General features: G+C 39.4%; 1 protein-coding gene across 2 annotated transcripts; it reads right to left on the reverse strand.

Moving 5' to 3' along the window:
- Positions 1-9767: 9767 nt before the first annotated feature.
- Positions 9768-116151, reverse strand: PAPSS1 (3'-phosphoadenosine 5'-phosphosulfate synthase 1). Of its 2 annotated transcripts, none has more exons than XM_003829990.5 (12): positions 115635-116151; positions 96173-96287; positions 88785-89020; positions 82064-82202; positions 77035-77153; positions 56033-56146; positions 52959-53070; positions 50761-50966; positions 49555-49690; positions 40883-41151; positions 27726-27955; positions 9768-10489 (listed from the first exon to the last, which is right to left on the reverse strand). In XM_003829990.5, exons 1-12 carry the CDS (start codon positions 115920-115922, stop codon positions 10351-10353), a joined length of 2103 nt encoding a protein of 700 aa, XP_003830038.3. In that variant the 5' UTR covers positions 115923-116151; the 3' UTR covers positions 9768-10350. The 2 variants fall into 2 exon arrangements, with proteins under 2 accessions (XP_003830038.3, XP_008953608.1); XM_008955360.4 differs by lacking the exon at positions 115635-116151 and adding an exon at positions 115358-115543.
- Between the last annotated feature and the right edge of the window lie 28028 nt (positions 116152-144179).

A 144179-nucleotide genomic window follows, 5' to 3' on the forward strand; every position in this document is an offset into this window, starting at 1 on the left:
TTTACCTTTATCACAACCCAAATTTCCCCAGCCTTCATCTGCTGATGAGTACAATCACAGCTGAGTTAGAACACATTAGCCTTAATACTTGTTTTAATTAGTGTAAGGTATCAGAATATGGCATCCCAAAATATGCCACTTTGGCATAAAAATTATTTTGAGTTGGAGGCATATGAGAATCAACAGATATATAAAGAAGTATTCCTGGAGCTTTCCACATCCAACTAAACGCAGACAATTCTGAGAAGGGAGAACTGCCACGAATGTCCTCTCCTTGATGGCCGTGAAGGAGATGGAAAGTCTGCACCAAGGTGGACCTGAACAAACAAACCTTACTCCATTCATTTCTCCCACATATTCACCCTCTCTCTATCTGCCACTTGTCTTAGTCCATTTTGTGCTGCTGTAACAGAATACCTGAGGGTAGGTAATTTATAAAGAACAGAGATCTGTTTCTTGTGGTTCTAGAGGCTAGAAAGTCCAAGATTGAAAGGCTGACACCTGGAGAGGGTCTTCTTGTGGCATTATCCCATGGCAGAAGGTAGAAGTGCAAGTGGGCACTCTTGTGAGAAAGAGAAGGGGGCTGAACTCAATCTTTATCAGGTACCTACGTCAAAGATAATAACCCACTCCTGCATTAACAGCATTAATCCATTTCTGAGAGCAGAGCCCTCATGTCCTAATCACCTATTAAGATGCTACCTCTAAACACTGTTGCCTTGGGGATTAAGTTTCCAACACATGAACTTTGGGAGGCAAATTCAAACCACAGCACCACCTTTGAAAGCCTGAAACCTTTTTTCTTTGTTTTCTTTCTTTACCAATGTTTTTTTGTTCATTTGTTTGTTTTCATTAAAATGCTATTGGCCAGGCGCAGTGGCTCACACCTGTAATTCCAGCACTTTGGGAGGCTGAGGTGGATGGATCACCTGAGGTCAGGAGTTTGAGACCAGCCTGGCCAACATGGTGAAACCCAGTCTCTACTAAAAATAAAAAAATTAGCTGGGTAGCATGCGCCTGTAGTCCCAGCTACTGGGGAGGCTGAGGCAGGAAAACCACTTGAACCTGGGAGGTGGAGGTTACAATGAGCTGAGATTGGCCCTGTCTCAAAAATAAATAAATACAAATAAAACAAAATATGCTATCTAAGCCAAATTCTAGCCTTTCTTTCATTTCAACTACTCATCAAGAGGTTTCTGCCTCGCTGTGCACTGCATCCATTAATAAACTGTTTTTCTCTTGTTAACCTTTTTTTAGTCTAATTTACAGGGCCCTAGCCAGAGAACATTAGTAGATGGAGCATATTTTTTGTCCCCTACAAAAGCTATTGCTGTGTAACAAAGCAACCCAAAACTCAGTGTCTTAAGACAACTACTTAATATCTTTTGTGAGTCATTGGGTCTGACGGTTAAGTCTCTCCTCACTTTTTCATCATAACTTTCTCATCAGTTCTTGGTATTTATTATTCTAAATGAACTAATAAAACTATTTTCTCTAATTCCCAAAATAAATCATTGAGGTTTTAATTGCAATTTCCCCATTTATTTATTTTAGAAAGATTGATGTTTTTATATTGTCTTTTCACCTAAAACCATGGTATACCCTTCCATTTTTTCAGACCTTGTTTTCTGTCTTTTCCTAAAATTTTACAGTTGTATTCAAGCAGGCCCTGGTTTTTTTTCTTAATTTTGTTCATATGCATTTTACAAGTTTTATGGCCATCATTGGGGCATTTTCATTTGTAGTCAATTATTATTAATACAGAGAATTTTGATTTTTGCACATTTATCTTATGCCTAACCTCTTTACTAAAGTCAAATTTAAGTTTTAAATTTCCCTTTCTACAAAATTATATTGTACTTTTCATTTTCCTTTCAATTCTTAATTTAGAACTCTTGTTTTTTCCTACTCCTTTCTTACTATTTCTTACTATGTGCCCAGTGTTGTTACCAGCATTAAATAAAACAGTATATGCAAAGCACTTTGCAAAATGGCTGGCAAAAAGAGCAGTAAGCACTCAGTAAATGTTAGCCATTATTAAGAATTTGCTGTTTATTCAAGATGAATTTAAACTTTATGCTATACTTTGGTCATCATCCTAGTCATAGCCATGAGATCTTTTGACTACATGAAGCGGGAAAAAAATATATGTGTGGAAAACTGTGGGAAACAGTATACAATTTTGTATTTCATATTCCCATATTCCCAATACCTGTTAATATCCAGACTATACAAATAATGAGCTAACACATGAAGCACCATTTATAGTTAGTTCAATTCTAAAGATTAAATGTATGTAAGATTTTATGCTTTGATGAGAAGTATCAAATTGAATTTTTATATGAAAATTATAATGCTTATAAAATGCAGCTTTAATATAACCAATGAACACAATTAAAGCAGACCTTCTTAATTAAATATAATGTTGAGAATAATCTATGTTTCTAATTCTGATATTCCACTACCTGTATTGAAAGACACTTGATTCTACTTTTCCAAAGTGCTATCATTTTTTTCAATTTTTTTCTATTACATTTGAATTTGTCTATGCTTGTTTTAGACAAATGTTTCCATTTTTCTGCTTTTTCCTCCTGTAAAAATATACTTTAAAAAAAAAACTAAGAAACACTAGAGAAGTTGGACACAAGGAAAAAGAAGTGCAGCTGAATCAAGAATACTGTATTTTGACTGCCTTTGGATTTGTATCTACCATGTATCTCTACAGTCACATGCAGCATAAGGATGTTTCAGTAAACAACAGACTATATTCCTAGACCGATTACATATCTACAGAGGGTAGTCCCATAAGACTGTAATGCTGTATTTTTACTGTACCATTTCTATGTTTACATACACAAATACTTACCATTGTACTACAACTGCCTATAGTATTCAGTACAGTAACATGCTGTTCAGTTTTGTAGCCTAGGAGCAACAGGCTATACCATATAGCCTAGGGGTGTAGTAGGCTGTACCATCTAGGATTAAGTCAACTCTATGATGTTTGCACAATGACAAAATCACCTAAGGACATATTTCTCAGAATGTATCCCTGTCATTATATTTAGTAACTTGGCTCAGTGAGCTAGAGAGTGGTACTATGAAGCAAAGATTCCAAGGTCTAGTCTTGTCAATTTTGATATCACTGTATTTCTTGGCCCAAAGACTGTATTTTAAAAGTAAGTAATTACTAATAAAAGCAGCAGTTCTTTAATGCAGTATTTAATTCCTGACTATAACTTTTGCTTCACAAACAAGGAAACTGAGGCCTAATAAAGCTGAAAGTCAAAAACCAAGGAGGAATTAGTGGTTTGAGTTCAGAATCTGAATTCTTAATCACAAAACTATATTCTCTTAAACTTTTGTCTTCTGTTTCACCAAAACATTTTCTCCTAAGTAACTAAACTTTTAACTGATTTCTTACTCAAAATTCTTTATTGCTATGAGTAGCCCATTAGAAATTGCTTACAACATATCAAAAGTCAAATTCCTATATATGTGCCTGTATGGAACACATACGTGTGGCCCTGGATCACACAAAATAGCACTGGCCATATGCTCAAGTTGAAAAATCACTTAAAGCAGGCTTCAGGGCAGCCAGATGCTGATTCCAGAAATGTATCAGACATAGCTCAGTCTTCCCTTTGAATTACTCTAACTTGGCTATTTTTTCTTGGAGAAGTGATTATGCAGCAAGGTCCCAGTAAGTTTGCTTTTAACATACAATTACTTTCCTCTTGGGAGGACAAGAGCAGTTACCTTCTTGGGGAGAACACATGATTCTCAGACTGGATAAGCCAAGGTGAAGGGAAGCAGAGCGGACATTGGTCTTCTTATTTCAGTATAGATGTTTTCCCCTTCTTAATAAAGATCATTATAGATGCCCAGTGCTGGTACAGGTCCGGGATATAAAAGTTCATGATGAAATTTTCCATGCTTCTTATTTCAGTTCCTTAAATCTAGGCCCTAAAGTCTGGTGCCATTTCCCTTGGGAATCATGGGGAGCAGAAAGTGGGGATAAGAAGGCTTCAGTCTTACCGTGCCTCTGCTCAGTTGTAGTCCTCAAATGCATATCATTAAGGGAGGCCAGATTTTAGCTCAGTCTAGAAAAAGACTGACTGAGAGTTAGGTGGGCAGGGTATTTTTTGCACAACTTATATATAATTATATTCAATATAATTCCACAGTCTTATTCCACAAGACTGTGTGGAATAGAAAATGCGATCCTGAAGAAATACAACCAAAAAGGCGTGCAGGCCTTCTAAGAAATACACTCCACACATAAAAGAAGCCCAGTGGGCAAATACCTCCTTACTTTGCAAGCCAACCCACTCCTGGATGTATATGTGCTGATAAGGATATATCATATGTGGGAAGCATGACTTCCGAATTTTCCCTGATAAAGAATTTGAATGCTGACTTCCAAGAGAAAGACATAATTGTTCCCCTCTTGGACGGAAATGGAACTCAAATATGTGGTCTTGGTTATCATAGTAAAATAGAGAAGTGACAGATTTCAAACATTGTATTTCTGCCAAGATGATTGCACTTTTCCTTCTTCCTTTAAAAAAATATATTTTTCCATTCACTTTTCCAGCTAATGGATAGATAAAAATGGCACTAGATTTCCAAGACCACTTGACAGGAGAGGTTTGATATGAGGGTTGAATGTTTTAAACATTGGTTTGAGCTCATTTTTATGAACTGGGAAGAGGAAAAATGAAATTTCTGCATATATTAGATTTGTAAAGACTCAAATACCAACCTGTGAACTGGTGGAAATCATTGGTTGCTTTTATTTTCTTTTCTGTCTGGAACATACAAGTGGGTGACTTACCCCATGGACACAGGAGTCTGGAGTCATGTTCTCACCATGTCCCCCTCTGGTGAGCTGGAGGCAAGAGGTCACAGAGGGGACTAGACTAACGACAATTGCCTGACAGAACACATGGTTACTTTCTAGACCATATTTCACCCCAGTGCTGTTAATTTCTCATCTTCTCATTCTCACCTTAATAAGTATATTGGTGTAGTCTTGAAAGGATGCTGTTTCTTGACTGCCAAGTATTTTTTAAAATGTCTTTTCCCCCCCTGTATGTTTAGCTTTTAAAATACACTGTTGACAGTAAAAATCATCTAGAGATTTGGCAGTATCAAGAATTTTATGAAAAATACACTTTTTTTTCACGTGCCACCTGTCATGGTCAGGGTTCTTGGTAGCAAATGATAGAAACTTACTCCAGATAATTTAGGAGTCTCTGTGGTACCCTTCAGTCTTTGTAGAGAATTTATGGGAAGGCTACTGGGTATTTTACAGAATTGATGAAAAATGCAAAAGAATGAGGTTTAGAAAGTGGTTCAAGAATGAAAGTAAGTTGGTCGTAGAGGACCCAGCCAAGGTTAAGTCCCTGGAATATTCTAGATAGGACAGCACTTCTACACGAGACCCCACCTCTATGGGTGCCATCTCCACTAGACAGTTGCTGCCTCCAGAATCCCAGCTCTGTCCTTGCCACCACGAACTCACAATGCATTGTCTCTAGAACTTTGCATCTGTTTCTACACGTTCAACTCTGGTGGGAGTTTCTGAATTAGTGGAGTTAAGGCGTGATGTCACACTCTGTTTGTGGTTGGAGGAGTATCTGTGGTACCCTTCAGTCTTTGTAGACTTAAATAAAGGAGTTATTCCTAAATAGTGAGATCTAAATAATGTGGAGCAAAAAATATGTGTGTATATGCTTATCAACTACTACCTCTAATTTTTCCCCAACACATCCATATGCCACTCTGTACCACTCCCTAATGAATATTTTTATTCACAATCCACTTACTCATATTCTCCATTTATTCTATTTATCAATTTTCTCATCAATGATTCCACGATCCACTTTTTTTGCATTTTTCCTTCTATTTCCTTTCCTAGTGGTATTTTGTTTCCATTTGCCTGAATGCCAGTACAAAACTTCCATGTATAATCTGCTATCCCTTTATAAATGATGAATCTTCAAGGCCAGATCACAAAAGATTATTTCATCATAGAAAGTATGATCATAAAAAGCTGATCTCAGCCAGAATTCTATACCCAGTTCCTGCATCTTTACTTGAAGATCCTATTTGATACTCTACAAATGCAAATATTCTATAAGAGCCAACTTGATAGGCTGCCCCATCCTCCACACCCCCAAGAACAGACTAACTGGAATCCTTCTATCTCCATCTACCTTGTCTCCATTACCAGTGCTACCATCCATCCATTTGTCTCATCCAAATCAGGAATTTGAAGGTCTGTGCAAGTTCTCCTTTATTCTCCACCTCTAGATCCAGAGAATCAAACAACCCTGTCAGTTCTACCACATAAATATTTCTTGATTCTGCCCTGTTCTCTCATCTGTCCCTATTGCCATTGGACTAAGTCAGGCTCTCATTTTATCTTAAGTGAAGGGCCCTGGTTATTCCTTCTGCCTCATTTCTCACTGCTTCCCACACTTGGCATTTTTCACCCAAACTGTATCCAAGGCACTTACAGTCTCTGAAATATGTCCAACTGTTTTATGTATTTCTGTTTGCTAGGAGTATGTTTTCCCACCTTTTCTACTCAGAAAACAAGTGCTCATGATATAAAACTGAACTCAGAGTTCACCTCTGCTGTGAAGCATTTCTTACCTCCTCTCACCTCCTATCTCTACTGCCATCCCCTATATCTAGTTTATTCCTTCCTCTGTTCCATCACTATTCAATCATACAGTATTCTATCTACTATTACCCCTTTTAACACTGAACTACAATTGCTGGTGTGTATGATTACAAGCTCCTTGAGAAATGATATGGTTTGGCTCTGTGCCCCCACCCAAATCTCATCTTGAATTGTACTTCCATAATTCCCATATGTTGTGGGAGGGACCCAGTGGGAAATAATTTGAATCATGGGGGCAGTTTCCCCTGTACTATTCTCATGGTAGTGAATAAGTCTCATGAGGTCTAGTGGTTTTATCAGGGGTTTCTGTTTTTGCATCTTCCTCATTTTCTCTTACCGCCACCATGTAAGAAGTGCCTTTTGCCTCCCACTGTGATTCTGAGGCCTCCCCAGCCATGTGGAACTGTAAGTCCAATTAAACCTTTTTCTTCCCAGTCTTGGGTATATCTTTATCAGCAGCATGAAAACAGACTAATACAGTAAATTGGTACCGAGAGTGGGTGTCGCTGAAAAGATATCCAAAAATGAGGATGCGACTTTGGAACTGGGTAACAGGCAGAGGTTGAACAGTTTGGATGGCTCAGAAGAAGACATCAAAATGTGGGAAAGTTTAGAACCTCTTAGAGACTTGTTGATTGGCTTTGACAAAAATGCTGATACTGATAAGGTCCAGGCTGAGGTGGTCTCAGATAGAGACGAGGAACTTGTTGGGAACTGGAGCAAAGGTGACTCTTGTTATGTTTTAGCAAAGAGACTAGTGACATTTTGCCCCTACTCTAGAGATCTGTGGAACTTTGAACTTGAGAGAGATGATTTAGGGTATCTGAAGGAAGAAATTTCTAAGCAGCAAAGCATTCAAGAGATGACTTGGGTGCTAAGAGCATTTCATTTTAAAAGGAAAACAGAGCATAAAAGGAAAATTTGCAGCCTGATGACGCAGTAGAAAAGAAAAACGCATTTTTTGAGGACAAATGCAAGCTGGCTGCAGAAATTTGCGTAAGTAACGAGGAGCTGAATGTTCATCCCCAAGACAATGGGGAAAATAACTCCAGCCATGTCAGAAATCTTCATGGCAGGACCTCCCATCACAGGCCTGGAGGCCCCGGAGGAAGTGGTTTTGTGGCCCGGGCATAGGGTCCCTGTGCTGTGTGCTGCCTAGGGACTTGGTGTCTTGTGTCCCAGCCACTCCAGCCATTGCTAAAAGGGGCCAAGGTACAGCTCAGCCCATGGTTTCAGAGGATGCAAGCCCCAAACCTTGGCAGCTTCCACATGGTGTTGAACCTGTGGGTGCACAGTAGTCAAGAATCAAGGTTTGGGAACCTCCACCTAGATTTCAGAAGATGTACGGAAACGCCTGGATGGCCAGGCAGAAGTTTGCTGCAGAAGTGGGGTCCTCACGGAGAACCTCTGCTAGGGCAGTGTGGAAGCAAAATGTGGGGTGGGAGCCCCCCAACCGAGTCCCTACTGGGGCACTGCCTAGTGGAGCTGTGAGTAGAGGGCCACTGTCCTCCAGACCCCAGAATGGTAGATCCACCGCCAGCCTGCACTGTGCACCTGGAAAAGCCACACTCTTAACGCCAGCCAGTGAAAGAAGCCAGGTGGGGGCTATACCTTGCAAAGTCACAGGGGCAGATCTGCCCAAGATTATGGGAAACTACTTCTTGCATCAGCGTGACCTGGAGTCAAAGAAGATAATTTTGGAGCTTTAAAATTTGACTGCCCCACTGGATTTCGGACTTGCATGGGCCCTGTAACCCCTTTGTTTTGGCCAATTTCTCCCATTTGGGATGGCTGTATTTACCCAATACCTGTACCCCCATTGTATCTGGGAATAACTAGCTTGTTTTTGATTTTACAGGCTCATAGGTGAAAGGAACTTGCCTTGTCTCAGATGAGACTTTGGACTGTGGACTTTTGGGTTAATGTTGAAATGAGTTAAGTCTTAGGGGACTGTTGAAAAGGCATGATTGGTTTTGAAATGTGAGGACATGAGATTTGGAGGGGCCGGGGCAGAATGATATGGTTTGGCTCTGTGTCCCCACCCAAATCTCATCTTGAATTGTACCCATAATTCCCACGTGTCGTGGGAGGCACCTGGTGGGAGACAATTTAAATCATGGGGGCAGTTTCCCCCATACTGTTCTCATGGTAGTGAATAAGTCTCACGAGATCTGACGGTTTTATCAGGGGTTTCCACTTTTGCATGTTCCTCATTTTCTCTTGCTGCCAACCATGTAAGAAGTGCCTTTCACCTCCCACCATGATTCTGGGGCTTCCCCAGCCATGTGGAACTGTAAGTCCAATTAAACCTTTTTTCCTTCCCAGTCTCAAGTATGTCTTTATCAGCAGCGTGAAAACGGACCAATACAAGAAATGCATCCCTACTCCCCACTTCCAAATACACAGAACAGAATGACAACTTTGGTACTTACTCACAACTCATGGTCACCAATATTCCCAGTCTACTTGCCTTCCTATACCCACAGAAGTCTGCATTTCCTAACCCTCCTTACATTTGAGTGGGGCCGTGTGACCTGTTTTGCCCAATGAACCAGCAGGTGATGTGTGTTACTTCTGATTCAAAACACTGAAGAGTTGGTGTGTAATTTTTATGCTCTTTCCCTCTAAAACCTCTTTTTGACATAGGAACATAAGGTGGGAGAACTTCACCCTGAATGACTAAGGTGAACAGAATGTCAACCTGTATGGATCAAATGGCACAAATTTAGAGATGTGTTTCCACAGCATAAGCTAGTTTTTCCTAACTAAAGCAGTATGTACCCATCTATGTTCCAAATCCTTGGAAATTGTTATACAGGCGTTTTAAGAATATTAGAGAAATATTCAAAGAAACTTTTTTTTGGATGGACTAAGAATGCCTTATTATTTTCCCACATAAAATAATGGAACACAGTCTCCTGCTATCAAAAATTTCACTGTAATACAGTATTAGAAACTAAGTATTGGATTCCAGTAATAAAAGATGCCTGCGTTTTCCCTCTTCCATCAGAAACTTTTTCACAAGGAGGAAAGGGTATACGGAAACAAAGCAATATAAAATAGATCACATAAATAAGAAGCCAAAAAATTAATTTTATTGAGTAAAGAAGTTCATTCAGAGCTTACACAGATCATAAGAATACTTTAGATTATAACAGCTGGAAAGACCAATAGCTGACTGGAAAGAAGAAAGGAAGCAGTTTCTATTTTCAATGTAGAAAAAAAATCTAATCGCTACAAAGGTCTTGTAAAATCCTCAAAACAAGGTCTAGCCAAGTTTATTGTTTGGTAATTTTTTTCTTTTTTTAAGGGGAAAAAAAGCAAGATTTAATGTGAATACTACTGGTTACAACTAATATAACAGCTTGAAAAAATCATGACACAGAAGCATAAATATAATATAAAAAGACAATTTTAAAATTGTATTGTAGGAATATAACTATAATAAGTGGAAAAGATACATTAAAACCATCAGTGTGTTACACTTGTTCAAAACAGAACTCATAAGGCAGACCAAAACTGATGCAAGTTAAGGAAAATGGTCTGTTTTTAGGAAGCATGTCCAGACAGACACCACAAAGAAATGCCAACAGAGACTATGTGGTCCCCTCTTGTTACTAGTAATGTGTCAAAGGTGGAGTGACTGGGTTAACAGCCTAAGCTTTCTCCAAGGATTTGTAGTATTCTGTCAGCACGGTCCAAGCCTTGGGAGCCATGAAACCTTCAGGTGGTTTCTGGCCTTCTCGAGCAAGTTTGCGCATTCGTGTTCCTGAAATAAATTCAAAGTCTTCATGGCTAAAGGAGAGGAAAAAAAGAAAATTATTTCATAATTTTAGAAACTTAGATTTTTAAAAAGCATTTGTTCCTTCTGTTCATATTAGACAAACTTAATGAAAAAAAAAAACTGAACATAGTACTTGTGAATATAAATCTCATTTCAAATTTGTCACTGAACAAAAAACACCGCTATTGAATATTACCAATTTTTAGAACCAGAAAAAAATTAGTTTTGAAATTTTTATTGAGACCATTGTAGAGTCACATGAAATTGTAAGAAATAATATAGCCAGTCACCATTGTACCCTTTATCCAGTTTCCTCCCAAGGGTAACATCTTGCAAAATTATAGCATATCACAGCCAGGATTATCAGTGTGGAAACAATCTACCAATCTTACTCAGACTTTCCTAATTTTACTTGTACTAATTTCTCTTATGCACTTAATACTGTACTACTTTTATCACATGTGTAGGCTCATGTAGCTGCCACAGAACACTTCCAAAACCACACCCATCTCACGGGTTGCCCTTTTATAGTCATACCTGCATTGCCCCTCTGCCCTCTACTCCCCAGCTCCTGGCAACCACTAATCTAAAACTAGATTTTTTTTTTTTTTCAAGAAAACACTAAATCTAATTTAACTAGCATAAATTGAAAACTTTTAAAGAAGTTTCAATCGGAAAGGCTAAATTAATACTGGAATATTAAGAGTAAAATTGAATTTTTTTTTTCTGGAACAGCAAGTAGCAATAATCAATACTATTTAATTGACAAGACACAACAGAGGTAGTGTTGATAGTTTTTTTCATCTTCACACATACAAAAACACACAAAAGCCCTCAAACCAGTAAGCACAGAGCACGTATAGCTATGGCATATATTGCTTACCTTAAATTCATCCATCCTCGTCTCTCAAACATGGGAACCAACCTAGATGGCCAACTAGGACTCAGCAAGCATTCAGAGTCGCTCAGGTCACCAGATCACGAGCCTGTTTACTTCTAGTTGGCAGTTCTATGTTCCTTCCTCTCTTCATTATTTATAGACTTAACCTGAAAACCTGGTGCAATCATAAACTACCAAGTGGCCCTGGCTTCTGGAGGTATGCCAAGTATGTTTTAACTAATAATCACACTTCTACAAACCTAGAAGGAAATAATTAGAGGCAGACAAATATTATACCTAAGACAGCTATGTGAAAGTCATTTTACAACAGCAAAATACTATAAATAACCTAAAGGCCGAAAGATCCTAAATAAGTTACAGTATAGTCCTGAGTCAAATATTACATAGTCATTAAAGTACGGATGGGATAAGATGCTCATGATGTGATTAATGATAAATAAAATAACCAGGACACAAAACTATATACAAACATTGCTATGAACTTATAGGTAAAACCTTAGGGAAGTAATTAGAATTAAATGAGGCCAATAGGGTGGGCCCCCTATGATGGGATTAATCCCCTTATAAGAAAAGAAAGAGACAGGAGATTCTTGCTCTTTCCTCTACATAAGGACACAGCAAGAAGGCAGCCATCCACAACCAGGAAAAAGGGTCCTCACCAGACACCGCATCTGCTGGCACCTTGATCTTGGACTTCCTAACCTCTAGAACTGTGAGAAATAAATGTTTGTCATCTAAGCCTTCCAGGCTGTGGTATTTTTTATAGCAGCCTGAACTCAGACAAATATCACTGCTATTTTTAGAAAATAGAGAGAGAGAGAGAGTGTGTGTGCACATAAAGAAATATGCCCTATGTAGTCATTGTTGGGGTTTAAAAAAAGAAGACATATGCCCAAATGTTAACAGTGGTTATTTCTAGGAAGTGGTCTTACAAGTGCTTTTTATTTTGTTCATGTTTTCTGCAGTTTTCTACAATGATCATTTCATCAGTTATCAATATTATCAAAATCAAATGAGAATGTCAATTATTATAATTTTATAATGAGTAAAAACTCATTTTAAAAATCTCTATCCAAAGTGATCATTCTGGCCTCACAACAATTATAATGGCTATTAACACACCTGTAAATGACAGACATTAGCAGTAAAAAATACATCTGAATGGTGCTAGGGACACCAAATATATTCAATAAATATTAACTGACCAGTGATAAGGTGGTTTATTATCTAACTAGGAGCTCAGTAAATATTTGGTGAAATATGAAAGGATAAATAGGTACATGTAAAGGAAAATGTATTGGTTCAATATAGCAACATTCATAGACCTTAATGAGTGACTTTATACTGTGGCAAAAAGGGGAATTTAGCTTTACTGAATACTGTGGTCAATTTGTGCTACTACTTTGTTTTTTGAAACATATTTATTCAAATGTAACAAATTAAGAATGGGTCTTAGAAGTGGGTGGCAGAGGGTCATAAGACAAAAAACTAACATGCATTAAGATGGGATAGGAGTGTTGATATAAATAAGTGAACACATAAATACATAATATAAGAAATGTTAGTTACTGAAGTTTGGGCTACTTCTACATTCCCTTTTATCTAAATCTGGACTATTCATATGAGAAGTTTCAGCATGCCCTTCATAATGATCTCATCAATAATCCTCTTCAGATCTGTCTTCTCTCTGACCTCACTCACCTCCACACTAGTCAGCTTTCCACCATCTTCCTTATCACAGTTCACTGAGTCTAGCTATGAGCTTGTGGGCTATCCACTCACTAGGGTGGGCTCTAGAACATGAAAGAAGTGTTATGATTTCCTTAGTGATCTAGGTGGTATATCAAGCTTCTGGTTTCCTCTGTTTGATGTTTGTTATCTGTGTGCTCAATGACTCAACTGCTCACAGGGTTTATATGAGTCTTCGGCTTTTTTTTTTTTTTTCACCACCGGCCTCCAAGCATCTCCTGTACCTGACCTACCCCTCTGCCTGACCACTGCTGTCAGTTCTTACAATCAACTTGACACTTGGTTCCCGGTCTAGTTCTACCTCTTAGATTCACTGTTAGCTCCAATTCTGGCCTTTCCAACTTCCCAGTGAGGAACCAGGATTCTAACAAATGTTCCACTCCCCTTTGAAACATGTCTAAGAGTTTTACTCTGGAATGCTATACATATACGATACGAATATAAACTAGTGTGACTCATTTAATCAGTCACAAGAAAAATCAATATCAGTGTTTTATAATCTCATTTCTAACTATTAAGCAGAAAGGTACTACTACTTTAATTCAGATATGTGACATCCTCCCCTAGTCATCCTGTCTATTCTTCCTATTCCCTGCATTACCAGGAAGACAGACATACACATTCAACTCAGTATTTCAACTCTCATCTTCTTAGGTAAAACACATTTTACATGTCTACACCAAATTATTAAAGATGATGGATAAAAAGGAAAGATTAACAGATATTGCTTCAAAATAAGATGGTTTGATTCAGAGAGTTTATAAATGTAGGGAGTATCTCCCACCTCTATCATATTCAATGTGCAAGAAATGTCAAGTCGACCATGATATACGGGTCCATGCAGATGAGCTGGTTACTATAGTTCAAAATAAAGTAAACTATCATCTTTATATTACATAAAGGACTATGACTTAAGGGGAAAAAAACAAAGTTACTGCATGTGAAATGAGCCTAGACAAATAAGCAAGGCTATGAGAGAAGAGATTTCAAAAACAATCAGGAGAGCTGGAGTTAGAAACAATTTGTAAGTTTATCAAAACTAAAATAAAAACTGAGTTTGAGAAAATGGAGAAGCTCTCCAAAGAAAGAAAACTCACCAAAAGGCAAAACATTTGTCAAAAAGGTAGAAAGAGAACCAAGATGATTATATGTAGTCATGGAAGAAGGGAAACTTAAAAATGGAAAGGCCACAGAGGGCTTAGGAAGATGACCACAGTAGGGAACAAAACACTGAGTTGACAAATCAGAATTTAAATCTTCCTTAATAGAAGAGTTTTAATAGATGATAAAAGAAAGAGATAGAGCAGTGAAATGGCAGAGATACACAATGGAGTTCAGATGTGATTTTTTTTTTTTTAAGGAAACGAGAGAAGGCTTACCAAGTTATATAGGCAGGAGAAAATAAGTGGCAAGAATGAGAAAGGGGAGGAGGATGAGTGCCAGGAGAAGAAACAAGAGAAACATAAGATGGAGAAGGAAGCCCAGGATGAAGACACAGGGAGAGGGGCTTTGACAAGGAGGAGGGTCAGGAGTGATGAAAAGAGGAAACAGAAGGTGGCGGGGGAGTGGAGAGAGACAGAAATGATTTGGTGTTAGAAAAAGATGTGGTGGTTAATGCAAAATGGTCTTAATTTTCTCAATAAAGATGTCAGGTTGCCTTCTGAGGGTGTGGAGAATCTGCATGTGAATGAATATATAAAATAATCCATCCATGCAGTTAGTTGACTTTATCTCCAGGCCAGAGAGGTTACATCTCAGGACAAGACTTAGCAAGCAGAGCCTAGACAGGAAGCTAAGGGAGTTGACTAGTTATGGAGGGGGTCCAGATAGCTTTCCAACTATATCCAAAAATGCTTGCTCTAACCAGATGTAAAATTCAAAACTGGTTTGGTCAATAATAATTTGACAAAATACTGACTGAATGTGTTTCAGTTCCTTAGGAGGTCCACTTATTGGCTCCCTAAATAAGCTTCATTTTGAAAAATTATGATACTAGAACTTTCTGGTCATGTAAATCTTAAACTCTGGTTTCAAAAAAGAAAAACTTGTCACTTGCTTTATAAAGTGCTTGTTGTTGAAGGCAATGAAAAAGAAGAGAGCAGCTTGCTAGATGACTCTGTCTAACTTTTTGGAAAAACGCCAGACCAATTAAAGTCCTTTCTTTCCCCAGAATGCCAAACTGTCTGAAATCCAGAAGTTTGCTTGCATTCCTTCTGAAATTGCAATTTTAAACCAAGGTCCCTGGGTACCTCTTGTCCTGAAGCTATTTCACACTCCATCTGCCCTGCATGCCACAAGCATTTCTTCATCACACGGAATGGGAGTTTCCGCTTCCACATGGTGGTGGTTCCACTCCACCCTGGCTACGGAAAACACATTTTCCTCCACCTCATACTTACATTTCCATCTCTGTCACATAAGGATTTTAACTTTTTATCAGAATGTAGGTTCAAGGAGTGGACACAAGAGTCACCATAATCAAATCATATTTTTCACAAGTACATCTTCAAATGGACATTATTTTACAGAAATAACTAAATTTAAAAAAAACTGAAGAATTTCTGGAATGGGCTAAAATTATCTCTGAACTTCACCTGTGAGTAATCAGGAATCTGCCAGTAGCAGGAAAGGCTACTAAATAAGGGACCTTAGGTTTTCACTACAAATAAATTCTAATTTGGGCCATTTCACTACATTAGTTAACCAATCTTCTATGGCACCTGGAAAAAGAAATACAAGTATGTTTGCTTTTTTTCCTTTTCAAAACCACTTGGTTACAGATTCTTATAATCTACAGCAGACAGAATGCTAGCTCTTAAAACAAAAGAGAAGAGGTTAGAACAGCAAGGAGGGGAAAAAAACCCGAAATGAGCAGAATATGTGAAACCCTTCATAACATACTAACCACATGTGGCCAGCATCTTGACTAACTCCAAAGTAGAAATGACTCTCGGCCACTTGTTGAAGATTTTAAATCTTTACAACCATCTGCTGTTTCTCACTCCACATACATGGCCATCAGAGCCACCATTACAAGTTGCTCACATGGACAAGAGCTGGGGTCAGCAGATGGCCCTTCAAGTGTATCTTTTGAAGGTTCATATTCGATTAGACCAGCTTTTTAAAAGTGCTAACTAGGCAACAAGCAATTCAGAGAAGCAAAAGGGAATTTCTTCTTTGATAGGACGAAAAATAATAGTGGTAACTTATAAGTGAATCTGTTTTGAGTCTAACTTGAAAGCGGGTTACATCAAACATAGTATACATCAAAACATTAAGCATTCTTAAGACTGGGATTAAAAATTCTCTTCAAAATCAGATAAACATTTATGGCTATCTTTTTAGGAATTTAAGCACTGTTTGACATCATACATGACAAACTTAACAATTTTTATTTTCAAACCAAAGACAATTGAAAGACATGAAAAATTGAATTATCTAAAATCTAATTAATAAAAGCCACTCATTTGTCATGTTTTCCTCCCAGCACTCCAGTCTTTTAAATAAAGGCCAGAGTGTGGCACCTATTAAATATTCAGCCAAATAATGGACTTCCAGGGCTGTCCTAAAGTGTACTGCAAAATCAACTCAATTTCTCAACAGAGATGATTTTTGCCATCCTCTTCCCCCTCCCCAGGGCAAACATCCTATAATGCATAGGACAGCCTCTCCAGAACAAAGAATTATCTGGCCCAAAAGGCCAATACTCCTGAGATTGAGAAACCCTGCTAATGGGTATATTAAGAAAGAAAGAAAGATTGAGTTGATAGTTTTATAAAATGTAAATTTCACTCTCGCCCTAAAGGGGCAGAAAAGAAAAAAGAGATCTCAAAGTCACAGGAAAAAAGAAAAGCAGGTAACAGAACAAAACATCACTATATAAGACATATAGCTTTACAGTTATTTCCTCCTAGACCTCTTTACAGTAAGAAAGAAGGTCAATGACTAGACACAGCTCAGGTCTACAGCCTAAGGGAACATCATGGCCAGATCTCAGTGGCATCTGATGGTACAGATACAGAAAAACTATACTCTGTTTTTAAGAGGAGTGGGAAGAAATGGGACAAGGAGATCGATGCTACCTGCCCCCAGTGATACCTAAGGACATGAGTGTGCTGTGAGGAAGCCTCTTCCAGAGTAGGGGGGAGCCTTCATAAACTTCTTTATTCAACTACAACCAGTGAGACTTACGGCATAGTATGGTACCAGATACTGACAAAGAGCCATTAAAATGATAACAAAGAACTTCTAGTAGCATGGAACGATGCTCATGAAAAGTAAATTAAAAAGCAGGACACAAAACTCTATTATATTATAAACTCAACTACGTACAACTGTGTTAGATTAATGTATAAAGAGAATAAAAGCAAACCACACAAAAAGTATTGGTGACATAGGTGTTAATTTTCTCTTTTTAAATGCTCTCGTAATTTTTCTCAAACATATTTTCAATTGGTTGACCTCTTAGGGGGCACTTACTCCATTTACCCCTTATTCACCCAAGAATGCATCAAAATCAGGGCACCCTACTTAGCCACAAAGAAGAAACTTTCCAGGAAGACAGGTTTTTTATCTTTTTTTTTTTTTTTTTTTTTGAGAAGGAGTCTTGCTCTGTCACCCAGGCTGGAGTGCAGTGGCATGATATCAGCTCACTGCAAGCTCCGCCTCCCAGGTTCACGCCATTCTCCCGCCTCAGCCTCCCGAGTAGCTGGGACTACAGGTGCCTGCCACCACGCCTGGCTAACTTTTTTTTTGTATTTTTTTTAGTAGAGACAGGGTTTCACCGTGTTAGCCAGGATGGTCTTGATCGCCTGACGTCGTAATCCACCCGCCTCAGCCTCCCAAAGTGCTGGGATTATAGGCGTGAGCCACCGCGCCCAGCCGGAAGACAGGTTTTTCAGAGTGAGCACAAATGGCTGGGACCTATTTTTCTTCCACTGGAGGACATCAAGGGCACTTGTATGGGGAGACCTGGACTGCTCTACATATGCATTAGGGAAAATACTCATTCAGGAACTGTCTCATTTGCTCTTTTTACTTTTTCTCTGGTACTGATACTTTACAAGAGTGGTCAAACCCCGTCAGGGCTTTAGAGAAAGAGAAAATGACCTTTGTCCTGCTTTGGGTTCAAAGCTACTTTGGCTTCCTGGCATTAAAAAAAATGTCTTCAACATAGTCGATTCCAGCTCACTAGAATTCCACACTGGGGGCAAAGCCCAAGAGTACTGCTCTGTCTTCAATTGCTGTTTACTGCTCCATGCATATCTCCCCTTCCCCCTCCCTTCTTTCTCCCAGATACTATAGTTGACTAAGAGCAGCATATAGGTATTGCTGGGTTTTATACCAAAAATACCATAATAACATCTCTTTAATGGTGTCTTATCTATCATTCCTAGTATCAACCACTAAGAGAAAAAAATCACTTTTATTTTATTTCCAGAAAATGTAAGCTTCTCACTTCCCTACAATGGTTTCAAAAGAGGGGCTTATGAAAAGATAAAACAAATAATGCATATTTCCATGTCATCTGTTGCATTACTGATTAAAGAAAGTTTGCCATAAAAACTAGGTAGAATGTATCATCTTCTATTGTTGAATAATATTCTAAAGGGAGCAAAATACACAAAATCTTTTATTAACTGCTTTACAAAATGTAGAAGCAGACTCTTGCCATCAGAACACTTTTGGAATCAAAATATTTGCTGTTACAGAAAATTTAAATTGTACACAATAATGATGGTGTGTGAAACACGAACCCTTCACTAATTCCATCACACTTTTATACCTACAGTTCCTTCCATTAAAACTCTCTGCCCATTACCTGTGGAATTACAAAAGAGGATACTGAACTAAATTGGTTTTGTTTTGAAATGGGGGAGGTGAGTAGATTTATGTATTTGATAAGAAAAAGCAAAACAGCCTTCATTTAATATAACAATTATACTACAAGTCCTACTGACTGTGCCTCCTGAAGATGCTTTGAAGTCAAGCCACTTCCTCCAGTCTGCCCATTGCAACCCACCCATATGATACTGATACATGCCTACACACTGACCTCCCTGTCTTTCTCTTTTCTAAACTTCTAGGTCACTTTTATAACTTTTATGTTCCATGTGGATACTTTCACACTTGTCCTTGGTTTTACAAACACTACAAGTATACTGACTTTGTAATCTATATCTGGTAATTCTAACACGTGAAGTCTCTGCAGGTCTGCTTCTGCTGACTGTAGTTTCCATTTTTTTCTTGCTTATGGTGCTTTGTTGCCTTGTATCCTTTGTCATTTTTGACTAAAACTGTTCATTAAGTATATATAAATATTTATAGGAGTAAGTCGAGACCTAGGACACTGATGTGCTGCTCTAGGAAGAGTTTATGTTTGCTTCTGCTGAATGCTTAGAGGCCTGCCTACTTAAGAACCACAAAAAACTAATTTCATGACTTGAGGGTTTTTTGTTTGTTTGTTTTAATATCACCCAGGTAATGTAAGTCTGGCCCATTTGAGCAGAGCTTTCAGCTTTCGAGCTTAAAGTAGAATGTCCTGCTCACAGTCTCCTAGAACAGGAGAAGGAACTGGGTTCATTTCAGGTTCTCCCTTACACTTAATTAAGGCAGCAGGGAGTCTCAACTGAATGGGAGTGTCTCCTGTTGGGCTCTCCACCTTGATCATGAGCAGAGTTGTATTTTCTATCCCCATCTACACTATGAGGCATTGAAAATCAATACTCTCAAGTTTGTTAGGTTTACCAGGGCAAAAGCAGCTTCAACGCTCAGCTTATGTGAATTTTCAGCATTCGCTTACTGGTTTTGGCCTCACAGTTCTTATCATCATCTTGTCAGATCCACAATACTTTTATGAAAATGTTTCATTTAATCCAGCATTTTTAATTTCTTCAGAAAGGCAATCTGTTAAATCTAACCTACCTCTTTACCAGAAACCCGAATTTTTTATAACCAATCCATACAGTCACACCACCATCTTTTAAAAATTCTTATCAACTCCAGCTCCTACCTTTCAAGAACTGCCTTATCTGGCCCCCGAATATCTCATCATCCTCCTTTGACTCTGTTCTACCTCACTCTGTTTAACCCTCTATGATCCTTCTCACCCAAGACCTTGACATGCACAGATCCTTTTGTCCAGAATACTATTATTCCCTTCTTCATCAAAGGAGTGCTGACTCATCTTTTGGAGCTTAGTGCAAACATCACTTACTCCAGGAACCTATCCCCGGTACCTCAGGCTTGGTCAAGCAAGTGCTAACTGCGTTTCCCACAGTCTTCTGCCAAGTACTTACCATCTTCAATTGTATGGTCAGTGGTTTACTATCTGTCTTCTTTCCTAGAATTTAAGTTCCATAAGGGCAATGACAATATCTGCCTGTTTCCAACTATAGTACCTACAACCTAGCAATGGCTTGCAAGCAAACTATTTGCAAATAGTAAAGGCTCCATAAGAAATTAATAAATGAATAATGCAAAGTAAAGTCAAAGTTTTGTACTAATTTCAATAGAATATATTGACCTCAATACAAGATCCAGTATATATAAAATATATAATTTGATTTTCAAAAATATACATAGTTATACTATACCTAATTATAATTCAAATGCATACTAGAAGACAATATGATAGAGTTTAAATTAAGTCTTATTTATTAATGATCATGAAGCAACTCCCCACTATAAAGTATGTGCAAAATTAACAAATACAGGATGAGACTCATTGGTAAATTCATGCAGTTATAGTCAGACTCTACATGTATTCAGACGAAACATCGAAATTAATAAAAACAAGGCATTTTATGAATTAACAGAAAAGACAGTTTCCCAATACTCTAACAGAAATACATGTGTATTGCAAAGATTGTGGCAAGAAAGGGAAAGGAAAGAATTCACACAAGAAACGTTTCAGTGGTCAACTTGATAAGACGGCTATGAAGAGTGAGGGAAAAGGATAAAGGACTTTAAGGTTCTATATAGTGCTAATAAGAAGTAACTAAAGAAATGGAGGATTTGGGGATATTATGAGGGTAAAGGTAAAGCTGGTTTTGGCCATTTTAAGAAATGGCCGAAGAAGAAATAAATTTAGAAAGAAATCAAAGAAGCAAGAAATCTAAGTAGAAATGTTCACTAGTGTGGCAGGCAGAATTCTAACATAGCCCCAATGACCTTTGCCCCCAGTGTTATTACCATCCTATGTTATTGCATGGCAAAAGAGATTTTGCAGATACAATTAAAGTTACTAATCAGTTGACCTTAAAACAGCAAAATTATCTGCGTGGCCCTAAGCTAATCACTCAAATTTTCCTGTCTTGTAGCAGAAGGGAAGTCAGAGAGATCTGAGGCATGACAGGGATGCAACATGAGGGAGGTTCTACTGCTGAGATGAAGCGGCCCACAAAAAAAGACCAAAAGTGGCCTCTAGGAGCAGACAGCAATGCTCAGCCAATAGCCAGTAAGAAGACAAGGACTTCAGTTCTGTAACTAGAAGGAACTGAACTCGGCTAATAACAAGGTTCAGTCTGACAGTGGATTCCTTTCAGAGCCTTCAGATAAGAACCCAACCTGGCCAGAGAACCCTGTCAAGCACACCCAGTCTTCTGACCTAAAGAACCATGCATGAGGTAATAAATGGGTGTGACTTTAAGTGGTGCTTTGTTATGCAACAACGAAAAACTAATACAACTGGGAAACACTGATGTACAGGTTTAAAAATCACCCCCACAGAAACCACAGGAACGGATGAGCTCTCCCATGGAAAGTATATCTGAAAAAGCCTTGAAGGATGCCTACAGTTAGAGTGTTTTTTAAAAATGACACTAACAGTACATTATTTAAAGTATACTCTGGGCCGGGCGCGGTGGCTCATGCCTGTAATCCTAGCACTTTGGGAGGCCGAGGCAGGTGGATCACAAGGTCAGATCGAGACCATCCTGGCTAACACAGTGAAACCCCATCTCTACTAAAAATAAAAAAAATTAGCCGGGCGCGGTGGCAGGCGCTGGTAGTCCCAGCTACTCGAGAGGCTGAGGCAGGAGAATGGCGTCAAACAGGGAGGCAGAGCTTGCAGTGAGCCGAGATAGCACCACTGCACTCCAGCCTGGGCAAAAGAGTGAGACTCCGTCTCAAAAAAAAAAAAAAAAAAAAAAAAGTATACTCTGGCATCAAATACATGAAAGAAATACTCTATTGAAAATGTGGAAATAACCAGATAACAGGCATTTATGTCCACCTACCCATTCATTTACCCATTTCCACAAGGCACTCTCACTCGTGTGTACTGTCTGCTTTTTGAGTTTACTATTTCACTAATCTGAATAATTCTGTATCTATCTACCCTAATACAAAGACTTACATTATAATAGAGGGGAAAAAATACAAATAAGATAACTGAATTACCTCTAAAAGTTTATTTGCAATTTCTGAAAGAATGGACTTTAATCTTGTAGTCCTAAAACTAAATTTCCTTTAGTGCCTATTATAACTAATTTGAACCTCCTTAACTTTCTAAATATAAACAGATGATTTTTATCATAATTCTTATCAACAACATTTTGCCTGAAATCTTCATAAAGTTTGTTTCTTTTCTCCTAAGCATGGTCTTACATTGGTATTTAATCAAATAAAAAACAAAACAAATTCATTAATTACATAAAAGCTGGCGCCGAGTAACATCCATTAATCAAACAAAAGACAACCTCATCTGTGCATAATTAATAACTGTTTTCTCACTACATCAAATGCTATCACCTTTCCACAAAATTTTAATCACTTTCCAACGTATTACCATCAACTTAATTATTTTTGAACACAAACACAAAAAGTTAGAAAACTAAGGCAGTTTTAAAGCTTCCCCAGTTATTACTTATTAAGATTTGGTAACCCCCAAAAAATTCCAAGAAAATGAGCCACTCATGCAACTAATATACAATTCATCTTTGGAAAATCTTAAGAGAACTGATGTAATTATTTAGCTTTTGAATGATTAAAAGAGAGACTTAAAGCAATACTACACAGTTATTTAACCAAACATCAAAGTTACCAAAGGCTTACCAGCACATCAGTCAACTACATACAGATGGGGTTTAGGGTCCTGCGTGTGATTAAACCAACTGATCATGCAAAGAGACCACAGTAATGAAACATTTTGGCACAAGAAGTGTAAAAGAAAAGCTCAACTCTTTTTAGTTTGGTTTTCATAACTCATCAAAATGGAAATTCACCTAAGTTTTAAGCATTTAGCCATTAGCAGAATAATTTTATTTCCCTCTCCTTGCTCTACCTTGCCACTATATTAGCAACTTAAGGAAGTTAATCCTAATGCTCAGAACAAGATTGTGTTCATAATCCCTTATACACAAACTAAATAAATCTCATGCTAGGTGAGAAGCAAAAGGTTTCTGGGCCCAGCATTTCACCTGACGTTGTATGTTTTATAGATGTGTAGGAAGGCACTGCCACCCTTTTTTAGTGGTTTTAAAGTGGGGAGCTTTTAAAAGAACTACAAATTATAGGGCCTCTCCCCAGACTAAGTAAATTAGAATTTTTGACAATGGCCTACCATAAAAGGGCAGAACTGTACTCAAAACTTTTTTACTTCCCTTAATAATCAATTTATATTTTAAAGTTTTAATCACCTTTTGTGGTAAAACAGTTCAAGGTTTACTATAATTTCTTTTTATTCTCTTTTTTTTTCTTAAAAAAATTTTAAGGCATCCTTTTGGTAGAAAAGGTCCATTGGTAGAAAAAATCCTTTTATAACTCTCAGCACACCGCTTTTACAGCTGCACTTTTTAGACAGTGAAATCGTACTAGGTGTACATATATAGTATATATACACATACATACAGATACATATTTCTTTTAAAGGCAAACAAAATCCCACATGATTTAGAACTTTTTCTAAATGTTTACAAACCTAATTTTGTACAAGGGTAAAAATGTTCTAGTTTGTTGCAAATTTTTCTTTTGGTGTGGTTCAGAAGTATACTAGAATCTGGGCCACATTTCAGATCTTCAGAAAATATAAACTAGAATATCTTCCGTCTTGAATTATATAGGGAATAGTCAGGAGTCCTTTTACACTTGCCTTTTCTGTTCATTCACTCTCATAAGACTTTCCTGCATTTTAGCTACAGTTCATCGCTCAGAAAAGTCTGCTGTCATCTAAAAGTATGCACTGTCTCCAGAACTATTTCTGTCATTAATGAGAAACCTAACATCTCCCAATCTCCACTGGTAATAATAGTATTTCTTTCTCCAGACAACTTATCATTTATTTCAAATAAATCAAATGACAACAAACTTTACATCCATTTTAGAAACAAGAGAATGTTGTTTTAATTTTTTAAAGGTTTCTTTTTCTCTTCTGTCCCCACTATTACAAAATGAGCCATAAAAATGAGGACACAGGGTCAGGGCTACATTATTCCTAAATGGGGAACCAACTATGAAGTATCATGGGAAAGGATGGCAGCTTTCAGACTAATGGTTACTAGGCCATAGTCAATTTCCAATTAGCACATGTCAGTAGAGCTAACACTGATAAAAATGTAAATTAAAAAAATTATCTGTTTTGCTTGTTGTATTATCTGTTTGCTTGCTGAATGTGGATTGTGATTTGTACTAAAAGAGCAGGTATACTAAACAAAGGTCCAGCACAAAACATTTCATATGTACAAGTACCTACTAAGGTGTAAAAATAACTAGGTGCTATAGATAATGCAAAGAGCTACACATTTTGGGCTAAGAGGGAATCACCCTGTCCACTGCCTTTATTCCAGAGACAAGGAAACAGGGCAGAGAAGACAGGACTCTCAAGTTATATAGCAAGGACAGGGCTATAACCCACAACTTCAGAGTTTACAGCTTCACACTACCACTTTAAACTTACAGAGTGTACTACCTATAGATGAAAGTTAATACAATTCTGTCAGTCAAAGAGAGACAGATACAAGGGGCCTCCAAAAGGTTCATGGAAAATGTTCATTATCAAAAACAACTATGCATGGATTTCCATTTTTCACCAAAATAAACTCACACTAACTGATTATAACATGTCTGAACAGGATCTAGTTTGAGGCACTAAGAAGGGTAAGACATCAGTTTGAAAAAGAGCCCCTATCAGGGCAATATGAGTTCTGCTAAAACTGAAGCAAGAACAAACATCGACTTTTTATGGTTAAGCTTGGGTAAAAGAATGGTGAAATCACTGATGCTTCAGCAACAGTTTATGGGGATAATGTCCCAAAGAAATCAGCAGTTTACATTTTAAGAAGAGACAAAATGATGTTGGAGATGATGCCCATAGTGGCAGACCACATAAATTTTCAAGGAAGAAATTAATCTTGCCCATGCCCAAGACCAACAATTTTGATAGCAGAAACAAAAGCCAACACCATAGACATCTCAATTGGTTTGGCTTACACGATTCTGACTGTAAAATTAAAGTTGAGCAAACTTTCCACTTGACTGGTGCCAAAACCACTACACCCAGATCAGCTGCAGACAAGAGCAAAGCTTTCAATGGACATTTTAAACAAGTGGGATAAAGATCCTGGCAAGAACTGAGGGAGGAGATCAAACGTGGCTTTACGAGCACAATCCTGAAAATAAAGCACAACCAAGCAATGACTACTAAGAGGCAGAAGTGGTCCAGTCAAAGCAAAAGTGAACCAGTCAAGAGCAAAGGTCGTGGAAACAGTTTTTTGGGATGCTCAAGGCATTTTGCTTGTTGACTTTCTGGAGGGCCAAAGAACAATAACATCTACTTATTATGAGAATGTTTTGAGAAAGTTAGCCAAATCTTTAGTGGAAAAATGCCCAGGAAAGCTTCACCAGAGAGTCCTTCTCCACCAAGGCAATGCTCCTGCTCATTCCTCTCATCAAACAAGGGCAATTTTACAGGAATTTCAATGGGACATTATTAGGCATCCACCTCTAAGCTCCTAATTTGGCTCTTTCTGGCTTCATTTCCTAAGCTTAAAAAATCTTTAAGGGGCACCCATTTTTCTTCAGTCAAAAAAGATTACATTGACATGGTTAAATTCCCAGGACCCTTGGTTCTTTTTTATCCCTAGTCTCCAGATCTCCAGATACCCTCATCCTTCAGGAACAGATTAAATGACTGGTATCATCACTCACAAAAGTGTCCTGATCTTGATGGAGCTTATGCTAAGAAATAAAGTTTACATTTTTTATTTTTATGTTTTAATTCCATTTTCCACAAACTTTTTGAAGTCCCCTCACGTATGTTTGATATAGTTTGGCTCTGTGTCCCCACACAAATTCCATCTTGAATTATACTCCCCACATGTCAGGGGAGGAACCTGGTGGAAGGTGATTAGATCATGGGTGCAGTTTCCCCCATGCTGTTTACAAGATAGTGAGTTCTCATAGATCTGACGGTTTAAAAGTGTGGCACTTCCCCGCTTTGTTCTCTTTCCTGTGGCCATGTAAATCGTGCTTTGCTTCTCCTTCACTCCCCAGCCATGCAGAACTGTGAGTCAATTAAACCTCTGTTGTTTACAAATTATCCAGTCTCATGTAGTTTTTTATAGCACTGTGAAAACGGACAAATACAATGTTCAATACTACCAATAATTTGTACTAAAAGCTTGGGTTTTTTTGCTCTTCCTAAGATCTTTGAAGACAGAAGTTGTGCTGTTAATGATTAAGACCACAGACTCTACAACCAGACTGCCTGGGTTCATCTGCTGAGCTGCCATTTACTAGTCCTGTGATCTTATACAAGCTACTTGGCCTTTGTATGCCTCTAGATACTCACCTATAAAATGGAGGTAACAGCACCTACTTTAGAGATTGTTGTGGAAAATACAAGTTGAGCACCCCAATCCACAATCCAAAATACTCCAAAATCTGAAAATTTTTGAGCACCGACATGACAAAAGTGGAAAACTCCATCTCTGACACCTTTGCTTTCTGATGGCTCAATGTACACAAATTGTTTCATGCACAAAATTATGTAAAATATTGTGTACAGTTACCTCCAGGCTATACATATAAGGTATATTTGAAACATATATGAATTTCATGTTTAGAATTGAGTCCCATCCCCAAGGTACCTCATTCAAATATTCAAATATTCCAAAATCTGAAGGAATCCAAAATCAAAAACACTTCTGGCCCCAAGCATTTCATACAAGGGATACACAACCTGTAAATAATTTAATACTTGTAAATAATTAGGACATTGCCTGTCACATAGTGATTGCACAAATATTAGCTAAATTCTCTCTCCATACATAGACTCCCTGGGCTTACCAGAGTAAACATCACTAAGTCCTCAAACTACTTATGCTCAGTAAGCTATAGCAGACACAGTAGGCAGAGAAATAACAATATTGTCCTTACAGACTTCAAAACAAAATTCCTGAAACCATGAAACTAGATTCAAGTTTTATTTCTACTTCTAATTTCCAGAATGTTGGGAAATTAGTTTTCTGGGTTTACCTTTCTCTGACATGGGTACCACAAAACCTGTCATCAGTAAAGATTAGACAATAAGCTAAATCCCTGGGAGCAGCTAGACCACGAAGTACTTCAAAGATTTGTACAGAGAATGTAAGACTTACTGTTCAGAGTCATAGTAGTCCATACGCTTCTTTTTCTTGTTGTAAGCTGCAACTCGAAAGGGAACTATTTCCAAAGTGATTAAACCAGGGGCCATCGTCAGCACTTTGGCACCATGACTTGGCTCATAAAGATCCTTCCCTGTTTCTGGATGAGGCATGCCAGCAGGGTCTCGTCCAACAATGTAAAAGTTGGCTCCTGCAACCATCCGTGCTCTGCAATGCCACTGGACCTAGAATAAAAGTTTCATTTTAGATAACTTTGCTTTTATGACTATGTACTTAGAAATAGTAAGTGGATAATAAATGCATATGCTTTTTATAAAATCATTATCGGTAGGAAATCTCAACAAATTTAGATGTATCATCCTGGGAAGCCAGAAACAAAACTAACAAAAAACAAAAACAAACCTCCCCCAAACCAAAAGATTAAAAGCATATATCCACAAATATTTATGGATATATATGTATATATATTTATGTATTACTTATAAGATATATGTAAACATACATGTGTCTAGATGTTTGATTTTACACAACTACCAGATGCCATTTATACAGCTCAAAATCTAATATATGAGGTTAGAAGTCAGGATAATGGCTGATCCCTGGAGGGAGGCAACTGCAAGGAGCTTCTGGAATCATGGTAATGCTCTGTTTCTTGATCCAGTATCTTGGTGCTGGTAATTAGGGTGTGCTCACTGTAAAAGTTCATTGAGATATATACACACTTATAATTTATGAACTTTTCTGTATATTATACTTTAACAGGTTAAAAAAAACCCCTGTTGGATAAAAATGACATGTAAGTACTTACATAAACTAGTACTGAGAAAATCGTATAACTAATATGTAACTAATCTTATAACATATGCCTAATACTAGTTAAAAAAAAAAAAAGATTGGTTGTGAGTAAACGGCCATGCTGCATCCAAAACTAGCCTTGAAGCCTCTAGTTTCAGACCTAGTAAGACCTATTATTAAAAAACAAAAATTAGTCTAATACCTAGAATAATGAAACTTTAGAATTTAAAGTGACAGTAAAAGATCATCTCTAGTTCAACATTCTCCTCAAAATTTGAAGAAAGTGAAGCCCCTGAAAGTTTAAATGACTGGCCAATAAAGTTTAGGATAAACTCAGGCCTAGAAATTTGGACTTAGCTTCCTTTCAGTGTAAGGCTCCATTATTTAATAATTTATAAAACCATCACTGTTCCATATTAAAATAAGGTATAAATGATAACCACTACACATAAATAACCAAATCATCTTTTATTGTTTTGTTTTCATTTTCTCTCTCCTGGTAATTTCCTGCATACCAGGTACTTATCTATTTACCAACATAGTTTAGAAAGTGCAATAGTAAGAGGGCAATTCCATACCTCACACTTGAATTGTTCACCCTGAGGGGTTTCAACTTTTTAGGTTGTTTCTACTGATGTTTGCCTGCATGTTTTCAAACAGCATGCTTACACTTTGTTATGACAGTTTAATTTTACATAGTATATAACATAGACCTTATTTCCACATCACTTAGACTTCCTACCATATTCGAGTATTTAATGAGGTTCTTATTCCCCAACAGGTACAGTGATATCAACATTTTTGGTGAAATCAATATTCACCTGTAAAGTGAGGATTATAATAGTATTTATCTCATAGAAGTTTTAAGAAAATTAATAAATGAAACATGTGAGGTCTTAGAATAATACCTGGCACACAGTAAATATACAATAAATATTAGCCACTATTATCTCTATTTTAATCCCCTTTTTGTACAACTGTTTTTCCTAGAGTTAATGATTGCCTTGATTTTTTTCCACTTGCATAGCTTTGCCAGGTTTCTGTGTACCTTGCTCTAACCTGCTTCATGAGCACACAGTTTAACATAATAATAAAACTGTGTGTGTATGTGTGTAAAGATAAGGGAAAAAATACAAAATTCAGGACAGAGATTATCTGGGGCGGGGGGTGGTGGATGATGGAAATGGCAGCGTAAGAATGGGATTGGTGGCTGGGCGCAGTGGCTCATGCCTGTAATCCCAGCACTTTGGGAGGCTGAGGCGGGCAGATCACGAGGTCAGGAGATTGAGACCATCCTGGCTAACATGGTGAAACCCCATCTCTATTAAAAATACAAAAAATTAGCCGGGCGCGGTGGCGGGTGTCTGTAGTCACAGCTACTCGGGAGGCTGAGGCAAGAGAATGGCGTGAACCTGGGAGGCGGAGCTTGCAGTGAGCTGAGATAGCACCACTGCAGTCCGGCCTGGGTGAAAGAACGAGACTCCGTCTCAAAAAAAAAAAAAAAAAAGAATGGGATTGGTAGGAGTACCTGCTAGATTATAAGTCATACTTATCAAATTAGCAGCAATTCTATGCTGTTCATTAAATAGTCTGTTTATTGGTTTTGAGACAGGGTCTTACTCTGTCACTCAGGCTGGAGTGCAGTGGTGCAAAAATGGTTTACTGCAGGTTCAGCCTCCCGGGCTCAGGCAATCCTCCCATCTCAGCCTCCCAAGCAGCTGGGACCACAGAGATGCACCACCATGCCTGGCTATTTTTTATTTTTTGTAGAGACAAGGTCTTGCCATGTTCCCCAAGCTAGTCTTGAACTCCCGTGCTGAAATGACCCTCCCACCTCAGCCTCCCAAAGTGCTGGGATTACAGGTGTGAGCCACCGTGCCTGGCCATTAAATAGTTTTTAAAAATAACAAATACATACACAATCAAGATTAAAAAGAGCAATTAATTCAGGGGCTAATGACAAGGCATCACATACCACAGATAATGATTAATCCAATTCTGTGCATCTGAGGTCCATGCAAGATATTTTTAGGAAGTAATATTAATTTACATTCCCACCGTGTTTTACTTTTTCCAAGTAAATGGTGGAACATTTTATTAAGGTTCAAATTTACCAACAAAATTAACAAGATATGTTATCTACACATCATTTAAAATAAACCCAAAGAAATACATTTCTTAAAATGTAGCTCATATTTTACCTAATTTGGTTCATAGGGTTCCTAACTCACATTGCTTAAATGTATTCCGAAGTATATGAACCATAAGATTTTGTATACATTACACAAGTTGGAAAAAAAATTAAAAGATGGCTAAATTTTGCAAAAAATATTCACAAGATCTAAAATTTCTACAATATTCTAGACATTTTTTTTTTTTTTGAGATGGAGTCTCGCTCTGTCGCCCAGGCTGGAGTGCAGTGGCACGATCTTGGCTCAGTGCAAGCTCCGCCTCCTGGGTTCACACCATTCTCCTGCCTCAGCCTCCCGAGCAGCTGGGACTACAGGCGCCCACCACCATGCCCAGCTAATTTTTTTGTATTTTTAGTAGAGACAGGGTTTTACCGTGTTAGCCAGGATGGTCTCGATCTCCTGACCTTGTGATCCGCCCGCCTTGGCCTCCCAAAGTGCCGGGATTACAGGCGTGAGCCACCGCGCCTGGCCTATTCTAGACATATTTTTAAAGTTTTTTCTAAAATGTTTTATTTTTCCTTATTTTTTATATTCTATTAACCTTGACTAAAACATGAATACAATTTTTTAGATAGACTTCATCAATTTCCAGTTCCCTGACCAAAGAAACCTACTGTTTGAAAAAGACAAGTTCCCTAAAGACGACTGCTAAAAACAAAAAGTGAGAGAAAAAACTCGAGGGAAAAAAATCTTAACTTTTATACTGTATTTTATTCCCAAGCATTAATATGGTATACATTTGCTGATCTTTTTTCACTAGGGTACAGCTTAAAATAAACTAAAAGAATTAAAGAGAAAAATATTTCCACAAATATGATTCTTTTTGTCATCAACAAAGCCAAGAAGATGCTCATCCAACATGTCAATTCAATGACCTCTGCATTTAAAAGCAGGCCAATAATTAAAGGAAATAGGTGAAGCAAATACGGACTGCTTTCCTCTACATACTTCCAATCTCCTACAAACTGTTTTTATGATAAAGTGAGGCAATTATAGGAAACAAAAAGGAGAAACAATAGGATGTGACCAGTGAGTTAACATTTTAAAAATAAAACCACTTAAAAAATAAATAAATAAATAAAACCACTAACATAAATTTATATGCTGGTAATAACCTTACAGAAAGAATAATCTACATGCTGGGACCGTGAAACTAAAAAATTATGTAATAAACATTACTTTATAAGACTTTAAAATATTCTTATCACCTGAAATAGCACAACAGTTGCATTTTCTGGAAGCTGTGGTGTTTCATGGACTTGGTGACATAGGTACACAGAGACCCCTGGCTTAGTAAGTGTGCTTCTCTGTTTATCTTGTCAGTCACAAACTTTCAAGCTTCCAGTATTTCAAAGTCAGTGACAAAGCAGGCGTGTGAGTGCACAGTGATTACCTTTTTAAACAGTATTATACTACTTTGCTCTGCTTATGTGAAAGAATAAGATATCTGAAAGTCAAGAATTTGATAACATGTCAAAAAACCCAAGCAATTTCAATTCCAGAAATATTGTGAGGCAAATATGCAAAAAAGGTTTATTTCAGGATTCATTACGGGTTGTAAAAAGACAGAAACTAACTCAAAGATCCTTCAATTGGGTGTTGTTATTGAATTAAATTCCTAAACAGCAGGGAACTGTGCCATCACTTAAAAAAAGATCAATATTTAAATTAACATAAGAAGATATTTATAATATAGGAAGGTTAAGAAGCAGTTTTACGATACAAAATACATAATAGAAATGTTGGGGAGAAACGAAACAAACGTTCTAGGCCTTGATCTCTAACACAATCATCATGCCCTAGAGAATCTGATTTTGGAAAATCACTCACTGAATTCGCTTACTAGTGAAACGACAGCAGAAGCGTGCAACTCAAGGAAGAGGAGGAATGAGAGTGATGAGAAGTATGAATTCTAAGAAACCAAAGGGGGTAACACTCTGGAGTGTAAGGCAGGGCTTAATACTCCGGAAAAAGAATAATGAAATCCCTAGTGTGCACCTGATTCACTATGTGGTACAAAATTTCCACACCGCCTTGTTCGAGAAAATGAAAAAGCAGGGGAGGACAGGAGGACCAAATTCAAATAAATAATACTTAGGTTCCATAATTATCTCATTTCACCATTAGATAGGGTTTCAGAATTGTCTTATCAAAATGGAAGGCAGAACATGGGCTACTAAAAATAAACAACTGTAATTAAAATAAACAGATTATTTGTTTCAAAATTTCCTTCCCAAAGACATTTGTGGAGCTAAGGTTTACTCAAATTTTTACTTAATCTCCATAGTGTGAGTCAAACAAGTAAGAATTAGTTAAGTTTACTATCCAATAGTGAGAATAGGAAAGTAGTTTCTGATCCAAATTATAGCCAATGCTTTAAAAAAATTTATCTATGAAAATTTTAGTTCTATAATGGTTTCTCCTTGCCATCCATCATAGGTTAAGATACCACATGACTAATAAGTCAATGATCGCTGATTGATAAGAACCTCAGTTACTTACCTCCACACACATTTATAATATAAAATCCTTCAGAGTTAGAATTGTTCTAGATTAATCCCAATATGGCATGTTATTGAGAAGAGTTTCTTAACCTTTTAATTCATGCCCCTTTTTATAAACCTGAAAATCTCATTTGTTCCAAATCCATTTGAAAATACTGTCTATCACTTATCTCCCCACTTCCAAACCTGGCAAAGACTTCGGTAAATTTTATTTTCATTAGTTTCTAAAACAAAAACAAATTAAAAACCTACTTTTCAAATTTAATTACATTATAAAATTATAAAATGGACTATACTGCTTACATATAATACCACTACCACTAAACCATTCTCTCCCCACACCTGATGGTTGAGAAATTTCACTGTTCCAGAAATCTGGCAGATTAGATATATGATATTTTCAATTTTTCTGAATTAAAAATACTGAGAATAATGAATTGAACAATTAAAATTTAAGTCCCACTTAAGTGGCTTATTTCTTTATATCTTCACACCAAAATCTGCATTTATTTAAGTGTAATAAATTTTATTAAAGTCAATATTCTATAAGGCCAACTTTATATACTCAAAGTGTTTATAAAAGAACATCAGGCCAGAAACTATTTTTTTAGTAAATGTTTGAATATTATTTTCTAGACTGTCAAAAACATTGGTTGTGTTAATGCTATAAAAATTCTTTAGGAAGTCAAGTGCATTACCTAATTTTGCTGTGTAAAAAATCTATACCTTAATTAATCTAATGAGTTCCATATTAAAATATCCCTAATCTTAGTTGTACATTATCTAGCATTAATATGTTTTCTTGAAATTCCCAAATCATAGTGCCCTGCCTCTTGATTTTCCAGAGATAGGAATTATTTTAAACTCTTCAAGCTGACTGGAAGAATCTACACAGGCAAGTGAAAGGTGAGGCTCATCCTCCCATCATACAGATTCCTGATACTGTGGCTTTTGGTCTTCTTTGTATTAATAAAACTGATATTCTAAGTGTTTTAATTAAGTTCTATTACTCTGTACTGGTACTGAACAGTAGTCTCATCAGAGTCACATTTCTAGTTTGCAATGCAAAAATTATGAAATTTACTTGGACATTTCATTCTTCATCTTGTAGGAAAGAATTAAACATACCTTACAAAAACTCTCATACAATTTTAAGAGCTGAAAGGCAGTCTACATCATGGAGTCTGAATTCTTCATTTCGTATATGAGGCCCAATACAAGATACACAGAATTTCCCCAAAATTTCCTTTAAGGATAATCTCTCAATCTCCAAAAAGATATACCTCAAATGTAAGAGCTGCATTTTTTTCAGAACAACCAGCAACCAAACTAATTTTATTCTTGGAAGTGACCTTGCCCTGGCTGACCCCAGACCCCTAGTCAGCTGAGAACAGTATCAGCCCTCCCAGAGTGGGGGCTCAGAGTGGAGACAGCAAGCCTGGAAACGCTCAGCCTCCACCTCCTCTTCCTGCCTCCCAAACCCAGGGACCCTCAAGAGGCTCTCTGCCTTCCCACTGATTATTATTCTAAGAAAACAGAGGAAGGAAACCATGGTGATAAAGCACTGGAAAGTATTTCATGAGGTCCTTCATTAGGGTGAGAAGAAGAAATTAAAATAGGTAACACTTACCAAGCTCTTCCTAATATACCAGTCACTGTACAAAATGTTTTATAAATATTATTTAATGTTTACAGCAAATCAATAAGATAGTTATTATTCCTGTTTTACAAATAAGAAAACAGGGACTTGGAGAATTCAAATAACATATCCTAGCTGCAAAATGAACTAGTGAAGGATCAAGTCTTTGGACCTGGGTCTGTGTGACCCCAAAACCCACACATTCCTATTCATACTGAGCTACTGACGCTGTGTCAAGGACATTTAGGGAGGAAACTGTATAGATTACCTAGCTGGGAAATCAGGAAAACCTGAAAAATCAGACTAACAGACAAATCTGAATTTGATACTGCTTTAGTAAGAAACAAGCAAGAACAAATTCTGAACTGAAACTCTATTAAGAGAAAAAAAATGACATTTTTTCCCTATGAAAAGCAACCTATAAACACCTGCAAAATCTGATGCTTCCTAATGAAATAAGTTCAGTTCTCAAGACATATATAAGCTAAAAGTATATAAAACAGACTACAGGGATCCCCAAAATTACTCTCAAAGTAAATCAACACACTCTAAATACATTTGTGGTACAGGTCCACAATTGCTTATCTAAAATTCTGAAACCTAAAACTCAGTTTTGTAACTCACTTGGTAGCAAAACCTGATCAAAACTGAGGAAGTTTCTACCAGCCTTTTTGCCGATCCTATTTGTGAGAAAAATCATTTACTTTGCTACAGGAATATTAATGTGCTTTAATATGGGGGTACCATCCCAGACCCATCAGGAGAAATAAGTAATACATAATCCTAAGGATTTTGGAAAAGAGACCGTGAACTGTGTCATACTACTCAATAAACTTTGGAACAAGATAAATGAGAAGACAAAATTATCAAAGACCCCCAAAAAGAGTCAAAGGTACAAGTAAAACTTAGGTGTCTATGGCTTGTATAATTAGACTCAGATCTCAAGAAGTAACATCAGTTGCTAGAGCTCTTGGAAGTGTGTAGAGGGAAGAACAAGTTTATATCCTAACAGACACCCTACTCACTGCTCCAGATACTGGTGTAAAGCACAGACTAATTAAACAAGCACACTGGCATCCATGTCATAGTATGTTCTACTGTCCCTGGTGAAGGGTATCCACTCGCTTACACAGAATCAGTTTCTCTTAAAGAGTCAATTAACAGTGCATGGGTAATTTTCATAGCAAAGGATAATCTCTACCTCCAACTGCATTTCCCCCCAAATTCAACTGATAAATCTCATTAAAACTTCATAAACCGAGGGTATAGCTGTTAGTAACATATATCCACATTCTCAAAAACATCTTACCTTTGACACTTTCATGTCACAGGTCTTAGAAAGCATTATTTATCCTTCACAAAAATAGATTTAGTATTTAGTGAGATGAGACAAATAGAATTTCCTACATAGTCAATTAATACCTCACAAAGACAAAATGTGTATCTATAACACCATTTTAGCATTAGAAAGTTAACACTCCCTCCACATCCTCGCCTCCTCCATTCCTGAAATGGAATTTAGGATTCAAGTCATGAAATCTTTATAGACTATAAAATCAGGAATATCCTGTTGATAACCAAATAGGCTTAACAGCTGCCCATGGTTCTGAAAAGCATGTGTGCTAAGGAAACAAATCTGGTACCAATGCCTTCTAAATGACCTACAGAAAATGATTAAAGGAAGAGTCGTTGTTTTTATTTTATTATTATTAGTTGGCAAATAAGCATTACTGACAGACTTTTTCCTGATGTCACTGGAAAAGCTACAAAAATGAGAGGGTGTTTTTTTTATTACAAAAAAATTCTTCACTTATGGCTGCAAATAAGTCAAATAAGTCAAACACACAAGTTAGGTCCTCGAGAAAGATACTTTTCCTAAGCAGCTCAATCCAACAGCCTAAATACTGTCAGCCCAAAAACATTAAAACACTTCATGGTCTGAAATATTAAGACGTTTACTAGAATTTCCAAAGCTTATTCTTTACAAGTTCAGAAGTTAAAAAACCGCCTTTTGCTCAGGCATCAGAGCTGGGCCTTCCTGAAAAGAACCACATCTCTTATGCTCACAATTCACACTCCAGACAGAGATGTAGAGGCAGACACAGCTTTAACGTGCCTCTTAGTCTCCCTAGAAAACCTGGGAGTTCTGCAGGCACCCAGAACAACTAACTTCTTGGCCTTCCCTCCAAATGCCAAAGCACAAAGCTACTTTGAGGCTTCTTGGCAGCAAGGAGCCCTAGAAGGAAAAAAAACAGGCCCAAATTTCAGTCCCAGTTCTGTGTCTCTCCTAGACAGAACACTAACTAGTCAGGCTCCTCTGAGCCCTCTAAGCCTTGACCTTCAGTGTCCATCCTTACCAGGCCTGCATTGCCCAACTGTAGCAAAAATCTTGCTAAGTTTGTTTATTGAGAATCCTCTACTCTCAGTATCTGCTCACCCTCATTATCTGATCAAATTCCTTATCTTCCACCCACTTCCCAGGTATCTGATGATCCTGGCCTGCCTTCAGCAAGAATCCCATTTATCCCAGAATCCCCTACTTCCAATGTTTCCTCTCAGTAATTTTCCATCCACTTACCTCCACCCTGTCCTTTGCTATCAATCCCCACCTGTCCATGCTGTATTCAGAGTTGAGCCCAGTTCTATACTGAGGTCTTTATTCTCCTGTTGCAATATTTCCTGAATAAAGTTCTGTTTTTATTACTTTAATCACCGTACAGCTCTGGTCTTCTTTGACAGACTACAGTTAAGTCACTTATCCTCTCTGAGCTTCAGTAATCGCACTGGTAAAACAAGAATAAAACCTTCCTCACCAAGTTGTGGGGTAACCTAACGCATGCATGCAAAGCAGCTATTCACTGAGTGACACATGCATAGGCACTCATAAAATAGGTACTTTCAATTTCTTTATATTAGCTTTGTATTATTATTAAACACCAAAGGATATCCCAAATCAGGGCTAGGACACATGCTCTGACATGAAGCCTGTTAGGCAGTGGGTCATACCAGGCTCCCTGCCATAATCAAACTCTAGGACTTCATAGACTTATGAAGCAGCCTAGAGATATAGACAGTTCCTTGGATATGGGGCTAGAATCCTAGAAATGCTGAGAATTTGCAGCAAAGTAGTTTTTTAAAGGACGCCAATTATATTAATTACCACATCTTGTCATGAGCCAGGCAATGTGTTAAATGATTTACATTGATCCTATTTGCTCCTCTCAACAATAGAAACATAGGCAGATATTACCAATATCATGAGTCAGGTATTGTAAGAATACAAAGATTAAGAATACTTATTATACAAAGAATATCACAACCCACAACTCTAGGCTCTGATAAAAAAAATAAGTTTATTTGGAGATTCCACCTCTAACGAATGTTGCCAGGGCCATCCTAACTCACTATTTTGGAACTCTTACAGGATATTATAAGAATTTATTTCTAGTCTTTTAAAAAAGATGTGGCTACATATTTTTAAAAATATTTTAATGTTATATAATATTAAAAATTATGTGAAATTATAGTACATAGCTCTGGAGCCAGATTACTTAGGTTCAGATTTTATCTCTACCATTTACTAATAGTATGTGATCTTGAACACAGTTTAACCTCCCTACTTCAGGTTCCTCACCTGTGAACTGTGAATAACAATAGTACCTACCCTCTTAGTATTATAAGGATTAATCCTTATAACATAAGTTATAAAACCTAACATAAAACTTACAACAAATAACTTATAACATAAGTTATACATTAACTAGCAATCTTTATAAGGATTTAGTTAACATATGTAAAGCATTCAGAATATTGTCTGAAAAATACAGTAAGAAATCAATAAAATATGGACTATTATATTCTATTTCTCAATGCTTTATAACTACAACTCATTTACTAAGACTCCATTTCAGTGAAACTGGTTCAATGAGGAGATTTTTTGAGGCTGGTTAAGAAATAGGAAAAGTATTACAGAGTGCTTGGCTAAGTAATCAGCACTAAAGGACCAAAATGGCTAAAATGAAAAGGACACTCAAGTACTGGTGAGGCAATACACTGCTGATGGGAGTGTAAAATGGTACAACCACATCAAAAAACTGACTGGTAGAATCTACTAACTCTCAACAAATACATATCCCAGGACCTAGCAATTCTCCTCCCTGGTATAACCAACAGGAATGTCCACAAAAAGACATGCACTAAAACTTTCACGCCAGCGCTATTCTTAAGAGCAAAAATCTGTAAAGTGCCCAAACATCCATCAACAATATTGGGTAAAATCACACAACGAAACACCACACAGCACCAAGAATGAACAATCTGCCACTAATTACATAACAATAAAGGTGAGTTTCACAAGCACAATGTAAAGTGAAAGAAGCCAGACACGAAAGAGTATATGCAGTATGATCTGAATTACAGAAATACTAAAAACCAGCTGGATTTAATGCTGTGATGCAATACTCAGGCCTCCTGCAAGAAGGGAGCGGGCTCTCCAGCAGCTGTCGCCCCGCTCAGAAACTGCTTCTGTTGAAAGGAGCAGCAGCACCCAAAGGTATGCCCCCTCCCATGGGCAGCCAACCCCTGGAAACACGGAGGTATAATGCCTATTTCCCATGCAACTTTGGACATCTCTGAAGGGCCTTTCCAGAGCTCCCCATGGACTCAATTAAAGCCTCCACTGAGACTGAACTGTAGCTCGACCTCCCTCTCTATAGAATCCTGCTCCCTTCCTTTCTCTTCCCTTCCAGAGGTGTTGATCCCAAGAGTTCTCCCTAAGAGACTTCCTGAACCCGCACCTCACTCTCAGAGTCTGCTCTCAGGGTATCCAATCTTAAACACAAGCTAACTGGACCTATGATGTTAATGTGAGGGTACCGATGACTCCTAGGAGGAGGACAAGTAGTGAATAGAAAGGGGCAAGAAGAAAAACTTCTGGGTGATGATAAAAAATTTTTTTTAATCTGGAAGCTGATTGTATGCCTCTGTTCCAATGGGAAAAATTCATTTACTTGCATCTATGAAAGATGCACTTTTTCTTTTAATGCTTCTGTAACTCAAATAATATGTACTTTTTCATATATACTTTCTCATATATATATTTCAATGTGAAGTTAAAAGAAAATAAGACAAATTAGGAAACGATCAGAATGGGACAGAATCTTGAAGAACACTTAGTCCTACCTACACCACCTACTGTGCACTCAAACATAGTATAGAGAGGTCTCAAGAAGTCTAATGTGAGATTGCAAACCAGCTGGTGGCAACCCAGAACCTAAACTGTGCCTGGACTCCTCGACAACCGTCTTGTATTATTTCCACTAGACCATGCTCTTGCGGGTAGTGAGCAGAATTGAATCTGAGGCCAGGGAAGGACTTGCTGCAGCTAGCATACTGATACGGTTCAGGACACACTACTCCAAAATATGGCACCTTGGCATTTGAGAAAACAGCAGAAGAAAGCAAGCCACTCTCACCTTCCCCTAAGGCAGTCATAAAACCTAGCAGATCTTCCCCTGAAGTAGGTCAAAAGACTCTCATTCCAGAGGTGCCCTCCCTATACCTAGAGGAAAGGAATGTGCCTATCTCTGAAAACACAGGGACACAGAGAAGAATTTAAACAAACAGGCTTTGCCCAGCTCCCCTCTTTAACAAAGACCTAGAACTCTGGTAACGGGACAAGATCAGTGTTATTGTTGTGTCTGCAATGTGGCCAGCAGTTACAAGAGGAGCTTGTGGCATACCTTCCCAACCACACCCAGCCCTGTCTGCAGGGAACATCCCCTCCTTCACAACTGGGACCAAGACCCACAAGAGCAAGTGAAACCTCTCCCCACCTTTCCTTTCTCAAGGATGCCCCTAACATCCAGGGAATATCCCTAACGAGCAGGAGAGAATGTCATGTATAACAAATGTTTGGAACAGGCCTACAGAGCACAGAAAAAGCAATCGGATGGTGACACTAGCTGTGTTAGTAAGAGTGGCTTTAACACTGCTGCAGTGAAAATCTTACAAGCAGTCTACCTCAGTTGGCCCAGCATACATCATGGGAGATGGGAAGATGGCCACCACTGTCGTCTCAGGATTCAGAACTCCTTCCTCCAACACTGCAGCATGCTGCTTCATACGCCACATCAAAGGAACATCGTCATCCTTTGTCCAGCCACCCAGAGGGTGGAGGAGGAGGACAGGGCGCCGGTAGCCCCTCTCTAGAAGTTGCTTATGGGTATCCTGCATTAACAGGGCATGTCCATTGTGCACTGGGTTGCGTAGTTGAAATGCAAAGACAGCATCTGAAAAGAGAATTTCCAGAGTTAAGAATAGCATGTTTCTAACAGATTACTTTCCAAAGGATACGCAATTTTTCTTAAAACTTGATACTTAGGATTAAGCAAAACATATGCAAACTCAGAAATCAGAAAACTGGTAAAAAAAAAAAAATGTACTGCTTTGACCATTTAGGATAACATGACCTATACTTCTACTATACAATATTAAGTAAATCATACTTATCTGAGGATATGTACTATAACAATCATGGATTTATAAGAATTACTTTCTTGCATTCATGGGAAATGAGAGCAATCATCAGACTTTCTGGTCCTAACATCCTGGATCCACTGCTTACCATAGATAAACATTTTCGGTCTGTGCCTCAGTTACCCACCAGATCAATCCCTCCAAACGACCTAATATAATGCTTTACTAAGGGAGACAGAAAGTTAGAGAAATATGTTTGTAGTTTCAAAAATTTACTTACTGTCCAAATATGCTCACTTACAATTACTTTGCTCGACTAGAACCGTATTTTGTTTTATGATCAAAGGTCTGAATTTTGGATTATAGTTTAGCAACAACAATATCCCTTAAAACAATGAAAACTGCTAGACAGACGAAACTGGTTAACTCCTTATCTCCTGCTTACAACCCTGGGTTCATTCCTACGTGGTGCTTGCTAGCAGGAGACCTTTCCAATCCAGTTAGAGGAGCTCTGTATTTCGCCGCCCTCACAATACCTGACAAAGCATCATGCCATGCTGATCCAAGCTCGACTCAGGGAGAGGAACAGCCTCTCTCTTCTAACAATCTGTAAGCCAAATAGTACATCATCTCCAATCTATTCTCAATTCTGACCCTCTTCTATCACTGTAACAAAAGGTATCACAGGAAGACCGTGGCATCCTACTTAACTGGGATTTTTTGTTTTTGTTTTGCCACATCATGTAAAATCCAAGATTTACAGCATGATCATTACTCTTGGAAGTTCCTCACGTTACCTTTATACATGAACAGAACAGGGCTGGTTTTCACAAAGGAAATAGCTGATATGACATTAGGTACAAAAAACAGAAAAGTCTTGATATACAAGCATTTAAAATTATTTTGCTTTGGGATGGGAGGAGGGAAATAGACCTAACATTTTTCTATCCTTCTCAATGTACTTCAAATTTGGCTTTACATATTGACATAAAAGATGCCAAAATATCACTTTTGACCACTAGAACTACAGATATATATATATATACACACACACACATACACACACATCCACACATACACACACACACATCTCTTAGTTTTGTCCACTTTTTTTTTTTTTTGTAGCACCGTTGTTTGGTCCTACAAACAATGACTACCCAGTGGCAAGAAGCAAAACAAAAGCCCATACATTCTAAATACCATTCCCCACTTAAATAAACCAGAGCTCCTTGGCAAATGGCAGCTTTTAGAGCTGGGGCAAGAAAAGTACAACATGAGCTGAAACACCTTTTTGCACCATTAAGAAGGGAAGTGCTCAAAGAATAATGGGGACATCTGATGAAGGCTCATCTGACAGACCACAGTCTACACACTGGTGAATAAAGCCACACTATGACAACAGCAAGAACAGGCACCGCCCTCCCCGTCAAGCCCCTCCCAACCCTGCTCTCAGGTGCCTGAGGTCACTGAGCAGAGCCCTAGGTACTAGTGATTTACAAACCTGTGTCTTCTGACCAGAACTCTACCCAAGCTCAGACTACTGTCTCCCCAACTGCCTCTAAGTGCTCCACAGGCGCCTCACCAGCAATTCACCATTACCTACCTCAGAGGCTCAGTTTCCCTTCCTGCCCTGTCCTCCACATGTAATAAGTCCCTTCTGTTCCCTACACCTCATTTGCAGCACACTAATTACCAGCACACTCAGCCTTCATCATCTCTTCACAAGATCTGTCTTCAAATAGGTCTTCTTCCCCTACCCAACTTTACACAACAGCCAGTGACAGGGAAGAAACCCGCCAGGGACAGGATGCAAATGCAGCTGGAGACATGCTGAGCCTGAGGGAGTAGTAAAACTGGCCTACCCTCCACGGGCTTACAGTCTAGTCAGAGCAGGGGAGCAAAGACGTTCCCTAAGAGAATAAATACACGTTAAAAGGAAAATAGTTCCTTCAACTCCAGCAGGACATGACAATATTCCTTCACTTACTCCTCCACACTATTACCACAAGACTGGTGACAGCACTACCACAGTGTGGAGGACAGAGTGAGGGAAGGAAAGAATGGGCGTCTTCACCTATACATGACACTGCTGGACTGGATTCATTGATTGAACCGATTCCTTCCTGTTCCATCAACAGTGAGGATAAAATGAGAGCCAAATTCAAACGGCACTTTCCTGATTTAAGTGGTCCTTACCTCTCTACTGACATAAAAATCTACAGCACTTAAGGCCTTCTAACTGTGGCACCAACCTTTTATATGTCATCTGCCTCTCTATGCTTTTTTTTAAAGTAAAAACCACGAAACCCAATAAAATTTGATGAGAAAATCATCCATAAACGCACTGTCCTGAAAGCACGGTCTTTTGTTTTGTTTTGTGCAATCTTCCAGTTTTTCTCTTTGTTGCATACATTTTTACACAGCTATAATCAAACATATGACATTTCTATTCCGCTTGGCCATTCCAGTCTAACCACCTGTTTCTGACATCTTGTGGTCCTCTTGGAGCCACAAGGCTTACTGCTGGGCCCTATGAAATTCCTTCTTGACAGACTCACTGGAAGCTTACCCCTACACCTGGGTTCAATTACTGCACACATACAGATGGCTTCTCTTAGCCACATCTCTAAGTCCTTCCTTCCAGTTCACCGGACAGACGCATTACAAAAACTATTTCAATATACATTGCTCATTACCTACCTCTTTCCCTCAATTCTTCTACCTTTCCTATTACTGTCACATCTCAAGCCAAATTTGGGTCTGGCCCCCAAAGCCTATTCCTTCTCCTGTACTGCATGTCTATGTGAAGGAACTTCCCAGCAGAGCAAGTTCTCTCCCTTTCCTCTGGATTTCCTATCACCTAGTCCAGGAGCCAATACACTAAGGAAACAAGTGAAGTCTGATCCCTTTCCTTCCAGCAGGTAGAAGAGGAAGAAGAAAGTGAAGAAAGATTTTCTGAGCATACATGTGTGACAAGGAAGGAAATGAAGATATCAGCATTCCGTGAACACATGTAGGACAAGCCACAGGCCGCTTCATCTAGAGGCGTTGCCAGCAAGGACTGTCGTGGCACAGTGCAGAGCGACCCAGACTCTACTCTTTCCAAGCTGAGTATCCAAAGACAACTGCAAACCCAGCAAATAAATGAATGAGGTGATAAGCAGGGCAGTGCTTCTAAATCCTAGTCAATCTTCCTCAGACTTCCCAGAACTGTGCTTCACATCCCAGCCCACAGCCAGAGCCCCAGTATCCACCCCAACCACTGAACACAGAATTACAACATCTTCTTGCTTCTTTCCTCTTAACTTCACTGTAAGACTGCGCTACATAGAGCAGTAATTAGTAATTCCTTTCTTCCCTCCCACCCAAGGTTTCTATCTGCCTCTCTACCGTAAAGCTCCAAGAACAGACATTTCTGATTTTCCTAAATCAATATAGCAGCTAAACAAGACAATGGTTCTAGGGTTACTAGAGTTGTGTGTGTGCTTAATGTTTGTTTTTGTGGGTTTTTGTGAAGGGACCTGGAATAACAAAGCAGTTTGATCTCCCCTCCTCCCTCAGGATTATCATAAACTAACAGTCTTTCTTTTACTCAAACCGCTTAAGACGGGGCGGGGGGAGGGGAGCGGGTGGAAATAAAGGAATAAGAGATGGGCCCCTTGAACAAATATAAAGATATTAGAATTTTTCACAAACTGGTTAATTCATATTCTAAAGTATGGCAGCAATGAACTACTTTCTATTCTCATGACTAAAAACACTTCCAAATTAAAGTAAGATGTTGACTACAAAGCTTTGTGCCAACTGGGTTCTGTGCCGCTTATTTGCCATTCCCCTCCCCATCTATTCTCTGATGTCCTGGGGCAGGGAGCACAGGTGTCCCTCAGGGCTTCCCCTAGAAGGGGCTGTTGTCCTCCTGCCTTGAGGGTGGTGGCATTAGCAGGCAACCAGAGGATGGACGGAGAAAAGTTTTCGGGGAGCTCTTCTCCCCACTATCATCTGCCTCAGCGCATGATTCTGGCTGTGCCAGTGACCCTGCAACCAGCTGCTGCCCAGTGGCCCTCCCACAGCTGCAGCTCCCACCTGGCTTCAGAAACACTGCTTCCTGCTCTCACCCCTTTGGGACTGGCTAACACTACCCAATGCCACTAGTCCCTGGACACCTCAGCAATTCCTTGTAGGTTCCCTTAACTCTGACCACCTTTCTTTAAATACTCGCTTCACTGAATTATGCTCAAAGCCTCATCTGAGTGTGCCTTCTGCTTCCTGCTGGGAGCTGACTGACACAGGTTCCCCTCACCCAATCTCAGCTCTCTGGCTTGCTGTCACTTATCATCGAGATCCACTATCCACTTCAGAGCCAAACATAGATCTGCTTCTGCCTCAGCTTTCTCATGTAGCATCCTCAACTTTACTTAAAACATTCTTCTGATGTCTCCATTTACACACTTAAAATGTAGTTTGTAATTCAGCAACGCTATAAAGGTTTCTCAGATTTATTAACACTGTACTACCACACACTAGTCTGAAAGAAATTATGTCAACTCTTCCCTTTGCAATCAGCAGGACACCAATATTCTATGTTTAATAAACACTAACACACTCTTACTTGGCTTAAGTGAAATGCATTCTTCCCCTCCAGGATATTGGTCAATCATCGGTAATTCAAAGAACTTGCCATCTGGAAATGTATCACCTTGCAATCACCGATGTGTGTATTAAAGATTTCTCAATCCTTCCCAGCTACAGAATGGTCTAAGAACAGCTAAACTGATAGTGCTGTGCACAGGACAATAGCTCACATGGGGTAATCAAAGTACTTCTAAGATGAGGGGAGGAGAAGGAGGAAGAGGTAAGAAAAGAAATCCTAGATTAAAAAATAAATAAATAAATTCCCTGCTTTCTCTCCCCTGAACACATCAGAACTGACTTGTTATTGGCTTCCTAAAAGAGTGAACAAGAACTACAAAGTAAACTCCTCGGTCTGTTGCTTATTTGCCTCAGTATAAAAATGGAAAAAATAAAATAACCCTCCAATTTTTGTTGTTTGATGTAAGGCTAATAACTGGCTCTCAGCTACTTTAAACAAAGTTGCAATCATTCATTATGCAACACATTCTCTAAATGACTTAAAATGTTTGGCTCACAAAGAAGAGTGCAAAACAGATGTAATATGAAAGTCCCTAATTATGAATAATTCCTTGATAAGACCCTTTCAACAGTGCCAACAATTAATTTACTAACATCAGTTCCAGATATGAATTCAAATTTTGGCAAAAATTTAAATAACACAGTCACAGCAAGTCCTCCATTAAACATGTTTCTGTTCACCAGCAGAAAAGGGAAGTATACATATAATAAACTACTAGATGCTTCTGGTTGCAAATCACAGAAAACCCAACTAAAAGTATCTTAAATAATTTGAATATATGTTATCTCTTTAAATAAGAAATCTGGAGATAAATGACTCCATTGTTGGATGAGAAACTCACAGTATAAGGACAAAAGTTAGCATATTTGGAATTTTCATGAATACAAAATGGTTGCAGGAACTCCAAACGTCCAAAACAGGAAGAGAAGGGTGAAAAAAACAGAATTTGTCTGGCATAAGCCAAACTGTCAGAAAGAAAATCTTTCCTGAAAACCCTCTTCCTTAGATCTCAATGGCCAGAAACGACTTAATGCACTGACCCTTAAATCACACACTGACAAAAAAGAGTGGGGCATCATTATTAACTTGTATCAATCATTATTCATTCCTGTATACTGGGCCTAAAACATGTTAGCAAAAAAGAAGAGAAATGAGCTGTTATACAGGCAGTACCAAGTATAGCACTCAAAAGAAGTTTCTGTATCAGTAATTTAAGCCAAATATTTGCTTCAAAATCAGGAGTAAAATATAAAAGGGGAAAAGGGATCCCACACTCAAAAACCCTAAAGAAGCCAAGAAAGAAATGTGAATGAGTTAAGCAGACTAGGTAGGAACTATGGAGCACTGAAGAGTGGGTGGCCCATCTGAGGCCTCCAGTTCTTAACCCATTTTATTAAGTTCATAACACAGTCTACAGCAGTCTACAGCAGAACTTAGGTATAAACAGATAATTCTTGCTCTAACCTTCACATGAATAAAGTCTAGCTACAGTTCACACAACAAAAATTAAGGCACCTGTATTACCATGTTGCTATGAAGAAATGCCCGAGACCAGGTAATTTATAAAGAAAAGAGGTTTAATTGACTCACAGTTCCACACAGCTGGGGAGGTCTCAGGAAACTTACAATCATGGTGGAAGGGGAAGCGAACACATCCTTCTTCACATGGTGGCAGGAGAGAGAATGAGAACCAAGCAAAAGAGGAAGCCCCTTATAAAACCATCATACCTTGTGAGAACTTACTGTCACGAGAATAGCATGGGGGAAGCCATCCCCATGATTCAATTACCTCCCACTGGGTCCTTCCCATGACAGGTGGGGATTATAGGAACTACAATTCAAGATGAGATTTGGGAGGACACAGCCAAACCGTATCAACAACTTAATCTCTTACTACATACCAGTACAGTTTAAAGTGCCTTACACATCTTATTTCACTTTTTAAAGTAAAATGTTATGCTTTAGGTACCATCAATATCCTCATCAATTGTCCATGAGCCTTAGAGAGAAAAGTAATTTCCCCACAAACACATAACTGCTAGGTGGTGAGGCAGAGTCTGAACACAGAACTCTGAATGCCTACCAGGAGCATTCTGGAGTTCACCGACACTAAGACAAACACAAATGAAATGCCTGCTCTTTCCCAGTTGTTCTGTAGTTGCTTGGAACGAGGGCCTCTGGTTCACAAACATGGTTTGGTGGCCAGCTATATACCCCAAAAAGGCAAACACATTCACCTGCCCTTTAACAACCACATCCATCTGATTTCTACACAGAAAATATGAAAGAGAGCAGCACCAGTGCTTAGGGCCAAACCATCTCTGCAGTGGGTGGGAATTAATTAGGAGCACAACTGCAGGATGCTTCCAATTTTAAGGCTCAAAAAAGCCTCCCCAAATCTACAGTGAATGCTCTTCCCTGATACAGAACCTTGAATTTGCAGGTATAGAAAGAGTATGGGTGCGCCAAGGTAAGCACATCATTTACCCACCTCTGTGTCAAAGACCTAATAGCAGGAAATATGATATAAAAATCCTGTCCTGGATTGCTTTATAATATAGAAAGCAGTATTATAAAGAACAGCATCTGTAGCTTCTCTATTCTGCTCTTAAATAACTTTTTCTGTTATTGTTTAATGTCTCTCTCTTCTACACCATAAGCTCCTAGAGTATTTATTTATGGATCCTCAGCACATGGCATACTGGCATATAAAGATCCACAAACATTTTTTAAATGAAGTGAACATGATAAAAGTTCCGTTGTTTCATTATTTGCTGCGATACATGACATTCATATATTGGAAGTACACAGTATATATTTGGTGGTGTTAGGCTTAACCAGCTGATTCTTCCTTGTTAAGTTTCTTTTACTTCTGTAATTCTATACCAAAAATTTGTACCCAAAGACAGTTTGATGAATTGTTTTGAGAAGTATTTCTATGCACAGCGTTGTTTCTTTTAATTTTTGCTTTAAACAACTTTCTCTATTGTTTAAATCATGGTCGTGTATCATTGGTACAATGGTATGATACAATGGTCATGTATCATTATTTGCTGTGACACATCACCAAATACATACTGTGCACTTCCAATATATGAATGTCAAGTAAAACATTCTGAGATACATGACATTCATATATATATGAATATATATATGAATACATATATGAATATATATGAATATATATGAATATATACATGAATATATATATGAATATATATCTCTCATGTAAAACACTCTGACATATAAAGCATATTTATATGAGTGAATTATTCAAATAATATTCTATAGTTCCATTCAGCTTTAACATGCGAGTTTTATAATAAATAAAAGGTAAATTCTGCATTAGCATCTAGCTTCCAGAGTATTCAAAATAATGTCAAATCAAATTATACCAATATAATGAAACTATGCAGGCTAGTTTTGATTGACTACCTTTCTTTACATATTCCACTGCTATATTTACCTGTACTCATCGTTTTACATTTTAGTAAGCACTGGAAAAAATCGTCTAGAACTTTCTCTCCAAGCCGGCCTATATTAGGTAATTAAATCCATGTCTTACCAGCATTCATATCTTTAAATTTCTGCTTTAGCTCAGTAGGAGTAAGACGATACTGATCAAGACCATCATTCCAATAAACTCGATCCAAGACTTGAAGATCTCCTCCAATCAGCCAATCTCCTTGTTCCATCACCATCTAATAGGAAAAACAAATTTTTTTAATGGAAACCGAGATCAAAATAAGTAAAAACATCTCTCTCATATAAGCTAAATACAGTCGTTGTAAGCTACTCTCATCTTAAATGAGGTAAATCTGACTTATCAACTAAATTGACATTAGAGATGCTATAAAATTAGAATCGATTTTGTGATTTCCCAGAAAACTTGTGAAATAACTATCTTTACATATGAAAGGCAAACAAAAGCAATGTGAATAATTATACCTTTTCAAGTAACAAAAACATTCTTTTCATTATTATCATACATTTATTAACAGAACAATTTGTAGCCCTGGGTCACCCCACACTCTGTGTTCTCCAATCCTAACCTTTTGAAGAATTAATGATCATCGAGTTCGATACAAATTCATGCCTTCCAATCTCCACACCACCTCAAATTTCTTACAATTTTACTACTTTCTTTCCCTGCATCTGAAAGGAGGAGCTATTACCCTCCAGGACCTGTTCATCTTCACAAGGCAGCTCCAGCCCTCCTTTTCCCCATGAGGCTTTGGCTTATGTGCCAACAACGTGCCCAGCTTCTTTCTCAGTCTACCTTAACACACCTAACAACTGACAGAAATTTGACTTCAATAACATTCCACACACAACATATATATATAATAAATGAGGTACTTTGAAGAGAAATTATATTTCACTGCTTTCACATCAAACCACCCTGGTGAGGGCTCCCTTAGCCTCTACCTCACACGCTCATTATAAGTACATGCCTAAGCACACGACGAGATTGTATACTCCAAGAGCTGAAACACTGTGCCGGTGGTGTCCCTGGCCCTGCATTCCTAGCATCAGCACCTAGCTCAGTGCCATGTATACAATAGAGATTTAAAATATGTTTGTTGAATAAATATTTATCTGGACCAAAATGACAAGAGCATAAACACTCATCACACTAATCTAAGGTCCAATCTCTATTATGCAAAATATTAACAATTCCAATGAAAAGTCAATACACAGAAAATGCCCACATTTCAGCACAAACATCATTGGCAAATCAAGATAAAATGCAGCGAGGTTTTTTCAGCACCTTAATATAGGGGTGGTTCTTGCATGTCGTTCCCCACTGTCTGGCACAGCGCTCCTCTTTCCTGTGCTCAAAAAACTCTGGATTGCGAAGAATGGCCACACGGCGGCCCTCATACATCAGAGCAAATGCTGTACAGCCATCCAGCCTCTCTTTATCTTCATGAGTCGCAGTCAGAACTATAGGTACTGACAAGTTAATGACACCTCCTGCAGAGCACAAAAGAACATGAAGCACACAGCTTGAATTACTCAACACGCTTTACTTAACAACCACCTTTCACTTCAGGGGACACTTCAAATAATAAAAGGATGTAGATCCAGTGACAGTATTCAACTGGTACCTGGCACAGAAAAACGAAAGACAGAACAAGCTACAAGGTCAGGGAGAATGAGCAACGATCTCCCAAGTTTAAAAAAAAAAAAAAAAAAAAGGAAAAATTAAAAGAATCAAACTGTTTTTGGGTACAACATTTTGGTATAGAATTACATAAGTAAAATAAACTGTTTAACAAGAAAGAATCAGCTGGTTAAGCCTAACATCACCAAATACATATTGTGCACTTCCAATATATGAAAGAGACAAAGAACTACGTTTCTGGGCCTTTTCAGGAAAAACTTAAATCCTTGTTGATAACAGGATGACATAATAACTACAATTTATGTGGCAAGTTGATTAAGTATACTTGAGTATCCTTGAGATAGGAAGACAGAGCTATCCAAAAAGTTTTTTTAAATACAGTCAAATTCAAACTGATACCAGCTATCACTAACCAAGAAATAAAGACAGTAATGACTGTATTTAAACCAAAATGTGTTGTCAGTGATACTAAAGGCACAGTCTCAGCATGCAACCTTGCAAGCTATAAAAATCTTTTTTCTACTCATCATCTATGGGTTAGAAAAATAGTGTGCTCTCACATTCATATTTGGACTATTTATATACTAAAGAAATCATATTTTTTGGACATCATGGCATATCTTCTTTGAACAAAAGATGTCAACGAGAGTAATGATAACTGCTTGGCTGCTTTTTAAATTACTACCACTAGGTAAAGTGTAACATGGAAAATGAATAGGTAGATTTGCACCAAGCCCAAGACTAAATCATCATAAAGGAGGTAGTCCACAAGACTTTGCAATTAGTTCCAAGGAAGAAAATCAAAATGCATTATTTAATCCTTATGTTCTTGTGATAAAGTTTCTTGAGAAGAATGATTAGGAATTATGTTTTCTAATATCTATTTCACCACCCAGTTAAAAGAAGTCACAAAACAAAAAACTTGGTAGCAATTATAGTAGGGTTCTGTGACATTTAAAAATATTTTCATAAGGTAGTAAATTAATCTTACCAACAATATACAACACAAAATTAAAGCCTGCTGCATTATAATGATAATATGTTGGACATCATTTTTTTTTTTTTTTTTTTTTTTTTTTGAGACAGAGTCTCATCCTTTCGCCCAGGCTAGAGTATAGTGGTGCCATGATCTTGGCTCACCACACCCTCCACTTCCTAGGTTCAAGCGATTCTCCTGCCTCAGCCTCCCGAGTAGCTGGGATTAGAGGCACACACCACCACACCTAGCTAAGTTTTGTATTTTTAGTAGAGATGAGGTTTCACCATGTTGGCCAAGTTGGTCTTGAACTCCTGACCTCAGGTGATCCACTTCCCTCAGCCTCCCAAAGTGCTGAGATTACAGGCGTGAGCCACTGCGCCTGTCCAACATCAATTTCTCTGACAATTTTTTGTTAATGTTTTAAAAGAATAGGAAGGACATTTTTAGCCACATATTTCAGAATTCCTTAACTAAGACTCCACAATTCCTCATTAGAAAGCTCAAGCATGGGCTTCAGTACTGCAAAACGCAGCATGTACATGCCCTGGGTGGGAAGCAGCTTTCCACAGTGATCAGGCAAAAACAGCATAGAATAACTGTATGTGTTTTACAATCCATCCTCAGCCCTGATTCCCAGATTTTCCCTCTCTCTCTGCAATAAATAAGAGTCAGGACACGGAAAAACGAAAATGAGATCTCATGATTCACTTAAATAAAGTGTTCGGTACTGATATAACTTAGTCTTATAATGCTACCTCTATTAAGATGTTACCCTACTACTTTTTGTAAACAGTGACAAATCTCTGCAACTATGTAATTTCTCTTCCACATACAATATAATTTTGAATGTAAAATGTCTTACCATCCAGAAGACAATCAAAATGAAGGCACTGCAAGTACTCCCTCTCTCTCATAAAGCCATTCAATGGGGTTGCCCAACCTTCTGCCAAAACCTGCACCCACTGCATATCCACCTAGTAAATTTGAAAGTAAAGCAAAATTTTCTATTGCATGTATATATGAGCAAAAGCAGTGATGACCTTTAGGAATTTAATTTTGAAAGCAATGGAAACAAACAGTGTAAGGATGAGTACAGATTATACCAAACTAACAAAGAATAAGGGCACTAGGAAAATATTTCCTTCTCCTATTAAATTTAAATAACATTAGGCCTCCAAGTATTTCTAATAAAGACAGCCTCTCCTAAACTAGTGGTTCTCAAACTTTACCTCAAATCCCTGGAAAGCTTGCTAAAATGAGACTGCTTCATCTGCAGAGTTTCTAATTCAGTCAGTTTGCTGTGGGGCCCATGAATCTGTATTTCTAAAATGTTCCCAGAAAATGATAACAGTGATGATCTAACACTTTGATAACCACTCTCCTTAACCAAGAGAAACTTTACGGCCAGAGGAGGTGGCTCACACCTGAAATTCCAGCACTTTGGAGGCCAAACAAAGCAGGCAGATCACCTGACCTCAGGAGCTCAAGACCAGCCTGGCCAACATGGTGAAACCCAGTCTCTACTAAAAATACAAAAAATTTGCCAGGTGTGGTGGCGCATTCCTGTAGTCCCAGCTACAGGAGGCTGAGGCATGAGGATTGCTCGGGCCAGGAATCGCTTAAGCCCAGGAGGCAGAGGTTGCAGTGAACTGAGATCACGCCACTACACTCCAGCCTGGCAGCCTGGGCAGTAGAGTGAGACCATGTCTCAAAAAAAAAAAAAAAAAAAAAAAAAAAAAAGAAGTCATTGGGAGACAAGGAAACTCAAATGACCAACAAATGTATTGAAAAAATGGTTATTCTCATAAATCATCAGGGAAATGTAAAATGATGGCATAATCATTTCATAGAGAAGACTTCACCTTTATCTATAAAGCTGCATTTTATTTGACAGTTTGGTACCTTTACAGTGCACCCAAGCACACAGCTTATGGTCTCCAAAAAGGAACTAGGGCTGGCTGGAGAAAAGGCTGAATCCAATCATAGGGCTAGAAGGTATAAGGTGAGCCTGGAACATCTTGCTGAGCCAGGAAGCAAGGAATCTTCCCAAGATTAACAAAATCTTGCTGGAAAGACACAGGAATCACCCCACTGGCCAGCTAAGACCATTTAAACTTCAAAAGGAAAATACTGGCTGAGGTCACTTGATACACAATAAATAAGAAGAGCCTTGGTCCATCAAGTGACTCACAAAAAAGTGACCATAAAGTACTGTATTCTAAAAAAAAAAGGTGTATAGAATTAAGTACCTTCTGTTCTGTGGTCTTGTTAGGGAAAAAAAAAAAAAGGGAAGCCACTGCACTCCAGCCTGGGCAACACAGCGAGACTCCATTTAAAAAAAAAAAAAGAAAGAAAGAAACTTTAAATAAAATATTTTCCAAGAAAAGTCTCTTACCCATGACAGAGTACTCTTCATTTTACAGAGACTATTATTTCTTGAACTTTGAGATTTGTAGCATATCCCATTAGAACGTCAAAGGACCGATGAACAATGTACTTATCGTTAATGTAAGCTGGATATGCTCATTTTTTAACAGAGCATACAGCAGTGGCTCTCCAATGAGAAAGATAAAGCACCTGGCTGAGTGGAGTACAGTAAAATGCAGCCTACTATTTATTCCCAGAGTATGTTTGCCAATGTGTTCCACTGCAAAATCAATTCACAGGGAAAAAAATTGTATTCATGAAGAAATTTTTTTTTTTCCAAAACCTTTGATGGTGGCTACTACTTGTCTCTACTGGAATTCAATTCTAGATGGTATCTGTTAGGGATTGAATGTCTGTGTCCTCTAAAAATTCCTATACTGAAGGCCTAACCCCAAGGCTACCATACTTAGAAATAGGCATGTGAGGAGGTGCAAAGAATAGCAGTGTGCCTTCCAGATGCTCTGCCAATTGAAGAAATTTGAGAACCAATGAATTGAAAATACATTCCATTTAGAAAAAGCTACTGTCTTTCTGGATTCTAGAATCTGACATGTAAATTCATAGTCATTCATTCTCATTCTTCTTCTCTCTGCCTTTGTCTGCGTGTATTCACTCCATGCAGTCTGTAAGCAACAAATTCTGTTGTTCTTTTGCAACAGTTCACTTCCTGAGCTGCTCTGCTCTGTAGTTCTCCCTTCTTGTCACTCCCTGGCATGTCTTGGTTTCTGGTCAGAGACCCAATCACACACACAAAGTGTACCAATATAATTTACTCCCATCAGGGATTTGGTAACAACTTAAAGAGTCTTTCTCTAAGCCTAGAAGTTTTGTTTTGTTTTCCTTTCTCTTTACTTTCAGATATGGCACTTCCTTGGGTATTTTGGATTTTTACTATATTAAAAGAAAGGATGGGGAATCTAACTTCTAGTCCAAATACTTATTTTTAATCTCCCTTTTTTTAAAGTATACATAAATGATACAACTTAAAATTCTCTAAGACTTGAAAATGATAAATTATAGTTTCCATTCTCATCATGCTTAACTAAGCAGTTGTATTGGGAAAGACAGCTAATGATATCATCAGAGCTAAGATACACAATAAAATTATTCTTAACAATATAAGACAGAGAGAGTCAAGTTTTGGCAAGGGATTAGAAAACATGTCTGAAGGGGAGAATGTTTACTTAATTACTATGGATTAGTATTCCTTGACCTTTTAGAACCCATTATTTCTGATAAGCCTAAGGATCTCATGTAATATTTGTTCTTTGATAATTCAAAATAAATAAGTATTATTACTCAAAGCAAATCAAAGCCATGGTAACTTGGGAACATGGTTGCACAAATTAAACACATTCCCCATCCTTAGAAATTGTGACATATACCACAACATCTTTGCCCCCCAGCTAATACCACCCCTGGCCTCAAATACTGCTATAAGTCACAAATTTAACAAACTACTGTATATAAGGCTGTATCACTTAGTGTGAAAAGTAACAAAGAACTTACTTTATTAATTTTCAGTGCTGGTAATGTTTCCGCATCTGTTTTCACCAAATGAAGTTTATTTTCTGGCACATATAGTTCTTTTACTTCATAAGATGCATCCACAGGTACAATATCCTATATAACAACAGAAGTACAATTTAAATGTTTGATTCAAGAATTTAGAGTTCACCAAAGGGTATGTTAATGAAGAAAATCTCTCAAAATAAAACCAAAAAGTAGCATAAAAGAAGGCTGTGAGTGCTATGTTCCCCTCAACCAATACTCTCAAGCAGATAGTATCCCACATACAAGAAGTAATTAAGCCCAATGTCCCATTATCTAGTGGGAAAGAATAAATTCCTAAAATATACTACATATGTCAAAGTCAGGCAACTACAAATGAGAGGTGGCCTCAAATAAGAGGTAACAACAAAAAGAATTTGGAAACAAGCAAACAAAAACCACCTGAACCATCATCCTTATTATCTTTACCATATCACAAAACCATTTTATTCCAGCTTTTATATATACCTTTATCACCACTGTCAGGAAAGCCACCTTTTACCCAAGCAACACGGTATTCTAGAATGTCAGCTTTACTTCCACCACTGTGGTTTGAAAATCAGAACTTTTTGATCCCACACGAAATGCAGCCTGGAATTTTTATCCAAGCTCCATATACTCATTTATAAAACACTGGGATGGTGTTTTTCCCCATTTATACTACAAGTACATATTTGTGATAACAACATAACCATTTACATACTGCTCATTAGGAGCTCTTTACAAGGCTTGTTCACAACACTTGACATATTCCTGAGAATAATTACTAAATGTGTTTAATCACTTTAATTTGTTTTAAGCCAAATCTGTCAGGTAACCTCTACAACCATGCAAAATTGGCACTGATGGAGGGCTTTTCATACATGTGTCCAATACTTTGTTATTCAAAATAAAGTAATTCTCAAAAGAATGAGAAGATAAGCCAGACTGGGAGAAAAATACGCTCAAAAGTTATATCTTTAGATAAATGTTATCCAAAAATATACAAAATAAACAATTAAAACTCACCAATAAGAAAATGAACCCAATTTTTAAAATGGGCAAAAGACCTGAATAGACATCTCATCAAAGAAGACACATAGATTATAAATAAGCATATGAAAAGATGTTCAACATCATACGTCATTAGGAAATTGCAAATCAAAACAAGATAGCACAACATACCTATCAGGATAGCCAAAATCCAAAACACTGACAACATCTAATGTTGCCAAAGATGTGGAGCAATAGGAACCCTCATTCATAGCTGGTGGGGATGCAAAATGGTACAGCTACTTTGGAAAACATTTTGCCAGTTTGTTACAAAACTAAACATACTCTTATCAGCAATTTCACTCCTTCATATTCACCCAAATGAGTTGAAAACGTACCTCCACTCAAAAACCTGCACAGGGTGTTTAAAGCAGCTCTATTCAGAATTGCCAAAAGTTGACAGCCACAATGTGTCTTTAGTAGGTGAATAAACAAACTGTAGAACATCTAGACAATGCTATATTAGTCAACTCTAAGAAGAAATGAGCTCCATGAAAACATGGAAGAACCTTAAGTGAGAACTGCTAAGTGAAAATAGCCAATCTGAAAAGGGTACAGACTATATGATTCCAACTACATGATGCCAATTTTGCTGTGAATCTGAAACTTCTCTAAAAAAAAGTCTGTTTTTTTAAAACAATACAAAACAACAAAAAATGTAATTCAAGATGAAAGAACTGGATTTTTAAGGACACTCTCCACTATTTTTCCTGAGGAATAGATGACCTCTAGAAAGAAACTTCAATTTATATTTGGTCTTACATGACATGTTCAGTAGAAAAAAAAGGCAGATATGTCAATCAAAGCCAGATGACTTCATGAAAGACCTAGGTGCTACCACTCAATCAATCAACAACTATGGGTTCTGAAAATGTAAGAACTATCCTCTTACATTTCTCCTACTTTCTCACACACCCTGTTTCCTCAAAGATGGAACAAGAGACAGTTCAGCAATGGCTAAATATGTGCCAAAATCAGGCTCCTCCTACTGGTAAATTCAAAGTCTCTGACCTTTCTAATAATTAAAAAAATAAATAAATAAACAAGAAGAATAAACATCAAGGAAAAGAAAAAGTAATATTCAAAATCAAAAGACAGACAAGAAATAAACACCACTAGCTACAACAGCAAATTCAGCCAGCTGCGCTGCTCCTGGGGTGTAGACATGAACGGCACTTTCTGGAGGCCCCTTGTCCCTCTAGGGTCTCACTGTTCATAGGAGGAAAGCAGAAAAGTGTGTGAGGCACAAACCCGGCACAGCATTAGACACTTTGTATACCTTCCAAATCTTCTGCAATTAAGCTTCCAGCAGGCACCCATAGCCAAAAGCTATCTATTGTGTTTACTGAGGGTAAATAATACAGGAGGGCATTAAAAAATAATGGTGAAGGAAGAAAGCTCCACCAGCTGCTTCTATGTTCTCTTTGTAGATGCACTAATGGGGCAGATTATTTCTAATGAACCCACACTAAAGAGGGCATATCTTAAATTTTGCCAAGGAGTTCAAAGCAGTGACAATTAAATATACATAGTTTATACATAATACCAGGAGGGGAAACCACATATAGAAAAAAAAAAAGGACTCTTCCTTAAATCTAGCATGAGATATAGCTTATCTTCCAACTCCAGAATTATTTTAATATATGTATTTTAAATTATAAAACAGCAGTAAAGAGAATCTGGGAGATTCTCTTTATGAGAAAACCAAATCACCCTGTATCCCAGATATGGTTATCACTGTCATTTTTCTGTCTTCCCTTTGATCTGGTCTCCATCCATAGGTCATATAGTTGAGAAGTATTGAAAACTAAGGTATTAAGTATTTTGTCACACAAATTTTTCTTATTTTCATGATTTTATTAAACATAATTCCCAAGTTTTTAGTCAGCATGTGATCTTCCAATGCGTTGGTAAGGTTCTAGAGAAAAATAAAAGATATTCAGCATGTCAGGTGAGCCTAAATAGTTCTATTAAAGACAAGTAAGCAATTTGCAACCAACTGTTCCAAACCCTGCCACTGTGAATAAATCACGAGCCTCCATTTCCAATGCTGAGGATCCCTTAGCAGGATATGCAGTCTGGGAACAAATGACAAAGGACTCCAGAGAGGAGAAGAATCTCATTCTCAACTTCAATGGTAAGAAAAACTCTATATAAAGCTTTCTTTGCCATCTCTGAAATGTATATTATTGTAAGGATGGGATATCTTTTTGTATGCTGTGATGGGGCTTGACTACTCTCCCCCAGGTTTACTGCTGAAAATTGTCACAATCCTAGAGAAGCAGAAGAAAGCATGCAGCAGACACATCTTCTGATTTTTACTGGCTACAACAAGGCATGTTTAGCTGGTTTCCTAATCCAGCATCCCTAGTTCAGCTCACAAAGACTGAAGACCAGCGGCAGTGTGCACAGTCCACTGCAATGCTCCAGGCACAGGGCTGGGACTGTTCTCTTCCCTCCAACCTGGAGACCCCACAACACTGAGGGCACACTCAGGTGCATCTCTGCTTCCTCTGAAGAGATGGTCCAAATAAGAACTCTGCACTAACGAATGTTTCTATAGATGATGTCTACCATTTCCTTCCAACCATATCCCCAAGTTAAAAAAAAAAAAAAACTGTACAAATAATTTGCGATCAAATCTGTCTCCAAGGTAACTTGTTTGAACATGAAAAGGGCAATATCTATACTGTAAGCCCCATCAAATTACTGAAATATTTTGTGCACTAATAAAGTTATTCATAATTGAGCACAATTTTATTAATGTGCTACTTTACATGTATTAACAAAGGCTATAACCACTTTCTTTTCAAGAAGGGAAATTTTTTCATATTTTGTTTTTGAGTCAAAATAACTTTTTCATTAGAAGCATTTCATAAAACTCTTCCCTTTTCAAAATTCACACCCAACAATATTTTTAAATGGATTTTAGCCTCACAACTTCAATACAAAATTCTTCTGATACCTAACCAATGCCAAAATAAACATTCAAAAGGTTGCTACTGTTTTTCTCTTCTAAAAAAGATACAGAGAGTGAATGTTTTGGGAATTAATGCAAAAATAGCATGAATCAAGAGGAACTGGGAGCATCTGCTCAGTGTGTGAAAATGAGTTATACACAGATTCTATGTGTGAAGACAAAAGGACTCAGTCTCTTACAGGAATATAAAAAGAATCTTAAACATGCAGATGCTGCCAGCTTCTAGCACATTCCAGTGACAAATCTCAGTTTCCAAAACCACTACTAAACATCCGAAAGGAGCAAAACCACCTCAAAGTGACACAAGATATCTGGACAACAGAAAGTTGGTCCCCGCCACATGAGCTATCCACTTTATTTGGGATTCATTAGGATTTCCACAGACACAGCTATTAGAAACAACGTGCTCTTCTTCAATTTGTACATATAAAACCCTTTGCTTCATGAAATGTCCTTTAAAACACAAAGAGATCACAAGCCAGGCCAGGAAAAAGTCTGCACACACCTGGACATCTCACCTCCAATCTGAAAGGCTCCAGTCACCCAGCACTGAAGGGTAAAGGGGGCTCAGGGAGGCCCTAGGAGTCCTCCTGAGCAGGGGATCAGTAAATGACCCACACTCTACTATTAATGAGAGGTGAATTCCATAACCTGTAAGTCTAGAGATATTATAAATTTATAAGTATTAATTTAATTTTAAAATGTAACACGGGGTACCCAGAGCGTTGACTTTGACAGTCTAACATCTAACATATGTTGTATCCAAAAACAGACAACTGTTTTTGTTTTTACCTGGACACTGGCAGGCAGGGCAAACAACATGCACTACATGAAAGTGGTAGCTCTCGCCTCTCATTTTAATCTTCCTAAAGAACTCTGAACATGTTAATACAATGATTCCACATTTTAAGTTTTCCTTTAAATACTTTCTGTACTTTTTTCTTGAGCCAAATCTGCTCAACAGATTTGAACACAAGGGCACATTCATATTTTTATGTAATTATTAAATTTCTATTATCTAAACTACATGCATCCAAAGCATGAACACCAAACGACATTCTGGCAACACTTTAAAACTGAGCTGCAAAGTCTGGCTTTTATGTGTAGCATAAAACCCATTTAGAGCACTAAACCACCATTTCTTAAAAAGACAAACCTTTAAATAATTTATAGCACTAGTAAATCTAGAGTTCCTGGTAGATTTTAAAACAGTATTTAAAATATCACTTTAGATTAAAACCAGCAGCAAGAAGTCTACTTCCTTATGTCATAACAAGCCAAGTTAAAATGCAATACCAGCAGGCCATCTAGTGACCAATTTAGGGTCTAGAAAAATAAAAAAATCCTGATTTGTTAGTGTTTTCTATTTTCTTAAATACATACCAAACAAAGAAAATGAAGATGCTGTGAGAAAACGCTAAGAAATGCAGTCTTTATATGAATGACCACTTTATCTATCCTGATTATATTACATAGCCACAGTGAAAGAGAAGGCAACCCAGAAAATGACAGAGAATTCTTAACTATGTAAAGTACCCATGGTAACCAAAGGACCCATCATCCTATATTACCCATTGTACAGCATACTAAAAACATTTTTCTTGGACAATGAAATAAATACTGTATCTTACTGAAGACCATTAAACAATTCCAGGTACAATTCACTTCAGAAGAGTCTCTCCAAAGGAATACAGAGGAACAGATAAAAGCAAACTCTACTTACCACTATTTTTCCATGAAGACAGTGCTTTTCAAATACCTTCATTCTCTGGGAAGTCCCAGACCATAGTACTTTCTTCTCTCTAATAAAAAGTGGTATACAATTGGAAATACATACAGTGTTTGGTCTTTGTCCTCAGTTCTTGGCACAGAGCTCCTAACACCCTTGAAATCCCCTAAGTGATCAATGTGGCTTTGGAGTGCTGAGGAGAGGACTCTCGGCTGAAGGGCTCCTAGACAGCTTCATGATGGGAACTGGGACCAGAAAGTCCAAGTCACCATCACAGGGTTGAAACTTTCAGCCTCACTCTTCTCCCCTGACCTCTGGGGAGCAGAAAGGCATTAGAGAGATTGAGTTCAATCACCAATGGCCAATGATTTAATCAAATGTGCGACGTAAAGCCTACATAAAAACTTCTAAATGATGGGGTTCAGAGAGCTTCCCAGTTGGTGAGCACACGGAGGTACTGGGGGCTGGGGGTTGAAGTTCATAGAGAAAGCACGGAAGCTCTGCCACCCCTTCCCTGCACATCTCTTCCATCTGGCTGTTACTGAGTCTATAAGAAACTGGAAGTAGCAAATAAAGCACTTTACTGAGTTCTATGAGTTGTCCTAGCCAATGATCAAACCTGGTGTGGGGACAGGGTAGGGAGGTGGGAAACCTTGGATTTATAATCAGCCAGGCAAGAAAGTGGGTAGCCTGGGCACCCCATTTGGGCTGGCGTCTAAAACAGGGCAGTGTATAGGAGTGAGCCCTTAACCTGTGAGGTCTGAACTAACTCCACATAGCTAGGGTCAAAATTAAATTGAATCACTGGATACCAGATGATATCAGAGATCAAACAAAAAACTGGTTATTGTGAGAAAAAAAGGCTTCAAAAGTATTACAAAACTAAGCTTGAAGAGGGGATAAAATTTACTTAGTTTATTTTAGAAATAAAATTGTCATTATATATAGTATAACCTTTTACCACTTCAATTCAGGTTTTAGGACTCACATAAATCATAATTCATTAGGCAAAATGTGCCTCTTTCCAAGGTAAATTAGATAACCTACAAACACTATTCTTATTGCACGTACATAGAACAAGCATTTCACACTAGCTGGACACAGGTATGAGCAGTTTATTTCTTTAATAAACATTCTTTCCAACCCAGATAGTGTTGTCTTTGATCTGCTCAAGTATTTTAAAAGTATTCAAGAAATAATAAATCTTTCTAAGGTCAATGAAATGCCCATGCCTCTCCCATTTCTTAATCCCAACTACAGTTAGGGAACAACTGATCAAGGAATGTGAAAGACAGTCAGAGAAAAGATTCATATTTCAGAAATAAACTAGAAATGGAAAGAATCTAAATACTAGTAAAGGCAGAGTAGTAGAAACATGAGTGTGTAGGCTGCAGAATCAATCAGAACTGTGTGCAAACCTCTCCCTAACTGAACTATCTGGGACAAACAACTTCACCTCTGGAATCTGTTTCCTTATCAGCAAAATGAAGATAATTATAAATACTTCTCAATTTCAATGTAAATTAGATGCAATAATGCCACTGCAGTACCTAACACAGGGCCTAGCACACAGTAAGAGTTCAACTGGTAAGTTACTGTTGATGGTCTCCATCTCTGCCTGTGATGGTTAATACCGTGTGTCAACTTGATTGGATGGAAAGGATACAAAGCATTGATCCTGGGTGCATCTGTGAGGGCGTTGCCAAAGGAGATTAACATTTGAGTCAGTGGGCTAGGAAACCCAGACCCATTCTTAATCTGGGTAGGCACCATCTAATCAACTACAAGCATCACTAGAATATAAGCAGGCAGGAAAATGTGAAAAGAGAGACTGGCCTAGCCTCCCAGCCTACATCTTTCTCCCGTGTTGGATGCTTCCTGCCCTCGAACATCAGACTCCAAGTTCTTCAGTTTTGGAACTCAGACTGGCTCTCCTGGCTCCTCAGCCTGCAGATGGCCAACTGTGGGACCTTGTGATCATGCAAGTTAATACTTAATAAACTCATATATATATAAAATATATATACACACACACATATATATGTACGTATATTCCATTAGTTCTGTCCCTCTAGAGAACCCTAATATACTGCCCATGGCATTCGCTTTCAGCACACACATTTATATATTCTTTTACATAATGCTGGTTAATGTAGGACCCCTAACCTTCACCTCCCTACTCCAAACACATACTCTAAAGCTACATAAATTTGGTTATTATTCCTTGCTTTAAAGCAACATGGTACTTGATATATTCATCCCCTTCATCTCCCAATCTATATTTAGATTGTACTATGTGTCCTCCCATAGCCCACCTTTGGAAAACCTAACAAACGTCTTTGTGATAACAACGAAGTTAAATGAACTGAATTTGCTACCCCTGGATAGAGGGAGTTTGATATGAAAAGTATACATTATAGCAAGTCACTTTGCAATGAAGTACAGTGGGCAAATGCACAACTGGCATTTCTAAGGATGAACTTTGAGCTGAATGTCAGGTATTCACTGGTTTCTCCATGTGCCCTAATGCCCACTGGGATTCAACTTAGTGAGAAAAACAACCAAAAGAAAATAAAAGACAGATATAGTTGTGTGTATATGTGTATTTCTTCCTCAATTGCATTTTTAAATTCTACATCATAGTATAAAAGAAGAGAAATAAATGAATCTATATATGCTCATTCTAGTCTATACACTATAAACAAAATAACAGTGGTGAAGACCAAAAATTAAGGTCCATGAGGCTGGAATGTTTATTGTTTAATTCACTGCCACATCCGCAGTGTTCACAAAAGTGCCTACCACATATAGCACTAACTATCTGTTAAATTAACTAAAAAGATCAACTAAGTACAACAGAGAAATATGCGTGCTTTCATTGGGAAGTGAAGTCATTTATTCAGAAAAGCATGTAACAAATATTGAAAAGGAGGGTGATACCAAAAGAAAGCTATCAAATTAAGGAGGCATTTGCATTTTTTCTTTTGTCACCACCCACCTTTAAGATAAAAATTAAGTTTTTCAAAAGAAAATTTCTCTCTCCTAAATGAACATAACCAGAATCCCTTTCTGGATGTAGATTTAATTACATCTCACTTAAGTGTAAGGAGAACACTCCTGAAAGTAAAAGCCAGAGGTATAAGAAAATTACTGAAATTCTAGATGCAGAATCCAACATGTCCATGAACAAGTTTCTTCATTTCTCTGAAATACTTCAAAGGTTTACTGTATGAATAAAATCAAACAACATATGAAAAGAGCTTAGCACAAGGACCACTTGGAAAACTACCACAGTATTCAGGTGAGAGACAGTTGGAAGCTAAATTAGGAAAAAAGGTCACTTTCCTCCAACTGAAATAAACAGAACAAGTTATTTTAAAAGACAACATACTATAAATATGTCCCTTATAATAAGGACTCAGCAAATGTCAATTTCTTATCTATCCTTCTTTTTCAAGGATAATATCCTTGAATGAAACTGTCCAATCATCAGATTGTCTAGCAAGCATAATACAGACTAGTATCCATATACAAGGAAGAGCAATTAGCATAATCATTAATTAGGTACAAATAAATTAGGAGGAAGGCATTAACTAAGACTACAGAGATAAGACAAGCAATAGCACCAAAGAAAGAAAGAAAATACTACGGTGAACTTCATAAGGACAATAAATAAGAAAATATGCAGCATGGAACCAAACTATGAAGAACTGTGAACACAAATCATCTTTCCTCTTTATTTTATTTTTATTGATGCATTTTATTTTATTTATTTTTTATTTCAGACAGGGTCTCACTCTGTCATCCAGGCTGGAGGGCAGTGGCAGAATCATAGCTCTCTGCAGCCTCAAACTCCTGGGCTCAAGAGATCCTCGTGCCTCTGCCTCCTGAGTATCTGGGATGTGCCACCACACCTGACTACTTTTTAAAAAAAATTTTTGGAGACAAGGACAGGATCTCACTATGTTGCCCAGGCTGGTCTTGAACTCCTGGCCTCAAGCAATCTTCCTGCTTCAGTTTCCCAAAGTGCTGGGATTACAAGTGTGAACCACCACACCTGGCATATGCCAGGTATAAATCATCTCAATTCTATAAACAATGGAAAAATCAGTAAGTGTTTTAGAGCGAAAAAAAGGAAATGCTTAGACTACACTTTAGAAAGATTACTTTGTGAATATTATAGGACAGACTAAAGGGCACACAGAACTGGAGTTGTGGTAACCAGTTAGGGGAATATGGGATAGTGTGATCCTAAAATCATACAGTGTCAATTTACCTTCAGTTTTTAACCATCAGGGAATAAAAGCAAGATGCAAAGTCCTGTGCATCACAAATACCACAGGAATCTGTATTTTCATTATACAGAATTATAGTTAAAAACCAACTGAACCCTGAATACAATGCGGAATCCTGGACTGAATCCTAGAACAGGAAAAACATTAGTGAAAAAATAAGTGAAGAGCTGCAAAATTTTCTCAAAATCAAGTTTGTTTTTTTTTCAAGAAAAACTTAAAATTATCTTCCTCCCTGAAGAAAAAAAAAGAGCCTACACATAGGAAAAGTGTCAAACCCAAAGGACACTATTCTAAATAGGGCCCCAAAGAAGTGATTATGAATTTAAAGAGAGAAAGACGGGAAGAAGGTGGGAGAAACCTGTGGCACCCAAAGCAAATTAAGCTTAATAATCCCATATACATGTCTGAAGTATCTGGAATTTATAGTCAAAGATTAATAAGCCCCATAAAATTATATAAAATGGTATCTATTAAATATGTGCATTTTTCTGAGATCTTATAAAACACTTATGAATCACTAACAAGATATAAAAAAATCAAAACAAATAATAAAACTGTACAGTCATCCCTCAGTATCTGAGAGGAATTGGTTCCAGGACTCCTTGAGGACCCCAAATCCACAGACGCTCAAGTGATATAAAATGGCATAGCATTTGCATACAATCTACACACATCTTCCCATACACTTTATATCATCTCTGGATTACATATAATACCTAATACAATGTAAATGTTATATAAGTATATAATTGTATTCTTTTTAAAATTGTATTCTTTTTCATTGTTGTATTAATTTTCCTGAATATTCTCAATCCATGGTTGTTTGTATCCACAAATGTGGAACCCACAGATATAGAACTCCAGATACAGAGGGTCAACTTTCTAACGCTGATATGGCAAATTTCAAGTTAAAAAAAAGATAGATTCAGTACACAAAAAACTCAAACAAAACTACAATCAAAACGAAAAGGAAAAATACTAGAACTATAGTTCCAATAAAAATGAGATGGAGGTGGGTGGTGCCAAGATGGCCGAATAGGAACAGCTCCAGTCTACAGCTCCCAGTGTGAGGGACGCAGAAGACGGGTGATTTCTGCATTTCCAACTGAGGTACTGGGCGCATCTCACTGGGGAGTGTCAGAAAGTGGGTGCAGGACAGTGGGTGCAGCACACCAAGCATGAGATGAAGCAGGGCGAGGCATCACCTCACCCAGGAAGCGCAAGGGGTCAGGGAATTCCCTTTTCTAGTCAAAGAAAGGGGTGACACACGGCACCTGGAAAATCAGGTCACTCCCACCCTAATACCGCACTTTTCCAACGGTCTTAGCACACCAGGAGAATTATATCCCGTGCCGGGCTCGGAGGGTCCTACGCCCACGGAGCCTCGCTCATTGCTAGCACAGCAGTCTGAGATCAAACTGCAAGGTGGCAGCGAGGCTGGGGGAGGGGTGCCCACCACTGCCAAGGATTGAGTAGGTAAACAAAGTGGCCTGGAAGCTGGAACTTGGTGGAGCCCACCACAGCTCAAGGAGGCCTGCCTGCCTCTGTAGACTCCACCTCTGGGGGCAGGGAATAGCCAAACAAAAGGCAGCACAATCCTCTGCAGACTTAAACGTCCCTGTCTGACAGCTTTGAAGAGAGTAGTGGTTCTCCCAGCACGCAGCTGGAGATCTGAGAACTGACAGACTGCCTCAAGTGGGTCCCTGACCCCCAAGCCTAACTGGGAGGCACCCCCCAGTAGGGGCAGACTGACACCTCACACAGCCAGGTACTCCTCTGAGAAAAAACTTCCAGAGGAACGATCAGGCAGCAACATTTACTGCTCACCAATATCCGCTGTTCTGCAGCCTCCGCTGCTGATACCCAGGCAAACAGGGTCTGGAGTGGACCTCCAGCAAACTCCAACAGACCTGCAGCTGAGGGTCCTGACTGTTAGCAGGAAAACTAACAAACAGAAAGGACATCCACACCAAAACCCCATCTGTATGTCACCATCATCAAAGACCAAAGGTAGATAAAACCACAAAGATGGGGAAAAAACAGAGCAGAAAAACTGGAAACTCTAAAAATCAGAGCACCTCTCCTCCTCCAAAGGAACGCAGCTCCCCACCAGCAGTGGAACAAAGCTGGATGGAGAATGACTTTGACGAGTTGAGAGAAGAAGGCTTCAGATGATCAAACTACTCTGACCTAAAGGAGGAAGTTCGAACCCATGGCAAAGAAGTTAAAAACCTTGAAAAAAAATTAGACAAATGGCTAACTAGAATAACCAATGCAGAGAAGTCCTTAAAGGACCTGATGGAGCTGAAAACCAAGGCATGAGAACTACGTGATGAATGCAGAAGCCTCAGTAGCCGATTCGATCAACTGGAAGAAAGGGTATCAGTGATGGAAGATTAAATGAATGAAATGAAGCGAGAAGAGAAGTTTAGAGAAAAAAAAGAATAAAAAGAAATGAACAAAGCCTCCAAGAAATATGGGACTATGTGAAAAGACCAAATCTACTTCTGATTGGTGTAGCTGAAAGTGACAGGGAGAATGACACTCTGCAGGATATTATCCAGGAGAACTTCCCCAATCTAGCAGGCAGGCCAACATTCAAATTCAGGAAATACAGAGAACACCACCAAGATACTCCTCCAGAAGAGCAACTCCAAGACACATAATTGTCAGATTCACCAAAGTTGAAATGAAGGAAAAAATGTTAAGGGCAGCCAGAGAGAAAGGTCGGGTTACCCAAAAAGGGAAGCCCATCAGACTAACAGCTGATCTCTCAGCAGAAGCTCTATAAGCCAGAAGAGAGTGGGGGCCAATATTCAACTTTCTTAAAGAAAAGAATTTTCAACTCAGAATTTCATATCCAGCCAAACTAAGCTTCATAAGTGAAGGAGAAATAAAATCCTTAACAGACAAGCAAATGCTAAGAGATTTTGTCACCACCAGGCCTGCCCTAAAAGAGCTTCTGAAAGGAACAACCGGTACCAGCCACTGCAAAAATGTGACAAATTGTAAAGACCGAAACTGCATCAACTAATGAGCAAAATAACCAGCTAACATCATAATGACAGGATCAAATTCACACATAACAATATTAGCCTTAAATGTAAATGGGCTAAATGCTCCAATTAAAAGACACAGACTGGCAAATTGGATAAAGAGTCAAGACCCATCAGCGTGCTGTATTCAGGAAACCCATCTCACGTGCAGAGACACACATAGGCTCAAATAAAGGGATGGAGGAAGATCTACCAAGCAAATTGAAAACAAAAAAAGGCAGGGGTTGCAATCCTAGTCTCTGATAAAACAGACTTCAAAACAACAAAGATCAAAAGAGACAAAGAAGGTCATTACATAATGGTAAAGGGATCAATTCAACAAGAAGAGCTAACTATCCTAAATATATATTCAACCAATACAGGAGCACCCAGATTCATAAAGTAAGTCCTTAGAGACCTAGAAAGAGACTTAGACTCCCACACAATAATAATGGGAGACTTTAACACCTCACTGTCAACATTAGACAGATCCACGAGACAGAAAGTTAAAAAGGATATCCAGGAATTGAACTCAGGTCTGCACCAAGCAGACCTAATAGACATCTACAGAACTCTCCACCCCAAATCAACAGAATATACATTATTCTCAGCACCACACCGCACTTACTCCAAAATGCACCACATAGTTGGAAGTAAAGCACTCCTCAGCAAATGTAAAAGAAAAGAAATTATAACAAACTGTCTCTCAGACCACAGTGCAATCAAACTAGAACTCAGGATTAAGAAACTCACTCAAAACCACTCAACTACATGGAAACTGAACAACCTGCTCCTGAACGACTATTGGGTACATAATGAAATGAAGGCAGAAATAAAGATGTTCTTTGAAACCAACGAGAACAAAGACACAACATACCAGAATCTCTGGGACACATTCAAAGCAGTGTGTAGAGAGAAATTTATAGCACTAAATGCCCACAAGGGAAAGCAGGAAAGATCTAAAATGGACACCCTAACATCTCAATTAAAAGAACTAGAGAAGCAAGAGCAAACACATTCAAAAGCTAGCAGAAGGCAAGAAATAACTAAGATCAGAGCAGAACTGAAGGAAACAGAGACACAAAAAACTCTTCAAAAAAATCAATGAATCCAGCAGCTGATTTTTTGAAAAGATCAACAAAATTGATAGACCACTAACAAGACTAATGAAGAAAGGAGAGAAGAATCAAATAGATGCAATAAAAAATGATAAAGGGGATATCACCACTGATCCCACAGAAATACAAACTACCATCAGAGAATACTATCAACACCTCTACACAAATAAACTAGAAAATCTAGAAGAAATGGATAAATTCCTTGACACATACACCCTCCCAAGACTAAACCAGGAAGAAGTTGAATCTCTGAATAGACCAATAACAGGCTCTGAAATTGAGGCAATAATTAATAACTTACCAACCAAAAAAGTCCAGGACCAGATGGATTCACAGCCAAATTCTACCAGAGGTACAAGGAGGAGCTGGTAACATTCCTTCTGAAACTATTCCAATCAATAGAAAAAGAGAGAATCCTCCCTAACTCATTTTATGAAGCCAGCATCATCCTGCTACCAAAGCCTGGCAGAGACACAGCAAAAAAAGAAAATTTGCGACCAATATCCCTGGTGAACATCGATGCAAAAATCCTCAATAAAATACTGGCAAACCGAATCCAGCAGCACATCAAAAAGCTTATCCACCATGATCAAGTGGGCTTCATCCCTGGGATGCAAGGCTGGTTCAACATACACAAATCAATAAACATAATCCAGCATATAAACAGAACCAAAGAAAAAAACCATATGATTCTCTCAAGAGATGCAGAAAAGGCCTTTGACACAATTCAACAATGCGTCATGCTAAAACTCTCAATAAATTAGGTATTGATGGGACGTATCTCAAAATAATAAGAGCTATCTATGACAAACCCACAGCCAATACCATACTGAATGGGCAAAAACTGGAAGCATTCCCTTTGAAAACTGGCACAAGACAGGGATGCCCTCTCTCACCACTCCTATTCAACATAGTGTTGGAAGTTCTGGCCAGGGCAATCAGGCAGGAGAAGGAAATAAAGGGCATTCAATTAGGAAAAGAGGAAGTCAAATTGTCCCTGTTTGCGGATGACATGATTGTATATCTAGAAAACCCCATCATCTCAGCCCAAAATCTCCTTAAGCTGACAGCCAACTTCAGCAAAGTCTCAGGATACAAAATCAATGTGCAAAAATCACAAGCATTCTTATACACCAATAACAGACAAACAGAGAGCCAAATCATGAGTGACCTCCCATTCACAATGGCTTCAAACAGAATAAAATACCTAGGAATCCAGCTTACAAGGGATGTGAAAGACCTCTTCAAGGAGAACTATAAACCACTGCTCAATGAAATAAAAGAGGATACAAACAAATGGAAGAACATTCCATGCTCATAGGTAGGAAGAATCAATATCATGAAAATGGCCATACTGCCCAAGGTAATTTATAGATTCAATGCCATCCCCATCAAGCTACCAAGAACTTTCTTCATAGAATTGGAAAAAACTACTTTAAAGTTCATATGGAACCAAAAAAGGGCCCACATTGCCAAGTCAATCCTAAGCCAAAAGAACAAAGCTGGAGGCATCACACTACCTGACTTCAAACTATACTACAAGGCTACAGTAACCAAAACAGCATAGTACTGGTACCAAAACGGAGATATAGACCAATGGAACAGAATAGAGCCCTCAGAAATAATGCCACATATCTACAACCATCTGATCTTTGACAAACCTGACAAAAATAAGAAATGGGGAAATGATTCCCTATTTAATAAATGGTGCTGGGAAAACTGGCTAGCCATATGTAGAAAGCTGAAACTGGATCCCTTCCTTACACCTTATACAAAAATTAATTCAAGATGGATTAAAGACTTAAATGTTAGACCTAAAACCATAAAAACCCTAGAAGAAAACCTAGGCAATACCATTCAGGACATAGGCATGGGCAAGGACTTCATATCTAAAACACCAAAAGCAATGGCAACGAAAGCCAAAATTGACAAATGGGATCTAATTAAACTCAAGAGCTTCTGCACAGCAAAAGAAACTACCACCAGAGTGAACACGCAACCCACAAAATGGGAGAAAATTTTTGCAATCTACTCATCTGACAAAGGGCTAATATCCAGAATCTACAAAGAACTCAAATAAATTTACAAGGAAAAAACAAACAACCCCATCAAAAAGTGGGAGGAGGATATGAACAGGCACTTCTCAAAAGAAGACATTTATGCAGCCAAAAGACACACGAAAAAATGCTCATCATCACTGGCCATCAGAGAAATGCAAATGAAAACCACAATGAGATACCATCTCACACCAGTTAGAATGGCGATCATTAAAAAGTCAGGAAACAACAGGTCCTGGAGAGGATGTGGAGAAATAGGAACACTTTTACACTGTTGGCGGGACTATAAACTAGTTCAACCATTGTGGAAGTCAGTGTGGCGATTCCTCAGGGATCTAGAACTAGAAATACCATTGGACCCAACAATCCCATTACTGGGTATATACCCAAAGGATTGTAAATCATGCTGCTATAAAGACACATGTACACGTATGTTTATTGCGGCACTATTCACCATAGCAAAGACTTGGAACCAACCCAAATGTCCAACAATGATAGACTGGATTAAGAAAATGTGGTACATATATGCCATGGAATACTATGCAGTCATAAAAGATGATGAGTTCATGTCCTTTGTAGGGACATGGATGAAGCTGGAAACCATCATTCTCAGCAAACTATCGCAACGACAAAAAACCAAACACCACATGTTCTCACTCATAGGTGGGAATTGAACAATGAGAACACATGGACACAGGAAGGGGAACATCACACACCGGGGCCTGTTGTGGGGCTTGGGGAGTGGGGAGGGATAGCATTAGGAGATACACCTAATGTTAAATGACGAGTTAATGGGTGCAGCACACCAACATGGCACATGTATACATATGTAACTAACCAGCACGTTGTGCACATGTACCCTAAAACTTAACGTATAAAAAAGAAAAAAAAAATCAAGTTGCCATTTAAGTATTAGCTGAATGTAAAAAATAAAAAAATAAAAAAAGAGATGGAATTAATATCTATGTCTAGAACTAGAATTTTATGCAAATTTCTAAGAAAACGATATACAACAGCAACAGAGTAAAAGTGAAGAGAAAGGGCAGACAATGCATTGAAAACAAAACACAGAGATTCCAAAAGAGAGCATCACCTAACAAGTGAAAAGGCCAGCCAATCTACAATCATAAACTTTCTTGAGCCCATTGCAGAGCTGAGGTGAAAAAAAGCAGTGAGATGAACTGCTTCCGAAGAGTGACAAGTCCCACCAAGAAAAGACCAGGCACATGAACTGCTTACCTTTAGCAGAACATGGGAGGAAGAGGTAGTTGCAATAAAGGCAGGTAAGAGGAAAACAGCTAAAATGTCTTTAAAACTTTTAAAAGCTGAGTGTAGACTAGTGTGACAGGCTTAGTACAATGGGGGACCGGGGGGTACCAGACACAAGGGGTCCTGCACTCACTCACAAGCATGCCTATGGCAGGTGCTCAAAACATAAATCAGGAGCAGGTCTAGAGACTAAAAAGAGTCTTCCTCAGTGGGGCACAGGCAAAAAAACTATGCTCACTCACCAGACCCTTCTTTCATATCCACAAAAGCCTTAAGCTAATGAAAAAGGAAAGGAAACCCTCAAACCTTCCCAGGGTCCTCTGTTTCTGGGTGAGGGGTGGAAGCAAATATGGTCTGCCACAAAGGAGGAGATGAAGGAAACCCTTTTGGGCCCAAGATCCTGCATTCATACAAACCAGGTAGCCAGTACAAAACAGATATAAAACATGCTAATGCATGTGAGGAAAAGAAAACTCCCCTCCAAGCCTCCCAGGGTGAAAGCAGAGATTAGCTGTTATGCAGGGAGGGGAAGGAGCACTGAGAAAAACCCACCTCAAGACTCAGGAGCACAGGTCACGCCTAAGACTGAAGGTGGGCCAGGAAACTGAGAATCATCACCACTTCGCAGTCATGAGCCTAGCACCAAGTGATAAACCACAGCAGTATGCTGCTGAGAGACAAGCAGGAGGAAGACTCCTTCTGTGGTACAGGCATACAGGGAACACTGAGGATGAAGCAGGAACACTAAGAAAAACCCATGAGCAGGCCAGGCCCCACACTAAGTACAAGGTAAAAGAGCCCACCACTACAGAAATTTGAAGCCTCTGGTGCATTAAGAATAACTTCATAAGGAATAAGGACAGCCAAATCCAGCTGAGGGCTAAATCAACCTACTACAGTAACAGTATGACAGAAAATGAAACATGCCCATGACATAAACACTACCTCAATCTCTACTGTACATCTAGACACAGTGTTCAGCATTCACAAAAAATTACAAGACACACCAAGAAAGCAAGAAAAACTACCCACTGTCAAGAGATATGACAAAGAAATCTCAACAAAATGAGATTCAGAAATAACACACATGTTCAAACCATGAGGCAGGACTTTTTTTTTTTTTTTTTTTGAGACAGAATCTCGCTCTGTCACCCAGGATGGAGAGCAGTGGCGCAATCTCGGCTCACTGCAACTTCCACCTCCCAGATTCAAGCACTCCTCAAGATAGGACTTTTTAACTGGGATTAAGTTAAAGGATCTAATGAAAAAGTGGACAGCATGCATGGAGAGATGGAGAATTTCAACAGAAAAATGAATACTATCAAAAAAAAGTCAAATAATGACAGAACTGTTTTTTAATGATTATCAGAGTTTAAAAATTCTTTCTATGAGCCTATCAATATATTGGATACAGCTAAGGAATCAGCAAACTTAAAAATCAGAAATTGTCAAAGCTAAAATGTTAACAGAAAAGGGATGAAAGAAACAGAGCATCTAAAAACTGTGGGACAATATATTATTCAACATATGTGTAACTAGAGTCCCAGAAGAAGAGTGAAAACGGCAAAAGAAATATTTCACATGATAATGGCCAAGAATTTTCAAAAACTAATGAAAAAAATATATATCTACCCAAGCAGGTTGGGGAATTCTAAACAGTAAGAAAAAAGACCTAAATCTACTACAAGACCTAGACACATGATATTAAACCCACTAAAATCCAAGGAGTAACACAAAATCTTAAATTCAGACATGAAAAAAAAATCACATAGAGGAACAAAGAAAAGAATTACATTAGACTCCTCATCAGAAATGAAGCAAATTTTAAAAAATGGAACATCTTTAAAGCACTAAAAGAAAAAACAATCTGTCATGCAGAATTCTATGCCCAGTAAAAGTATTTTCTAAAAATGAACAAACAGATGAGAAAGCCCCTGTGCCTCCCAGTATGCCACAGACATAACTGAAATCATGATTTCTAACACACTTCCTAGGAGTTAAACACTCTTATGTCTGTTTCTATCACTTATAATGTAAATCCCTCAAGGATGGAGGCACAGCTGATAAATCTTTGCATTACTAGCGCCTAGGACTATAACTACAGTGGTGGGCTTTTAATCAATGTGTGGTTGATGATGGATGATGAAAGAATGGATGCTGGGACAGCTTTGGAGAGATAAGGAGGAAGCTACAAGTAGAACAATAGGATTAGAATAAGAGTGCAGAAGTCAGTTGAAAAGAAACCTAGAAGGCAGAGATCATGAAGCATAAAACCTCCTGGGACGTCTCAGTGGCCTGCAAATAATGATATCTGATCAGTAAATACAAAGAAAAACATCAGAGCAGTATCGATTTACATTATTTCTATATATTCAGCTACAATGTTTGGATAAAATAAATAAATTAGGAAGGAAAGTCCCAAGTTACCTACCTGGTAGATATTTTATAATGTGGAAAAACTCAAAGGCTAAACATTTATAATATATTCAGACAAAGAAATTTTTTTAAAGTTATATGTCTAATATATCCAGTAAGATACACTAGATGAAAGAGGTTTATAAGATACACTAGATGAAAGAGGTTTATTACAGGATTTTGCAGATTAAGAGGGGGTTCGAACTCCAAAACCCACAGTTAGGACAGAATGAGGAAAGATGATGTCTTTTTCTGTGTACCCCTAGGTCAGGACTGAATAGCAAAGGGGGGAATGCATGACAAGGTGACAGGGTAATCACTGACCCAAGACCTCCACCCACATAGAGGCCAGATCCTCTTCAACTACAGTGAACTATGTGACCCTCCAATGAAATGGGGAAAGGGGATTGAGGGTAGTATGGACAAAACACAAGGGAAAGAAAACTTCTAAAAACCCAGACTAAAGTCTGAAGGAACCCTGCACTTGTTAGTGGGCCTGAGTACCCTGGAGAACCCCAAGCCTCTTCATGCCTCCATATGCCCAGGCACCCAAAGGTCCTTATGTCCTAGAAACTTACATCCTCCACAGGTCCCTCTCTAGAATCCACCCATAAGGAGATCATCATGTTATCACAAGGAAAATGTGGGCGCTCTAAATATCTAAGAAAAGTTAACTACTTTGTATACCTCAAATTGAAAAATATAATACTATCAAGTTACAGGACTGAACAATCATGGCTGGATTTTCTGTTAGGTATTTTTCTGTGGCAAAATTACTGGTAAAGTACAAGACTGACTCCTAAGCCTCCTGAGGTTTATACTGACGGGGATATTTCACATACTGTACATTCACGGTGCTCCCCACAACACCTCACACACTGACATACAGACACAGAACACTGTTGGCATTTCGAAGCATTTAAAATACAAATGTTACTCAATATTAACACCACCATTTTTTTTTGGAGGGGAAAGATTATGAGAGAGATATAATTTTTCTCTGATGATTCCTTCTTTCATCCTCTCTTACCCGTTCCTGCAGAAGTTCCACAACTTGCTGGACACAGTCATTTACATCACAGGAGTCTGTTTTCAGCACCAACTCAGGGGCCTCTGGCTTCTCATATTCAGAATCGATCCCAGTGAAACCTGCAAAAGGTAACAGATAATAGAGTAGGGTGGAAAATAAAATTAAAATAGTTTATTTTCTCAGTGCAGATCTCTGCTACATTGAAGTTAGTATCTGCGCTGTCCCCCAAGCCACAGGGCTATAGTAATGAAGCATCTTTCTTGGGAGATTTCTAATTAAACTTTTTTTTTCCTGCACTGGGGGCCATTTTAAACTGTAAAACTACCTAAAATACCACAAAAATGTAAAAAATGTGACACCGAATAGGCTGCAAAAAGAATAATTGTTTATGGTTTGAGAACTAAAACCAGAAGGCAAAGTGCTGCCTTGTTTATTTTCGCTGGGAACTGTGTCAGGTGTGTCGGACGTGTTGCACTGACCATGAAAGTGCCAGGAGTATTGATGTGGAGATTACAAATAAATTTTGTCAAGTAGGCAAATTCATAAATATCAAATCCACAAATAGTAAGAATCAATTCTACTACTTTTGTCACCTTTTTTCTTTCTTTTTTGTCTTAAGAAAATGCCCAAGCTGCCTGTGAAGATATATGGAATTAATACCAGGTGATCCAAGGCATCTCAATTCTCTACAGGACATGGACATAAAACCAAACCTGACAAGATTATTTTTTTCTCAATGCAAAAACTAACACTAAGTCAATCTGTCCAGTACATTCACAAGAATTATCTGTGGCCAAATTGAAGCTCTGCAGGCTTCTTCTGCCATCAGATAACAAGTTTTAAGACAAATGAACTACTATTTGCTTAAACTAAACATAAATAAGGATAGTAAATAGATCACAAAATAAATTACACAATCACATATAATTTTAGTATTAACCACTATTTAGATTTTTCCTATGGTATATGTGTTACCATATAACTGCTAAGAAAAGAGCAAATAGACGACAATTTCCCAGAGAGGGTTATCTGAGTTAAAGATACGCTATTCCTATCTTATACCCCTGACCTTACCCCACACTTAAGTCATTCAAGGCTTGTCTATCTTGGACAGCTTAGGTCATTCTTAGGTTAGAATGGTATGCATGAATTTAAAATCATTACCATTAATATTAAGAAATACAGCTAGCAAAAGAGTTCAAAAATATATACTACAAACCTACAGCCCATTTATTTCATTTTTTTCTATTTCCTATTTCTAAGCATCCCCTGCAGCCCTGAACTCAAGAAAAAATTTCTGCGTTACCGGTATTCCCATTTAGCAGTGGGTCACAAGAAAATGGCTGGGAAAAAAAAATAATTCTGATTAAGAACACTAACTGTTAAGCTCTGATTCTCAAATGCGGTGATATACTGGAATCACCAGGTCCCACCCCATGAGATTGATTTCACTAGTCTGGGGTACAGCCTTGGCACTGGATTTTTTAAAGTTCCCAAGGAAATGCTTACATGCAGCAAAGCTTGACAGGCACTGGGTTAGAAGAGGTGGCTTAACATTTTAGAAGCCCTGGAGTCCTCCTACTAGATAACTTATCCATAAGTGATTACAATAATAAATGTAAATTGTGAGAAAAAACATATTTAAGCAGGTAATAAAAACTATCTTAAGCAGTCATCATGAAAATAATTGAGATTATCAGAATGGTTAATACAAGGATATACTGACTGTCCGATAAATGTCATGTAAAGGTCTATAAAAGCCTGAGGCCCCCTGAATATACACAATCTTGTCTGTCCTGGAATATATACCTTTACAGCTTTGAAATAGAGTTGATAGGGAACTTGCTAAGCATCATTTACAAGTAAAAGCTTTTTAAAAAAATAAGCAACTCTATAATCAGGAACTCCAGCACCATGGCAAACCTAAGTATCAGTGTATGCATACAGACACACACACACACACACACACACACACACACACACACATTAACCTAAGGAACATTTTATCAACCTCTACTCAGGGGAATGTAGTCAACAACAGGGGAATGTAGTCAACAATTGAGAAAGTAAACAAGAAACTGGACTAATACAAACACATTCCCAGTTATAGAGTACAAACTGTAAGAGACCCAAGAGCATTGTGGACAAGGTCTTATTCATCTTTGAATACTTGGCACCAAATACATACCTTGCAAATAGAAAGCTGAGGACTAAACTCTGATTTTTTATCTTGCCCAAATTCCTATCTAAGGGGCCTGGGGAGTCATGCCCTACAAACCACAAATTTTCATCAGATAGGTTTTATTTAACCCTATATATCATGACTTCTTTTCCAACCTGACTCTGGCATAACATTGCAAGACAAGAAGAAAATCAAAATATTTTCATCTAAACATGTTTCTTTGCCATATTTTGAAATGGCCCTGCAAAGCTGTTCTTTGTGGGGTAAAATTTGCACCTTTCAAGAATCTTTATTAACAAAACTATATTTTTTTCTTCCAGACCCTCCCAATCCTAAAGAGATTAAGATCTGAATGGGGACATTTGTCATCTATTGTCTCTAAGGGTAGCCACTGTAAGACCTCAAAAGAACTTTGGTCTCCACAATCTTTATCTTAACCTGAACAATTCCCTTTCTATCAATCCCAGTTCTTTAGACAAACTCAACCAACTGTCAACCAGAAAACATTTAAATTCACCTATAGCCTAGAAGCTCCCCGTACCACCTGGCTTTGAGTTGTCCCACCTTTCTGGACCAAACCAATGTATTTGATTGATGTCTCATGCCTCTCTAAAATGTATAAAACCAAGCTGCGCCTCAACGACCTTGGGCACATGTTCTCAGGACCTCCTGAGGGCTGTGTCACGGGCCATGGTCAATCGTATTTGGTTCAGAGTAAATCTCTTCAAAATTTTTTTTTTTTTTAGATGGAGTCTCGCTCTGTCGCCCAGGCTAGAGTGCAGTGGCACAATCTCGGCTCACTGCAAGCTCCGCCTTCTGTGTTCACACCATTCTCCTGCCTCAGCCTCCTGAGTAGCTGGGACTACAGGCGCCCGCCACCATGCTGACTAATTTTTTGTATTTTTAGTAGAGACGGGGTTTCACCGTGTTAGCGAGGATGGTCTCGAATCTCTTCAAATATTTTACAAGAGTTCAACTCTTTTTGTCGCCAAAGCATTGGCAAATGTGTGTTGAACATTCCACTCCCACTCCACCTTCTCATCCATCCAACAAGCATTAACTATGTGTGTGACAGGTGTATGCTTTGGGCAATGTACTGTGCTAAACACACACAAGTGTTCACTATGATCTCCCTGCTCACAAGTAGCCTACTCCAGCCAGGATGACAAACCTTCCTCCCTCACCAATCCATTCTTTCAAAAACAACAAAATCAACTACAATTAAAGTAAGTAAAAGGTTTAGACTTTATTTAGGATCCTGGACACACCATTTTGCTTTTCTGTGCCAAATTTCTACACAAAGACTGAAGTGAAAACTGGCCATTGAGAGAGTAATATGGGAGCTGAAGGGCTAAATAGGTTTTCCTCCAATTGTCATAATTATTCTGGTTAAGCAGCCTGATCTTTCTGAGTCAAGAAAGTAACAGCTTAATGGGGTAGAGGGTTGACAGGCAGCAGTCCCCATCAAGGAGCTGATTCTCCATAGTGGCATTACTGGAGGTCAGCCTTGCCCATGGAACTAATGCTACTACAGCAGATGGAACCTGACCTAATTGCCAAAGCATTCCCAGGTCCAAATACAGAAGAACCCAGAATAACTACCATTTTCCTTCCCACTGTATCTTTTTGTTTTCAGGGCCAGAAACTGAATGCCAAAATCTATCACTGAGAGAGCTCCTGGGAGTTTCTGTGACAGTCTCAGGTTATCACATTCCCTGCTGGGAAGGCAAACTTAAAAGTTACCTGCATGACTCACTGATCCCTAAACAATGGTATCTTTAGTTAGTTTTTTGTTTGTTTTGTTTCGTTTTGTTTTTGTTTTGTTTTTGCCAGCAAGTCCTTTGTTTCTGTTAACAATAATGGAACAGGACAAGTCAAGGGATGTCTACAAGATAAATAGTATGATTAATATCAAAGGCCAGAGCAGAGTTGGGTTCTAAATTTCTCCCTCAATGTCTAAATGTCCATCATTGAAACTCTGGGAAGCGGACCATAAAACCTAAAAAGCAAGGTGTAGAGCTGTCCCTTGGTAATCATGCGGATTTGTTCCCGGACTCCCTGTGAACACCAAAATGTGAGGATGTGCAAGTCCCTTACATAAAATGGTGTACTATTTGCATATAACCTATGTTCATTCTTTTATATACTTTAAATCATCTCTAGATTACTTATAATACCTAGTATAATGTAAATGTTATATAAATAGATGTTATACTATATTTGTTATTTATACTATTTTTAAATTGCTGTATTATTTTATATTGTTTCTTCTGGAATATTTGCAATTCACGGTTGGTTGAAACCACACATGTGGAACGCACAGATGTGGAGGGTCAGCTGTATATATTTCAACAGAATCAGTGATATGTTAATTCAATCTAATTCAACAATAGTACATGAAATGAATAAGGGACCATTCCAAGGATCGTAATAAAGTACAAGGCATTATCCTTATCATCAAGATGCTTATAATTCAGGCATTGTTTCCAATAGCTATGGGATTTCCTCCATTTTCCCTGGAACAAAGAAAGTAGAATTGGTGGCAGCAGGCAACTGATGTCCAACTTAATGTTAGGCACCTAATTTTATCAAGTAGGTTTTCGCCAACTCCCGAGCCCCAACTCTGGCTAGTGAACAGGATTCCAAAAGGATCAACAAGACTCATTTAGTCCAGCACCAGGCACTGCTGCTATGCCTGAGAGATAGAACAGTGTAATAAGACTACATTCTCTCCTCAAGGAGCTCCAAGTCACTCTAACACTTCCAATCTCTTAGAAAATATCAATCCTAGATATGGGAACATAAAATATCTAAGCAAAGTGAAACTGGGAAGAAAATATTACTGACCTTTAATTTCTCCTGCCCGGGCTTTTTTGTAGAGTCCTTTGACATCCCTCTGTTCACAAACATGCAGAGGAGCATCAACAAATACTTCAAAAAACGGTAAACTTGCACCTTCATGAATTTGCCTTGCATTGTTGCGATCCTTAAAAAAAAAAAATAAAAAGTGATCACACAAATCCCAAACGTACTATATTAATATTAAAGATGAGTAAAAAGTGCTTCTCATCCAATTTAGTGGGAAATAGACAAAATTTATGTTTTTAAATATAAACTGAAAAAAAAATCCAAGAAATTATTAGGTTAATTCCTATTATTCATGACAATTTTAAAAGGCATACTGTTCTACTAACCCAGGATATTGGGGAGGTACAGAAGGAAAACAATGAATGTACCACAAACTCTTTCACTCAAATTCTACGTGGATCCTGAGCCAAAGCCCAGCTTGAATGCTGGTGTCATCAGGCTTCTCTCTAATATCACATTCAAACCCAGCCTGAGCTGGCATGAAAGCAATTTCACAAAAAAGATCCATTCAGAATCCTGAGGCTAGTTTACTTCTTTGCCAAATGCAAGCCCCCTGCAGCCACTTCTCCTCTCTAACACTCCCCAAACTTAACTTTTCTGCTCCTAACTCCCAACTCTCTAGTAACCACCCTTGCAGCTCCCTCTAAGCCCTCTCCACTCTGTCCTTTGGAACAATGTTTCCTTTGTAAATCAACCTTTTCTTCTTTCTGGTCTTCAAAACCTGATTCTCCCTTTGCTCCACATTTATACTACATTAATCAAAGTGCAGTTGCCAATATTTTCAAAGCTGGTACCTGCAATTTCTACCATCCTTTTTCCACACAGCTCATTTTAGCATTTGCCATCTTCCTTATGGTCCCTCTGACAATCCTCACCTACTTCCACTCTCACCAGATTACCATACTTCATGTTTCAAAAAAAAAAAAAACAAATCTCCAAGAATAAGCTCTCAATCTCTTCTCTTTCAAGCAAAATCTCTTCTCTGTCATACAAATTTATCTACATACTAATGATCCTTTTCTCCCTGCCACTCCTACCTTCACATACTAGGAATTCCCTCCCCTTTCATGAACTCCTACAGGACCTGTTCAACCCATTCTCTCTACTCCACCTGAAATCTTCAGCATTCCCCCTTTGCTGGGTTCCCTGCTCCCCAGCAACAAACAAGTACAAGTCCATTTAAAACAAATGAACTGCTAAGGGAAGTTCACCCATTTAAAACAAAACAACTGCTAAGGGCAGTGGTGTAGCACGCTTATAGTCCCACCTACTTGGGGAGCCTGAGGCAGGAGGATCACTTGAGCCCAGGGGTTCCAGGCTGTAACACACTACAATTGTGCCTGTGAATAGTCACTACACTCCAGGCTGAGTGACAGAGTGAGATCTTGTCTCTAAAAAAATTTTCAGCATAATGAACTAACAAATCATATAAAAACTTTCCCTTAACCATAGGTCCTTTTCAGTATTTAAAATACCAGGCCTCTTTGCTGCTTTCCCACTGCTATGCCTATGGATGCCTATAATGTTATTCCCTGATCTTTCCTAGGCAGACTCCACCTGGGCTCCTCCTATTTCACCCATCCCTTAACACTGGAGTTGCCCACACTCCCATCACAGCCCACTGCTCACCTTACATAGTTCTTGAGCGTTTCTCTCAAGTGCCTTCACGGTATAAACTACAACACATACATCGACACTGAAGCTTGAACCCTGACCTCTGTCCTGAAATTAAACACACATGTCCAAATTCTTCCTATGTCCACCTGGATATATCACAGGTGCTAAAAACTAAGCATGTCCAAAACTAAATCCAGTCCCTTTTCTCTCAAGTTTACATTCTCTCATATGCTTCCCAAATCAAGGAAGACCACACTACACACCCACAATCCTAAGAGTGGTTCCTTCCCTTTCCCATACATTAATTCAGTCACGAAGACCTTCGGATGTTACCTCTAAATATTACACCAACCCAGTTTGCAATCTTTCCCTATTCCCTAGTTCAACCTCACTTCTCTTGTCTGAACAGCCTCAACATATTACAGGTCTTCTGGCTTCTAACTCGGATCTGCTCAAAGCCATAATCTACACTGTGGCAAAGGATGCAAATCTGACCATCCTACTAAACTCTTCAGAGACTCTCTGCCACTACTGGGGTAAAATCCGAGTTTCTTAATGTGAGGCATCAGCCCTATACCTGGCCCCACCATTCTCAGTCTTGCACTTGATGCTCTATTAATAATACCTGCCTGGTCAGGCTGTTTCTACCTTAGGCCTCCCCACGCCACAACCCAACCCCTACCAGCAACACTCAACCCCTCTCTTCTGGACAAACCAATGTGCTTCCTCACAGCACATCTCCATGGTGACCTCCTCCAGGAAGCCTTCCCTGCATGCTCAGGCTGATGAGGCCCCTTGCTTTCTCAGGGTTCTCAGAATACTCACTATATATGATCATAGATCTTTTTCCAGTATATTAAAATCATCTCATCAGCTTTACAAGTTTAGTGTCTGGAATAGCAATTAAGCTATGATCTTACTATTCTAACTATCCTTTTAAAGGAAAGTGTCAACGAGTTTCTATCCCTGTCTCTCATCTTATTACTCTTCTGTATCTAATCGTCCTCATCTAGGTTTCAACTAATAAAGTTAATGATTCCTAAATCTAGATCTCAATCCCATACAACTTTCCTAAACTCTAAAACCAATTTCCTAGATGGCCCAGTGGTAATCTCCACTTAGACTAACTCCACTAGCACTTCAAACATAACCCACCAAAAATGAAATACGCATGTCCTCCCCTCCTATCCTGTACTTCATAACTCAATCATACCAACCTTTATTCAGAAAGCACCATGCTTCATTCTGCTGTCCCATAAAATCAGCAATCAAGCAGGCACCAGGTCTTACTGATGCTCAAGAGCCTCAAGAGCCCTTAAATATGCCCCCATCTTTACTAGTCCCATTGCTGCTGCTTGAGTTCACATCCTCTTCCCTGAAGGAGCTGGTGCTACGGCAAGCCTCCTGGCTAGTCTCCTACCTCCAGACCAGTCTCAATCCAGGCTTCAAGGATGACCTCACTCAAATGCAAACCCAATGATACCAATCTCTGTTATAATCTCAAACTATTAACTCCTTTTGGGGCAAAATCCTTTCTGAGCAGTGCAGAAGTCACCACCTAGCCTCTGCAAACTGATCAGCTCCATCTCCCCTCACAATCATCCTTCATATCAGTCACACCAACCTACCTACAGTTCCCCAAAAAAACAAACTGTCTCACATTCCATTGAGCATACTGTACTGTCTCCTCTGTCTGAAACAGTTTTCTCCCTCTGGTCTAACTAGTATACTCTGATTCATCCTTCATGACTCATTTCAAGCAGCAGCTCCTCTGTGAATCTCCCATAACACCTTTCGTATATATGTACTTCATCACTTGCCTCAAGATATTGTAACTCTTCACATCTCTGCATTCCCACCAGACTACCAACTCCTTCAGAATAGGAAGTATCAGGTTAATTTTCAGAACCAATATGCCCAGTTCAGTGGTTGACATGGAAATTCCCAATAAACTTCTCTTGAATGAACAAATATAATCATGACTATACAGAAAAATACACATGTCCTGTATTGCATGTTTCAATCCAAATATTTTCATGGATTTTCAGATGCCCTAAACATAGTCCAAACCTCATTACAGTGCTTTTATAGATGAGGTCAACGAAGATTTTGCTCCACACTATACAAACAAGGGGGCCACAAAGCAGATCAGCACATACTCTTAGATACCCAGGTGTCGGCTGATAGCTCTCCATAACAGGTATTATAGACCTCCCCCTTTTCCGAGAGCTGCAAGATTCCCACCAGAAGGTATAAGAATGCCAATATCATATTTTTATGAAAATTGTGTATATCCAAGGATTCAGGAACTCTAACTCTTATTATGCTCCTATTATTTATACACTTTAAACTGATATATTGGCAATGACCCAAGGGTTTCAAGAAATGGTTTTTACAGAATGTTTTAGTACTCCTGCCATGGTTCAATTAAGTGAACCTGTGTAAATAATACTCAATCTAACACTTATCCATAATTCTTACAGGTCAAATCTTGTTTAAAAAAAAAAAAAGAAAAGTCCAAGTAACCATCAAAATTTATGATACAGTACTAGAATTGTGCTAATATAATTTATTCCATTTATTGAATAGTTATTACATGCCAGGCACTGTGCTGAGGCTTTAAATACATGACTTACGTAATCTTCAGAGCAACCCTATGTTGTAGGCATTACTTGAACTGCAGGAGGTTAAGTGTGCTGGACAAGGCCACAGCAGCAATAACTGGCAGAGCTGAGATTTCAGCCCCTTTGTTTCCAACTCCAAAGACCCTGCCTCTCACCTCTATACTAACTCGCTTATTCACTGATATCAGGGCTTCCCAAGGGAGTATGCTATTGTTCAACAAACACTAATTATATAATATGGTCCAAGAGCCGGGCTTGGCATCAAGATTACAAAGGCAAATAAGACACGGTCCCAGCTGTCAAGGAGCCAGTGGGGTTTGGAGGCAGCATAGCATCTAAGCCCAGGAGACGCACTGTCTGGATGCAAACCTGTGCTCTTCTACAAGTATAGTGTGTGACCTTGGGCAATGCACACCTTTGTTTCCTTGTGTCCCCACTAGGAGACAAGAATTACTTGAGTTAATTCACATAAAAGCACTCTAGCAGTTACCAGAACACAGTTAAGTGTTCAATAAATGTTAATATTATTACCACTACAGCTACTATCAATATCAACAGTCAATGAATTGAGTTTTTAAAAACAACATATGCATACCTGCAACCATCTTATCTTTGACAAACCTGACAAAAACAAGCAGCGGGAAAGGATTCCCTATTTAATAAATGGTGCTAGGAGAACTGGCTTGCCATATGCAGAAAATTGAAACTGGACTCCTTCCTTACACCATAGGCAAAAATTAACTCAAGATGGATTAAAGGCTTAAATGTGAAACTCAAAACTATAAAAACCCTAGACGAAAATCTAGGTAATACCATTCAGGACACAGGCACAGGCAAAAGATTTCATGACAAAAACATCAAAAGTAATTGCAATAAAAGCAAAACTTGACAAATGGGATCTAATTAAACTAAAGAGCTTCTGCACAGAAAAAGAAACTATCATCACAGTGAACAGACAACCTACAGAATGGGATCAACAAGGAACTTACGCAAATTTACAAGAAAAAAAACATTAAAAAGTGGGCAAAGGGTATGAACAGACACTTCTCTTAAGAAGACATACATGCAGCCAACAAACATGAAAAAAAGCTCAACATCACTGATCATTAGATAAATGCAAACGAAAACCACAATGAGATACCATCTCACACTCGTCAGAATGGCTGTTATTAGAAAATCAAGAAACAACAGATGCTGGTGAGCTCGTGGAGAAAAAGAAATGTTTTTACATTGTAGGTGAGAATGTAAGTTAGTTCAACCATTGTGGAAGACAGTGCAGTGAATCCTCAAAGATCTTGAGGCAGAAATACCATTTGACCCAGCAATCCCAGTACTGAGTATATACCCAAATGAGTATAAGTCACTCTATTACAAAGATACATGCATGAGTATGTTCACTGCAACACTATTCACAGTAGCAAAGACATAGAATCAACCTAAATGCCCATCAACAATAGACTGGATAAAGAAAACATGGTGTGTATATATACATATATATCATGGAATACTATGTAGCTAAAAAAGGAATGATATCATGTCCTTTGCAGGGACATGGATGGAGTTGGAAGCCACTATCCTCAGCAAACTAACAGAAACAGAAAATCAAACACTATATGTTCTCACTTAGAAGTGGGAGCTGAATAATGAGAACACACGGACACACGGGGGGAAACAACACACACTGATGACTGTTGTGGTTGGGGAGGGAGAACATCAGGAAGAATAGCTAATGGATGCTGGGCTTAATACCTAGGTGATGGGATGATCTGTGTAGCAAATCACCATGGCACACGTTTACCAATTTAACAAACCTGCACATGTAGTCCTGAACTTAAAATAAAAGTTGAAGAAAATAAAATAATGTGTTAAGGTACCTAACCTAAGTCTCCATCTATAACTAGAAGTCAGCTGACACTGAAAACAGGAACAGGAGGGAGAAGAGTGCTTTCCAGGCAGGGAGGAAACAAAAATCCTGAGATAAGAAATGATTTTTTCAGAGAAATACACAAACATGGTTTGTTGTTGCTGCAGTCTCTAAAATAAGAGGAACTATGATGCAAGCTAAGAACAACGAATTCTGAGCAAAGAAGCCATGGTAGGACACATGTTAAGAAAGTTAGATTTTCTCCGGAATTTGACATCTGTCAGGTATTCACTATAGGTTTATTAAGTTGAAAAGTTGAGCTTGAAATAATTTGGCCATTGGCTTAAATTCAATGACTGTGTTATACTTCATGGCTTTTTTAAAAGCAGGTTTTATCAAAACCAGATTTACTTAGAAAGTCACAGCATAGAAATGTTTTAGGTTATTTTAATCCTATGTTATAGGAACAAAGAGATGGTAGCTGGGGAGTAGAGTTAGCCTCAAAGCACATATCAATGTTTAAAGTATGTGCTTTGCCTGATACCATATTCTCAATAAATGTAAGCAGAAAGGCAATGGCACAAAAACCACATACCTGAGTGTAAGGTGATATGAAACTTGTGATGCACACTAAGCCAGCATCTGCAAACAGTTTAGCAACTTCTGCGATGCGTCGAACATTCTCTTCTCTGTCTTCAGGACTAAAGCCAAGATTTTTATTGAGACCTTGACGAATATTGTCACCATCCAGAGTGTAGCATGGAATACCATGACAAACCAGGTACTCCTCCAAGGCCATGCTCACAGTAGTCTTTCCCGCTCCAGACAAGCCTAAAATTAAACAGTCCAAACAGATTCCATGTGTAAAGTTAGAAGGATAACTATGTAGTAATACTTTTTTTTCCCCAGAAACAGGGTCTTGCTCTGCCACCCAGGCTGGAGTGCAGAGGCTGCATAGCTCACTGCAGCCTCAAACTCCTGGACTCAAGAGATCATGCCTCAGCCTTCCAAATAGCTAGGACAACAGGCACATGCCACCGCATCCAACTTATTTTATTATTTGTAGAGACAGAATTCTCAATATGTTGCTCCAGCTGGTCTCAAACTCCTGGCCTCAAGAGATATAAAAAATTGCAATTCATTATGCAAAGCAATCTCTCAGTAATGTTCTTATCTAATATTTCTCTTTAAGATTTACCTCTTGCCTAGGAAAACACCTACAGTTTAAACATAATAAGTGTTTGTTTTAATGAAATATCTATGAGCAAAGGTATCAGAAATCACTGATAAACTTCAGAAAGGCTTAACTAATTTTATTAGCAGACATGGTTGGGAATTGACTTTGTCCTCTCGTTACCACTTTTCTAAAGCTGCATGCCAAATTTTAAAACAAAGTCATATGCCCAAATTATTTCTGGTGAGGGAAGAAAAAGAAAGGACAAAAGTAAGAAATGTTACAAAGGTACCTCCATTTTCCTAGATCATCAGCACTCACAAACCACCTTGATACAATTATCTCGGAGTCCAATTTGTAATATAATTAATCTTAATAGAACACCCTCATTTCAACTCACCTTCCTATACCAACAGTATTTACGCAGTAAACAAAGAGAAGGAAAGAGTACATTTATGCACTATTACTTGCCAACTTGGCGAGTGTCATAACCAAGATAGTTCTAAAGCAAGAGAGAAAATACTGAAGTCTAATGTACCACTGCTCTTGAAAGAATTCATGGTAGTACAGAAGGCTAACTGGAATAAAAAAAAAATAGAAGAGAGGGCTTTTTTTTGGTTCCATATGAAATTTAAAGCAGTTTTTTTCTAATTCTGTAAGAATATCAAATGGTAGTCTGATGGGAATAGCAATGAATACATAGATTACTTTGGGCAGTATGGCCATTTTCACGATACTGATTCTTACTATCCATGAGGCTGGAATGTTTTTCCATTTGTTTGTGTCCTCTATTATTTCCTTCAGCAGTGGTTTGTAGTTCTCGTTGAAGAGGTCCTTCACGTCCCTTGCAAGTTGTATTCCCAGGTATTTTACTCTCTTTGTAGCAATTGTGAATGGGAGTTTATTCATGATTTGGCTCTCTGCTTTTCTATTGTTGGTGTAGAAGAATGCTTGATTTTTGCACATTGATTGTGTATCCTGAGACTTTGCTGAAATTATTTATCAGCTTAAGGAGTTTTGGGGCTGAGACTATGGGGCTTTCTAAACATAGAATCATGTTATCTGCAAACAGGGACAATTTGACTTCCTTTCTTTCTATTTGAATACCCTTTATTTCTTTTTCTTGCCTGATCGCCCTGGCCAGAACTTCCAATATTATGTTGACTAGGAGTGGTGAGAGAGGGCATCCTTGTCTTGTGCCGGTTTTCAAAGGGAATGCTTCCGGCTTTTGTCCATTCAGTATGATATTGGCTATGGGTTTGTCATGAATAGCTCTTATTATTTTGAGATATGTTCCATCAATACCTAGTTTATTGAGAGTTTTTAACATAGATGTTGAATTTTATCAAAGGCCCTTCCTGTGTCTATTGAGATAATCATGTGGTTTTTGTTATTGGTTCTGTTTATGTGATGGATTACATTTACTGATTTGCATATGTGGAGAAAATTTTTGCAATCTACCCATCTGACAAAGGTCTAATATCCAGAATCTACAAGGAACTTAATACACAAGAAATAAACAACCCCATCAAAAAGTGGGCAAAGGATATGAACAGACACTTCTCAAAAGAAGACACTTAGGTGGCCAACAAACATGAAAAAAAGCTCAACATCACTGATCATTAGAGAAATGCAAATCAAAACCACAATGAGATATCATCTCATGCCAGTCAGAATGGCTATTACTAAAAAGTCAAGAAACAACAGATGCTGGAGAGGCTATGGAGAAATAGGAACGCTTTTAAACTGTTGGTAGGAAATGTAAATTAGTTCAACCATTGTGGAAGACAGTGTGGTGATTCCTCAAGGACCTAGTACCAGAAAATACCATTTGACCCAGCAATCCCATTATTGGGTATATACCCAAAGGAATATAAATCATTCTACTATAAAGATACATGCACATGTATGTTTATTGCAGCACTATTTACAATAGCAAAAACATGAAACCAACCCAAATGCCCATCAATGATAGCCTGGATAAAGAAAATGTGGTACATATACACCATGGAATACTATGCAGCCATAAAAAGGAATGAGATCATGTCGTCTGCAGGGACATGGACGGAGCTGGAAGCCATCATCCTCAGCAAACTAACACAGGAACAGAACACCAAACACTGCATGTTCTCTCTCATAAGCGGGAGCTGAACACATGGACATGGAGGGGAACAACATACACTAGGGCCTATCGGTGGGGAGGTGGAAGCCTCCCACTGGGGGTAGGTAGGGGAGGGAAAGCATCGGGATAAATAGCTAATGCATGTAGGGCTTAAAACCCAGATGATGGGTTAACAGGTGCAGCAAACCACCATGCCACAAGCATGTAACAAACTGCACGTTCTACACATGTATCCCAGACCTTAAAGAAAAATTTTAAAAAAAAAAGAAGAGGAGGATATGTTGAGAGCATCGATACAGTGTCGGTTGCTTTATACATTAAAAACCGATATTAATGACTGTAGCCAGCTGCATTTTCCAAAGATGGCTGCAACTGAATATCCCAACCTACAAGTGTCTACAATGTGACTTTACTACTGTCACATCAAGAGGTACTAATTCCCTGCCCTAAAATGTGGGCTGGCCTTAGGACTTACCTGCAGCCAAAAGAATGTAGTGAAATAGTGACACGATGATGTGTGACTACCAAGGCTAGGTCACAAAATGCTATGCAGCTTTTCTTTGGTCACTTAATTTGGGAGAAGCCAGCGACTAAATCCCTTGAGACCACCATGCTAACGTGATCCCAAGCAGGTGTACCAGCCACTCTCAGCCCGCTAAGCTCACAGCTGACAACCAGCAGCATCTGAGTAAGTCATCTTGGACATCCAGCCCAGCTGAAACTTCAGATGACTGTGGCCCAGGCCAGCATGACAACAACCAAGCAAGCCCTAAGCATAGCTGCCTATATGAGCCCCTTTAAATCCCTTACCTTCAAAATGGTAAGCAAAGTTAAATGGCAATTGTTTCACAACACTGGGTTTTAGGCAAATTGTTACACAGTAACAGTACGTGGAACAAAGGGATGGTGGCTAGGGTGAAAAAGGCTGTTCTTTATTTCTTTTGAATTGTTGTTTTTAACCACCAATTGAGCATCAAGTATCAGGAAAAAAAAGTTTGAAACTCTAAACTTTTACACAACAAAAACAACCTAAATTATAATAAAAGTGTCTGTTCATACATACATGTGTATTTATATGTTTTAAGTGCATATTTAATTTGAAACAAATAAGCACTGTTGAAAACTGAATTACTGATATAAACAGTTTCATTTAGATAATTATAGTCAACAGAGCAGTCAGAGGAAACTGATAATACAAGATAAGCAATCCAAATCTAAGATATGGATAACTGGTATACCTGAAGAATAGAAACCAGCTCTACTGGGTTGAATAGTGTTCCCCAAATATTCATGTCCACCCAGAACCTCAGAAGGTGACCTTATCTGGAAATAGAGTCTTTACAAACACAATCAAATTAAGAGGAGGTCATACTGGATTAGGGTGATCCAACAGCTGGTGTTCTTACAAGGCTATAAGACAAAAAGAGATTGGAGTGATCCGTCCACACACCAAGGACTGCCAGCCACCAGCAGAAGCCAAGGCGGAAACAGAAGAGATTCTCCCTCAGCACTTACAGGAGGAACCAACCTCACCACAAACTTAATTTCAAACTTCTAGCCTCGAGAACTGTGGGAGAATAAATTTCTTCCACCTATTTTGTGGTTAATTTGTTATGGCTGCCCTGGGAAGTTAATACACCAACCAATGTAGAAACACAAAACAACAAAATTTCCCTAAAATAAAATCTGATAAAAACTGAAACATGTCTAGCAAAACAGCATACAAAAATCACTCAATAGCTTGGGCAGATCCAGGTTAAGCATCTGAATTGCAAGAAAAAAACAAATCTTGACTTCCATGTCCAACATCATTATCAAAAAACATATATATGAAGGCTACAGAAGATTTGACACCACAACTGACAAGCTTAATCTATTATACAGAATACTGCACACATCAGGTGAATACATATTCTTTTCAAATACACGTTTATGAAAACTACAAGTTTTCCAGGTCCACATGGGAGGAGCTTGAAAGTCACCACTACATCCGAACAAGTAAAAACCTGAACAGAATAACTCTTCTTGGATCCGTGAGGGGAGGACAGGGGGCAAACCACTGACCCCATGAATGGGGAGACAGGCAAATGCAGGGAGTAACTATTGACTGGAGCAGAGACTCACTGTGGGGAAAAGTACTGTGGGAACCAGTGTCACACAGAAAAACCTAAACTGTAATTGATGAATTAATTAAGGCTCAGTGTGGACAAGTCCGAGAGTTAAAAATTTCAAAGGAACCTCGTTATAGGGAGGGCCCCACAACATTGTGAGTTTCACCTCCAGGAGCTCAATCAGGTTCTCACAGTAAATATTGGAGAAAAATCCCCAAGTGCTTCCATTCTGAAATACACCAGAGCACCAGATTTTTTTTTAACAAGGACTGAACTCAGGAGAAACTATTTAACCAAAGCCTAACCTGCTGAGGTTTTATTGGAACCTAACTGACCTGGGGGAAGGGAAATACCAGCTCCAGCCAACTCTAGCCATCCCGTCCCAATTGAGGAAGGCATAGGGTGGGGGCAAGGTGATAACTGAAAACTTATTACATACTAGACCACAGAGCAAGTACCAAAAAATCAGATAAGCTTTATTTGTAAGCATCATTAGTGATGAAATAAATGGAAAATACCACGTTCAAGAAAAAGAGTACCCAATATTCTAAAGATCAATTTTCCCCCAAAATTAATCTTAGATACAATGCAATCCCAAACTAAATAACAACAGAGTTCAGGGGAATTGGTTAAATCTATTACAAGATTTAGACAACACTAAGAGCCAAAAAAAAAAGGAAGTCACAATGAAAAAGGAAGTCACAATGAAAAAGAAAAGTCAACATTGCTGATGAAGAACAAGGTAAGAGGACTTACTCCACTGTCCTTCAAGATTTATAAAAATACAGTAACTAAGAAATGTGGCATTAACAGAGGAACAGACAAATATATCAGTGGGACAGAGCAGAGGGCCCACACATAAGTGGAGACCTGATATAAAACAAAGCAGACACTGCAGATCAGAGAAAAAAGACACCCTCATAAATCTATGTTGTTGGGATAAGTGATTATCCACATGGAAAAAAACAAAAATGGATCTGTCCCTCACACTATACACAAAAATCAACTGCAGATAAGGACCTAACTGAGAAAGACAAAAGCCTCTATTTCCCTGTATTTTTACAGGGAAATAAGTAATTCCTTAGTCATCCAGATGAAAAAAGGAACGCTCCTAAAAAGAAAAAGCTGATTAGGCTCACACTTATTCAAAACATTTAATGCCAGAAGACAATAGAGTACTATATTTAAAATTCCAAGACCAAGAAAGTATGAACCAAATATATATTTTACCCAGCCAAGTTGGCATAAAAGGTAGTCATTCTCAAACATAAAACCTCCAGGAGTTCAGAACCTAATGGAAGGCCATCTTGCAAAAATTATTTAACAATGATATACAGACAATTAAAGACCATTCAAATAAAGAGCTCATGAGTGAACATGTCATAGTAAAATAACTGATGGTAAGCTACCAACTATTGACCCATTAAGTGCTATAAACCTGGGCAATAAAAATGTAACAATTTAACTGTCTGGAATTAAGAATGAGGAAATGGGAAGAATGTGAGAGTGTATCTTCTTTCGTACAAAAACAAACAGACCTGTCTAAAAATGAAACATGATTAAAAAAACAAAAGAGTAACTTTTTTGCCAATCAGCACAAATTTTTAAGAACTGGTAACAACCACTGTTGACAAAGACACTGGGAAATAAACACCCTCCCATACTGCTGGTAGGAGAGTAAAGTGGGATAAAATTTTAGTGGGCAATGTGGCAAAATGTATCAAAATTTTAAATATAATTCATAGAAGTGAAAGCATCCATCGTTTTTAAAGCTACTTCAAAATCTGTATCAATTCAGTCACTCACCAGCCTGCTATGACTAAGCCAAAAGACAAGACTCTAGGGAAACAATCAAAGGCCATAGCAAAAGCTGAATAATAGAAATTCACTTTGTGAAAATTCTTGCCACTCATTCTTTCTGGTTGTACCATGCTATGGTTTGAATGTGTCTCTCAAAGTTCATGTGTTGGAAACTTAATCCTCAATGCAACAGTGTTGAATGATGCAGTCTAACGGAGGTGTTTAAGTCATGATCCACCCTCATTAATGGAATAATCCATCTATAAAAGGGATTGAGGCTGTGAGTTCAATCTTTTGCTCTTTCTCAGCATGTGATGCCTTCTGCCGTATTACAAACATAGCAAGAAGATGCTAGTCCCTCAATCTTGGACTTTCCAGCCTCCAGAACTATGAGAAATAAATTTCTATTCATATAAATTACCCAGTCTCTGGTATTCTGTTATAACAGCATAAAATAGACTAAGACGTATGGTTTTCACTGTTAGCTTCTCAGAGCAGAATCCAGATCTTATTTGCACTCAGAAGTGTGTAGAATTTAATGTGCTATCTATGAAAAAGTAGTTTTAAGGTTCATTGTGGTTTTTACCTTTATTTAACAGCAATCCTATAAAAGAACAAAAAAAAAACAAGAAATATTATTAAGCAACTATGTCAGTTATATGTCGTGATGCTCCAAATACAAGAACAGAGCTCAAAATTTAAATATGCTTACGCCTAGTCCAAGGTTACCTATATGCACTGCTTTTAAAATAAACTGCTTTCTCTCTCGAACATACCTGTTAGCCAAACTGTGCAACCACGAAAGCCACCTCTGGTCCCCACCACCTGACCTCTCTTGTTCCTGCTGACATGATGGGCTTGGTAGGTGACATTGGTTGCTCTCTGCATTCCCTAGAAAAAAAAGAAAAAAAAATTCTAGTTTACATGAGTCCTTTAAAAGGCAAACACATATTCCTTGCAAACACACAAAAGTCTATGTAACATGCCAAAAGCAAAGAAAAAGATAAAACAGTTCTTTTTTTTTCCTTAAGAGTACTGGCATGGTGTTTACTGCTTTCCACATGCCAACTGATTGAATCCTCACAGCAACCCAATGACATAGGTACTCTTACTACTAAGGTTTTACAGATGAAGATTTTAAATCTGAAAAATGGTAAATAACTTGCCAGAGATCCCAAAACTAGTGAGTGGCAGACTCCAGAGCCTAGTCCTTTCACACATTCATTTATTCGTTCATCCATTCAGGTAGTATCTACTGAGGCCCTACTAGTATGCCAAGTGAGCAAAACAAGGTCACTACCCTCAATTAGCTTACATCCCACTGGGGAACAATGTAAACCAATAAAACTTAACTACAACATCAGAGAGTGATAAGTGCACTGTAGAAAAATAACATAGGGTAAAAAAGGAAACAGAGTGCCTCTTTAGAGAGGATAATCAAGAAATGCTAAGAAGGTGACATTTGAGTAGACTCCCAAAGAAAGTGTGAAAGAGATGCCTATGGGTATCATGAGATAGCTACTTCTGAAATGAAAAAAGTGGAATGTACTGGTTATAACATCATGTTCACCCAAAGCTGCTTCAAAAAAAAAAAAAAAAAAAGCATAAAATTACTTAGGCCTCAAAGTATCTGAACAGGCTTTCCTCCAAAGAAAACATACAAATGGTCAATAAGACACATTATTTAAATAATATTCAACATCATTAGCCACCAGGAAAATGCAAATCAAAACTACAATAAGGTATCACTTTGCACCCACTAGGATAGCTGTAATAAAGACAGATAATAACAAGTACTGGGGAGGATATGGAAATATTGGAATCCTCATATATTTGTTGTTGCGAAAATAGTACAGTCATTTTGGAAAACAGCAGCCCCTCAAAATGTTCAATACAGAGTTATCATATGACCAAACAATCCCATGCCTACATTATACTCACAAGAAATGAAAACATATGATCACATAAAACTTGTACATACATATGTCCACAGCAGCATTTTCAGAAATACATTGTTATTATCATCACCATGTTATACATCTTTTGAACTTAATCCTTGTATCTAAATAAAATTTTGTACCCTTTGACCAACATCTCCTCCAACCATCCTCCTCGACCCCCACTCAACCCCAAACCTCGCAGTCCCTGATAAACACCATTCACTCTCTACTTCTACAGGTGCAACTTTTTTAGATTCCACATGTAAGTGAGATCATATGGTATTTCTCTTTCTGTGCCTGGCTTATTTCACTTAACATTTTATCATCCATGTGGTAACAAACAAAAGGATTTGTGTAATTTTTAAGACTGAATAGTATTCCACTGTGTAAAATACCACTTTTTTTTTAATCCATTTATCAATTGATCAACACTTAAGCTGATTCCATATCTTGACTATGGTAAATAGTGCTGTAATTTACAATTAACATGAGAATGCCAATATCTACTCTACATACTGATTTCACATCCTTTCATTATACACCTAGTAGTGGGATTGCTGGATCATATGGTAGTTCTACTTCTAATTTTCTGAGGAACCTCCATATTGATTTCCATAATGGCTATACTAATATTCCCACAATAGCATACTAGGATTTTCTTTTCTCACATCCTCACCAACACTTTTGTCTTTTTTATAACAGCCATTCTAACAGGTGTGAGGTGATAGCTCATTGTGGTTTTAATTGCATTTCCCTGATGATTAGAAAAGTTGAGCCTTTTTTCATATACCTGTTGGCTATTTGTCTATCTTCCTTTTAGGAATGTCTATTCAGATCCTTTGCCCATTTTTTAATTGCATTGTTTTCTTGCCATTGAGTTGTTTGGCTTCCTATTTTGGATATTAACCCCTTATCAGATGTATGGTTTGCAAATATATTCTCCCATTCTGTAGGTTGTCTCTTCACTCTGTTGATTGCATCCTTTGCTGTGGAGACAATTTTTATTTGATGTACTCCCATTTGTCTATTTTCATGTTTGTTGCCTGTACTTTTGGAGTCATATCCAAAAAAAAAAAAAAAAATCACTGCCTAAACTAGTGTCATAAAACTTTTTCCCTACTTTCCTCTAGCAGTTTTAGACTTTCTGATCTTACATGTAAATCTTTAATTCACTTTGAGTTTTTTTTATATGAGGTGAGATAAGGGCCTAACTTCATTCTTCTTCACACAGATATCCAGTTTTCCCAACACCATTTTTTGAAGACTGTCCTCTCCCCATCATGTATTATTGGCAACTTTGTCAAAAATCAATTAAATATAAATGCACGTATTTATATCTGGGCTTTCTGCTCTGTTCTATGGTTTATATGTTTGTTTCTGTATCATGCTGTTTTGATTACTATAGCTTCAGAGTGTGTTTTAAAGTCAAGTAATGTTAATACCTCCCGCTTTGTTATCTTTGCTCAAGATTGCTTTGGTTATCTGGGGTCTTTTGTGGTTCCATACAAATTTTAGAACTGCTTTTTCTATTTCTGCGAAGAATCCTTGGAATTTTTATAGGGATTGCATTGAATCTGTAGATCACTTTAAGTAGTATGGACATTTTAACAATATTAATTCTTTCAATCCATGAATACATATAATGTTTCCTTTTATTTCTGTCTTCAATTTTTTTCATCAATGTTTCACAGTTTTCAGTATACAGGTCTCTTACTTCCTTGGTTAAATGTATTCCCAAGTATTTTATTTTTCTGGTAGCAACTATAAATGAGATTGTTTTCTTATTTCTTTTACAGGTACTTCAATGTTAGAATATAAAAGCACTACTAGTTTTCTAATGTTGAGTTTGTATTCTGCAACTTTACTAAATTTATTTATTCTAACAGTCTTTTGGTGAAATCTTTAGGGTTTTCCATATTATTTAAAACCATGTCATCTGCAAACAGGAACAATTTAACTTCTACTTTTCCAATTTGGATGCCTTTTATTTATTTCTCGTCTAAGTGCTCTGTCTAGGACCTCCAGTACTATGCTGAATAGAAGTGGTAAGAGTGGGCACCCTTGTTGTGCTCCTGATCTTAGAGGGAAAGCTTTCAACTTTTCCTGTTTTACCATTGAGTATGATGTCAGTTGTGGGCTTGAAATATGTAGCCCTTATTGCGTTGAAGTACATTCCTTCTTTTCCTAATTTGTTGAGAGTTTTTATCATAAAAGGTTAATGAACTCTTTCAAATAATTTTTCTGCATCTATTGAGATGATCATAGGTTTTTTGCCCTACATTCTGTTAGTGTGGTGCAACACCTTTATTAATTTGCATATGTTAGCTGGGCATGGTAGCTCACACCACTAATCCCAGCACTTCAGAGGCCGAGGCAGGCGGATCACCTGAGGTCAGGGGTTTGAGACCAGCCAGGCCAATGTGGAGAAACCCCATCTCTACTAAAAATACAAAAATTAGCCGGGAATGGTGGCGTGCACCTGTAGTCCCAGCTTCTCAGAAGGCTGAGGCAGGAGAATTGCTTGAACCCAGGAGGCGGAGGTTGCAGTGAGCCAAGATCATGCCATTGCACTCGAGCCTGGGTGACAAGAGCAAAACTCCACCTCAAAAAAAAAGAGAAAAAATTGCCTATGTTGAACCATCCTTGCATCCCTGAAATAAATCCCACTTGATAAGGATGAATGATCCTTTAATGTGCTATATAATTCAGTTTGCTACTATGTGTTCAGGATTTTCACATCTATGTTCATCAGGGACACTGGCCTGTGATTTTCTTTTCTTCTAGTGTCCTTTTGTGGCTTTGGTATCAAGGTAATGCTGGCCTCATAAAATAAATTTGGAAGTATTCCCTCTTTAATTTTTTGGAAGAGTTTGAGAAAAAATCGTGATATGGTTTGGCTATGTGTCCCCACACAAATCTCATCTCGAACTGTAATCTCCATTGTGGAGGGAGCGACATGGTAGGAGGTGATCGGATCATGGGGGTGCTTTCTCCCATGCTGCTCTCGTGATAGTGAGTTCTCACAAGATTTGATAGTTCAAAAGTGTGGCACTTCCCCCCTTGTTCTCTCTCTCCTGCCACCATGTAAGATGTGCCCTGCTTCCTCTTCACCTTCCACCATGATTATAAGTTTCCTGGGGCATCCCCAGTCATGCAGAACTGTGAGTCAATTAAACCTCTTTTCTTTATAGTTTACCTGGTCTTAGAGAGTTCTTTACACCAGTGTGAAAACGAACTAATACAGACTAGCATTAATCTTTCTTTAAATGTTTGGTAGAACTCAACAGTGAAGACATCCCTTAACAAATTATTGTCACTATTGTTAATTGTCTTTTAACATTCATACCGGAGATATAAAGTATTGACACACGACAATTACAATATTAATTCTGAACTTGACTGTGGACTTACTTTTACCAGTGAGTCTTATATTTTCATGTTACTAATTAGCATCCTTTTATTTCAGCTTGGAGAACTCCCTTTAGTGTTTCTTTTAAGACATGTCTGGTAGTGATGAACTCCCTTAGCTTTGTCTAGGCAAGTCTGTACGTTTGTGTTTGTGAATTACAGCATTGTTGAATACAGTATTCTTTGTTGGCAGGGTTTTTTTCCTTCAACACTTTGAACATGTCAACCCAGTCTCTCCTGGACTACAAAATTTCTGCTGAAAAGTCTGCTGCTAGCATTTTTGGAACTCCCTTGTATGTGATTTGCTTTTCTCTAGCTGCTTTCAGAATCCTCTTTTATTTTTGACAGTTTAACTATATGTCTTGAGGTAGTCTTGTTTGGATTGAATCTGATTAGAACTTTTGATCTTCCTGTACTTATTTATACCTTTCCCCAGATTTGGAAAGTTTTCTGTTGTTATTTAAATAAGCTTTGTAACCCTTTGTCTTTCTCTTCTCCTTGAACTCCTATACCTCGATTTTTGTACTTTTGATGCTGTCCTATAAATCCTGTAAGCTTTCTCCATTACTTTTCATTCTTCTTTTTCCTCCTCTAACTATGGAAGAAATCTGTCTTCAAGTACAATTATTTTGCTTGATCAGTGCTTCTATGGATGCTCTCTATTGCATTTTTCATTTTATTCATTAAATTTTTCAGCTCTAGAATTTTTGATTTTTTAAATAATTTCAATCTGTTAAATTTCTCATGTTAGTCATTTGTTGTTTTCCAGAATACACTGAATTATTTCTATTTTATTGAGGTTTGCTGAGCTTCCTTAAACAATTATTTTTTAATTCTTTTTCAGGCAGTTCATGTATCTCCATTTCTTTTGAATCAGCTACTGGAAGGTTATTTTGATACTTTCGGTAGTATTAAGTCTCCTTGTTTTTTCACATTTCTTGTTGTCTTATATCAATATCTGTACAATGAAGAGGTAGGGACTTATTCCAGTCTTTGTAGACTGGCTTTATTTGGGAAGCACTTCACCAGTCAGCCTGTCCAATCTGGGGAGGCCACCTGGCATGGTGCACAGGCAGGTTTGCTGCTGGAGTCCTCAGGGAGGCTGGCCTGGTATCTGGGTCAGCAGGTAGGCAGAGCTCAGCTGGTGCTGGAGCGGATGTGGAGGCCTAGGTCTACAGTGGTTGGTCTGAAGCCTACCTAGAATCACAGGACCTGCCCTGAAGCCATGGGAGCTGACCTAGATGCTCAGCATATGGGTGCTGGCTTGGAACCTGGGTCCACAGAAATGGTCTTACAGCCTGGGTCAATGGGAGCTGGTATAGTGCTGGGATGTATTGGGATGGTCCTGAAACTTTGGATCTCTTAAGTATGGGGTTGCAGTAGCCAGCCTGGAGGGTGGGGCTACAGGGAATGGCCTTGTACTGGGGCAGACCTGAAGCCCAGGGCTGTGTGGGCCAACCTGGCTCTCAGCTGGTCTGAAACCTGGAGAGGGCCTGAAGCTGGGACAGCTTGAAGCCTGTATCCACAGGTGCCTGCCTGTGACAGCCAGCCTGGTACTAAAGGTAGCTCTAAGCCCAGGGCCACTGGGGCCAGCCTGGCCCTAAGACAAGTCTAAAACTTGCATCAATTGGGTCTGGCCTGGTGGTGGAGGTTGGAGGAGCTGGAACCTTGGGGTGCAGAATCCTGCTTAGTACCAGGGTAGGCTTGGACGCTCATTCCATGGGTACCATCCTGGAGTCTGGGGCTATGGGGGCCTGCCTTGCACTGGGTTTCACTGAGGTGGGCCTGGTGTTGGGTTCCGAGGCAAAATCTTTTGCTTACTGCCCTCTTCCTCCCCTAAGCAAAGGGTATCTTTCTCCACATGTGCTGCCTGAGGTTGCAGGCTGGGGGCAGTAACATAGGTCATGTAAAACTGTTCTTTCTACTCTCTTCAATGTGTTTTTTCTGATTTCTCTGCTACATCCAGGTGCGGTCATCTCTCACCTGGTTTCCTTAGCTCTTATTAAAGTATTTTTGTGCAAGAATAGTTGTTCAATTAATGTTTCTGTGTGAAGACAAGCACTGGGAAGTCCCATTCTGTCATTTTGCTGACCTCCACCAAGACACAGATTTGACTTTTAAGGAATTAAATTTCTATCCAAATCTTCAACTTCCATGAGATTAAGGATCTCTTTTCCTACCTTCCCCTTCACAATCCTGTACAGTAGAAATGCCATCTCCCACACATCTGAATCTTATTATCATCATTACCATTACCTGAAAAATCCTCTGGGACCAAAGGGACAATTTGACAATTCTTTTTAATAGGTATGCCACAAAAGCTGCACCCCTTCCCATCTACTCATCTCATTAACAATAATTATTTACACAATAACTATTAATACTTTATTTCCAATAAAATACTTTTACATATTTAATAATCACTTACAAAAAATTGTAATGAGTCTGTAGATTCATTTCTTTTCTTCTTTTTTTTTTATTATACTTTAAGTTTTAGGGTACATGTGCACATTGTGCAGGTTAGTTACATATGTATACATGTGCCATGCTGGTACGCTGCACCCACTAACTCGTCATCTAGCATTAGGTATATCTCCCAATGCTATCCCTCCCCCCTCCCCCCACCCCACCACAGTCCCCAGAGTGTGATATTCCCCTTCCTGTGTCCATGTGATCTCATTGTTCAATTCCCACCTATGAGTGAGAATATGCGGTGTTTGGTTTTTTGTTCTTGCGATAGTTTACTGAGAATGATGGTTTCCTTCTCAAAAGAAGACATTTATGCAGCCAAAAAATACATGAAAAAATGCTCATCATCACTGGCCATCAGAGAAATGCAAATCAAAACCACTATGAGATATCATCTCACACCAGTTAGAATGGCAATCATTAAAAAGTCAGGAAACAACAGGTGCTGGAGAGGATGTGGAGAAATAGGAACACTTTTACACTGTTGGTGGGACTGTAAACTGATTCATTTCTTTTCAATAAACTGATGAAGCAAATACAACTTACCAGCTCTACATTTCCAAGAACTTAAAAAAGAGGGCTTCAGAAGTAGACATTTGTATATCTTGAGAAGCAGTGGCACCTCTTTAGCTTTAGCTCCCATTGATACTGGCTAAGGAGGAAAAGGGAGCTAAAGTCTCTGCTAAAAGGGAATTGCAGAGGGTGCTATACACATTTTGCTGCCTATACTGGTAGAACCTGTTTGGCTTGGTCATTTTGTTTGAGGATTTTTCCAAGTTACTTCACTCTTTATAGACAAGAAGAAACATATATCTAATGAATTTTAATTGATTTGGGCTCTGTAAAATATCTTCTGCTTTTCTTATCAAATCAAGCTAGAATGCATAAAAATTATCTGTCAAGCTATCAACTGCTGAGAATATGGTTGAGAAAAAATACAGACAGGGTAAGTAGAGACCGTCTGTTTTAATCTCTAAAAAGAATGCTCCCTCAGTTTCTTGCCTCCTACATTTAAAAAGATTCTGGCAGCAAACATAGTACTCTGGATATAAGGAGATTTTTTTTGGTTTATGTATGTTTGATATTGTTAAATCAAGTTAAGCCTAAAGCTACCTCTTTTACATATTTTAAGTTCAGCCTAAAGGTTTCTCCATATGTAGTAAACTAACCTAGCTGAAGACATAAACAGACTGTATCCACCCTTGTGCCAATGACTGAGTTTTGGCCAATCAAATGTGGCCAACTGTTCAAACCATGTTCAAATAAGCCAAATGCTGAGCTATAACCAATCCAGTTGTTTCTGGACCTCACTTCCATTTTCTATGCACCACTTTCCTTTTTCTGTCCATAAATCTTCTACCATGCGGCTGCACTGGAGCCTCTGAGCCTACTCTGGCTCAGGAGGCTGCCTGATTCACGAATTGTTCTTTGCTCAAACTCTTTTAAATTTAATTCAGCTAAAGTTTTTAAGAATATTTTTCATATTAAAAAATAAACTTAAAAAAAATTGCCACATTGTCCTACCTCCCAATTTTTCAAAGTAAATCAAAGAGCACTTTTATAAAACTACTGGAATTGAAATAGCCTTTGCAAAAATTATAAGTGAGAAAATTGTTAACAGTGAAAAAGATCTGATCTAACCAACCTCCAACTTGCCTTTAACCTCGAAACTGCCCTTAGGTGTTGCTGGGTTTGGGTCAAGCTAACTTTGGGAGAAATTTAGCTTTTAGTTTAAATGATAATAGTACTTCCCCAAAAGTAAACCATCTTTTAAAGCGAATAAAAGACCACCAGGTTAGGAGATGAGAGGAGCCTGAACTCTCCCAAGGTGTAAACATAAATGATTACCAGCCACTATTCCAGAAGTCACAAGATTTTCAACTTCCCCAGTTACTCCTGCAGATGACATCGCTATTGTAGAACCTAAGATTGGCCTTTTGAGATGTCTTTTCAGGTTTTTGCATTTCTGACTCTCAATGGCTCCACCTGGACCCACCAACCACCTGTGTGCTCCCAACCAGAAGTGGACTTAACACACTAGGACTATCTTCCACACCCCTATGATTACATCCCCAACGAACTGGCTGCACCCATTGCCTTGCCAACCAAACTATCCTTAAAAAACTCCGGCCTCTAAATTTTGAGGAAGGCTGATTTGTTCAATAATAAAAGTCTCCTGTTCAGCTGGCTCTGCATTAATTAAACTCTTTCTCTATTGCAATTACCCTGTCTTGATAAATTTGCCTGTGGGCAGCAGGCAAAATGAACGCATTGGGTGGTTACAGAATTGCAAAGTGGTAGACTTAGGCCTGAATTTTTAGACTCCACAGCCACTTATACATGTAATCTTCTTCTACTTCCCCTTTCCTTCCTTCTGCACCCACTTCAGCCAAATCCTTTCTATAATTCTGCTGAGGAAACATGACATTAATGACTCATTAAGGGTTGAGAATGAGTTACTTCCTTCCACCTCTAAATTTCTATTCTTGGCTTTCTGGGTTGGAATTATTTTTTAAAGTACATTTCTATACTGAGTCTTCGGTGCCCTAGTTTCCATACACAGGAGAGAGAAACCAAGCTTAGTGCTTCTTACTTAATAGTCTGGTGCTTTGTAGAAAAATATATATATATGTATATCTGGCTCAGTGTAAGTATGTGTACCTAGGAAGTCCCTATAACATTTACTGCCCATATCATTCTTTTGTTATTTATGTACCATTAACACATTTATTTGTCTTCTTGTGCCTATATATTATTTCCTAGAAAGTAGGTCAAGGACTATGAGTGTCCTGCTCGGGGTCAGGTTCCAGCTCATGCTGGGGTCTGAAGGGAGTAAGTGGATGAGCAGATAGCTGAAAGAACACTCAGGGGCATAGGCAGGTGAAAGGTAGTTTTACTCAGCAGCTCTCTCATCAGCAGCTCACTCACATTAGCTCTCTCACACTGTTTGCCTTGTCTTGATTGCTTAGTCCAGCAGCTCCCACACATAGCTACACGGCCAGCTCTCCGTTCAGGGTCAGCAGCTTAAATCTCTCTCTCTCTCTCTGGGTGTGAGCAAGACGAGCTGTGTCCTGGCTCGCTCCTGTCCATCTGCAAAGATGGACAGCTCTGGCTCTCTCTCTCCTTCTCTGGGTGCAAGCGTACCCATACAATGTCAGCAAGGCAATTATACCTTTTACAAACAATAGTGGCTTACAGCCAAATGATGAACCTTCTCATGTTATGGCTACATGGCTGTGATAACAAGTGGAGTTATATACCTGCGCTGTAAACTCGCTGAGTCATTCTGGACGTTTGCCTCAACCTATCCTTGACCAAAGCACAGCCATGTTCTTTACAATGAGTTACAATTATCCATATTTTCCACAATGCCCAACCTCCTTTGTTACTAGTTAGTACTCATAAAAGTTAGATACAAGACATTTATTTTAAAGTATGGTTTGTTTTCTCTGTGTAACTTGCAAATGAAATGATGACTGATATTCGGAAATCTTAAATCTAGCAGAAATGGAATAATTCATTGCAAGGCCATTTAATATTTACTACATTTAGAACTAAATGACTAACAATCCTGTCACTAGGCTAATATTGCATGTCCTCTGATATTTGTGGTATGCATTTTCTGTACATACTACAAACTTCCATCCTCATCAATGACACAAGTGGCCCTTTTTGACCCATCTTAATTTCCACATGGCCGTTTTGTTATTTTATCCACTTGCCTGTAAGGAAATCAACTTCTCTGTGATGCTACTTAGAGAATTTCATATTTTGTGAATTTTTCATCATTTTATAAAGAATTGTGCATTTTTAAGTGAAATGTATAAAGACACAAAGCATATACCAAATACTAAGCATAATTGTGGACTTCAACATCTTTCATCCATCCTATCACCCACCCTAAACTGATAAACAGTGTATTCCTCCAATGAGAAATCCCTGAAATGGTAACAGGCACATTTCTTTTATGTCCCTAGACACAATATGGATGAAACTGTAGAGATCGCAACAATATGGATAAATGAGAGACTGTAGAATACAATGAAAAGAAATCTTTGGTTCACAGACTTCTTGATAATTAAAACCTTTAGTTCACAGAGTTAACTAATAACTGAAATTAATATTTTAAATATTAATAAGTCAATGATAAAAAAGCAAGTGAAGATCATACATCCCTGGAGGATGTTGAGAAAACAACTTGAAAAGGCTACTCTTAAAACTTTGCTACTACAAAATATGCTGTGTGGCAACACTGGCATGGCCTGGCTGCTTGTTAGGAAGCAAATCTCAGGCCCTACCACAGACGTCCTGAATCAGGACTAAGTTACTAGCATGCTTATCTCATCAGTACCATCTGTCATGCATACACTCTGCATACACATTACGGCTCTCCAACTATTCTGTTAAAGATTAAAGAACTTCTAAATATTTAATAGTTTTTATATCAGTACCTTTAATGGAAGGGCCCTACATTCCATTACCTCCAGCTGGGAATTCCGGCCCTAAGACACTCCTAGAAGTCAGAATGGGCCTGGGACTAACTGTTCATTCATTATTTGTTGTTTGATCCTTTCCAGACACTCAGGACACAGTAAAAACAAAAACATTTCATAAAAAGAACTAGTTATACATAGGTAAATAAAGAAATCATTAATCTGTAACAGACCCTGTCTCCTAACACAAACACAGTGAGGCATTCACCACACATACAAGGGAGGTTCAGAGACTGGGCAGCCAAAATACACTAATGTCCACCTCAAAGGTTGAAATTAACTATTAAAACCACATAAGACTAACCACAAAAACTTATGCACAAATGTTCATAGCATTTATTCATGATAGCCAAAAAGTAGGAACAACCTAAATGTCCACCAACTGATGAATAAAGAAGATGTGGCCGGGCGTGGTGGCTCATGCCTGTAATCCCAGCACTTTGGGAGGCGCAGGCGGGTGGATCATGAGGTCAAGAGATCGAGACTATCCTGGCCAACATTGTGAAACCCCGTCTCTGCTCAAAACACAAAAATTAGCTGGGCGTGGTGACACGTGCCTATAATCCCAGCTACTCGCAAGGTTGAGGCAGGAGAACAGCTTGAACCAGGGATGCAGAGGTTGCAGTGAGCCAAGATTGCGCCACTGCACTCCAGCCAGGCGACAGAGCGAGACTCCGTCTCGGGAAAGAAAAAAAAAAAAAAAGATGTGTTATTATCCATACAATGGGATCTTTTTCTTCAACCATATAATGAATGAACTATTAAAAAAAAAATACAAAATGGAGTCTTGCTCTGTTGCCCAGGCTGGAGTGCAGTGGCATGATCTCAGCTCACTGCAACCTTCGCCTTCTGGTTCAAGCGATTCTCCTGCCTCAGCCTCCTGAGTAGCTGGGATTACAGGCACATGCCACCATGCGTGGCTAATTTTTTTCGTATTTTTAGTAGAGACGAGGTTTCACCATGTTGGCCAGGCTAGTTGATACATGTTGTAACACGGATGACGCTTGAAAACATTATCCTAGGTGACAAAAGCCAGATACAAAAGGCCATAGATTATATAATTTCATTTCTAGGAAAGCCCACAATAGCATAATCCATAGAGACAGAAAGTACATTATTGGTTGTCAGGGGCTAGGAGAAAATGCAGAGCCTGGGGAATGACTACTAATGGGTACAAGGTTTCTTTTTGGGGACATGTAAATGTTCTAAAATTAGATTCTGGTGATGGCTGTACAACTCTGGCTATACTAAAAACCACTGAATTGTACACTTAAAAATATGAAAGACAGGCCGGGCATGGTGACTCACGCCTGTAATCCCAGCACTTTGGGAGGTCGAGGTGGGCAGATCACGAGGTCAAGAGATCGAGACCATCCTGACCAACATGGTAAAATCTCATCTCTACTAAAAATACAAAAATTAGCTGGGCATGGTGGTGCACACCTGTAGTCCCAGCTACTCGGGAGGCTGAGGCAGGAGAATCACTTGAACCAGTGAGGTGGAGGTTGCCGTGAGCCAAGGTCATACCACTGCACTCTAGTCTGGCAACAGAGCAAGACTCTGTCTCAAACAAAAAAAAAAAAGAAAAAAAAAATATGAAAGACAAAGACAGAGGGAAGGTATGCAAGCACCGAAGTAACTAGAGAGAAGAATAAGAGAAAACAGCCTGCACAATGGCTGCATTCATCCAAAGACAGATACTGAATTTCTCTACATAATGTCTGGTATTTCCACCATCATTATTCAGTTAAAATTTAACAACTGTGTCTTTAGGAAAAGATATGTCACAGAAACGATTACCACCGACAAGATTTCTCTCCTTGATCAAACTAGGCAGGCTCCTTCTGAACCCTTTTTCAACTGGGCCCTATCCTCGGGCACGTCTTCAAGAGTCCAATTTTAGCAGAAATCCCCCATCCTCCATAGCTGACCAAAGTCTTCAAGCTGCACCATCCCCCAATGATGTCTGATCACCTTGGCCTGCCTGCTTTCAGCAAGAACCCTGTTAAATCGTTTTAGTCAGAATACTCCCTAATTCTTAATCTTTCCTCTTAGTAATTTTCCATCCACCGACCCCCACCCTGCTCCCTCACCATAAATTTCCACTTTTCCTTACTGTATTTGGAACTGAGCCCAATCTCTCCCCTACGGCAAAACTCCACTGCAGAAGTCTCTATAGCCACTGCAATAGTCTCCCTGAGAACATTCTCTTTACTACCGCTTAATACCAAAAAGAAAAATCACTCCCTCCATTTGAACTAATTACTTAATCTGATTTCAAAACAATTCAGGATTGGGGTTTTCCTGTCTTGTTATTGGTATGTTATGAGTAACTGATCCATCTCAGAGTAAGAAATGGCAACTTCCAGGCTGATGGGGGAAAAAAATGCCACATCAATTGGATTTTTCAACTGGATTTTACATTTGCATTTCAGATTTAAGAATTTTTTTTAGAAATTTAGATTTTTTAAGAAATCTTTTCCAATAGATGTTAGAAGAATTATCCCCCTCCATACGCAAGTAGAATAGCCAAAATTGTTTCCAGAATTGCCAAATGCCCCCTAGGGCTGGTAAAATCTCACGATTGAGAACCACTGGCATAGAGAACTACTCCTCAAAATTCAATGTAACATACCCAGGCTGGGAAGCATATTGACACTTCAAATCTGAAGAAGCAACTACGCTAAGGGGAGGCTAATACTGCTGGACACGCTACCAGAAGCCAGGGTGCAAAACTGCCCAAAACTAAAATTTCAAAGTATCCACTGACTCTGGAAATTTCCTGTTCTTGGGAACAGAGTAAAAATACCTGAATACATAAACACACAGATAAGTAGGAAAAAAAAATGGCAGCCATCACAAAGCTACATCTAGATCTGCAATGTCCAATAGAGCTTCCTGAGATGATGAAAATGTTCTATACTGTGCTGTCCAATTCCTGTGGCCACTAACCACATACACAGCTCTTGAAATGTGGTTACTGCAACTAACAAATAGAATTTTTTACTTTCTTAATGTTCATTAAATTTCAGTTGCCACAAGTGGATCGTGAACCGGACAACACAGATCTAGACCTCACTATCATTCGTCTTATTGCTGTTATTGGTAGAAGTTTAAGTTTCCCTTTTCATCAGGCAATTTTTTTAGTATCATCTTCCCAGGGTAGAAAGATCAATTCTCTGTTAAACCTGGGGGTGGGGGAAATAAAAGACCAATGCCTGCCCCTGACCACACCCAGGCCAATCCTCTGAAGGACAAGTACATTGGCCTCTTGTTTGGCTGTCTGTTCCACTTCTGTGTTCTTATTTCATTTTTGTATCATCTGAGTATTCAGCTAAATCCAGAATGTGCTGCTGGCCTTCTACGAAAAACATCCACATATAAGGAGACAAGCTGTTTGGGAAAGATAGAATTGGTAAAAGGGAGAATTATTTCATTCATTTATTTGGTTTAATTAACTGTCTCCCAGGTAGAATGTAATATCCATGAAACAGGACACTTTTCTGTCTTTTTACCACTGCATCCTCAGGACCTGGAACAAAGGCACATACAAAGTTTAAGTGTTAAATATTTAAGGAGCTAATAAATAATAAGAACAAGAATAGTACTCATGTGCCAGGAACCATAGTTTTATAAATATATTAACTTCTTTAAACCTCACTATAACCCCATATGGTATGCACCATTAGCCTCACTATGAGGTATGTTTTATTATCTCATTACAGATGAGGATATTGAGAGATGAAGGAGTTAAATAATGTTCCCAAGATCACCCAGATGGTAAGTGACAAAACCGTAATCTGAATCCTCCCACATATGGAGCTTATTCCGTTACTTAAGCTTTTGTAAGATACTAATGAATCATCTAAGGATTTCAATATCAGAGCTACCGAGCTACTTTGCATCTGCCCCTTATCCCCAATTCTGTTATATCAGGAAAAGCTCGGTGTAGATACAAAACATCTATAATGAAGTATGATCACAAGATACATAACAGCAGAGAGAATGCAACATAATGCAGAAGAGCACAAACAATTCAGCCCACGAGCAAGTGAACATATGTACCTATGAGGGCCACACATTTGTTAAGGTAAAATGGTCCAAGGCTCTAAACATTTCAGCCCCTGACAAAGGGTAACAGGCATCCCAGGGAGAAGGAAAGGCTTGTGTAAAACCATGAGGATGTATGGTATGGACAGAAAGTTGGGCTGGAGCTATGGAAATTCAGGGAGTTGTGAAAGGTGAATGTAAAAGCAAACCAGAGACTGCATATGCTTCTTAATGTCACGCCCAGTTTCAAACGCTTCTTTTAGGACACTACTCCACTGTAAGGCAGGTCCAACAGGGATTCAGCCCAATATGATTCTACAAAATGGGTGAATGACACCTGGGCCTGAACTGAGTGTCCCAAATTTCCCTCAGCCCAACTAACACATCCCCAAGGGCAGATGAAAACTGGTCCCATTGGAAAAAGATTCAATTGGATAGAAAATGATATTCATTATATCTGATGCTTTATCAGACTGAAGTAAGAGGCAGCTCCAAGAGCAAGTCAATTTCTTGGTTTTTCTTTACTATTCTCACAGGTATATGGACAACTTTAACTTCCTGTAATTCTAACCATTTCCCAGAGCTGTAAGACTACATTTTCCCATCTCTTTGCCTATTGTCTCCCACGAGTACACTTCCTTTACCTAATCCTTAACAGGAGCTATTATCCAAAGCTTAGTATTTGGTCTCACATTTACTTTCCTTATATTCTTTAACTCAAATTTAACTATGAAACCTTTACTTCCAACCTCAGCACAACTCAATTTCTGTAACTATGTTATCCACATGTCCCTACTATTTGAAAAGTGGATAGTATGAAGTGAAATGTCTACTAACTGTAAAAAAAAACTCCAGATTTGTATAACTCTTTATTAATTATGATAGTGTTGAACTTATATTAACATTGAAAAAACACTGAAATGATAGTATTTGGGATATAGTAGGTTAAATATATTATTGAAATTTATTTCGCTGTTACTTTTTACTTTTTAATGTGGTATCTAGTAAATGTTGAATTATATACATGGCTCATATTTCCTCTATAGACTATCTCTACTAAGGCTGTCCCTCAAATGCAACAGGTTTAAAATGGGTCCAGCACTAACAAGCTCCATGACATCTCTGTGCCTCAGTTTCGTCATCTATAAAATGCAAATGCTAATTGTAATAGAGGATGATAACAGTAAGAGCTAACTCTAATTGTCACAATATCCCTGTGAGGCTATCATTCTCATTTTACAGATAAGCACATAGAGGCATAGAGAAATTAAGTGACAAACCAAAAGTTACATAGTTAATAAATAGTGGAGTCCAGATTTCAGCCCAGGCAGTCAGCTCCAGGGTCCTGCTTTTAACAAAACACTGTCTCTCATGATATTCACCCTCAGAAATGTAACAAAAACTCAATGGGCTAATATAGGTAAAACATTTCAAACTGTTCCTGGCACACACTAAACTCTCCTTTGTGTTTAACTAATATCACCCTTACCCCCGTGCCCAACCTACTTCCCAATTTCCACACAGGTAACAACCTTTCTCCCCACTTCCCAGACCAAAACTTCAGGATCATCTTTTAACATTTCTCCCTTTTTCATCCCCTAAATCTAGTCGGTCCTCTCTACTCTTCCTTAAATGTTTTTAATGCAGCTACTCCTCTAGTCCCACTGCCACCTTACCCCAGCCCTTCAGCCCCTCACACTGGATGAATTAACAAGAACATGAATAGTGCTCATGTACCAGGCAGGCTTCAAATCTATTAATTCATTTAAACCTTACTATAACCTTGTCTGGTCTCCAGGGCTTCCCCATCTGGGTCCTACCAGGGTCTACATTTCTTCAGCGGAACATTCTTCCTGGATTACCAATTTTATCCTGTGATAGGAATTTTAAAGGTATATGGGTTCTTCACACTTGTGCCTATTAAGATGATTTAAATATGAGAGAGGAAGAGATGATGGGTGTTCCATGAGGGAGAGAAAAATTTACAAGGATCAGAAAATTTAAAATTCTAGCCCCATCAAAAATCCCCCATAGAATCAAGTCTTCTCTGCAGCCAAACACAAGAGCATCACGGAGCCCCAGCCTCCCTATTGAACCTTACCTCCACTTCCCAACAAAAACTCTCCAGGGCAGTCAAACAAGTTTCGTCAATGTTTCTGGAGTAAAAAAAATAGTAATTTTTGTTCCCAACACTTATCCACGCAGTTCCCCTCTGACTCAGAAATCTGAAATCCTCCATAAACCCTCCCAAAACGCCCAGGCGAAACTAATCTCTCCTCTAAATTGCAATAAAACTTCTGTCTTACGCCACTCACTCTGGACCACAAAGACATATTCACCACTTGGCAAATGTCACAACCCCAACACAAACCATGAACTACCAGAAGGCAAGCAGTAAGTCCCACATTTTTCACCACCATGTCTAGCACAAGTCTCTACATAGAATACGCACCATGTGGCAAATGTTAATAAATAAATGAGTACATAAATGGACAATGTAACAGAAATTATCTGTAAATACCCCAAGTAAGCCAACCTTATTTCCCTAACCGTGAAATACCTTAAGGTAACAGAAGCGAAACTGAGTCTGAGTTTCAAGGCAGTGGTTTCACCGCACATTCAAATTCATGATCTGTCTTCTTTGTTCAGCAGAACAATCCCGTGAAGTACATACTATTATACCCTTAAGTTAACTGAGGTTCGAAAAAGTAAAGTGACTCTCCTCAAGATCACACAGCTAGTAAATGGCAAAGCTGGGATGAGAGACCAGGCCAGGAGTCCAGCGCTCTTTCCACTGTTCTAATTCATCTTTTAAATCTCCTTCCCCTCCTTACCATCTATAGAGTTAAATAAAAGGAGAGAGGAATCAGTGAACAATTCATGATAACAATAACAACAGATGTGGTATATTAATGACTTCCAAAGAACATTTGCCTGAAATTGCTTTTTTTTTTTTCTTTGATTCATCTAGGGCAAGTAACGTTTTGGGAGACATTGCATTTAAACCTTATTATTCCATTGGACTGTGAAATAACATTTCCATCTCAACTTAAACCAGTGCCTTTCCAGACTCCAAAGATGGGCCCTTCCCTGCCACACACTTACAAAGGAAGATAAGGCTCTTTCTCATCACAGAGAAATTAAGGAAGTAAGCAACGTTATGAGGACACAGCACTTTACAAAGTCAACTGGCAGTCGTTACTAAACGTTATAAAGGACTGGTCCCATACCTGACTGTCACCAGGAATGGAGTCTTTCAAACTCTTACTTGTTAAACATTCCGATTTAACACAGAGACACAAAGAACCTCAGTTCAGGGCAGTCTCAACTCATGAATGACCACATTGTTGGGTACTCTCCTTTCACACTGAAACTCAGAAATGGAAAGACACGGAGATGGACCCAAACCTGGGCCAACCGCACTGGCAGAGCCAAGAAAAGCCAAGAACGCGTCGAAGGCGCCCGCCTCCGCCTCCTCTGCAGATCTTCAGGCCACTCCAAGGTATGCAGGAAGCTCCTGTTTCTGCAGCCGCAGGTTTCAGCACCCGGAGGTTTCAGCAAGCGCCAGTTCACGGGTGAAGGATTTTCCTGGGGGTCTTACCTGAGCGGAGGCGCTGGGGAGGGGGGGCGTTCTTCCCACGAACGGTGGCTCGGACCGCACGCTGCGCCAAGCTAGGGCGAGACCCCCACCCTGCGCCGCGCCCCTCTGCCTCGCAACCACCCACGGCCCCAGCCGGGAGGCGCCGCAGCCCCGGAACCCACCTCCGCGCTCCTGGAAGGATGGATGCGGAGGAGGCGGGAGAGAGGCGGCGGCTCCGGAACGAGCTGCTCCCACAGCCCCTCCGCTCCTCGCCGTCTCGCCTTCCTCCCCAACTTACCCAGTTCTGCGCGTTATTGCTCAGCTTGACTTTCTTGCACAGGCTCCCGGGGATCTCCATGACCGCGGAGCGCGCTGAGCAGCCGGGGTTCTCTGTGCCGGGAGGGTAGCAGGAGGGCAGGCCAGCGAGCGGGGCGGGGCTGGAGGGCGGGGCCTCCTCGCGTCGGGGCGGGCGCGCGCTGACTTGCGCACGCGCCCGTGCTCGTGGCCTAGGTTGCGCGGCGCATGCGGCGCGCCTCGGAAATGGGTCCGGGGCAGAGGTCTGTGGGGAAGGGCGAAACGCCGGCATAGAACCGGAGGTAGAAACTGGGGGCGGAGCTTCAGCGCTCGCGCCGGCGCGGGCGCGCACGGCGCTCCTCCTTCCAGATCCCGATGAAGGGGCGGGGCCTGGAATGCAGTCGTGGAACCTCAGGTGCCTCTGCGGCACCGAGCCTAGTTCTGAGCTAGCGCAGATCTCTAAGAGCGAGTACCAGCCGCCGGGAGAAAGGCAAGGGGAGTGCGCGGCTCGCCGCGCGCGGCTCTCCCTCAGCAGAGGCTGATTGGGAGGACGCTGACGCGGCCTCCTGCACCTCTGGCTACTCCTCCACGGACCTGGCTGCTGGCCTCCTGACTGCCCCTTCTGTGCCCATGTCACCCTGGCCAAATGTTTTAAATGTTTTACAGCTTTGCAAAGGGAAGAATTGATTTACCGAACAGCTCATTCTCCACATTAAAACTCTACTCAAGACACAATTTTTTTTTTTTTTTTGAGACGGAGTCTTGCTCTGTCGCCCAGGCTGGAGTGCAGTAGTAGGATCTCGGCTCACCGCAACCTCTGCCTCCCGGGTTCAAGCGATTCTCCTGCCTCAGCCTCCGGAGTAGCTGGGACTACAGGCGTGTGCCACCACGCCCGGCTAATTTTTGTATTTTTAGTAGAGACGGGGTTTCACTATGTTGGCCAGGCTGGTCTCGAATTCCTGACCTCATGATCCGCCCGCCTCAGCTTCCCAAAGTGCTGGGATTCCAGACGTGAGCGACAGCGCCTGGCCTCAAGACACAGTTTTTAAAAAAATATAAAAGCCCGATTTCTTGACATCAATAATTAATATCTCAACCTGGATTAGTGATTACTTATAAGGTGCCTCCCTCTCCGCTAGGAGGCCCCACTTCGCATCAGATTTCTGTGCAGTGCTTCTTACCGACCTACACCGGAAAGGGGCTTCTGTATTATTAAGAGCTACTCAGGAAATACCTAGAGGACTGAAATCCAGGACCGGGGAGGCCGCAGGTAACCCCGAATAGAACTCCCGCCTACAGAGGACATTTTCAAATTCACCTAATTATTCCAGGGCTAGTTCGTAGGAGGATGGGCTGGGGGCATGACAGAGTTTCCTCCAGGAGTTATCTTCCCCACACCCCCCATAACTCTGAGTTCTCTTTTCCGCAGCTTGCCCCTGGCACCAAGAGAGTTGCTTGCAGCTCTGCCCCTCTGTGACACAGCCGCCCTCCGCCCCTGACCCCGCCCATCACCAAGACCTGAGACTGCTGCCTGTTAGTGACTAGCAAATTAGCCCCCATCACCAAGACCTGAGGCTGCTGCTGCTGCCTGTTAGTGACTAGCAAATCAGCCCCCATCACCAAGACCTGAGGCTGCTGCCTGTTAGTGACTAGCAAATCAGCCCTCCATCTATTTACCCCACTGCTACTGTCTTAAATTAGGCCTCCCCTATATCCAGCCTGAGTTATCATTAAGCCCGTTCACTGGACATCCTCCCAGCTGTGCAGCCGCTCTCCACACCCCCGCCACACACCCCATTCTTGCACCTGCTGTCAGAGCGGTATTTCTGAAACAGAAATCTGATCTTGTTACTTGACTACTTAAAATGTGAATGGTTCCCTTCAGCTTTTTTTTAGGGAATTTCAATCTGGGGTTCATACATAGAACTGAATTTCAATATAATTTCAAATTCTGCCAATAACAAGAATGAGCTTGGAAGAAGATCTCAAGCTTCATATGAGAAAATAGGGCCACATCTGAAGTTAGCCATTGCTCTGAGTTCTGATTCTTATTAGAGGGAAATGGTATTTAGATATAACGATCTGGCTCTAGGAGTGCTCACTGCTGTGAGTTTGACCTTATTTCTAGTAAAAGACTTTTTTTTAAGGTAAAATATATCATAAGTTTACATTGATACTGTCCATCCAAATTCATGATTCCAGATATGGGTCATGCAAATGAGCCAGAAACATCAAACAGGAAACATAACAAAAGGCTATCAAAAGCTACTCGGATTATGTCAAAAGGACTCAGAAACCAATTTAAAGAAATTTTTCCATGTCAAAGATGGGAGAATTAAAGCACTAAATGGACTAGAACTACAAAATATTAAAATATATCAAATATGTTTAAATCTAGGTGTTTGTAATGATGATGATTTTTTTAAAATTTATTGTCACTCTTAGAGAATGCTAGGAAACCAACTCATTATTTTGAAAACTGGTAAGTAAACGGGATGAATTAAGCATTTACTCTGCTTTCCCTGGACTGTCTGGGACCCAAAAAATTGATAAGGAGAAGTTTCTCTTTACAGAAGTACCACTAATAAATAAAGAAGAAATGATATCATTTTAATATCACCACTTTTCATTTTCTACTGAAATAATGGATAAAGACAATGATCCTCTGTATTAGTCAGGGTTCCCTTAGAGGGACAGAACTAATAGGATATATACATATGAATGGGAGTTTATTAAGTATTAACTTACACAATCACAAGGTCCTACAATAGGCTGCCTGCAAGCTGAGGAGCAAGGAGAGCCAGTCTAAGTCCCAAAACTGAACAACTTGGAGTCCGATGTTCAAGGGCAGGAAGCATCCAGCACGAGAGAAAGATGTAGGCTGGGAGGCTAGGCCTATCTTGCCTCTTCACGTTTTTCTGCCTGCTTTATATTCCCTGTTAGCGGTTTAGGTGGTGCCAACTCAATTAAGGGTGGATCTGCCTTCCCCAGCCCACTGACTCAAATGTTAATCTCCTTGGGTAACAACCTGACAATGATCAATATTGCATCTTTCAATCCAATCAAGTTGACCCTCAGTATTAACCATCACAAGTCCACCCCTTGACAACTTGAACCCATACACATCTCCTGAGATCATTCATAATCTTCAAATAAGACAATAATAAGGTCATAATTATGTCTAACATAACTGAACTGTCCTTTGTACAACTGGAAATGCAGTCCCCAACTCACATACTATTACATAAAGTTAACAATACTTAAATGCTGATATGAAGTCAGTGAATCTCATATCACATGATAAAGGAAAAGGAAATAAAATGAAGATATTTTCTTAGTACAAGTGTATACATGCACAAACATGTTTTTAACAAAAGAAGGAGGAAATTCTCATGACAATTACAGTCCTCGTTTCTGCAGCTGGTCATGTGCTCATAGCTGGTATTGACGACTACCTTTTTCTACTACCCATTCTGTATTCCCTTTGCCTTCAGCAAGTACCTGAACAGGTGGTGGGTTTTTTTTTTCCTGGTGGAGTGACCCAAACCTTCATTCCTGAAGGGTTTGGGCCATTTGTAGTCCTGCCTGGATTGGGCTGTTGTAGTTTCCCATCGACCTTAATCACAGGGTAATACTAAGAAACGAACTAATGGATCTCCTGTGTTCCATGTGTACTCTTTCTTACCTCTACTGTGGAGTAGTAGACTGATTTCATCTTGATAGTCTGGGTCAGTCACCCCAGCTAACATTGTAACTCCCTTCTTAGTCTGTTAACTTAGAGGTAGGAGGAGCCCAAAGTGTCCAGGTGCCAATCTTAACTTATAGTTTAATGGAATTGTTTTGTCTCCTGGTGGCAGCGTTTCTCCCTCTGGAACTAAGACCTCTAGACCAGCAGAATGTAATGCCATAGAAACAGGAAGCAAAAATGTTGCTAGTGGATCACTAGGGGTGATGGTGAGTGGTGCCACTTCCACTTCCACCCCTTGATTCCTGGACCCGTGATTCCTGGCTATGGGAGAAACAGTACCATATATTGGATGCTGATTCAGAGCATACACGGTCTTCTGGAAATCTTTGCCCCAGCCCTGCAAACTATTGTCACCTAGTCGGCATTGTAGTTGTGATTTCAAAAGGTCGTTCCACTGTTCTGTCAACCCGGCTGCTTCAGGATGATGGGGAACATGGTAAGACCAGTGAATTCCATGAGCATGAACCCACTGCCACACTTCTTTAGTGGTAAAGTGAATGCCTTGGTCAGAGGCAATGCTGTGTGGAATACCATAATGGTGGATAAGGCATTCCGTGAGTCCACGGATGGTAGTCTTGGCAGAAACATTGCATGCAGGATAGGCAAACCCATATCCAGAGTAAATGTCTATTCCAGTGAGAACAAACCTCTGCCCTTTCCATGATGCAAGAGGTCCAATATAATCAACCTGCCACCAGGTAGCTGGCTGATCTCCTGAGGAATGGTGCCATATTGCGGGCTCAGTGTTGGTCTCTGCTGCTGGCAAATTGGGCACTCATTGGTGGCCATAGCCAGGTCAGCCTTCATGAGTGGAAGTCCATGTTGCTGATCCCATGCATAACCTCCATCCCTGCCATCATGGCCACTTTGTTCATGGGCCCATTGGGCAATGACAGGGGTGACTGGGGAAAGAGGCTGAGTGCTGTTAACAGAATGGTTCATCCTATCCCCTTGATTATTAAAATCCTCCTCCACTGAGGTCACCCGTTGGTGAGCACTCACATGGGATATAAGTATCTTCACAGTTTTTGACCACTCAGAGAGGTCCATCCACATACCTCTTCCCCAAATTTCTTTGTCACCAATTTTCCAATCATGCTTCTTACAAGTCCCTGGCCATTAAGCCAAACCAGTGGCTACAGCCCATGAATCAGTGTATTATTGCACATCTGGCCATTTCTCCTTCCATGCAAAGTGCACAGCCAGGTGCGCTGCTCGAAGTTCTGCCCATTGGGAAGATTTCCCTTCATTGCTGTCCTTCAGGGATGTCCTAGAAAGGGGCTGTAGTGCTGCAGCTGTCCACTTTCGGGTGGTGCCTACATATCATGTAGAACCATCTATGAACCAGGCCCTGATTTTCTCTTCCTCTGTCAACTGATCATAGGGAACGCCCCATGAGGCCATCAGTGCAGGCTGGGGGACAGAAGGCAGGGTGGCAGGAATGGGGACCATGGGCATTTGAGCCACTTCCTCATGTAACTTACTTGCGCCTTCAGGACCTGCTCAAGCCCTATGACAAATATACCACTTCCATTTGTTGATGGAATGCTGCTGTGCATGACTCACTTTATGGCCAAATGGGTCAGAAAGCACACAGTTCATGATAGGCAGTTCAGGTCACATATTGACTTGATGACCCATAGTCAAACATTCAGTTTCCACCAAAGCCCAGTAACAGGCCACAAGCTGTCTCTCAAAAGGAGAGTAGTTATCTGGAGAATATGTCAGGGCTTTGCTCCAAAATCCTAGAGGCCTCCACTGTGATTCACCTATGAGACCTACCAATGGCCCCAAACAGCCTCTGTATCTGCCACTGCTATCTCAAGCACCATTGGACCTGCTGGGTCATATGGCCCAAGTGGCAGAGCAGCTTGCATAGCAGCCTGGACCTGTTGCAGAGCCTTCTCCTGTTCTGGACGCCACTGAAAACTGGCAGCCTTTCGGGTCACTTGATAAATGGGACATAGTAACACACCCAAATAAGGAATGTATTTCCTCCAAAATCCAAATAGGCCTGTTAGGTGTTGCGCCTCTTTCTTGGTAGTAGGAGGGGCCAAATGCAGCAACTTATCCTTCATCTTAGAAGGAACATCTCGACAGTCCCCACACCACTGGACCCCTAGAAATTTTACTGAGGTAGAAGATCCCTGAATTTTAGTTGGATTTATTTCCCATCCTGTGGCACACAAATGTCTCACCAATAAGCCCAGTGTGTTTGTTACTTCTTGCTCACTTGATCCATTCAGCATAATGTCATCAATGTAATGGACCAGTGTGATATCTTGCAGAAGCAAAAAGCAATCAAGATCTCTCCAAATAAAATTATAACACAAAGCCGGAGAGTTGATATTCCCCTGAGGTAGAAGAGTAAAGGTATATTGCTGGCCTTGCCAGCTGAAGGCAAGTTGCTTCTGGTGAGCCTTATAGACAGGAATGGAGAAAAAGGCATTTGCCAAGTCAATGACTTGGTACCAGGAGATGTGTTAATTTGCTCAAGCAATGAAACTACATCTGGTACAGCAGCTGCAATTGGAGTCACCACTTGGTTAAGCTTACAGTAATCCACTGTCATTCTCCAAGATCCATCTGTCTTCTGCACAGGCCAAATGGGAGAGTTAAATGGGGATGCAGTGGGAATCACCACCCCTGCATTTTTCAAGTCCTTGATGGTGGCACTAATCTCTGCAATCCCTCCAGGGATGCAATATTGTTTCTGATTTACTATTTTTTGATTTACTTTTTGTTTGATTTACTATTTTTCTAGGTAGAGGCCGCTCAAATGGCTTCCATTTGGCCTTTCCTACCATAGTAGCCCTCACCCTTCCAGGCAGGGAGCCAATGTGGGTGTTCTGCCAGCTGCTAAGGATGTCTATGCCAATTATGCATTCTGTCATGGGGAAATGACCACAAGATGAGTCCAGGGACCCACTGGACCCACTATAAGTTGGACCTGAGCTAAAACTCCATGAATTACTAACCTCCTGCTCTTTACAGGAAACACACGAGGGGAAAAGAAAAGGCACACACAATACTTTTAAGTGTAAACAGACTTTATCCCAAGTATACGGCAATACACATATAAGAAACAAATCACAGTGGGAAAGGGAGAGGGTATATATATATATACACACATATGACTGTGTATATATATATATAAAACTGTGTGTATATATATACACACACACACATACACACTCACCAAACTATGGAGGAATCATCACCAAACTGGGAAGCAACAGCCTAGGTTCCAGAGTTGGCCACCCATCTGTGCACAGATGAGGAGGAGTCTTGTGGAGCTTCAGTGTGGTCTGGGACCCTAGCTTGTTTATAACGAGTTGTTTGGCATGAGTCCCAGTCACGAGGGCCCTTTGTGCCTGGCTTCAAGGAACACAAAAAGGTCAACTTGTTTTTGCGATTGTCTGTTGTTTTTCAATAACTAACATACAGGAACAGATTTCTGCGAAACAATGCTGGATGAACGCCTCAAGGGGTTCATGCAACCTGTTACGGGACTTGGTGACTGTTGTTTCTTTCTATGTTCAATTGAGTTCAGATTTAATATTTAACTTTTCCTCCACACCTCCATAAGCCCCTACTTTAACTGGAGGACCACAATGACATTTTGGGTCCCCTGGAATCAATGTCAGCTCAGAGCCAGTGTTCGGTAGTCCCCAAAATATCTGATCATTTCCCTTTCCCCAGTGCACAATTACCCTGGTAAAAGGCCAGAGGTCTTTTTGGGGAAGGATGGGAGAAAAGATTCATTGCATACATTGTCAGTAATGTAGTGGGGTCCTTGCTCAAGGGAACTGGGCCTCCCCTTCATTCAAGGGGTTCTGGGTCTGTAAACCAGCTCAAGTCTGGAAATTGATTGAGGGGCATGAGCCTCTGTTTTTATAATTCAAATTAGTCTTTTGTCCATTCGACCTAGAAGTTTTCTGTTTGTATAATTTAAGTAAGAATGCAGTAGGCTTTCTATCAATTTCACTTCTAGGAACACCATGATTAATTAGCCAATGCCAGAGCTCTAAACGTGTCAGACCAATTCTGATTGCCACTTTGTCTCTGCTGTCCATTTTGTTAGCTATGCCCACCTTACCTTTGACAGATGAGTGCCACCACTTGGCCCCTGCCACCTTGGTATCCAATTATTTCCATTGTGTTTAAATTTTGTAATTGAGTGACTGTGGTCCCACTGTTAGATCTGACATACAGAGAAGAGCAATTACAGGGCTCTTCAAAAATGCAGGTGCTGCCCTCACAAATCTATTTCACAAGGCATTGGTCAAGAATATATCTTCTGGACCCTTCCAGCTGGGACGAGTAGGTCTAAAGTGACTAGTCCACTCCACCATCCCAATCTCCCTAAGCCTTTGGGTCCCTTCCTCTACATTAAACCAAGGGAGATCAGGCATTTCCAGCTCACTCACAGTGGGCCATCTTTTAATCCATATTTCAGTTAACCAAGCAAATAAACTACTAGAACCTTTTTTAACTCCCTGAACTGCAACTTTAAATGCAGAATCCCTACTTAGTGCACCCAAATCAATACATTCAGTCTGATCCAACTCTATGTTCCTTCCACCATTATCCCACACCCTTAATATCCATTCCCATGCTTGTTCTCCAGATTGCTATTTATATAAATTAGAGAACTCAGGCTGGGCACGGTGGCTCACGCCTGTAATCCCAGCACTTTGGGAGCCCGAGGCGGGCTAATCACGAGGTCAGGAGATCGAGACGATCTGAAGGGGGCCTGCCCCTCCACACCTGTGAGAATTTCTCGTAAGGTGGAGATGAGAGACTGAGAAAAGAAATAAGACACAGAGACAAAGTATAGAGAAAGAACAGTGGGCCCAGGGGACAGGCACACTCAGCATGTGAGGACCTGCACCGGTGCCAGTCTCCAAGTTCCTGTAGTATTTATTGATTACTATTTTCACTATCTCAGCAAGGGGAGTGTAGCAGAACAGGGTGAACAGGGTGATGGTGGGGAGAAGGTCAGCAGGAAAACATGTGAGTAAAGGAATCTGCATTATAAATAAGTTCAAGGGAAGGTACTATACCTCGATGTGCATGTAGGCTAGATTTATGTTTCTCTTTACCCAAACATCTCAGTGTAGCAAAGAGTAACACAGCAGTATTGCTGCCAGCATATCTTGCCTCCAGCCACAGGGCGGTTTTCTCCTATCTCAGAATAGAATGAATGGTCGGCTTTACACCAAGACATTTCATTCCCAGGGACATGTGGGAAACAGAGGCCCTCCTCTTATCTCAACTGCAAAGGGCCTTCCTCTTTTACCAATCCTCCTCAGCACAGACCCTTTACGGGTGTCAGGCTGGGGGGGACGGTAATGTCTTTCCCTTCCCACGAGGCCATATCTCAGGCTGTGTCAGTGGAGGGAAACTTGGACAATACCCAGGCTTTCTTGGGCAGAGGTTCCTGTAGCTTTCCACACTGCATTGTGTCCCTGGTTAATAGAGAATGGAGAACGGCGATGACTTTTACCAAGCATACTGCCTGCAAACATATTGTTAACAAGGCACATCCTGCACAGCCCTAAATCCCTTAAACCTTGACTCAATACAGCACATGTTTCTGTGAGCACAGTGTTGGGGCTAAAGTTACAGGTTAACAGCATCTCAAAGCAGAACAATTTTTCTTTGTACAGATCAGAATGGAGTTTCTTATGTCTTCGTTTTTCTACATAGACACAGTAACAGTCTGATCTCTCTTTCTTTTCCTCACACCATCCTGGCTAATATGGTGAAACCCCATCTCTACTAAAAAATACAAAAAAATTAGCCGGGCATGGTGGCAGGCACCTGTAGTCCCAGCTATTGGGAGGCTGAGGCAGGAGAATGGCGTGAACCCGGGAGGCAGAGCTTGCCGTGAGCCGAGATGGCACCACTGTACTCCAGCCTGAGGAGTGAGACTCCATCTCAAAAAATAAATAAATAAAAATAAATAAATAAATTAGAGAACTCAAACAGTTCTTTTCCAGTGTAGCGCACCTCCCCATCGGTCACACTTTCAACCTCACCTCTAGGGGTCCGCTGGGACTTCAGTCTATTTACAGATCTAGAGGCAAACAGAGGTGTTGGGGGTGGCTTCTGAGAAAAACCATCATTATCTTGACTGGTAACTGCCTCAGGGGAAGCCATCGCTGTTGCCTCAGGCAGTGCAGGATTTATCTCCTCAGACAAAGGTGAAAAGGCTGATGGCAGCATGGGTCAGGGAGGGGATGTTGCCACTACTGGAGATGGGGAAGCTGTTTCTTCTGGCAAAAAAGGTTCATCAGAGTTTACAAACTCAGTGTCCCAGCTTCATCAGGGCCCCCCACGCCCCAACACACATCCCCATTCCAAGTTGCAGGGTTCCATTCTTTTCCAATCAATGCCCTCACTTTAACAGTAGGCACCTGGCGAAGCTCTGCATGCATCTTTCATTGCAGGTCAGCCACTCGCATGATAAGAGTTTGTGTCTGTTTTTCCACAATTTCAGCAGTTTCTCTGCAGGAGATAAGAATCTCACTTAGGGCAATCTTAGCAGACTTGAGGCTCAGTATCTTCTTCTGAAGCTGGGAGACAAAATCCCTGAGTGTATCATTTTGTTTTATCACTTTGTCCACTGGACTTAGGAGCAACCAACCAGCTTCATTATGCTCCTTGGTTCTCCACATATGGTCAAGGGTATTCTGTATAGTCACTAAACTCCTTGCCTCTCACGAGCGGTGAATCAGGAGTGTCAAATGTATTTATTTGGCGTAACTCTCTAAACAGTTTCTGCCAAGGACTATCGGTGTTCTCCATATTATTAGAAGTACAGTCCTTAGCATTTTTTGGTCTAATCATATTAAGAAGACAACTCCAGAAACCCCAAAACCAATGAAAGAACTCCATCCTTAAGATTCTATTCCTCTAGAACCACTCCTGGTACCAAAATCTGTATTAGTCAGGGTTCTCTTAGAGGGACAGAATTAATAGGAGAGAGATATATATATATATGTATATATATATACATATATACATATATGTATATATACATATATACATATATATGTGTATATATATACACATATATATTTTTTTACTTAATAAACTCATAGATATATATATATATATAAATGAGTTATTAAGTATTAACTTACACAATCACAAGGTCCCACAATAGGCTGTCTGCAAGCTGAGGAACAAGGAGAGCCAGTCTGAGTCCCAAAACTGAACAACTTGGAGTCTGATGTTCAAGAGCAGGAAGCATCCAGCATGGGAGAAAGATGTAGGCTGGGAGGCTAGGCCCATCTTGCCTCTTCACGTTTTTCTGCCTGCTTTCTATTCACTGGCAGCTGACTAGATGGTGCCCACTTGATTAAGGGTAGATCTGCCTTCCCCCCAGCCTACTGACTCAAATGTTAATCTCCTTGGGCAACAACCTTATAGACACACCCATGATCAATATTGCATCCTTCAATGCAATCACATTGACTCTCAGTATTAACCGTCACATCCTCAATGGCTGCAAATATCATGAAAATAAAGAACACCATAACTTTTTGCCTCCTGATGAAAATCATGAAAAAGTCAAATCAAATCTGGTTCTAATCAAGTCTTCAGGACAATTTATAGGTTTGCAGTTAATGCAGAGGAAAGAGGAAGAGGTGAAAACACCACAAATGCAATTAGTCAAACCCAAACTCTGGAAAACTACAACATTAATGACCTGAGTTTTCAATAATTCAAAGATAGGAAAAAATAAATGATGAAAAACTAAAGAATAAAATAAGATATAAAATAAAAATGGAGCAATTAAAATATTTGAAACATATTTGAACACTGATCCAAACAAAAGAAATTTTTTAAAAATTTATGAGACTATATGGGAAATTTGAAGAGTTTCTGAACTCGATATAAAAGACTTACTTTTTTGGTGTGATAAATAGCAGTGTTATTATATTTTTTAAATAAGTCAGTTGAGAGTATATTAGTCCATTTTCCCACTGCTAGAAAGAAATACCCAAGACTGGGTAATTTATAAAGGAAAGAGGTTTAATTGACTCACAGTGTCACATGGCTGGGGAGGCCTCAGGAAAGCTACAATCATGATGGAAGGGGAAGCAAGCACATCTTACATGGAGGTAGAAGAGCAAACAACAGGAAAAACTGCCACTTATAAAACCACCAGATCTTGTCAGAACTCACTCGCTATCATGAGAACAGCATGGGGAAAACTACTACCATGATCCAATCACCTCCTTCCCTCCACGTCAAGATTACAATTCAAGATGAGATTTGGGTAGGGACACAGAGCCAAAACATATTAGTGAGATATATGCTGAAAGATTTATCAGTGAAATGGCAAAGCCATAAATATTCAGGAACCAAAATTGGGTTCCTGAATATGGTAGCAGGAATGGGGGAAAATGGTTGATACATCTTTCAGAATGCAGAGCAAAAATCCCAAGAGATGGGAAATACAGCATAATTTTTTAGAAAAGAAAGAAAAGAACAGTCCAGGAAATCTAACATCCAAGTATTAGAAGTTCTACGAAGAAAAAAAAAAAAAACAGAGAAAACGCACAGAAGGAAATAACCATGGCAATTATTTAATGAAATTTCCTAGAACTGAAATGCCTCCCTGAATGCCTAACTCAACAGATAAAATCAAGCACGGAAAAAGCATAAAGCATAGCACCATGAAGTTTCAGAATACTGTTATACAATAGTTCGAAATTGTTTGGAAACCCTGCAAGCCTCTAAAGAGAAGAAGAGTTCATGAACAAAGAGTCTAATTCAATAAAAATGAATTAGAAGTTGTCAAGAAAAATACTGCAAGTTAGAAGACAAATGGACCAATACCTTCAGAGCTCTGAAAGTATTTTCAGTTAGAAATTGGAATTGCTATATACGCTTTCTCAAGGAAATACTGGAGGATATGTTCTGTGGCAGGCCAATTCTCCCTGACAATCACACAGACAAGCCTGCATAGCACTTCAGTTACACAGACTAATTTCCACAGGGCTGCCTTAACATTGAGCAAATAGTTAAGCCTAGGGAAATCAGTGCCCAGACATCAGAGATAGAAATGAAACATATGGTCAGTAGGAGCCTTCCATGGGCTTCTCCCTAACCTGGAGCAAATCAAAATAATAGAGACAGTCTTACATTCCCAGTGCCAGGACCCATATCTGAGACAAGTCAAGGTAACAGAGGCAGCTGTTTGAATAGATTCATTGGAGAGTCTAAGGCAGCTCTCCAGACAAGCTGTAAAGGACATAAGATAGAAATAATCACTCTGGTACCACAGTAGGCAGGCCTTGAAGGTACTGGGGCCCTTTTAATCATACTTTTGCATCTGACCTTCTAGTTGAAACAAAATTAGTTACCAATAGACTTAGGCAAATGCTATACTGCATGTAGGCACATAACTCCAACCTATATAAGCATCAAGAAAGTTGTAACACTTTGAATTGGTCTGGTGGAATTATCTCCAGCCTTCTCTCGGTATCCAGTTACAGCAATAAATTCCCTTCTTTCCAAGTTTGTCTGCTTCTCATTATTGGGCCTCGAGAAAACACAGCCAGATCCAGCTTGGTTCCAGGAACAAAAATTTTGTCGAGCCAGCCAGGAGGCCGCCAGGATGGTGGCTGCCTTTGATGCTGGCAGTTTGCAATGAGACAGTTATGAGGAAACTCCCAGCAGCTGCTGGGTAAGATTGTCCTGGGGACTCTACTGAGGGCTGTCCCGTGGACAAAACCACACATCCTTTTCATCACCTGGGAAAGAACGGAAGTTTGGCAGAAGCAGATGTGCTCAAAGAGTGAGGAAAACCAGACCATATATTATTTCCTTATCTGGGCTATTAAGCCTTTTGTTCAGTACCATTGGGAAGATAATAGGTCTTTTTTGTACTCCCGTTTGCTGTTTGGTTTGCAGGCCTTTTTCACCTAGGTGCACTTCCTTCTGTGTCTATCTGACACTATTTCTGTGTCCGTGTCTATCTGAAACTATCTCTGTGTCTGTACCTATAGCCTTGTTGAATTTAAGATGGGGAATGCTGCTCCCTTCCCCCAGGGAGCCCTCTGGGAAAGATCCTGTTGGATTGGAAACAGTATGGGTACCCTCCCATTACTAAAAAGAAAATGATTCACTATTGTAATACGGTTTAGCCAACATATGTTTTGGGATCTGGGGAATGGTGGCCAATTTTTTGATCTTTAAGCTACTTTACTATCTATCAGAACAGTTTTGTCAGTGTCAGGGAAGACAGGCAGAAGAGCCTTATGTACAAGCATTTATGTTACTGCATAATCAAGAGGTCAAAGGAAATAAGCTAATGGTGCAGCGCTCAGACAAGGTTTGTCTCAAGTCCCAGGGAGAGGGAGAAAAGGAATTAGAGACTCAACAAGTATTAAATGTGCTTAACCCAGTAGGTGGCGACCCAGAGGGAGCCAATGCCCCGCCACTGGCTCAGAAGGGGGAAGGGCCTTCACCCCTGGAATAGGAGGAGGCTGCAAAAATAGTCTCTCCCTCCCAAAATAGACAAGGCACTAATTTTGACTGGGGAGACACTGAGCCTGGAGCAGGGCAATTTTCCCTCCAACAATATCCTGTGGGAGTTTATTAGCGAGGAGCTCCGGCAGGATATTATTGGGCATATAGTCCTTTTCCATGTCTGATTTACTGAATTGGAAAAATTCCAATTCTTCCTACAGGGTGGATCCCCAGAAAATGACCGAATTGTTTACTGCTATCTTTGCTACCCATCGCCTTACATGGGCTGATGTGCAAGCCCTCCTAAACATCATGCTCACGGCAGATGAGAGAAGGCTAGTGTTAGAGGAGGCATAGTGCCTTCATGATGAAAGCCCCAATGATAGCCCGGACCCTAAAGAGGCAACTCCCTGAACTGACCCAAATTGGGATCCTAATGAGGCAGGTGGAGCTGGGATGAATCATCTGGAACACTATAGAAAGTGCATCCTAAAGGGCATTGGATCAAGGGTGCCAAGACCTGAAAGTCTGAACAAAGTATAGGCACTTTAGCAGACACCTATTGAGGACCCCTCAGAATTTATGGAACAGATCTGTCAGACATATAGAAAGTATACAGAGTTAGACCCACAGGACCCTGAAAACATTAGAATGGTGAATATGACCTTTACAGGGCAAAGTGCCCCAGACATTAGGAAGAAACTACAAAAAGTGGAGGCGGCTGTTGGAATGAAGCTTCCCAATTAATCGACATTGCATTCAAGGTATATAATAGCAGGGAGGCCAAGGAAACCAAGGCACTTCGGCAGGCAGCTGTACTCCTGGCAGCTGCAGGAGGAAACCCAAAGAAAAAAGGACCCCCAAGGCAGAAAGGGAAAATAGAAAAGGACCAGTACGCTTACTGTCAGGAAATAGGGCATTGGAAGAGAGACTGCCCCAAGTTAACTCAGAAGGAACCCAGGTCACTTATGGCTGTCAAGCCCAAAAATGAATCCGAGGAAGATTGAGGGTGCCCGAGACTCCCAGCAGCTCCAACTCTAACTGACATCAAAATTTCCCCAAAGGAGCCTCGGTTAAAGTTGATACTGGTGCTAGTTATTCAGTAGTTAATACACCAATAACTAAGCTTTCTGATACTTTCTGTCAGTATAGTCAGCGTAAGTGGGCAATTGAAATCAGAACAGTTCCTGCAACCCCTTTCATGTAAAGTGGGCAACAATTTGATAACTCACCAATTCGTTTATGTGCCAGACTGCCTGATACCTTTACTTAGCAGAGATTTACTATGCAAGTTAGAGACTCAGATCATCTTCCACCCAAGAGAAACGTCAGCTGTGTCTTCAAATGCCTCCAGAGCATGGACTGCACCTGCAAGCACTGCTGGTGAGCACTGAGGCCCCACACCCTGAGGTAGAGGCAATTCCTCAAGAAGTCTTTGACAAGGTGAAGCCAGAGGTCTGGGCATGAGACCGACCTGAGAGGGAAATTAATGTGAGTCCAATAAAAAACAAACTGAAGGAAGGGCCCCAACCTATCCGGAAAAAAGCAATACCCCTTAAAGAAGGAAGTCTTGGAAGTTATCCAGCCAGCATTAATCTGGTTTTTGCAATATGGCTTAATAAGACCTTGTCAGTCCTCATACGATACTCCTTTCCTGCCATTAAAGAAGCCTCATTCCCATAAGTATAGGTTTGTGCAAGATCACAGAGCTATTAATGATATTGTGGAAGACATTCACCCCATCGTGGCTAACCCATACACTATGTTTGCTTCACTACCTAAGGATCACGAATGGTTTACAGTGCTAGACTTAAAGGATGCCTTCTTTTGCATACCAGTAGAAACAGAAAGCCAACTATTGTTTGCTTTCGAGTGGACAGACCCTGAGACAGCTGCACAGTTTCAATATTGCTGGACTGTGCTCCCTCAAGGGTTTAAAAACTCCCCAAGTATATTTGGAGAGGCTTTTATTCAAGACTTGAGAGGCTTACAATTAGAAAATGGGGTGCTACTTCAATATGTGGACGATTTATTAATTTCCAGCACCTCAAAACAAGAATGTCAAGAAAACACTGTAAAGACCCTAAACCACTTGGCAGCTTGTGAGTATAAAGTTTCAAGTAAGAAGGCCTAAATATGTAAGCAAACTGTAGAATACTTAGGGTTTTTGTTACAAGAGCAGCTAGAGCCCTGACGGTGGAAAGGCGAAGTGCAATTGCCTCCATCGTGATGCCCACAACCAGGAAGCAACTAAAGGGCTTCCTAGGAATGTCAGGATTTTGTAAAATCTGGAGTCCCAGTTATGGGTTAATAGTAAAGCAGCTATATCTAAAAGGAGCAGACCGTGGGAAATCGAACACCAAATCACATTTGAGCAACTAAAGCATAAATTAATATCTGCTCTGGCTCCAGGACTGCCAAACCCACACAAACTTTTCCAACCTTATATGCACGAAAGACTAGGTCTAGCACTCCGGGTCTTAACGCAAAAACTGGGAGAAATACTACAGCCAGTGTCCTATTTTTCAAAGCAGCTCCATACTGTGGCTAGGGGCTGGCCCCCTTGTCTTAGGGCAGTAGCCACGACCTGCCTGTTGCTCAAGGAAGCTGAGAAGCTGACTCTAGGTCAGCCCACCATGATTTCTGTGCCACACTAAGTCTTGGCGTTGTTAGAACAAAAGGTGGCTATTGGCTAACAGCGGGCAGATTGGGCCAATATCAGGCTATCCTGCTCGATGACCCTGCAGTGAAACTGCAGACCACTGGAACCTTAAACCCCACCACTTTGCTGCCACCTACTGGGGAATCAGAGGAACTAATACATGACTGCCCAGAAGTTATTGATCAAGTGTTTTCTAGTCCCCTAGATTTGAAGGACACAGCCCTTTCATGTGCAAACTGGACATTGTTCGCAAACAGGAAAAGTTTAGTCATTAATGGAAGAAGGAACGCTGCCTATGCTGTAGTGAGTCTCAGAGGGAATAGAGGCAAGAACTCTCCCAACGGGGACTTCTGCACAAAAAGCTCAGTCAATCGCCCTTACCAGAGCCTTGCAACTGTCCCAAAGTAAGAGTGCCAACATCTACACTGATTCCAAATATGCCTTCATAATAGTCCATGCACAGGGTGCTATCTGGAAAGAAAGGGGCCTACTGAAGGCTGACAATACTGAAATCAAATACGCAAAGCAAGTGTTAGAGCTACCAGAGGCAATAAAGGCCCCAAGAGAAATAGCTGTTATGCGTTGCCCAGGCCATCAGTGCAACAATTCTGAAGTAGCTAGGGGAAATGCTTTCTTAGATTGCACAGCCAGGCACCTAGCCAGCTCCAATGTTGAACTCTGGGTTCCTTTAATTCCCCAAATAGATTTGGCAGCCTTCAAACCTAGGTACAGTCTTGAGGATGAAAAGGCTACCAAGGACAAAGGGTTTATTCAGGATGAAAAATGACTGGAAATTGAATGACAAAGGCCTAACTTGGGTGTCAGAGATAAAATTTCTTTTATCCTATTCTTTCTGTTTACACCTAGTATTGTTTCTGCATCCACTGCCAACCTCCTTCTACAATGGGCACAGGACTATGCAGACAGCCTCCAGCATGATTCCTGTTAGGTCTGTGGCCTGTTACCCCTTTCTAGCACCACCGTGGTGGGTCTCACCTATGCAAGGGAAAGATTGGAGACATTTACAAGTCTTCCTGGATTTAAAACACTGGACCGGCTCACAAATGATGGGAGTGACTAAGGCAAATGTGTCAGAATGGCTGCACAACTTTAAATGACCCAGGACATGGGTCTTTCCTTCACCCAATACTAAAATATATTCATGATGGCACAACTTTTGGGCAAGATGCCTCGTTAACTTTCATATAGAAGTATACGAAAAGGAATGAGGGCCCATTTAGAAAGTATAATCCTACGATGCCACTTTTGCACTAAAAATGAGCCCAACAACCATAATACAGGACAGCCTGGACAGCAAGAGAGAGGTAAACAACCACTAGAGAATTGGCAAATTGACTTTACTCAAATGCTACCTGCCCCAGGAGGGTACAAATATCTCCTAGTTCTGGTGGACACCTTCTCAGGCTGGGTAGAGGCATACCCATGCTGCTCTGAGTGGGCAATGGAGGTAGTTAAGGTACTGCTAAAGGAAATCATTCCTCGATATGGGTTTCCTGACATTATCCAGAGTGACAATGGACCTTCATTCACATAGGAAATAGCCCAACAAGTAAGAAAAGTGCTAGGGATAAAATGGAAGCTACACACAGCCTGGAGGCCTCAGTCCTCCAGACAAACTGAAAGAATAAATCATACCTTAAAAACAACCCTCACCAAGCTATGTCAGGAAACACAGTTAAAGTGGCTTCAGTTGCTTGGGATTCCTCTGCTCCAGGTAAGAATAGCTCCCAGAAGTGGGATCAAATGAAGTCCCTATGAAATCATTTTCAGGAGGCCTTTTGCAGCCAACTTGTCCCAGGTGGCTAGAATGTCTCCAGACAAGGAACTAGCTATTAAAACTTATGCCACTCACTTGGAACAAACTCTTAATCCCTTGCATAAATTTTCTTCTAACACAAACGTCATAGACTCCGTGGAAGCCCACCACCCGTTCCAGTCTGGAGATCAAGTGCTGCAGAAAGAATGGAAGGAAGCTGGTCCTGCCCAACAACTACAAGAGAAATAGAAAGAGCCCTATGATGGGCTGTTGACTACCGACTCAGCACTGAAACTAGCAGGCATCAAACCTTGGGTTCATCATATGTGGGTAAAGAAATTCCAGTCGCCCAAGAACTCCACCACAGAAACACCTGTAGCCACTCAATGGGAGGCAGAGCCCCTAGAGGACCTAAAGTTTCTATTCAGAAAACGATAAGAATTTCTTTTATCCTATTCTTTCTCTTTATACCTAATATTGTTTCCACACACACTGCTAACCTCTTTCTACAATGGGCACAGGACTATGCAGACAGCCTCCAGCAGGATTCCTGTTGGGTCTGTGGCCTGTTACCCCTTTCTAGCACCACAGTTTACTGTGGTGGGTCTCACCTATGCAAGGGAAATATTAGAGACATTTACGAGTCTTCCCGGATTTAAAACACTGGACTGGGTCACAAATGATGGGAGTGACTAGGGCAAATGTGTCAGAATGGCCCATAAACAACTTTAAATGACCCTTTAAATGACATGAAAAGCCATTCTTGATTAACAAAACAAGAGACGAAGTTATAGCACTAGCTACTCCCTTGTTAGAACCAAAAGTGCCCATCCAAACTTTTAAACCCCAAAATGTTTGATACCAGAGTGGCTTTCTCCAAATTTGGGTTGGGCTCATATGGTTAACCACCTCTACTGGGCACTTGAGTCAACTAGCCCCCTTGTGTTGGGAACAATGAAACCACTCCCTTGACCACTGACCCAATGCCACATGGGTTATGGGATGGATTCTCCCAGATCGGTGCCAACATATTATAGCACTCCAGCAAAGGGATGTATTTGCCACAGATTGGTCTCAACGGCCCGGCCTAAAGATTGGGAGCAATGGCCCAGTATGCTCCCAACAGGACTCAATGGCTTTGTGGCACCAATTTGTGGCTGTGGCTCCCTGTGGGCTGGCTAGGACGCTGGACTCTAGGCCTCCCATAGCACAAGGTTGCTGGGTAAAAAAAAAAAAAAAAAAAAAAATCCAGCCTGTTGTCCACATATGATTAATAGGTGGACTAGGTCAGTCTTTCATTAGTATGATCATCTAGCTGCAATATTCATGCCCTCAGTAGGGCTAGGAACTGTCATATGGCACATAGAAGCCCTAGCTAACTTTACCAAAAGGGCTCTGAATGACAGCCTCCAGAGCATCTCTCTAATAAATACTGAAATGTGTCACATGCGGAAGGCTATTCTATAAAACCGAATGGCCTTGGACATCCTTACTGCAGCTCAAGGGGGAACTTGTGCCCTCATCAAAACTGAATGCTGTGTGTATATTCCAGATAACTCTGGGAACATCTCCCTGGCATTAAAAGATGTGCACCAGCAAATTCAGGCCATCTCCAGCCCAGAGCTGTCACTAAATGATTTCTTGCATCATGGTTCGGTGGAAGGCCCTCTTGGTGGCAGAAAATTCTGATGTTCTTAGCTTTTCCTAGGCATAGGAGTCACTTTATGCTGTGGAATGTGTTGTTACGGTGTGCTGTTTCAGAACATTCCTTGGACTCATGCAGTTATGTTTCAACAGGTGCTACCCCTAAGACTCCGAAATGAAAAATACTTCAGAGAACAGGTGGACCTCTTCCACTCCAACCCCAAGTTCAAGAACCCCTGATGACACCCCTCTCAGCAGGAAGTAGCCAGAATTATCACAACGTCCAGTACCCCAGCAGCTCCTCTGGCACAAGCATGACAGAAATCATGCACAAATTGACAGTGGGGATTCTGGCAGCCCAATTCTCCTTGACAATCACACAGAAAAGTCTGTATGACAATCACACAGACAGGCCTGCGTAGCACTTCAGTTACACAGACTAATTTCCACAGAGCTGCCTTAACATTGAGCAAATAGTTAAACCTAGGGAAATCAGTGCCCAGACATCAAAGCTAGAAATGAAACGTATGGTCAGTAGGAGCCTTGCATGGGCTTCTCCGTAACCTAGAGCAAACCAAAATAAAGAGACAGTCTTGCATTTCTAGTGCCAGGACCCATCTCAGGTCGATGAAATCTGAGATGAGTCAAGGCAAGAGAGGCAGCTGTTTGAATAAATTCATTGGAGCGCCTAAGGCAGATCTCCAGACCAAGCTGTAAGGGAGATAAGATAGAAGTCATCACTGTTGTACCACAGTAGACAGGACTTGAAGGTACTGGGTCCCTTTTAATCAGACTTAGCCAGCATTTTTGTCTCTGATCTTCTAGTCGAAGCAAAATTAGTTACCAATAGGCTTAGGCAAACGCTATACTGCATGTAGGCACATAACCCCAACCTATATAAGCACTAAGAAAATTGTAACACTTTGGTGGAATTATCTCCGGCCTTCTCCCTGTATCCAGTTACAGCAATAAATTCCATTCTTCCCTAGTTTGTCTGCTTCCCGTTATTGGGCCACGAGAAAACGCAGCCAGACCTGGCTTGGTTCCAGGAACATGTTCCACAGAAAATGAAAGGAGAAAACATGGCATTCAGAAAAAAAGAATTTTTACACTGGAGACAACTGAAGGGAATCACCAGACTGATGGAAGGGAATCCCAGGATGACTCTGTGTCCCAGGTCTAGAGGGTGATCAGTGAGATGGCTCTCAGAGAGGTCAGAAGCCCTCAGAGACCTTGTTTGAAAAAAATGAAATTGATAGAATATCCACTAGGAATAATTATATTAAAAATGATTCAGACAACAGGAAATAGTTCAGGGTTAAATTCGTGATAACTACTTAAAGTCATCAAAAAGGACACATTTATCCTACCCTCTCTGTACAAACTGTTTTTCAGGGGAATCAAACAGTTGATAAAGGAAAAGTTTGTACTGACAGAAGAATTTTAGCTAATGCAGAAAAAATACTGGATTTATTATTTTTATTTATTTATTTTGTTTATTTATTTATTTTTTTTTTTTTTTTTGAGACGGAGTCTCGCTCCGTTGCCCAGGCTGGAGTGCAGTGGCGTGATCTTGGCTCACTGCAAGCTCTGCCTCCCGGGTTCATGCCATTCTCCTGCCTCAGCCTCCTGAGTAGCTGGGACTACAGGTGCCTGCCACCATGCCTGGCTAATTTTTTGAAAAATACTGGATTTTAAAAACGCCATTTAAAATACCTTATGAAGTAATATTAACAGATATAGGCAATGATCATCAGTGAGTGCTAAAAAGTATTAGGTGAAAGGTAGGAAAGAGAATTTTATAATGAGGGGATCAGGCTGATACCACCTGCATCCACTGATCAATCTTAGCATCTCTAAAACTGAGATGCTAAATATCTTGTGCCTTATAATGTGACATAATTAGCTGTGCTCAGCATTAATTGTCTTAGTTTGGGTTGTTTAAGAAGCAGGCCTAGGGAGAAGGATTCTAGTACAATAATTTGTTTGGGAGGTGATCCTACAAGTTTCCACTAGTGGAGCAGGAAAGTGTTACAGGGACAGGAAGGAAACCAATAGTGTTTCATCAAAGAGGCATCCTAGGGCCAGGCGTGGTGGTTCAGGCCTGTAATCCCAACACTTTGGGAGGCGGATTGCTTGAGCCCAGAAGTTGGAGACCAACCTAGCCAACATGAAGAAACCCCCTCTCTACAAAATATGCAAAAATTGGCTGGGCGTGGTGGTGCACACCTGTAGTCCCAGCTACTCGGGAGGCTGAAGCAGGAGAATTGCTTAAACCCGGGAGGTGGAGGTTGCAGTGAGCCGTGTTCATGCCACTGCACTCCAGACTGGGCCAAGCAAGACACCGTCTCAAAAAAAAGACATCATGGGAAACTGAAGCTTAATCCCACTAGGGAACACTAAGAAACAGCATTGAACATATGCCTCAAAGTATATTACCTAAGAGGAGAGGGAGTTGGGGTATTTATGCAACATTCTTCAGTTGTTAGTCAAGGACTACTCTCAGGAAATATTCATTCCCTCATATTTTTGGATTGCATGCACATAGGTCAAGAAGACACTGGTCCCAAAGGAAGCCCTCATGCAAAGAAATGGAACTATTCACAGGTGGAAGTCAGAATGATATTTGCCATGATAGTAGGAATTAAGGGAAAATGGGTAGGCACCAGCAGTGTTTCCTGTACTGCCCATGAAGTATTCCTTAAAACAAAAAAAATAGCATGTGTATATTTCTGTAATGTTTCTCTTTTTTTAACACAAGAAGTTACTATTTTTTAAGAAGAGAAAAAACAACAAAGAATTCCACAAGGAAAACTATGCATATGTACACACACGTGTATATGTACACACAAACATTCAGAGGAAAAATAGTATGCTACAAGCAAAAGTAATGATGGTTTTACTACATAGCTCAGTTCTAAATCATACATAGTCATGATAATGTAAACTATGAATATAAACCTTAACAAGATTGCAATATAACTAGATGGAAAAGTTGAAGGGATATGAGAATAAGTATGTGTGTGGTGGTGCTGGTAGGAGAAGAGAAATAAATTTTCACTTTCTATTGTGAGAAACCAATAACTAATGCTTCTAAGGTCGGAATGTTTGTGTCACCTTAGGATTCACATGTTGAAATCCTACCCCATGCCCAAAGTGATGGAATAGGAGATGGGGCCTACCCATTCAAGTCTCTGGGACTTGCCAGAAGATTTCTAGGTCAGTCTGAGAAAATTACCCCTCTAGTCAAGCAGTTTCATTTTACCAATGACTCAGCAAAACTGTGAAGGTATACCTTCTCCACCAAGGAAATTTACTCGAATAAAAGCATGGTAAGAGGAATAGGGCTTAAAGAAACCTTGAAATATCACTTATTAATTTCATCTGAAGCATTTCCTTGTGGTTAACATAGTCACTTTTTTTCTTAGAAAAAAAGCCCCCAAATAATGAATTTTATAAGTCCAGGTTATTAAAAATTATATTATTAAATTATGGCTTGCCTGTAATTTAAAGGAGCTCTTCACAGTGAGTGGAAATAACTTCCTAGAATTCTAGGTTTCTACCAATTATGTGGCCTTGAGTAAACCATGTAACTTCATGAACCTCAGCTTTCTCATCTGTAAGATAAGGGCTGGAGGTGGATAAATTTATCTCAGGATGTTCTTTCTGCTCTAAAATTATTACAGGTTCTTAATTTAGGTGCCAGTAATATCTGAGAATAGTAATTTAATCAAAACCACAAATGGTCTTTGTACCGCTTACTCTATGTAAAACATTGTCTTAATATTAATAATTTCTATATGTTAAAGTAACTGAGTAGTAAGTAATGAGATGCAGCATGTATTCTTTTCCCTGGCTTCTTTTAGCATAATTATTATGAGATTCATCCAGCGTTTTCATGTGTATCAGTAGTTCATTCCATTTTATTGCTGAATAGCATTTTTATGGATATACCATGATTTGTTTATTCTTTCATCTTTTGATGGACATTTGGGTCATTTCAGTTTGGGGCTGCTGCAAATAGAGTTGCCATGAACATTCATATACAAATCTTTGTGTGGACATAGGCTTTCTTTTCCCTGGGTAAACCTAGGAGAGGAATCACTGGGCCATATGATAGGTGTATGTTTAATTTTTGTAGAAACTGCCAGAACTGCTTTCCAAAGTGGTTGTATAATTTAACATTCCTCACAGTGACATGTAAGAGCTGTAATTGCTCCACATCCTCACCAACACTTGATATGGTTGGTCTTTTTACTCACTGTAGTCATATGCAACAGTTTCTCACTGTGGTTTTAATTTGCACTTCCCTAATAATTGATGATGTTGAACATCTTTTCATGTGCTGATTTCCTATCTACATATCTTCTTTGGTTAAGGGTCTGATTAGATATTTTGTCTATGTTTTATTCAGCTCATTCTCTTATTATGTTTTTAAAATTATATATCCCATCTCAGACATTTTATTTTTTATCTCTAGAAGTTCAGCTTGGGTCTTTTAGAAAATATCTTTCATGCCTCTATTTAACATGAACAATCTTTCCCCATCCTTTTGAATTTATGAAATATAACTTTTAATGTCATTATCTATTAATTATATATGTTTACATCTTTTTGTATTGATTCATTTTTCTCATTAAAGTCATATCTTTCTCTTTTTGTTCTCCTCTTTCCTCCTAGTTATTAAGCCTCTGACATTGTGAATTTTACCTTGTTGAACACTGCATATTTCTGTACTCTATTAAAAAAATATTCTTGAGCTGTGTTCTGGGTCACAGTTAAGTTACTTGGAAATAATTTGATTCATTCACATCTTGTTTTTAGCACCATTAAGTGGTACCAGAGCAGCTTTTTGTTTAGGTTAATTTTTCTCTATTACTCAGAACACCGTCTTGAGTACTTTGCCCAATGCCAAGGTTTTCCGCTCTGGCTGGTGGGAACACAAACTCTTTCTGCTGGGTGTGAGCTCCAGACATTTTCCCTCTGCTCCTTTTAGGTGGTGTTTTCTCTGGCCTACATTAGTTTTCTCACTTGTCTGTGTTCAGGTGGTCTTTCTATAATCTCTGGAGCTCTCTCTGTGGTAGCTCCCTCTTCGCTGGTACTTTGCCCTATCTCTTGGACCCCAGCTTCATATCCTTAACTCAGCATAACTGCTGGTTTTTGTCTAGGCTCCTCCTCCCATCGCAATAGCCTGGAAACTCTCTGCAGCTAGTAAGCTGGGGCAATTATAGGGCTTACCTCATTTGTTTTCTCATCTCTCAAGGATCACTGTTCTTCACTGCCTGTTATCCAAAGTCTGAAAACCATTGTTCCACAGAGTATTGTGTTGAGGTTATTTTACTTGTTTCAGGTGAAGAGTATGTCCCATCCCTGCTACTTTCTTTATCTGCCTAGAAGTTGAAGTTGCCTTTTTTAATACTATTACTTTTTATAGTAAAAAGTATAGTAAAGTAACTATACTTTTTATAGTAATAATTTCCTTGCTTTATTTTTTAAGTTTCACCATTTAAATATATATCCTTAGACAATGTAATTTAGTCTTGCAGATTTAAAAGTATGACATGCTTTTAAGTCTCTTTTAATCTGTAAATTATTCCTCTATTCCTTCATTACCTTACAGGAAGAGGGGGAGCTGGCCTAAGTAAATTTGGAAATGAGTGGAGTCTATGAGACTAAAGGTAAAAGGAACTGCACATAGACATTGTACTATAGTGTTAAAGTTACTCCCCATAGGAGTACAAGTTAACATTCCCAAGCTGCTATACATGTGTAATAGAATTGAACAATTAATTAAATGGATGGCAGATGGTGGGAGCCAAGTTTTTCACTGTTGGAGTGGGAATTGATAGTTGAGCAAGGGGGTAGGGCTAGGATGATTCATATGCTAATGGATCTGAGTTAAAGATGTTGGTAGGAATTCTTGTTTAGCTTAATACACAGATGATTTCGTCTAGAAATATTTTTACGTATGTGTACATATGGAATTATTATATGCACATATATTTATCAGCTGACACAGCTCAAAAGCAATGACACCCCAGTAGCAACAAGTACACCTAATGCCCAGATCTTGGTGTTTCTAATAAAATATCAGTTAGAAGCCACAGTAGCTTTTAATACCATTTCCAACAAAAGGAACCAGGGTTCCTTGGAGAAATGGCTGATTCTAGAACTAGGACAGAAAACATACAAGACGAGCCTGGGGCATGTTGTAGTGTCAGAAAGTAAGGAAGTACAAAAACAAACAAACAAAATACTACCATAATTGTATGAGCCTGTGAAAGGAGCACAGGCGCCAACTGAAAGAGCTCCCAAAGGTCAAAGATGAAACAATTTGAGCAATAAAAATAAAGTAATACAGGATTACCACAAGTATAAAATAAATATCTGTGAGTCCATACTGATATAAATAACTAAATAAATTAATAAATGGAAGAGACTAATATCCCATGCAGAAAAATTCCAAATAATTTATATAGATACTCTGATCTCAAGGAAAGGAAACATAAATCCTTACTTCTTAAATACGGGCTGTGCATATCTCCTTCCAAATAATACATAATAGAAACCAAGTGAAAAAGAGTAACTCTATTGTGAAGAAACCTGGCAAACATTCCCTCAACAATATGATCAAAATCAACAGTGATAAATCATGTTGATAGTATGTAGCTTTGACACGATGTGATGAAATGACACTTCACCTTTGTAATCTTTCTCTCCAAAACCTATAACCCCAGTTGAGATATGAGAAAAATAGCAGATAAATTCCAACAGTGGGATACAACAAAATACCTGGACAGTACTCCTCAAATCAGTTAAGGTCATCAAAAATAAAGAAAGGCTAAGAAACTGTCATAGCCAAGAGGAGACTAATGAGATATGACAAATAAACATAATGTGGTATTCTAGATGGGATCCCGAAACAGAAAATGTAGGTAAAGCTAAGGAAATCTTGACAAACTTCATCTTTGTTAACAGTAACGCATCAATATTAGTTCATTAAGTATAACAAATGTACCATACTAAGGTAAGATATTAACAATTGGAAAAATTGGGTTTGGGGGTATGTATTAATTCCGTACTGTCTGCTTCATTTTTCTACAAATCTAAAATTGCCCCAAAAAAGACTATTTTTTTAAAAAAGAATCCTGGCAGCCCAATGCAAATATGCTTCTGTCTCGTGTTAAATCATCAAATGCTCAACATCCACTGAACCTTTTCAAACAACAACAGCTGGCAAATTCTGTTTACCTCTGGCATCTCAACTTCATTAATGCAGCCTTACCAGTGATTGACATGGTGTTATATCAGTATTCTATTGCTTCTTCTCACTTCTGTGGACTTAAAATGAATTATCTGGGTGATATTACCTGCTCCCTCTTTCTAATAAATATCCTAGAGAGTGGTTGCATTTTGACTTCACCGTATACTCAGACTAGGGAGCATGCCAGCAGAACCTATCTCCTGGTTTTCCATTGTTCCCTAGATAGCTCTGTTTTGGTAATTAGTTAACATTGGCACAGTTCCAGCTTCATGGGTGTCCATGTGCTCTCTCTTTCCACTCATTGCCTCCTTCTTCTATTTAAGTTAATTAAATAATTACTTTTCTCATTATTTTCCGATAGTCATCCAGGGGAAATAACATGCTCAAAACTATAATTTTCAGCATATATTTCAGAGATCCTTTAAAGAAACATTCTCACCTAGAGCAATTTTTATTTTCTGCAGCTATTGACAAAAGCATTTCCTCCAGCAGTTGAAAAAGCTGCCTAACCAGCTGGTTTACCAGCATGACTTGTAGTTGGGTTTCCCAATAGAAGTCCCCACTGGGCTTGCACATTGGTGAAGGGACATGTAATAGTGGCACTTCTCCCCGAGCTAAACAACTGAAGGAGTGTTTTCTCACTCTGAACATGAGTGCATATACCTCTTTTCCTGATGTTACGTACAGTTAGACTCTTTCCCATAATAAGAAATTGAGACAGGTTGTGTCAGTTAATGGAGTTTTATTCTAAAGATGGAGGGAAGAAAAGGGGAAAGGGGGTGTTTTCAGCAGCCACACAACCAGAAAATAGGCAGAGCACCCTAGGACTGCATATAATGGAAACTCAGTTACTCTTAGCTTCTGCTTCTATTTGTCTTACCCCTACCAACTAATTGACTGATTTTCTCAAATTCAAACTACTCAAAAGAGAAGATATAATTTGATCTGCCTATCACAATCCAA

This window comes from Pan paniscus, chromosome 3 (genome assembly GCF_029289425.2).
Source record: "Pan paniscus chromosome 3, NHGRI_mPanPan1-v2.0_pri, whole genome shotgun sequence".
In the NCBI taxonomy this organism is placed as follows: Eukaryota; Metazoa; Chordata; class Mammalia; order Primates; family Hominidae; genus Pan; species Pan paniscus.

What these genes read in the sequence shown, in the direction of transcription:
- PAPSS1 (XM_003829990.5), bottom strand. Translation starts at nt 115,922, where the DNA reads ATGCCGGCGTTTCGCCCTTCCCCACAGACCTCTGCCCCGGACCCATTT. An exon ending in CCGGGCAGGAGAAATTAAAG is followed by an intron (nt 77,154 to 82,063) that starts GTCAGTAATATT and finishes TACCTTTTGCAG; the next exon opens with GTTTCACTGGGATCGATTCT. An exon ending in TGTATGCTGGGCCAACTGAG is followed by an intron (nt 27,956 to 40,882) that starts GTAGACTGCTTG and finishes CTTTTATTCTAG; the next exon opens with GTCCAGTGGCATTGCAGAGC.